At 54.3% G+C, this 114,612-nt stretch overlaps 5 protein-coding genes across 7 annotated transcripts; 4 read left to right on the forward strand and 1 right to left on the reverse strand.

Moving 5' to 3' along the window:
• The first annotated feature begins 2,757 nt into the window (after positions 1–2,757).
• On the forward strand, positions 2,758–4,732 carry LOC122375111 (serine protease snake-like). The gene is made up of 5 exons (XM_043354306.1): positions 2,758–2,785; positions 3,147–3,370; positions 3,609–3,783; positions 3,987–4,107; positions 4,140–4,732. Exons 1-5 carry the CDS (start codon positions 2,758–2,760, stop codon positions 4,315–4,317), a joined length of 726 nt encoding a protein of 241 aa, XP_043210241.1. The 3' UTR covers positions 4,318–4,732.
• A 1,309-nt stretch (positions 4,733–6,041) lies between these two features.
• Positions 6,042–14,783, forward strand: LOC122375115 (neuronal tyrosine-phosphorylated phosphoinositide-3-kinase adapter 1-like). Its single transcript, XM_043354313.1, has 7 exons — positions 6,042–6,213; positions 7,976–9,201; positions 9,940–10,056; positions 10,662–10,826; positions 12,358–12,540; positions 13,719–13,899; positions 14,150–14,783. The coding sequence occupies exons 2-7, from the start codon at positions 7,984–7,986 to the stop codon at positions 14,335–14,337; spliced, it is 2,052 nt and encodes a 683-aa protein (XP_043210248.1). The 5' UTR covers positions 6,042–6,213; positions 7,976–7,983; the 3' UTR covers positions 14,338–14,783.
• Positions 14,784–15,262: 479 nt separating this feature from the next.
• Positions 15,263–25,614, forward strand: LOC122375113 (ras-related protein Rab-2-like). 3 transcript variants are annotated; one of them, XM_043354309.1, is made up of 7 exons: positions 15,275–15,460; positions 17,774–17,845; positions 18,135–18,202; positions 18,638–18,813; positions 19,320–19,500; positions 20,941–21,039; positions 24,839–25,614. In XM_043354309.1, exons 1-6 carry the CDS (start codon positions 15,415–15,417, stop codon positions 21,037–21,039), a joined length of 642 nt encoding a protein of 213 aa, XP_043210244.1. In that variant the 5' UTR covers positions 15,275–15,414; the 3' UTR covers positions 24,839–25,614. The 3 variants fall into 3 exon arrangements, with proteins under 3 accessions (XP_043210243.1, XP_043210244.1, XP_043210246.1); XM_043354308.1 differs by lacking the exon at positions 24,839–25,614 and having other exon boundaries at positions 15,263–15,460; positions 20,941–21,718; XM_043354311.1 differs by lacking the exons at positions 15,275–15,460; positions 17,774–17,845; positions 18,135–18,202; ... (1 more) ...; positions 19,320–19,500; positions 20,941–21,039 and adding an exon at positions 22,079–23,839.
• Positions 25,615–27,087: 1,473 nt separating this feature from the next.
• Positions 27,088–28,035, reverse strand: LOC122375112 (gamma-glutamyl hydrolase-like). Its single transcript, XM_043354307.1, has one exon. It carries the CDS (start codon positions 28,033–28,035, stop codon positions 27,088–27,090), a length of 948 nt encoding a protein of 315 aa, XP_043210242.1.
• A 2,165-nt stretch (positions 28,036–30,200) lies between these two features.
• On the forward strand, positions 30,201–87,086 carry LOC122375114 (Krueppel-like factor 6). Its single transcript, XM_043354312.1, has 3 exons — positions 30,201–30,658; positions 66,161–66,701; positions 85,002–87,086. The coding sequence occupies exons 1-3, from the start codon at positions 30,557–30,559 to the stop codon at positions 85,184–85,186; spliced, it is 828 nt and encodes a 275-aa protein (XP_043210247.1). The 5' UTR covers positions 30,201–30,556; the 3' UTR covers positions 85,187–87,086.
• Positions 87,087–114,612: the final 27,526 nt, after the last annotated feature.

Below are 114,612 nucleotides of genomic sequence, written 5' to 3' on the forward strand. Positions count from 1 at the left end.
CCCACTTGTGATTAAACATGGATGTACAGACTGCACTCATGTAGCTGTGAGTAGATAGCAGAAACGCTGCTGCCTTGAGAACACTTCCGTATTTGATTTTATGATCGCTTTGGAAGGAAGTCCCTCGGCGACCTACTTCTCACATGCAACTCTTATGAGGCATGTTTGTGCTTGTATGCAGGAATGACAGCCCCTTCAAGGCCTCTCTTCCTGTATAGTGATCTGGTATCAGAGCTGGGCATTGCGCAACTTAAGTCCGCAACTCCGCAACTCCGCAACTTGCGGACTACCCTCTTGGTAGCGGAGTTACGGATCGGCTACCGAGCCCAAAAAGTTGCGAAGTTGCGAGTTGCGGAAGCGAAAAATTCTAAAGCGCAACCGCTACCGGGGCCGCCACCGCTGGTGGGGGCCCACTGTACTCTTTGCACTCCACTGCACACTGCACGTGTTTCCAGGCTAGTTTTTGAAGCTGATTTCGAATTTAATGACCGTTTGAACATTTACGAAGTAGTTTTAGTGCCTTAGTAACATGTTACGAGGCTTTCAGTGGTGGTTGACACTGGATAGGCGGTAGGACGCCTACTGGTTGACCTGACCTGACCTGACCCGACCAGGCCCAAATGCATGAAGACGTCCTCTTTGATCAAAACCAACATGAAATTTGTTATCAGCGCCCCCCCCCCCCCCAAAAAAAAAGCATAAAAGCTTCACTTTACGAAGTTCTAGCAGGTCCGATTTTCCCGACTTTTGGGTCATTGACCTGACCTGGAAGGTCAACCAATGACCTATGACCTTAAAATTGGGTATCATCGGCTTCCTCTCGTCACGGGCAACACGCTCGTTTTTTCCCCGCGAAGCTCTAGCTCGATCAGGGGCCGAACGGCAGGGGGGGAGGGGGTCCAACCGACGTACACGTTAGACGCTGTAAAACACCGCACACAGCGAGGGTTAAGTCAAATTTTATGGTCGCCAGCACGGGGCCGGGGGCGGGGGGGGGGTGTTTGGACACCCCTCCGTAAGGTTTTCCGCAAATATATAAAAAAGGCGGCGGCAACGCGGCTGTTTTCGACACTGCTATTAACACATCCTTTCTACACATTGTATCAACATGTCAGACCCAGGTCACCTCAGGTCAGGTCACCAGGTCAAGTCAAGGGACCCAATCTCCGAAAAAATTAAACACCCCCCTAGCAATACAGGGCAATATAGCAATATAGATACACCTATTGACCGATCACTTTGAAACTGTCTGCATATGACAAGGGTAACAAGATATAGGTACAAAGTGTATTGTCTCATATTTTTTTATATTTGTGACTTAAGGTAAGGTCAACTGTGTGACCTCTCCATTATAAGTCAATGGGAGAAAATACGACTCGTCCGGATTTGCGGCAAAATGATCCCAAACAATTAAAACATGCAAAGAGTAGCACTGGCATGTCATTTACGTCGACTGGTGTCGCAATGACTTGCGCATTGAGCATTATAGGTCACGTGACGTCATCAAAGGTCACCAACAGTCAGGTCACCAACAGAGGTCAACCAAAGGTACTACCTGTCAGACATAACACTGCACTTCAGGACTAAAACTGATAAAACATAGGAACCTAATAGAGGTTGGTAGCGGAGTTGCGGAGTTGCGGAGTTGCGAGTTGCGGTTTTACGATCTGCAAAATAGTTTCGGAGTTGCGATTGCGCTTTGGGTACCTTAGGTTGCGGAAGGTAGCGGTAGCGGTTTCCAAATTTCGGTAGCGATGCCCACCTCTGTCTGGTATTTCCATGTTCCGCCCCTCAGCTCTCATGCTGACTAGTGGGGCCCACAACACCTCTACTGCATATGTAAATGCGTGTGCCGCTGCCGCCGCCTTGACCGTCTCATTGCATTCAGTGTACCCTGGAATGGGAGCGAGCTGCGGCGCCTGGGCCGCTGCCGCGACTGAGTGGGGCGGCCAGAGTGTGATGGCTGGTGACACGGCTATGTAAACCGCTGGTGAGGATTGGTGACAGCTGTTAACGACTGTCGGGACTGTCTGGTCACTGGTCAGTAGCGACTACCTGGTGGCAGAGAAGCTGAGATGGCGGTCGGACTGAGGAGGATATTGTGCTGTCTCGTGCTCGCGAGTTCGGTGGCGCGGACTTTCGGTGAGTGCTGAAGTTTGGGAGGTGGGACGGTGAAGGGAAGCGATTTGTGCTACCGGAGGGCTTCGGTTACATGATCGATCAACCTATGTTCAGTGTAAGATTTTCAAGAAGCATTCCCGACAGTTGAAGTGTTGATCCTATTCCACCAGTGATTGTCTCGCTAATGCACTTACCACCGTCCTGCTGTTCTGCCCCACTGCTGACCCCCCATCCTTCCCCCAGCCCAGAGGGACGCGGGCTGCGGCCGGCGCGGGTTCGCCGGCGGCGGCCAGTGCCGGCCGCCCGGCTCCTGCTCCCTGTACGTCTCCGGACTGTGCAGCGGCGGCTGGATCTGCTGCCGACGGTCGGAGGGAGCGGTCAGTTCTGTCACCTTTCCCCGGCCGGGGGCGGACCGCCGGCCCCCGCAGCCGCTCACCCGCCGTACAGTGGGAGCCGGCGCTATCGTCTTCCCGGAGCAGGCGGTCGGGCCGGAGCGTCCGCAGCCGGAGAGGGGTGGTCAGGGCACCGGGACCGGCCGCCAGCCGGCACAGGGCCGGCGCACCCTGCTCCGACCGCCCTTTGGTGAGCAGTGACTGATGGTGGGGCAGTTATATCGATGACGTAGTTAGCAGGGTGATGGGGGCATTGGACACTACCTGGGATTGTGGGACAGGAACAAGTAGATGAAGAAACCCTCTAATGTATGTGACTTGGCGGAAACGGTCATTATATTGGGGAGAAGTTCATGACGCGTCCATAAATAAGCAATCCCATCACCGTTCTCAGCTGTGTGTTTTCGTTATCAGCTGTCCGTTATCGTTCTTATGTCTATCATAGTTCTCAGAACTTTAATGCCGTTCTCAGCTATTCGTCTTCGTTCTTAGCTGCTCGTTACCGTGCTCAGATACCGTTGCTTATCAGCTTACTCGATACCATTGTCTTACTTAGCTGCCCGTTTTCTTTCCCAAATATCCGTTGCCGTTCCCAGATGTCCGTTTCTTAGCTCTGACTGCTTCCGTCCTCAGTGTGCCGCCGAGACTCGGCCGACTCCCGGCGCCGCGGCTCGGTACGCCGGCGGCGGCAGGCGCCGGGGTTTTTCTGTGGGGCCACTCTCATCTCGGAGCGCTACATGCTGACGGCGGCCCACTGTATCACCGAGGAGCGGCCTGTGAACGTGGTCCGGCTGGGCGGGTTCGCGCCCACGGAGGACGGCACGCCCACAAAGCCCGTCGACTACCCCGTGGAAAAGGTGCGCGGAACGGTCAGCCCCTCGGCCGGTATATGTAGTGTCAGAACATTGGGGATGAGCATACTTGGGAGTTGGGACTCGGACTGGAGGATGTGCTTTATGTTCCCAGCACGTGTGCACGTTTCTCTTACGTTTACGAGTATTGCGGTATTTTCTCTGTGCATACGTCTTTCTTTCGCGGCCGACTCATGTCCAGCTCCCGTACCCCCCCCCCCTTACCGGCCCCGTGTCTCGTCAGATCACCACGCACCCGCTGTACCGGTACCCGGTGGTGTACCATGACCTGGCGCTGATCCGACTCGGCCGGCCGGTCACATTCACACCCACTGTGCGCCCCTACTGCCTGGCGGCGCCCCACCAGGACCGGCCCGGCACCGACGCGCACGTGGCAGGAATCGGCGCAAAGGAGTTCGGTACGGGACGGACGTAATGGGCGGCGCAGCGGGTCGACGACACGTGGTGTCTGGTGCGGCTGTCTTTTTCATTGAATGTAGAGGAGTTGATTTTTAGTCAGATTTCAGTCAGGTACTTGACGCTCTGCCGATAATAATTCGCTATTCTCATGCCCCTCCCAGCCTCTTATCTCAGCGTCTTACCCCTCTCCTCTCTCCGACAGGCGGTAAAGTCGGCGACGTGCTGCTGGAGGCGCCGCTGCCGATCGTCTCGGCCGCCGAATGTCTGACAAACCTGACCGGCGGCCGCACCACGCTCCAGCTGCCCCAGGGGATCACGGACGGGTGTGCTGCGCGGGCGGCGGCGAGTCCGGCCACGACGCCTGCCAGGGCGACTCGGGCGGACCGCTGCGCGTCGAGACTGACGACGGGCCGCGGCTGGTCGGCGTCGTGGCCGCCGGGGAGGGCTGCGCCGCGCCCGGAAAGCCGGGGCTCTATACGCGCGTGTCGCACTACATCGACTGGATCGACGGCATCGTGTACGGCGATGGATAACTTCGGGCATGGGCGACTGTCCTGGCTGGCGTATGGAGGCTGCTGAGATAGGCACCAGGATACCGCGCGGTGGCAGCGCTCAACTCAATTGTCAGAGCCCGCTGTCGTACTGTCGGGAAGACGACTTTTCGAAGCAGATGTATAGCATTGTGCCCAGATACTACTGTGCATAAGTCGTGTGTGTATATATTATATTAACCCGCATAAGTACTTACTCACAGGATCAATAAATTACAAACCGAATAATCTTCAAACCGTCCAATCTTGGGGCGGACCAGCAGCAAGAAAGAGAATCGCCATATGGGTGGGAGGAAGATCGGTGCTAGGGAGAAGAGACTTAACCAGAGTTTCCAATAATTGCTCCTTTTCATGTTTTACATTTCAGAACTCTTAAAATGTCTTTCAATCACGAGATTGAGCTTCACGGTGCGAGCGACTTTACCGAGTGTCATTTGAGCGAACGTCATTTGAGCGAGCCATTTTCAGCGACTGGCAACTTAGCGAATATCAAATTGAGCGATTATCAAATATAGCGATTATCAATTTAAGCGAAAGCTATGTTTCAGCGACATCTTTTTTGTCGACTACAGTTTGAGCGACTGTCATTTGAGCGAAACACTTCATCGTCCCGTAACGGCGTATTTTTTTCTTTTTTCTTTTGCGAGCGATCGTACAACGCATGTTTCCGGAATTTTTCATGGTTATCCGGAACTGGATGGCGGATGTCACGTTCAAAGTTCAGACATTAAGCTCCAAATTTAATGCCACATTTCTAAAAAAAAAATCCAGTGGTTCGATTTCACCACCTGCTGTTTGCCAATAATGATGACCAAACGTTTGTTCAGAGATTCATATTGCTTGTGCTGTTTTTCGCGAAATTCCCCCGCTTGAATTTGGATCAGTTCCCCATGTTGTAAAATTTGTTCTTGCCCCAACGTACGAATTTCCAAATATTTTAGTGAGGTCCCTGAAACATAGACTGGATCCCCCTGTGCCATCCCTCGAGTTTATTATTGGTCCTTGGCATTCCTTCCATCGCCCTATATCTCACGTTCCACATTTCCAGAGCAAAGTTGCAGAATGAGGCCAGATATTTTTGTGGTTTCCAAGCTTAAAGCAATTTTTTAATTTGCCGCGCGCAGCTTGAAGCATGACACATCCCAAGCGGGTATTCCAAGGGCAAGAATTCCCGAAAAGTAGCAAATGATTGACTTCCGTCGCGTTCGGTTTCGCTGTAACTGTGTTCGCTCAATTGGTCCCCCATCGACCTCCATATATTCGCTCAATCTGGTTTCGCTGATTCTGGTCCTCGCTTAAGTTGATAATCGCTGTGATTGAATTCGCCGACTTGACAATTGCTGAAAAAGTCAATCGCTTAAATTGATAATCGCTGAAAAGGCTTCGCTCAAATGTCGTTCGCTGAAATGACGCTCGCTCAGGTGTCGCAGAACCTGAGCTTCAGGCTTCCGCCGTTCACATTTGGTCGTGAGAGCTGATAACACAGTTAGGGCCCACAAATATATGCTGCGGCGTCCATCTTCCATAGTGTGCAAAACGGCGCGCAAACCGCGCCAGAATTCTAGGCAGCGTTCGATGTCTCCCGGACGACAAAAATTCTTTGCCGTCCAGCCAATCCCGTCCAAGGTCAGCGGGGGCTCGGCTGCGGTTATGAAACGTGATTGGCCGGACGGCGTAGAATCTTCGCCGTCCGAGAGACATCGAACGCGGGGCTAATGTGCGCCTTGTGAGGGAAACACTCATGAATATATTTGTTTTCTATAATAAAAGCAAGAATAAAAACAAATTTTCTGTGTCTATTTTCGTATGCTTCTGTAAAATTTGTTTGTTTTTGTGCCCTAGGAACTGTGATTTTGATTTCTCAAAGGATGCAGTGAGGTGGGTGATGGTGTTGTGTTTTCAAGCATCAGGATCAGGATTGAGATTTATTCAGAGCTTAGCCTTACTTAGAAATACAATTGGAGGCCAAACAATAAAACACATGAATAAAAATTGAAGGCTCATACTGAAGCTATGTAACCTCATAACTAAAACATTTTACTTTACATAGTTTGAGGTGTAGCACAGAACGCCAATGCCAGCTCGTAGAATGAGAATCAGTCGGGGGAGGTTTGGTCAATCGTTGTCATTTTTAGCACGTGCTATTTTTTCACACGTGCTAAAAATGACAACGATTCTGCTATTTTTGACAACGATGAGGCCGATTTCACTCCTCAGCGAGGAAATGAAGATTTTGGAAAGATAAACACTGATTTTGGAAAAGAAGTGCTGCCACCTGGTGCAAGACGAAGAATCCAGCTTTATATGCCTGTTATTTGTATGGTAGTTTGTTTTGTGGCCTGAAGTTGGAACTTAAAATTGAAGCATCCGAAAATGATCGATATTGATCGAAAACATGATGTTGATGAAAAAATAATATTTTAAGTTGAGAGAGGAGGCCATTTTATCCAGATGCAGTAGTTTACTTCTTGAAATTATTTTTGCTAATGACGGCTGCTAATTATCCCTCATTACATGGCAGTCGTCGTAAGCAAAAATAATTTCAAGAAGTAAACCACCGCATCTGGATAAAATGGCCTCCTCTCTCAACTTAACATATTATTTTTTTCATCAACATCATGATTTCGATCAATATCGATCATTTTCGGATGCTTCAATTTAAAGTTCCAACTTCGGGCCACAAAAAAGGGTATACTTCAACGTTGGACTACCATACAAACAACGGCCATATTAAAGCTGGTTTCTTCTTCTTGCACCAGGTGGCAGCACTTCTTTTCCAAAATCAGTGCTTGTATTTCCAAAATCGTGATTTCCTCGCTGAGGAGTGAAATCGGCTTCATCGTTGCTAAAAATAGCTGATAGCGTTGTCATTTTTAGCACATGGTTGCCAAAAATGGCATGTGCTAAAAATGACAACCATTGACCAAACCTCCCCCAACTGGAATGGTGAAACAAACCAAAAAGAAATAATTAGAAATGTAAAATATGCCTGGGAAAATTATACAGAATTTATTGAATTCAAGTGTAATTTATTAGAGCATTGGTTTGTGCATCAAATAAGTTGATTTGATATTAATTCAAAAAGGTAAACTTAAAATTGATCATGAGCTCTAATTCAAATTCAATTGAGTAGTTATGCGTTGTTTCCTTGTTTTCATTTTGGCAGCCCCTTAGCGCTCCTTAAACCTCAGCAAATAAGAATGAGAACGAATCTTTGAGACATGATAGAGGACAGAGGTCAATTATCAATGCCAGGCTGGGCTTTCAATATAATTGCAATTTTAGTTTAGCCTCAGGGCTCAGTTTGAGCTCCACTTTTGATTCTGATTTATTGTGTTCAGTCTTTTTCTTAGCATAGGATTAATGTGGGGACTTGTGTTAAGTCACAGTTTCAAATATTTGGTTATTGAATGAATCTGTTTCATTACTCATCCATGCTCTTGCTACTCTTAGTTGAGATGCTAATACAATGATTGGTGTGACAGGAGCATTTGGGACAAAGATATCTTGTAGTATTTGCATTAGAAATGAGTGAAAAATGTGAAACAAAGCAATGTAATGCAAAACAATTTTGAGATAATTATCTCCCATGAGTAAACTTCAAGTGCAAATGAAAAGAAATTGTCATGTTCCATTTCAGGTTGGCTGATGGAGGATGACGTCAACCAGGGTGGCGGCAGTGGCGAGCAGAACGGGCGCGTCAACGGCGCCGTCGGCGGCCGTCCGACCCCATCCCCCGCGGGCGGCGGCGGCGGCGCGCGGCCCAAGCAGCCCTCCAGGCCGCGGCCGCCTCCGCCCACCGAGGAGAGCGACGACGAGCCGCCGTCGCCGGCCGCGGCGCGGCGCGTCAACGGCCGTCCCGACCCGCGCCTGCTGCTCAGTCACAGCGCCAGCGAGTCCGACTGCGCGCTTGACGAGTGTGTGTACACGTACAAGGGCGACCGGCCGGCAGACGTGAACCGCAACCACCACCGGCCGCCGGCGCCGCCGCCGCCGCCGGCCGGCGGGCGCGTCTCGCCCGACCTGGACTTTCTCGAGATGGACTTTGACCCTAGTGCGTTCGATACGAGCGAGGATGAGCTGGAGGTGCCGGCGGCGGCCGGCTGGACGGCGGAGGAGGGCAGCTCGCCGCCGCCCCTGGCCAACGGGCCGCCGCCGCTCGAGTCGCCGTCCCCGCCGCCGCCCCCGCCGCAGCACCCTCCCCCGCCGCCGCTGGTCGCCGACGAGGCGCCGCTGGAGGTGCCGTCGTCTCCGTCGCCGTCTCCGCCGTCTCCGGCGGGTAGCAGCCGGTCTTCCCAGAGCTCCGGGTCGCGCACGCCGTCCCCCTCGCCGCCCAGCTCCCGAGCGAGCTCGCCGGGCGCGACGGCGGCCGCGGCGCCCGCCGAGAACGTCAAATTCAACCGGCTGTCGGCGGCCGGATCCAACTCGGACGACAACCTGCGGTACAGTGACACCGGCAGCCCGGATAGCAACGCGGCCGAGGCGCGGCCTGGCCGCCGGCCCGCCGAGCACAAAGTCACCAACCGGCGCCTGGTGCGCTACAACCTCAGCTCGAGCAGCGCCCCGGCGGCCCCTCCGGCGGCTGCCGAGCTGTCCCCGCGACTCCCTCACAGTCGCAGCGAGCACAGTGCCGTGGACGGCGGCTCGGACAAGTACCGGCACTGCTGCAGCAACGACCTGAGCGACCGCCAGCCGGGCGGCTGTCACGATCGACTCCGGCGCCGAGAGAACTCGGTGTTCAACATCCCCGGCGGGGGAGGCGCCGGCGACCCCAACCTGCAGCACGACGGCTGTCACGGCGCGCCAGAAAAGGCCTTCATGGCGCGCAAAGGCGCCGCCAACGCTGCCGACTCGGGACTGTTTGAGGTGAGAGATGCGCTCACTGCTTGAGAGCTGCTGAGAGGAATGCATTGACTTCAAATGCTCTTGTGTGACTGACAGGTCTTGGTGGGAGACATGACGATGTGTTTGTGCTTCCAGGCTACACATTTGTTGTTACGATCGTAGAAATGAATGGTTTCCGTTGCATGTCGAACTAGCTTGGTAATGATCACTGTTCCTGAGAAAGGGCCCATTGTGTTATCGTGGTTTGCAGCTATTTCTATGTCATATCCTTATATCGTGCTTTCGTGGCTCTGCATCGTGTGAAAAGTCTTGACATCGAGCCATATGGCCTTGTCCGCCTCTTTCGTGCATCGCTTTTGCTGGATGATTTTTTTTTTGTAAATTATTGACGTGTCTGCAGTCCACTGCCTTACAGTCCGTGACAATTTTGCTTGAATCCAGCCCTCTGGAAGGTGATATCTGCTGTGACTGTTGGTTGTCATGTTTCCTTCCTAATTTAATTGTGGACTCTGGAGCAATAATCTGGCCTGGTACCTCTATCTCCTGGTACCCTGGTATCTACACCTCTATCAGAATGGCTGTGATCTCTCTGAGAATGTGATGATCTGATCTGACAGTTTGATCTGTCCCCTATCCGTCAGAATGGCTGTGATCTCTCTGAGAAGGTGATGATCTGACAGTTTGATCTGTCCCCTGTCCGTCAGAATGGCTGTGATCTCTGACCATGTCTGACAGTGTGCCCTGTCCCCTCTCCGCTAGAATGGCTGTGATCTCTCTGAGAAGGTGATGATCTGGACCGAAATGGAGGCCTTCACGCGGCAGGTGACGCAGATCGCCCGGTCCGCCTGCGGCGCCACTGCCGTCATCAACGTGTTGGTAAGTGACGGGACCGTCCAGCGCCCCCACCGCCCCGTCTGGGGCCCGGCGAGAGGTCCCGCGCCGCCCCGAGCTGGCACCCGGCCAAATGGGAGCAGCCGCCACCACCGACTCCAGTCCTGCATTTTGTACGCCACAGCCGGCCACCGTCAGTGTCACGCTGCAGAATTTACTCGCCGGTTATGGCGGCGTTTCGATCGGTCCGGCTATAACACTCGGGCAATTATCTGGGACGGACCGTCCGTCTGTCCTTCCTGTGTCGTTCCCGGTGGTGCCGACCGATTTTAGTGGTAGCACATGGATCTTCGTGGAAATGACCGCTGTTCTTATTGTTACGTTCATGTGACGAGCTTGATATTCGATTACAGCCACATATATCACCTTTGTAGTGTCAGTATGGTGGTTAAGTTCTAATAAGTTATTGTGTTATGAAGGATGGTGTGGACGCGAAAAACATAAAGTAAGCAAACACTAATTACCTAAGAAACAACACCTCAGAACCATTAGCGTATTTTGACCATCGATTACCACGCTGTCCCCAATCTGTCCATCCTCCCGTGTCCGCCCCGTCGACCGCTAACCCTCCCTCTGTGGCCATTCTTCAGCTGGCGCTCGGCTACCAGCCGGACCCGGCGGCAGCAGCGGCGGCCGTCAGCACCCGGCTGCGCCGCGAGTCCGCGCCGCTGGCCGACTACCTGTTCTCCCGGTCCGAGGCCGGCTGTACACACACGCAGCTCATCGAGGGCGTCGAGACGCTCAGTGGCGGCGAGGTGAGAGGCTGGGAGAGGGAGGGTTAGCGGTGTAAGAGAACAACAGGCGAGGGAAAGGCAGGAGCGAGTGTAAGGTCGAGATGGATCAGGGCTCAACAAAGCCAGGACAGAAGAGCAAGAAATTGTGTTGTCCTGTGGTGTAGCCGACCGCTGTAGATTACTTGAACTTGAAGCTCCCTGATCCGGCGGCGTCTAACTGACGTTTGGATGTTAAGAGGCTGTCGGTAGAAGTCCTCGACCCGCACTTACCAGGAATACGGCACCTTCAGGAAGCCTGAATTACATCCCTTCTCACTAGATGACGCGCGCGTCTGTACACGGGCCGCTGTGTAGCACTGGGATCCCTCCGACACGCCATGTGTGTGTGGGTTGGTAGGGGGGGGGGGGGGTTAGCCGTGACGTGTGTAAGGGGGGTATGAACCTGCTACCCGATATATGTAATGACTCAGTCATCCAGAGTTTCCGAAGCATTGACTGATCAGATGACCTCCTCTGGGACTGACTGACTAGTAACAGTCGCACAGTCGCAGCAGTTCGATCACCCGCTGTGTCGTGCTCCGTTCCTGGATCGGGCCGAGACGCTCCCAGTACCGGGAAGGCGGTCTGTTTGGTGTTGGATCAGCGGTATCGTGCTCGGCCTGACGTGGGACGGACTTTGATCGGTCGGGCTCCGGAGCTCCGCAAATCGCGCTTCCGGGGATTAGTGTATGTAGGACTGAGGTATTTGGTAGCCGAGTCACTGCAGAGGTTCGTACGAACCCAGGATAATGCCGTCAGTTCCGTTGTGCCCTTTGTTTTTGTTTAGGAACCGAAGCTGTTCGGTGTGGTATTTCACAGTGGTATCATATGCTAATCCTAACGAACCAAGATAAGACAAGACTTCTTCCCGTTTCGGTTTGCTTCTTAGAAACTATAATTAGCAAATTCCCTTGCATCTCGTGCACGTGTGGGAGCACAGGTGTTCTTTCCGTGTAGCAGCGGTTGCAGACCTGCGTGATAAAGTCTGTACACGTCCCGGCCGCACGCGGCTCTGACAGGCCACACATGGCCGTCCCGGTGTCGGCCTGTCTGGGCAGGTGTGTGTACGACACTCCTCGGTCGGTCGGGGTCCTGTTTGACACAGCTGCCCCCCCCCCTCCCCCCTCCCGTGGCACACCTGGCGTCTGTGCCGTGGACCCGGACAGCGACAGGGAGACCCGGGCAGGGATGGGACGGGGCGGGTAGTGGCACAGGGAGACCCGGGGCAGACATGGATGGCAGACATGGACATGGAGACATGGCTAATATGATATGAGCAGCGACAAGCTAAGAAGAGCGATTGAGTTAATTATACGCCTATTTATGTCCGCTTTTCCCTTGGGCTGGCGTAGCTTCAGTGTGAAATAGCCGTGGCGTTAGCATTGAACGTCAAATAGTTTTTTTTTTCACCAAGTTTTCAGACACTATTTTAATCAATAAGCGTCATCATTATCATCACTTTATTCTCTACACTTCCCTGACCCCCTCCCCCTTCCCCCCGCCCTGTCTCCAGGTGTGCGGCCGGTTTTTCTGCATGTACCCGCGGCGCAGTTTCCAGCTGGTGCGCTGGCTGGCCGGCTGGCTGCGCCGGGGCGCCGTGCCGGTGGCCACGCTGAACCTCCAGCGGGGCGTGCCGCCGCAACAGACCGTGCCAGACGCCTGGCATCACCAGATGGCCTTCGGAGTCGGGCCGCAGGTCAGTTGGGGGGCGCTGGGGAGATGATCCTGGGTCAGTCGGGCAGTCGGACTCCATGTCAGTACAAGTCAGTAGAGATGCAACCCTAGGTCAGTCGCTAACGCTGGGGGACGCCGGGTGTCGGCCTCAGGTTGTTTGGAACGACGAGAAGTTGATCCTCCGCGCCCGTAAACCCTAATGAACAAACAGAGAAGTTGATCCTCAAGCCAGTTGGATAGGGGGAGTCTTCACCGATCTCGCCAAGATCGGTGAAACACGAACGTCCCAGGTAGAACCCAGGTTCAATATCATCTACGTACTGTAGTAATTGTGGAATGTTGACCTCTGCTTGGACGTGAGGGACAGTGAGGAAATTATCGTGTCCGTAAATTAATTGTACCTTTGTGTTGGCATACACAACATGATTCTTTCTATCTATAGAAATAAAAAATGGTCCTTCCCCCATGTTCATCCATTCTGAGCGTGATCTGAGCGTTCTCTGTACCATTCACAATTCTGTCTGGGGTAGGTAGCTCGATATGTGCTTTTCCCGCCCACTTATCGCCCTCACGGCGTGTGCGGTAGATTGCCGCGCACCTGTGCGTATCCCCTATCGACGCCAGTCGGAGGGCGCGGGCCGCGGTGCTCCGTACTGCCGATTGGTGTGCGGCACGGGCGCCCCTCCCTCCCCTCACCGTGACGGGGGGGGGGGGGGCGGCTGGGAGGTTTATGGCTCTGACTAGGAGAACAGGCGGTATCGTGCCGGAACGGGGCAGGGTCGGCTGCCCGTGACACCAGTCGGCCTGGGTGTGGCTTGAGATGTCTCGAGCGCGCGTAGAAATAGCGTTCAACTATTTACTCAGGCTCCTAATCTATTTGATCTTTACTGTATTCTTAATCACATTGCTTTTTTAGTTTTGACGTCTTCCTAACCACGCATCACATTGGATATCTGCAACCGTTCACTTTTACATCCTTTTGATCTATGTTTTTAGGATTTATGTATAACCCGTGTAAGATCCTTCTGTCGTTCTCGGTGTACACACGTCTTTTCTCTCCCTGGGCAACTGTGTGGGTGAGCATCTGAATCTGTGTGTACCTGACCCCCGCCTCTCCACCAGGGTGTGTACCTGACCTCTGACCCCCCCCCCCCTTTCCAGGGTGTGTACCTGACCTCTGACCCCCCTGCCTCTCTCCAGGGAGTGTACCTGACCAACCCGCTGGAGTGCGTGTCGGCCTCCCTGCTCGGTGAGCAGCTCTCGAGCGACTCGGTGCTGCTGGTCCGCAGTGAGGACGTCACCGCTCGATGGCGGCACGGCTGCTCGCTACAGCCGCTCATGACGGCCGAGGACCCGCGCTGGAGCAACATGAACGTGCTAGGTACGGAGCGTGGGAGTAGCGGGCTTCGGGTTCTTGTAGTGTTTCCCCAGCCAGTTGCGTCATCCTCTGTTCAACCTTCTCTCTTATCCCGATATATTCTTGCTGGTCCTGGGTGTCGATGACCTTGGGCACTTCGGGAGACCTAAAAACCCAAGCATCTTGGTCATAGTATGTTGCTGACGTGTCCATCTCCCCGCCCCTCGCGGCCACCTCGTCTGACCGTCCGTGTGCCCGCTCCGGTGTCCGGCAGGCCAGGTGGTGAACGTGCTCCGCGAGGCGTCCGACCCGCCGCCGCCGGGCGTGCGGCGCGCGCTGGCCGCGCACGTCACCATCCCGGCCTGGTACCGCTCGGGCGTGACGCTGTTCGTGCGCCGCTCCTCGCCGCACTGCGCCGACCTGCTGCGCGAGCCCGAACTGCCGCGACTCGAGGACTGCTAGCCGGCCAGCGACTAACGACAGCCGAAACTCAGCCGCCGCACCAGCCCGCAGCGCCTGGTCGGACTTCGCACGTGAAAAACTGCAGGATTTCGAACGGGAAAATCATCTGTGATGGAATGTTTCTTAATTCTTGGATTGGTTGTAATGCGGTGAAAGAAACTGAACAGTGGAAGGTTCTGGAGCTTTCGATTTATGAACGCCTTGTGGGTCGCTGTAGGCGGAGTGTGGCACTCTGAGAAATTGTGCTGCTGTGCGGCGGGCGCCGGTCGTTTTTCGCAGCGGACCGGTCCGAGTCGCTCTCTGCCATGTCTCGTGCTGCCAAGTGTGTACCGGCCGTCGGGGAAGATGGGTCCTTCATTGTTTGTGTATATTGCAGATCATATATTTATGTGCGCCGTAATGCTCTATGCAAAGTGTGTTTGTGTAAATATAACCCGCCATATCGACAGTGTCTTTGATGATATTTTCTTAAAACAACTTCGGATTCCCAGACTAGCATCGGGCCGTTATTTGATGCACCCATAGCGAGGTGAACTGACCCCCATATCATATGATACAATCTGTCATCCTCACCACCACAGCAGTGTAAGTCATGACAAATAATCCATTCATGTGCTGGCTGTATGTTGTCCTGTCGGATGCTCGGCAACGGCAGTGATCTACCTGATCAACCTCGAAAATGCTACTCTATGTAGGTTCCGCGTTTCAGTTGCCAAGTTGTAGGTACCTGCTTGCCGTCTTTTCGAAAAGCAATCAAAAGACATCGGCAAGAAATTACGCTTAAGTCTTTTTCTGTATCCTCTTAGTCTACTTAGTCACTAAAACGACATATTTTTCACAATGATCGGGGAAAAACAAGGTGACACTTGGAATGAATCGGCGAATTTTGAAATAGCAGCCTCATCTCGAAGCCTCCATCAGGGCCAATCAGCTGTTTCAGGCTTTGTGTTGATGTATCACGGAGACGTTTGCTGCGTAGTCTCTGCTGCTGCGCCATTCCCTATTTGTTTTCTTTGTGAGAATCCTCGCAGTTATTGAGGTTTGAATTCAGGGAAGGTGTGAAACAAAGAACCAAGAATGTCTTATGCATATCTTTTCAAGTATATTATCATAGGCGACACAGGTAAGAGTTAATCGTTTTGTTCGTGAATGCGCCGCTTATGTCTACTGGTCCGTGGATGCCAATGGCCATTTTGTTGCATATGGTGCTCTGTTTTCATCATGAGGGGCTGTCTACTGAATCCAACTTACTTAAAATGCAATATTCCTAGTTAACACAATGGATGAGAATTGGTCATTTTCTTTTGCATGGATTCAGCATTGAGTTATAACGTAGTCTCGGAAGGGTGGTGTCCCCATTTACAAGTGGCTCTTGTTCATATTGCACCCATTTTCTCAATGATTTGGCTGCTATAAGCATCAAGGTGTAATTTATCCCTAAAACAATGTGTTCTGGTTGCGTCATTAGCTCAGCGGTTCAAGGTTGTAGGTACCTAGGTGTCCTACACTGGTAGGGTGTTTTTGTTTGTTTTGGCTGGTATTTACTGCCTCCAGTACTCTGACCATAGTTACATATATGTCTAATAATTTAACAATTTGTACATAATTTGCAACCAACAGGTGCTATTTAAAAAAAAAATCACATGGTGCTATTGAATATTTATGTCTGTAGGTCCCTAATGAATGTACAATGCCTATACCTACAATAGAAGCTATCTATACCCTCTTTGCGTTGAGGGCTCTTAAATCTCACAAAAAACTATTGATGTATTTTTCCATAATTTGTTTTGTTTTACATCACAATGGATTGCATTTGTACCCCCCCCCCCCCATGCAGCGACCTGTGTTGCAAATTTCTGCAAATCATTACAAAATAATTTCCTAAGTAATTAATGTCAATTACCAATTAACCTTCGCCCTGGTGGGGGGGGGGGCCATTTTGGCCCCCCCCCTGTGGTTTTTCAGCGATAACTCAGAAACCACTTGAGTTAGCGCCCTGAAACTTTGTATAGCTGTTTATTCAACATTTTTACATCATGTCCTTTTTTGGGGGGTTCGGGTCAGGTCAGGTCAGGTCACAAGGTCACCAAAACTGACACCACCTCTAAAAAAGTTCAAAGCTCTCTCAAAGGCACAGCTTTTATCCGATTGATGTAAAATTTACAGTACTTGAAGATGTCACCCAGCTCTACAAAATGGCTATCTCGGATTTTTTATAAATGTGACCTAAGGTCAGGTCAGGTCATCGCTGCTCCCCATTATAAGTCAATGGGAGAATCGAAAAGTAGTTGTTTTTCAGCTAAATCGGGCGTGATTGTTCCTATATTTCGTTATTGAAGTGTCTTGGGTCAGCAAATCACAGCCCATGTGAAACCATTTGCTTGTGACCTCGCTGAGGTCACGCTAGGTCATCTCCCTGGTCACCAGAGGTCACCAGCGGTTTTTCTGCACTTACTTGTTATTGAATAGAGATAGAGACTCCGTTCGACGTTTATCGTGTTTGTCTCGTCAATGCGGATCGAATGATATGCAGCATGACCTATTTCGGTAAGGTCATGACCTTGACCTGAGGTCAAATTTTCAAAATGACCTTTCGAGGTCAAACTATATATCATTCGACGCGTCTCGACGAGCCAAGCACGATGGTGCATGAATCGTTTCTCTATTTTCTCGTGAATGCATGCTATAGTTAAAAACATTTTCAACGAAATTTGCCAAGTTGACCTTGCATGACCTCTGTAGGCCAAACCGTTGAGCTGAGGTCAAATCTGACGAACTTTGGCGAAAGAGCTTGAAAAGAGCTATCGATTGCTTTTTTCCGCGGCTCTCTAGCTCTTCTAGTTTCCGAGCTACAGCGGAATATGTCCGGCAACACCGAAAACACTGAAATTTGACCTATGATGACCTCTAGCGACCTCAATATTGACCTTAGCGAAAAAATGACCGAAATACTTTCGAACGTACTTGTTATGGGCTTTCGTTTGCTTTTTTCCGCGTCTTCCTAGCCCTCTTCGTTTTCGAGTTAGACGGGGGGGGGTCATTTTGGCCCCCCCCCACCAGGGCGAAGGTGGCTCAGACCCACACCAGGGCGCGGGTTAAAATTAGTCACCTTAGTGTAAACTTTTCAATGATCCCCATTTGGTATTTAGTAAAAGATGAAGAAGGTGTACATACTATTGGAAAAGAGCTACAAGTTTCAATACTGAAGACTACCCTAGATCAAGGTGTTATCATCTTGTACTAGTATGTTAGTAAAAGCAATTAAGACTTGGGGAAAAATATGTCAAGTTTTAGTAAGGAAGTGAATAAAACTTATTTTTGATTGACTGCTGAAATCACTGCTGAAGCAGTCATTTGAAATGACTGCTGAAACAGTCATTTGAGCTGACTGCTAATTTTGACTGCTCTTTCATTCACTACTGTTTCTGTTTCACAGGTGTGGGCAAATCCTGCCTCCTATTGCAGTTCACAGACAAAAGATTTCAGCCTGTACACGACCTGACCATTGGTAAGCGTCTGCTGCTGCTAATGTTTACCTTGACCAATGGACCAATAGTCATTGGTCACTCATTTCAATTTGTTGAATCACAACTCAGCAAATGTAATATCTCTACAAGGGCACTTGGTAGCCAGCTGCATCATAATGAGCTGAATTGACAGCCCCAAAACTCCAACAACCCATGATATCGACGGTCTGTCCATGTGACTTAATCCAAGGCGTGGAAGCTGGTCTCACCATCCAACCATCCACGTTCCTTTCCGTTCCACACCGCTGACCGCCTCTCTGTGTGTCGCAGGCGTGGAGTTCGGCGCCCGCATGATTACCATCGATGGCAAACAAGTCAAACTGCAGATCTGGGACACGGTAAGGGCTCGGCACCGGATACGGGCTGCCTATTGATCCATATGGGCCGGGATGTCCGGTTATAACGGGCAGAACTATTGACTAACTACTGTAATAGCCAGCTAGTTAGTGGCTTTTCTGTTTTGGCAAGCGTGAACACGTTGGAGTTCCGGATTGACATATGCCTGCTGTTTTTTTTTTCGCCCTTATATCGCATATTCCCATGCTGAGCTGATTCCGTTTGAAGAAAATTACTTCCACGACTTCTGTCTGCTATATTCAGTTGACAATCTTCTTTTCTATACATCCAGTCGATCATCATCCACTTTTTTCCTGTTTGGCTGGAATGACCTTCCCATGCAATCGCTCACATTACACACATGCGCCATCTCATCGCCCCCCCCCCCCCCACCCGTCCGTCGGCCGGCCGGTGACCCCTCCCCCCGTGGCCCGCAGGCGGGTCAGGAGGCGTTCCGGTCCATCACGCGCTCCTACTACCGCGGCGCGGCCGGCGCGCTGCTCGTGTACGACATCACTAGGCGCGACACGTTCAACCACCTCACCACGTGGCTGGAGGACGCGCGGCAGCACTCCAACTCCAACATGGTCATCATGCTCATCGGCAACAAGAGGTGTGTCATGTGTGTGCGCCGACCGCGGCCGGCGGGCTTGGAGGGAGGGGAGGGACAGGACACGGAGAGATGGCGGTGGAGGGATTTCGCCAAAGCTAATTAGGGGGTTCCTCGTACTTTTTATCTTTGACGGTGGTCTCTGTAGACGATATATATTCCAGTACGCTACATCTTATTTTGCAAGCTTGCGAAGTGTCTGTATTGAAATTGGAGAATATTTTACGTTGCTGTTTCTTGCCTGCGGAGTACCCCACCATTATATCGAAGGTCAATGGCCTCTGTTGGCACGTTTACAATTGTTGTTTTTATGTGATGTTTGTTGTACAGATCTAAGCAGCGCTGTTGACCCGGCGCTCTACAGAAGATGCTCACCTGTGCGTGTCCCATCGGTGACCTGTGATCTCTCTCCATGGCGTAACCCATGACCCGTGGCTGCCCCTGGCCTGTGACCTGTGTGTGACCTGTCACTGTGACCCGTGACTGACCTCTGCCCTGTGTTCCGCCAGCGACCTGGAGTCGCGGAGAGACGTGAAGCGCGAGGAGGGCGAGGCGTTCGCGCGCGAGCACGGCCTCATCTTCATGGAGACGTCGGCCAAGACGGCGGCTAATGTGGAGGAGGCGTTCATCAACACGGCTAAGGAGATCTACGAGAAGATCCAGGAGGGGGTGTTCGATATCAATAACGAGGTACGGCTGGCGCGCGGGGAGGAGGGGAAGGGGGGAGAGGGATGTGATTGGGCTCGGGTATTACCGGAGATGGTTCGATGTCGAGGCCTAATGTTACAGACCAGTTTTCTAAGAGCATGATTAACGGTGGCTAAGTTTATTTAACCCTCGCCCGTATTGGTGTTTTTCCAGCCGCGAACGTATAAGGGGGGGGGGGGGGGTCCGTTGGACCCCCCCCTTGCCGTTTCGCCCCTGATCGAGCTAGCGTGTTGCCCGTGACGAGAGGAAGCCGATGATACCTAATTTTAAGGTCCTAGGTCATTGGTTGACCTTGCAGGTCAGGTCAATGACCCAAAAGTCGGGAAAATCGGAACCTGTTAGAACGTCGTAAAGTGTGGCTGCTACGGGGTTTTTCGGGGTGCTGATCACGACTATCATGTTAGTTTTGATCACAGATGATGTCTTCATGCATTTAGTCCAGGTCGGGTCAGGTCAGGTCAGGTCAACCAGTAGGGGTCCTGCCGGGTATTCCTAGTAGGTGTCAACCGCCTCTGACAGCTTCGTAACATGTTACGAAGGCACCAAAACTACTTCGTAAATGTTCAAATGGTTGCTAAATTCAAATTCAGCTGCAAAAACTGGCCTAGAAACATGTAAAACTCCAAAAAGTGAACCGAGGTCATCAAAGGTCAATGACCTGACCTGACCTTCAGGTGACCTTGACACCCACCCTAACGCATGGGGGCAACATCATATCACATGTTTGAACGCTTGAAACCACGAAAAGACTGCAAACGCGCGGCTAATGCGAGCCGACATACGTCGAATCGCGATTCCGGCCAAACATGGTCTCGAAAAGAAGGTCACAGGTCAAAGGTCATTGGGGTCAGGGTCATGCAATTTTCAGAGTAGGTGTAAAATTGATTACCGCGAGGGTACTGAAAGTTTCGTCGCGATCGGCCGCTTTTTACGCGAGTTATTCGCGAAAACCATGGGGGGGTCCGTTCGACCCCCCCCCCCCCCCTATACGGGCGAGGGTTAAGGACGCGTCGTCATTATCATTTGCTTGAGAAAACTCATTTCGAGCGTTCCGACTTGGCACGGTCTAAAAACAGCTCTGAAGGTGCTGCGTCTTAAATCTTAATGCCTCGTTTTTGCGTTATTGCGTGGCGTTGTTTCTACTGCGCTGTGGTGCCAGTCGCCGTCATCGTCTGGTTCACGATGTTTATTCAAACTCGGCTGTCTCTGCAAAACGAGCGCGCTTTCGGGGTTATTTGTCGATGAAAGCAGCTCAAGCGTCCAAGGGTTACCAAGCTGACCTGTTGCTAGCCACCCTTCGTTTAACTCGTCCCTAGCTACCCTGCTTTTAGCCTGTCCCTAGCTGACCCGCCCCAGCCATTTTATCTAGCCCGACCCCAGCCCCACTTCGTCTAACCATATTCTTATTCTTTTTTTTCGCAGGCGAACGGCATCAAGCTGGGCCCGCAGCACTCTCCGGCGGCGGCCGGCGGTATGGCGGCCGGAGGTCTGGGTGGCTCGCAGGGCGGCGGATGCTGCTAGGTCGGTCACCTGCCCCCCCCCCCCCCGCGCCGCGCACACCGCCCGCCGCCGGCACTGTCCGGTGTACATATTTGTGTTTGAGTAACAGCTATACACCGCAGTCGTTTATGTTTGCACGCGGCAATTATTGTTAGTCGTAATTAATCGTCGCGTGAGTCTGCCGGGCGGTCTGAGGCGCCCGCTCCGGTGGGTTGCCCTGCCGCCCCCGCCCCCGCCGCCGGCCGCCTCTCGGGCTACTTGCAATCAGTATCGGGTCAGCGGCGTGTCGGCGGTGACGACATTCCAGCGGGGGTGTCGTATCGTGTGAGCGTTAGCTGTGATTAGTTGCGGGCACGGCGCGCCGGCCAGCGCGCTGCCCTCCCGGCCGTGTGCTCTGTTTGTGTGCGTGGGTGTTGTTATTGGAAGAGTCAACGGGCGTGAAGTCTTACTATAAATTATATCCCGTGTGAATGCTTTGCGCCTCCTATTTGTGTGTGAATGTGTGTGCGTGTCTTTCATTTGGGGCATCGCCTTTCGACCCGTACCTCCGTGCTTTTTCAACGTCCCCTTTTCCACCGTCGGTAACTACCCCGGCTGCCGCTGCTGCGCGGTGGCGCCATCATCGCGCGCGCGTCTGCGTCTGGTCTGTCTATGAGGAGAATTGGTTGTTCAATATAAAATAAAGTATATGATTAACCAGTTTGATCAGTGATATAACCAACACCGGAGCTTCACGTAGCATGCTTACTGACCACCAAAGCCGTGAACAATTTAACATGATCTTTATTGTGAACAATTCTACATTGATCGGCCTATTGAGTTACCTGGCCTGAGCATGATCGATTGCTGACCTGGTCATCAGCAAGATCGAGGCCAACGGAATTGCAAGTTGTATGACATTCCCTGGACTCGAACCCTGGTCGAATGCTAAGAATCGAACCATACTGATCGGAAGATGTAAGGAACTGCGTAAAGTCCCTCCTCCCCAGTCAACAAAATTTTGGAAAATAGCCAAGTCGAGCGCTACGAAAGAAGAGCTTCGTGGTTGCTCTTGCTTTTCAGCTACACCCACACACAATGGCTTAGGAAAACAACTGTCGCCATTTCATCTAATGCACGTGCGTGAGAATGTTTTGTCTTGGTTTTGTCTTTTGTCCATTTTTCCAGATCTCAAACATCTGGGAGACTATAATAAGAGTTCTATCGGCTATAGTATATACGGCCTGAGTTATATAGCCTTGGAGGCTATAAAAGTGCCGTTCCAGATTACGAAGGTCAATCCAAGTTCGTATATTATGAATCTATTATATCGGTCAACGAAATAAGAGGTGTGCTTAATTGATGGTTGATTACTTGACCGTGTTATATCCAGACGTCTCATTGTCAGCTATCTAAAAATATTGTTTGCCATGCTGCACTATGAACCCTGAGACCGCCACCATTGTCCTAGCCGTTTAAAAATTCAAGTCTTATCAGTGCTAGAATTTCGTAAGTTATGTCTTCATACAGCACATATACAGGGGGAGCATCAAATTTTGATCGAAGTGGTCGCTTCGAAAGAGAAAGGTCGGAATATCCCAATACAGCAAAGGAAGAACAAAACAGAAGTGGAAAGCATGCGGTAAAAAAGCAGCGTTCAAAGCAAGACACATGGAAGGGCATATTTGTGGTGACTCAATTTTGGGTCATTTGCTTCGCATCAGTTGCATTCTTAGCGGTAGCCACCGCAAGCTTAGCAAAACTTTCTGACCGCCAGATACTTGAAACCAAAGACAGAGTGCCCCAACTTCATACGTGGTTCAAAGTTGCGATATGCTTCCGGCCATTCATGACCGATACATATTTAAAAACTTTGTTTGAGGCGAAATTCAACAAAAACTTTGAAGAACACATCAAAAGCCTGAATATCTCAGATGAAGAGAAGAATCCATTCTTTGAGGATTTCTACTTAGACAACACATTGGAGCCGAAACTCTATCAAAGCTACTTCCGCCACGTACATCCATGGAAAGATGTGTCACCCAATGTTTTATGGGAAGCTCAAAAGTACATCCTTCAAGTAGCCTTTGCGGAATTCCTCATCGATGGCATCCCTATGGGAAAACCTAAACTGGATGTCAATGTAGGCATGACCGAAAACGACATGAAAATATATGCCTGGCTACCATCCCCACAAAAGACAAATGCGACAGGCGACCAGCCACCCCTGGTCGGTGAGCTTATATTGAGTCCAATCTATCTGGGATGTGCCATTTTTACACTGAATAAGGAAATGGCAAAAAAGCAAGTGTTTTTCAGCGTGAAATTTAGACCAGCGTTTTCGATGGTAACCACAGGGAAGGCTGTCGACTTAGGGCATGTGATTGTTTCCCGATACAAGGCCGCAGACGTATTTGTGCTCAATAAAGACGAACCATTCACAGAAATTTCAACTATCAAGCAAAATGCTAAATTTAGTGTTGATGCCTTTTCGCGTGAACGCCTTCTGGTAAAGAAATCAATGTTTATAAGACAAAGGAGCAAGAAAAGAAATTGCGAAGTAAGCGAGACCAACTCTGAAATGGCATGCCGCAAGCATTGCGTCTACAAGGGACTGTTGGATGAAATCAACTGTACCCTCCCGTGGATGGAGCGGTTCCGAGAAGAGCCCCAACTGTTGGCACAGTTTGCGAGTCTGCCGAAGTGCAGTGATTTGGACCCAACTATGATGCTTGAAGCAAGCACGGCTCAAGAAGCATTTATGAGCAACATTAAAATCAGGCAAAAACTAAAAGTTCAAAGCTGTCTGCAAAACTGCTTGGAGTCGTGCCACTCCTCAAGGGTACGTACTATAATTATACTGTAATGTCCGTCGAAATTACTCATGTTCAGTCCAGATTCGCCCCAGATGGTATGACGTTCAATGGGCTGCCGAACGATGTGTTTTCTTTTGTGCCTATCCGTATATTCGAAATCTGCTGTGCAAGCTTTGTACATGATTCACCAATGACCTCAGGCCGTGCGGTGATATTTATAGGTAAAACGGATAATGGGGCATGTCTTTCAGATCCGGACGAGTTTTGTGCCGTTTTCAGCGTTCTAGCTCAACTGGTTTGGTCACAATCTTTCGCGCAGATTTGAGGCTCCTAACCTTTGTTGACCTCTCTGGGTCAAACAGTGGGGAGAGCCCACAAATAGTTACGGCAGGCGGCGACTAATTTATATACCTTAACGCTACATGTGACCGTACAACAGCCTTACTTAAAGGGACCCTCCCACCTTAACATTAGATTTGAGTTGAGATAGCCAAAATGGGGTCCCTGGCTCACAATTACCGGTTTCGGCACTCACAACATCGAGAAATGCCTTAAATCGGAAATATTGAATTTCAAAATTGCAGCATTTTGATTCAGAGGGGCTAATGCTTAGGAATACCCCTCTGAATGTGTGACGTCAGCGCAGATATCTAACGATTTTTAAATGTTTGACTAAAACGTTTTGGAGCACGCGGTGGTACATGCTATTTGCGCGCAACATCTGCCGCCAACGCCGCACTTCTAAAATAAAGTCGCTAGAAACAGCGGAGATCCCAAAAAAGTAAATAAAAGTAAAAGTCTAATATCTTGAAAACCGGTGAATATTTTTCGATGAAATTTGGTAGATATTCGTTTTCGCTCTTTCTGAACCGAGCGACATCACTTTCATGCCAATCCATAAACTTTTTTGAAGGTGGGAGGGTCCCTTTAACGGTAGTATTGGCAGGCATTCTTAGCTCAGTCGGCGGAGAGGGGATGGACACGGGGCGCGTGCTCACACCGCCGGTCGGGGGGCGCTGTTCCAGGTACGCATCCTCTCCCTGGGCAGCAAGTCGATCGGCACCAACTACGGCATCTCGCTGACCATCTCGCCGATCGTGGACGTGGTGAAGGAGCACTTCAACTACAACTTCACCAACATGGTGTCGGAGCTGTGCGCCTCCGTCAGCTTCCTGCTCGGACTGTCCGCCATAGCCATCTACGACTGGCTGGTGGCGTTCGGCGTGTGGCTGGCCGTCCGGCTGGGACTGAGGAAACCCGACGAGGCGGAGGCGGAGGGCGCCAAGGAGGACGCGACGGTTGCCGAGACGACGGCCGAGCAGGGCGCCGACCCGGCCGCCGCCGCCGCGGGCCCGGCCGCACAGACGACAGAGACCGGCGACAGCGCGGATGGCGTCCAAAAGCGCCGCGTCAGTGTGCAGCTGCCCGGCGAGACGACAGGAAACGCAGCAGGTTCTGCTGTTTGAATGTGTGGCGTGTGAGTGGGTGACAGGGAAGGTTTGGTGACCTCCCGCTGTTCGTTCGTCGGGTGTGGTTCACTTTATCGGAGCAGTGTTGAGAAAGGGAACGTTTTAAACGGACGTGCGAATTGTATATGTACAATGTTGGCATTAGCGTTGCTGTTTGTGGTATGAATGGAGCGTGGGTTTTTGTTCCAGTGATCGTCGGCTCTTGTTCTATAGAGTGTTGCTTTGTGTGTCTCTGATCCATTCGTTTCTACAATTGCTAGGTGGTATAGGACCGAAGACGTGTCATTTCTGTTTGAATTTGACGGTATGCCAATAAAAGTTGGTGTATGTTTTGCGACTGCTTTGCAATCCTTCGCCACTGGTCATATTTCAATCTTCGATCAACGATCATGCTGTCTGAAATTGTGACATTTATCCGTACCTAATAATCACCCAACACGCTGGCTAGGTTCCATTGCATTTCAACATTCGGTCACTCTGCCAGTTTGCTGTGCTCCATTTTACGTGAAGGCAAGGCCATATATGGGCGTGAACCTGAACGTGAAGCTAACGTGTCGATAAAAAGGCCCATCTCGAGAATACTTGGGAAAAGCTTCTCGCGTCTGAGGCAGCCGCCCGCCTCCAGTCACCCCCTATTCTGATCGAGGTAGCGCGGCACAGTCTAACTTCAGGCGTTTGTTACTAGGGACATCTAGCGGCGCGACGGTAAGCACAAGCTTTGGTGCGTCTCTTAGGTGGCTGAAGGAGCCTTCGGCGGTCACACCCGCTGGCTCGTGCGTTTGCGTTATTAGGAAAGCAAGGAAAATGAGAGAAAAGAACTACTAAACAATTATATAAGATACGACACTAAAGATAACATCAACACCCAATCCCCATCGATCTCGCATCGCCATAAAATCCCGCAGATCCCTTCAGCCATCTTCAGCTATGTAACTATTAGTTTTGGATTTAGTCGCTAGGTGGCACTATCCATCACTATTCTCCACTGCGCTGATGACACTGAAGGCTGAGTCAGGTTGGTCAGGGCTGAGGGAGATGTGTCTTGTTTGTAGATTGCAGGTACTCGAAGATGTGTATCGGAGGAAGCAGAATTTGGAAAACGCTGAATGATAATTGTTTCTGGTGGAAGATCCTAGGAGTAGCCGAGGCTGGGAGTGGGAAATGACCGAGGGCGTAGGGCCAAATAGGGCAAGTTAGCATTCAGAGGGCTACGAACGGTACGCCCCGGAATCACGAGAGATGCGACAGGAGGTCGGAGCTCGTCATTATCTCACGCTTACATTCACCATGATGGGCGCAAAACAACCAGATTGTAGCGCCTGGCTATGAGTTGATGTATTGAATACAAAGACACGTTCCAACTGAGAGTCTCAAAAGCACGGAATGCGATGAGGTCGCGACGATAACCGAGTTTTGTAAAAAAAAAAATCGCTTTGATTGGTGTCGTGACTAATGCGTGTAGCACCGTTCAGTGATGAGAGGGCCAATGCAACACGTAGGTACCTACCTATTTGCCACGCAAAACTTTATCCAGCTTAGGTGCTACTGTTGGGATTCGAAATGCTCATCATGGGTTATTTGCATGTATTCTGATGAGGAAACTTGCCATTTTTCTCTGTGCACCTATAATTTGCATTGTTTCGATAACCGCTGCCTGATGGCCGTCACATCTATATTTGCTGTTGAGCCAGCGCCGCTCAGTGCCGACCACCGTGCGCCGGCTCCGTGTGCCCGGCTCCCGTACCGTCCGGCGCACAGCCCCGCTCGGCGCCCCGGCCTGAACCTCTCCCCGCGCGGCCCCCTGCTCACATGTACTCGCTGTCGTCAAAGAAGTAGCACATCTGGAAGGTGGAGCCGCGCGCGGCGGTGAAGTAGGCCGGGTAGTTGTAGATGAGCGCCGCCTGCTCGGTCGCCTCGCTGGGGAACACGGCCTCGCTGCGGCGCGCCTCAGCCACCAGGAAGTTGGCCAGGTACTGGGAGGCCTCCACGGCGTCGGCCCAGTGCGGCACCTGGTCCACCCGCTCCAGCGTGGACCACTCGAAGGCGGCCTTCTCCGGGTGGAACTGGACGCCGTAGATGGGCAGCTGGCGGTGCTCCACGATCGAGACGTACGGCACGCCCTGGCGGTCGGTGTTGGTGGCCAGCGTGCGGAACTCCTCCGCCAGCCGCGAGAAGCTCTCCGGGGAGACGCAGTTCGAGTGGAACATGACCACGTTCGGCTCGACCGTGAACAGCGCCAGCTGCTCGGCGGTGGCGTTGGCGAACAGCCTGCTCTCGAGCAGCGCCGGCTCGGGGCTCACGGCCACCAGCTGGTTCTCGGCGTCACAGGCCTCGATCACCTCCGCGCCGCCGGCCAGGAACGCCAGCTCCTCGTGGCCCTGGCACGTGCCCCAGATGGGGAAGTGCACCTCCGGGTGCGCGTGCGCCAGGTCCCAGAACGCCCGCGAGGCGGCGCCGAAGCCCTCAGAGTCCAGCTGGCTATTGCCTCCGGGCAGCAGCAGGCCGTTGAGTTGATAAAACATGTCCTCGTAGTACTTCTGCGAGCGGTGGATGAAGACGGGCGCGGCGCGCGCGCCGGCCGACTCCACGAACTGTACGTAGGACGCCTGCACGTAGCTGGTGTAGTTGAGCTCCGGGAACAGGTCGTCGATGTCGGGAGTCGTCTCCTGCGCCAGGATGCCGATGATAGGCCGGTCGTTGGCCGAGACGGACAGCGCGGCCGCGGAGAGCACCAACAGCAGTGAGGGAGACATAGCTGTGTGTTTTCCTGGTCGACGGGTAGGTACGGAGGGGATCGGCAGCCGGTGCGGTAGAGACGGACGGAGGTCACGGAGAGCGGGGCAGACAGAGGAGGAGCGGTACCAGCCACGCGAGCGGTCAGCGCGCGCGGCACGGCGGATCGGCTAGAAGTGCCACTGCCACGGTAAGGGTACCCTGCTCGTGCCCTCGTACGCCGCCGTGGGAACGTCTCCAGACGCGCCGGAACGGCCCGATAGCGGCGCGGCCTACAGCTCCGAACAGCGCGCAGTCATCACAGCTTTGTGTCGGCCAACTTCAAGGACGGCCTCTGACACTGGAACACTTGTGGACGCGGTCACACGGGATCGGAGGAGGTGTCGAAAAGCTAGCTCTTCATTGTGCTTTGTATGCGCTTCGTTCCGGTTCGTTTTTGCACCAACTCATTTTATAGACGTGTTATAGGACCTATCTTCCCATTATCGATTGCCTTTCGAGGCCGATGACGTCAGCAGACAATACAGCTCGGTGAATTCGGTGCTGACTTGTTGATTTTGTTTATAGCACTTATCGTTCGTTTTTATCGCATCTGTAACTTCTGACACGAACAAGGCTTTAAAATTTGAGCCATCAACTTAAAGATTCGCTTTGCAATTCTTACAGTGTCCCTCAGCCGTAACTGAGGCCAAGAACACGCTAAAACAAGGCGCTGCGTTTCACAAATGGTGTATTACATACGTCATCTAGCGGTCCAGTCCTTTGCTGCTCATTCATTTTTCGGTTCATTTTATTGCTTGATTCACTTGCAGAGATGATTTCCCATACCTCTATGACAGTTGGCATAAAGCCCTTGTTCTTGAAAAATGAAGAAAGGTATAGGCATGTTTATGAGAAGGCATTGCTTTGTTGGTAAATGAACTAAAATATTTAGCAAAAGAGAAGGTAGAACGGTTCCCATAAATCTTAAAAATGACAATTGTTAATTTCGAAAGAACGCTTTCCACAAATCCAGTATCAATCCAGTCAGATCAGCCCAGTATTACAAACAAGGCCGTATAAGAAAGCACGATCGATAAAATAATACAAATTACATGCACACCACATTCAGATCCTGGAAATCAGGCATCAGTCGGTCCAGTGCAGTGTACGAAATACTACTCACCGACTCAAAGTAGGTAATACGTTATACGTTCAAAGCGAAACATGCAGGGCAAAGTCATTTTGTTATCCTATTTAGTGTTAAACATAAACAGGCTTAAACCGCTGTAATAAAAACAAAACCCGTTTAAGCTTATTCTGACAGCTTACGTAATTTTTGCACCTGAAATTGGACATGTTGCATGCGCAATGCGCATGTAGGGATATACGTTTACGGAGCCCACGGACGGAAGTTTCACACTAAATCCACCTTGCAGCTATGTATCCGGGTGGTCCTTTTAGCCAGGGGCGTGGGTTCCGGCTGAGTCCAACACACCAACTCTCGAAACCCGTCTGAGCGAACTGCTGAGCTTCTCAGAATGCGGAGTTTCAGGGCAGAAACACAGAGTTCGCTGTAGTCGCTGACACGAGTTTATGGACAAGCTGAGTTGGTTCGAGCTGCTCGATGGGTTGCCCCCTCCGGTTGCCGAGTTTTTGATGTTTGAAGCATGAGGATAGAAATTGGCGAATGCTTCCCAGAAGTCAGACGATTTTAGATTGAATCTTTATGAGGTAATATAGAACACGTATTATTTTTTCTCCTTTATCATGGTTGCAGATGCATTATCGTAAATTTTATGTTTACGTATTTATTTTCAATAATCCGAAATAAAAGATAAAAGTTACAAAAAATGCTGGCATATTACTAGGGATTGATATTTTATAATGAAGCGAAAGAGGCTTTTTTACAGATGCGTAAAATTTCTAACAATGACTGATGGGCCTCATTCCAGCCGGGCTCCGCGCGATGACCGATGACCGTCTCGGTCGGCGGGGGTTACGAGACTGCGGCCGCAGACGGCGGCGCGGGCCGCCGCCAGCCCTGTACCATATAAGGCAACGCCGTGACGCCGCCGCCGCCGTAGTGAGGTGACGTAGCCGTCCGGCGCTGATTGGTCGGTCCGCCGGCCGTGTGTGACGTCACCGGCGGTCGATTGGCGGCCGGCGGCGGTGCACGTGAGCCCCGCTCGGCCGGCGCCGGACCGCATTCGGGCTGTTGTGGTCGTGGAGTGTGGAGCTGACGGAGCCCCGGTGCGGAGTCGGGCGGCGTGGCGTGCCTTCTGCTCGGGACCTGCTGTAGCGGCGCCGGGTGGCGACCGTCGAGTGTGCTGACCCGTCGTGACCCACGGTGACCTTTGGTGACCTGCCGTGGCCGTGAGCGGTGCTCTGTGTGCGGCTGGTGCCGGCCCCGGCCGGGGGATGTCCGCCGCTGTCTGAGCGTGCAGTGCCGCCGTGCGGGATGTTGCGAGTTTGAGGCGTGTGACCCGACCTCGGTCCGCCCCGACCCGGTCCGTGAGCGTGCAGTGTCAGTGAGCGCGAGACTCACCCGGAGCAGCAGCCATGGATGTGTACCCGAGCGGCAACATCTTCCAGGAGCTGAAGCTGGTGCTGGACAAGGGCTGCTTCCTCTCGTCGTGCTCGCTGGAAGAGCGCTGGCAACAGGTGGGTCACGCACACAGCCGGCCGGCTCCGAGCCGTGACCCCGCCGGGCCTGCAGGCTGCGGCGCGCGGCACGGTGGGGGGCAGGTCCCGGAGATGACGATCGTCGATCCTGCCACTAACATTGCATGCAAGTTGTTCTCTAAGTCTTCAAAACAGTATCTTAAGAGTAACTGTTCTCAATTCTAGAAAAATGATACCTACATTGTGGTTTATGAAATTAACAATTTTTCATTCATTTCTTTCCGTTACCAAGACCTCGGTGACTTACATTGGGCTCGCTCACAAGAAACGTCCAGCTTGACTGAAGTCCCGATAGATCGTATTTACATGCGTCCGGTCAACTTTGACTCCTGACAAGTCCAGTGCGGCCTGTCTGAGATTAGATGCATTCTCCGAATTCAGCCCAAATACCGGAAATAGGCCCCGCTTGGCACTGACATTCGACAAATGGCGTTAGGCCCCCGTTGCCCGCGCCACTATCACCAAGCGTTCGCCTCAGTTGGCTGTCAGCGGCCGAAACCACTCGCGTCGGCTCGTTTGAGACCGAAAATGGAGAAACTGTTTTCTCAGTGTGTGCGGATTGTTCGTTCGGTCTCGTCTGCCACCGTTGAGCCCAGTGTTTCGGACATTTGACGAAAGAAGTTCATAGTCTGTCGATAGCTAGATGCCTGTCGAGTTGCAGAGCAGCCGAAGCATGACGCAGACCGGGTGTGTATGTGTGTGTGTGGGGGGGGGGGGGGGTGCGTGTGTGTGTGTGTGTGTGTGCGTGTGTGTTAAGCGCAAAGTGGCCGAGGCGTCGGCAGCGGACCAGGTGTGTAGTGTAGACAGAGTGGCCGAGGCGTCGGCAGCGGACCAGGTGTGTAGTGTAGACAGAGTAGCCGAGGCGTCGGCAGCGGACCAGGTGTGTAGTGTAGACAGAGTGGTCGAGGCGTCGGCGCCGGACCGGATGTATGCGTATGTCGATTTGCAGAAATACGGAGGCGGCCACTTAGAAAATACTTTGAGACCTTTTTACAAAGAGACTCCTTGAGTGCTAAACCGAGCCTCCAAGGTGACTGGCTGAGATGTGTTTCTGCGGCAGCGTATGTCCATCAGGTTGCGTTCGGAAGCGCTTCTCGAAGCGTGGTCTGTTTTGACAAGGGGCATTATCCCATCTAACCAACCCCGCCACGTTGCCTCGTCAACAAGTGCTGCTTTATCTCGCTATTGAAGCGGCTCCCAGGCAGGTTTCGTGTCAGGTTTCGTGGCAAGATGTTATATGCGATGACAATAGCGTGTCTGAACTACGCCTGCCAGACTCCGATCGAATCGCCGGCGTGACTAAATGGTCTGCGTTCCGTGTTGTACGGTACGGCGGTGAACCTCCACGAGTGACCAGGTCGCCGGCGATCGACTCAGGCTCTGATGTCACTAAAATGCGCTTTAGTAAGCTAAGTGCCTACCGTGTTGCAGAGGGCCGAGGTGACGGCGGCGCACCTGGCGCCTGTAAGTTGCAGAGTAGCCGAGGCGTCGGCGGCGGGCCTGATGCGTGTGCATGGGTTGCAGATTAGCCGAAGCGCCGGTGGCGGACCCGATGTGTGCAGGGGTTACAGTGCAGCCCAGGCGTCGGCGGCGGGGCCGATGTATGTGCATGAGTTGCGGAGTAGCTGAGGCGTCGGCGGCGGTCCTGATGTACTTACGTGCAAGGGTTGTAGCGTAGCCGAGGCGTCAGTGGCGGACCTGATGCGTGTGCGTGAGTTGCAGGGTAGCCGAAGCGTCGGCGGCGGACCTGATGTATGTGCCGTTGCAGAGTAACCGAGGCGTCGGGGGCGGACCTGATGCATGTGTGTGATTTGCAAGAGTAGCCGAGGCTTCGGCGGCGGACCTCCTGTACGTGCGAACATGGGTGGAGAATTGTTTTCACAGTTGGTATGGCGCCAGTTGCTCGAAACAATACTATCGTGTTTTATTCTTATCAAACTGAAATCCTTAAATTTCGTAGCTTTTACCCTGAAAAGTTGGTATGGCATTGCCATACCATCTTTTAAGTTGGTGTGGCGCGTGCCATGCCTGCCATACCATATTCTCGACCCATGCCGGTGCAGATTCCACGGGGTGGCTGAGGCTATACGACGGCGGGCCTGATGTGTGTGCATGAGTAGCGGAGGAGCCGAGGCGTCGGCGGCGGACCTGATGCATGTGTGTGAGTTGCAGAGTAGCCGAGGCGTCGGCGGCGGACCTGATGTATGTGCGTGATTTGCGGAGTGGCCGGGGCGTTGTCGGCGAACCTGATGTGTGTGCGTGGGTTGCAGAGTAGCCGAGGCGTCGGTGGCGGACCTGATGTATGTGCAGTGCAGTGTATTGATGTCAACTACGGAAAAACGGAATACCGATACCAAACCAAGTACCAGCCTATGGTTCATTATACCATCAAAATACCGAACACATTAACTAGGAATCAAATACCAAGTACCGAGTTGGTATCAGTATGGTATCGGTATACCGAAAAGTTGTATCCGAGGACATCTCTAGTGCAGAGTAGCCGAGGCGTCGGCGGCGGACCTGATGCATGTGCGTGCCGAGGCGTCGGCGGCGGACCTGATGTATGTGCGGTGCAGAGTAGGACGTCGACTACGGAAAATCGGAATACCGATACCAAACCAAGTACCAACCTAGGGTGCATACCAACAAAATACCGAACACATTAGGAATCAATTAGCAAGTACCGAGTTGGTATCAGTATGGTATCGGTATACCGAAAAGTTGTATCCGAGGACATCTCTACTGCAGAGTAGCCGAGGCGTCGGCGGCGGACCTGATGCATGTGCGTGCCGAGGCGTCGGCGGCGGACCTGATGTATGTGCGGTGCCGAGTAGGACGTCGACTACGGAAAATCGGAATACCGATACCAAACCAAGTACCAACCTAGGGTGCATTATACCAACAAAATACCGAACACATTAGGAATCAAATACCAAGTACCGAGTTGGTATCACTATGGTATCGGTATACCGAAATTTGTATCCGAGGACATCTCTACAGCAGAGTAGCCGAGGCGTCGGCGGCGGACCTGATGCGTGTGGGTGCCGAGGCGTCGGCGGCGGACCTGATGTATGTGCGGTGCAGAGTAGGACGTCGACTACGGAAAATCGGAATACCGATACCAAACCAAGTACCAACCTAAGGTGCATTATACCAACAAAATACCGAACACATTAGGAATCAATTAGCAAGTACCGAGTTGGTACCAGTATGGTATCGGTATACCGAAAGTTATATCCGAGGACATCTCTACTGCAGAGTTGCCGAGGCGTCGGCGGCGGACCTGATGCATGTGCGTGCCGAGGCGTCGGCGGCGGACCTGATGCATGTGCGTGCCGAGGCGTCGGCGGCGGACCTGATGTATGTGCGTGCCGAGGCGTCGGCGGCGGACCTGATGCATGTGCATGAGTATGTATGTGCGTGAGTTGCAGAGTAGCCGAGGCGTCGGCAGCGGGCCTGATGTATGTGCAGTGCGGAGTAGCCGGGGCGTCGGACGCATTGCAGTTGCAGAGTAGCCGAGGGGTCGGCGGCGGACCTGATGTGTGTGCATGAGTTGTAGGGTGGCCGGAACCAGGTGTTTTGTGTGTATCGCGTCGCAGGTTGGGGTGCCGCGTTGCACGACCCTTCAAAGCGTGCCTACCAGGCTCCCCGGTTTCCTTTACGATTGCGTGTGCGCTTAATATGCCTCTGAATAGATGCGCGTCAGTCGCCGGGGAAACCATCCTCATGGTGGCGCCGCGTCAGTCGCCGGGCAACCATCCTCGTGGTGTAGCCGCCAAGGAACCGCACTCCGCTGTACGTACCCCCGAGCCGTGCTCGATACGCCTCACCTGCCGTGCCGGCGTTAGTGTGCCTGACCATAGAATCCTTGTAGCCGTTGGTACTCCCCACAGCTTCCCTGGCTCCCTTCTCGCTCGCTCTCCGCTCCACTCGCCGGCGGCCATGTCGGCGTTAAGGAGTGCGTGATCGGATAATCCTCGTAGCCGTTGGCACTCCGCACGGATTCCTTAGCTCACTTCTCGCCCACTCTCTGCTCCGCTCGCCGTCCGTCGCAGTCGACGACTGCCGTTCGCGCCTCTCGGCTCTCCTGCCAGCGGCGCGCCCGTTCCTACACTCCCCTTCGCACCACCCCGGTCAGGGTCTGCCCCGCGTCTGTCGGCGGGGTGATTTATCTGTCTCCGACCCCCGTCTCCCTTTGCTCCGGTCACGTTCAGTGGCGCCCGGGCAGGGTCCTAACCTTCCATAGCCGCGTCGCCGCTATGAGTTGATTTCCGTCCGATTCCTTCGGGACCAGAATCCTTGAATTTGTTCGCCGAGATTTGATCTCGTCAAGCTGCCTCGATTCAGGTTTTATTCATTCATCCGCGCCGCATACCTTTGTCGATTGTTGCCGCTCTGTTCATTAGCACTTCTGCTGCAGTGTGCTCGAAAAGAAACCCGAAACAGGGCTCCGGAACGTGTTCAGGCACCTTGAAACGTGAAACACCTTCGATCGACTCGGGAATCGATTCCAGTCGGTTCCGTTAGCGATCTTATGCAGGGCGGCTCTCCACTTGTCGAACGCGGAGTCATGTGACCATCGATATGCATTGATAGCCAATCGAGCTATGCACGTGTGGTAATAACAACGATATAAAAACGTGGACTTTGTCACGTGCCGCTACATAGTTCAACAAGCTCCCTCATATCGGTGTTTGATCGGTGTTGAGCAATGCGCTGAACTCGATGCTCGTCAGCTGTTTTTCGAGCGGATCCCGTAGCTGATGACTACCTTGTTTGACTCCTCGACCAACTCTGAGAAGTATAGGTACACCTAATCTCATTGACCTCAGCACACGTTGACAGTTTCCAGCGTGAGACGTCACAGCGCTCACGAGTGCCCGGGTGACAACTCACGGTTTGCCCGAGATAACGGTCCTCACCACTCCGGTTGGACGTGACGTGCGTCAGTTCCGCGAACTCCGAGACCTTCGCCGCTCTCCGAAACGCGTCCGGCTCCTCCGGCCGTCCACTATGAGCTGATCTATTGTGTTCGGTTCCGTGCCTCCGAGCGGGCACCACACCGTCGACTCACGCCGAGTCACGGCTCTGAGTCACCGTCTGTGGACCGGGCCGTGACCCTGTCGTACACAGATGGAGCGATGGCGCTCCGTCTGAATTACGGGACCCGGCCGGCCACCCGGTGGCGCAGAGAACGGGACCTTGGTGCAGGCGCGGGTTGCTGAGCCGCGCTGCGGGAGCGGGTCCCTCTGAGTCACCCCCGGCTGTGCACCATGCGCTGTGCACTGTTTGTGGTGTGCACACAGTGCACTGTGCACGAGGTGGCGCCGTGTCGCTACTGCGACGAGTGCAAACACTCCGCACTAGGGTATAGCAAGGTTCGACGATAAGCAAAAAATAAAGATAAAATAAAATAAATTACATTGTAAATAAAATTTCATCGATGAAATGCATCATTTCAATCATAAACCAAAAACATCTTGCATGAAACGCAGCTCTAAAGTGGATTGAGCCGAATTCGGCCGCTTTCTGCCATTCCAACTTTTCTCCAAACTTCCTGTGGTGATGGCTCCTAACTCTGCGGGCGCTCTTCAAGGAGCTGTTCGCCTCGTGTCGGCTTCCGCTGCCAAGAGCTGGCGATCCACCGGCAGCGTTGATAAAAAACTGGTCCAAGTTGTTAGCGGGACGGTGCCCGAGTCGTTGGCCGGGGATTTGTTGTGGCCCTCGTGCTACACCCTTCACGGGAACTGGGGCATTTTTCACGAACGTAAAGCTGAGGCATCATGGGTAGCTGATAGAAGGGACAACATACCACAAAGCGGGCGAAGTTTGGTTGGTGCGGTAACAAATTTGGAGTCACCTCGAGGGGCCCGTTGGCTCAGCTGACGGTATCTACCAAACAATGCGGCCTTCCCCAGCGTGGACCAGAAAAATCGGACAGCGGCGTACGGTGGACTCAGCCCGCCCGTTCCCGTCATTGGCTTTCCTCAAGGCCCTGGCGCATTGTCCATCAGCACTTTCCACGGCGGACTGACCGGCCGGACCGCCGCGCCGCGCACCGTTCCAGTTTTCAAACGGAGCACGTGGTGGGGTTCCCGCCATTTTCGGCCGGATCGTCCGTTCCGGTCGGTGAGCGCGCGAAGGGTCCAACTGCGGACGTGGACGGCGCGTCGCGAGCCGGCCCTGAACTTCCATGAGCCAGAGGTCGTCAAATTTGTCGGCGGAACGGGCCGCTGCACTTCTGAGGTAGTTCGTCAGCGACGGTCCGGCATGGCTCGGATGACGGCGTCATCGACCGTGGAGAGACCGGATGGCGGCCGGTTTGAGGGCCTCTGACGGTGGGAAGTGGTTGCGCCGCCTGACCTTGGCGTCGCGGCGCGCGGGGAGGGAAAGTGTGGGGTGCCCGCCGGCGGACACGGCGGAGCGGAGCGGGCCGCTGCACCGCGGGGCACCGACCGGGCGCCTCGCACTGTCCACAGGAGAAGGACATAATGGGGGCACGGCTAGACAGCGGCGAGGGGTGATGGGCGCTTCCGTGGGCCAGACGGTGTTCATTGCTCACCGTGGTGCCGAAACGATCCAAAACAAAGTAATTCGCTCGCATGCAAAACAAACCAATTCTCATAATAAGTGGGGCGATTTGAACGGTGTCCGACACCCACCGAGTGTCAGCTTCACTCCAGTCCGAGTCAGAATCACACATCACCTCATCTAGCTCCGGTCGCCTGTTCATTGACCTCTCGCTCGACCTTCCCTCATCCCCATGGACATCCGGCATTCCTCGAACAGTCAACAAGTCGTCGGACATTCCCTCTGTGGGATGACGCTTCCGATCGCTAGATAGGAGACTGTCTGACCGCCCAACGGCCTCGCCGCACTATTTATCCTGTCACACAAGAAGCCCCTTCCCTCACACACGAACCCCTCCCTCCACTCACGCACTCTTCTCTTCCCTGACGCACATAAGGCACCTCTCCTTGGCGCACCTGAGAGACATCACCTGAGGCAGCTCCCTTCCCTGGGTATAAACAACACCAACGCGGACCGTCACCTTTAGATGCTATCTACCCGCCACCTCTCAGGGTCTGCTGACGTCTCCCCAGGGCCGTCCGTCACCTCCTGAAGGGCGTCCATCACCTCCCCGGCCCCCTCCGGGGTGGTCCGTACCCCGAGAGACGCGTGACGAACAGGATCAGCGGCGCGCAATTCGTATCCATCCAGCTGGAAGTCAACAAATCGCGCCAGACGAATGCCTGACGAGTAGCAGCACATTAATCTGCACGCTATAGCAAAACGAAAGGCGGATCTATAAGCCGTCTGTGAATCCCAGAGCTTCAGTACGAGTGGCACGCAGCCAGCAGCGCCCTTGGTTTGTGATACCTCATTCGACTTGCCCGGTCAACACCGCGCGTCATTTCTTGCGTTGGTATAAGCCGATTACATCGAGGATGCGACCGGAACGTTGCGAGCCAAGCGAGAAGACCGCTCTGTGTGCCGTGGGCTGGCCCACCTGCGAGGGATGTTTCTCTCATAGGTTTTCGGCTTAAGTCAGAGTCGCCCGGCCGGCGCTAGGAGTATTGTATATGTCCGGATTGGTGGATTGTCAAAGGAATGACCGAATGACTTGCCACTGATCGGGCGCCAATCCAGAGTCATTGTCGTTTGTCGTTTTGTCTTATGCAGCTGGCTCGGTCAGTTAGAAAGCTGGGACACTGGCAGCGTGTCGGCGCGGCTGGCGTATTATGTCAGTTCTCTGAGGATTCGGCGAGACGGTGGCGCGCGCCCGACCCCCGCCGCTGGCGTCGCAAAAAGCGCGCCAAAACACGCGTCTCCGGGGGCCGGAGTGACGGCTCAATGGGAGGGGGCGAGCAGCGGCGCGCCGGGCGCCGTTTTTGCCGCGGGCGCGGCAGGGCGTGCCGAGATGGCCGACCCAGATGAGCGCCGCGCCTGGGCGCAGGTCGTCCGAGGGCGGTGGACGGCGGGACAACTCCACCCTCCACCGGCCCACACCGGGTCGCTCCTCCGGGAGTGGTGTGGGAGGGCTCTCGGATGGCATTGAGCCCCCTCTGGCAGAGATAACGACTTTCCGTACCGCGGTTTACAGGGGGTTTTACGACTCATAACGAATATCAAACTACGGCTAATGATCGTGCTATGAATGACGAAAATACGATGATGAAATGCAAGGCCATAATGATAGGGCTCCTGCCTCCCATCGGCACATTTTATAAGTCCACTTTTAGTAGCAAGCGGTTGACGAATGGATTAGCTCCTACTTCACTTTTAGTAGGAAACGGTTGACGAATGCATGAACTCCCAACCGTCCATTGCAATATTTCATCAAGTTTTTTATCATGCTTAAAAATATGCTCCACGACTCGCGCGGAAGCCGGCATGACATGATCTGGTCTTTCAACATTGCGAAAACATTGTATCCCCGTTGCGGCGGCTGACGTGTTTCCCTGTTTCCGCCCGTTTCCGCCCGTTTCCGCGGCGCGCGGCTCGGCTGCCCCGCAGTGCGGTCTCCGGTCTACGCTGCCGCCCCCTCTCTGACGTCACTCTGCGGTCTGTGGTCCCCGGAAACAGCCGCTCAGCAGCAGAGCGGCCAGACGCTGCGGTCTCCGGCCGCCCCCGCCCCCGCCCGCTGCTCCGGAGCCGGGTGTGATGGAGAACGTGTCTCGTTCGGCCTCATGCAGTGCAGCCACACCGCCGCTATGTCACGGGCACGGCCGAACGTGTCAGACGATGCTGCCTGTGCCAGGGTTGCCACTGAACCTATAGGGGCAATCGATACAGACGCGCCGGGCCAGTCTGGACATTGTTTGTGGAGGCGCGCTGAAGTCTGGAGCGCCCCACCGCCACGCGTGACCGCCGAGGAACCGTCTGGCGAAGGAGGGGATCGCTGCGGACCCGCCTCACGCATCCGGCGAGGATTGGTGGCCGGTGGGGATCCCCTACTCGCCTTCCTTTGGACGCCGCCTTGTCGGGGGCTCACAGTGGCGGCCGAGGGGCGATTATAGGGGCTGTGTATTGTGTAAGTGGGGTGAAAATCGCTGCCGCCGAGACAGTGAGCCGCCGGCCGGCGGGGTTGGTGGCGGAGGTGGGGGAGGGGGCAGCTGTGGGTCGGCAGGTGGCGCCGGAAGGGTGACGCGCCACCTGCCGGACCCCACCGCCCCGCCGCGCTGCACGGTTGGTCAGTCGAGGGAATCGCGTCTCCTCGGGCAGCCCCGTGGTCTGTGGGGCCGACACTGCACCCCTCGGCTGACCGTTCCTGGACCGACCCCGAGGCGGCTTCACCGGCTCGGAAAGTCATTGTCGGATGCGCGTAACTCTCCCGCCCCGCCACAAACTCCGACTCGAGGATGTGTAGCTGACCGTCCCCAGACGTTGTCTCCCTCCCCGTACGCCGTGTCTCCCCTCCTTGGACGCCGTCTGCATTCGGAAATCAACGTCCGGACGACCGGCCGACAATCCAATAAGGCGCGGCGGGCACCCTCACTGGCGGACGCGTCACCTGAGAGTTGAACTTGCCGCCGCGCGGCGCGCACCTGACTTCAATAATTCAGCCGGCGTCGGCCGCAGACGGTAATTGGCGAGGGGAGAGGCCGGACCGGCCCGGGGAGCGCCGGACGGTGGCCGCGGACAGAGCGCCCGATAGTGGCCGCGGACAGTCCACGCCGGACCGTGTGCGGGCCGCCGAGCGACCCCAACCCGGCAGCGGCGGCGCGGCTATTTCAGACCGCGGGGCATTACGACGCGCGCGTATTTGGTCCGAGTGCGGCCGCGGGGAGCGCGCGGCGCCCCGCGCACGGCCCGCGGCTCTGATGGCTCCCCCGCCGGCGTGCGCCAATATTGGCACGGCCGGAGATAATTTCAAGCTGGAATTGACCGAGCGGTGTGGTTGCCGCCATTTCGGATATTACACCGGGCCAACGATGGCAAAAAACACGGCGCACTTCCCTTATTGGGACCGACTGTTTGTTTTGATTAGATAGGCTGGTCGGTGCCTATCGGACGTGCCTACGTGCCTACGTGCCGCTCGGACCCCTCGATGGCGGGACGTGAGAGGTGAGTCGGGCGGCGCGCGGCAAACTTTGAAGCGCTCGCCGCACCTTGGCACGTTTCCGGCTCGGCCGACGTTCGCCGAGTTTGTACGAACTTGTCGCTGTCGCGTGCGGCGGCGCCCCTCGTCGGCGCGCGCGGTCTCCGTCGATGGCGACAATCAGCCGGCCGACTGGGGAAGGGGACCGGCCGGGCGCGTGCTGTGAATAGGTGAGCGGTCCGTCCCTCCCTCACCCCGCTCCCCCTGCCCCCAGTCGGCTACTTAGAGAGGGTCGGAGAGCGCGCTCCGAGGGGTGGCCGCCCATCGGGAGCGGAGATACGAGCGGCACGTGCCGGCCGGCCGCCGGTGTCCGCTGTCTCCCCGGTGGACGGCGGACGGCGGGAGCGGCGGCGGGCCTTTTTACGGCACTGGGGGAGGAGTCGGGCCGTATCGGGTGACCGATCAGTCCCCACGCTGGCCCCGCGCCGCCCAAAACGGGCCCGTGTCGCGTGCCGACCCGTGTCATGTCACAAATCACCAGATATCGCCAGGTTGGAAGGTGTGATTTAGGACGGTAAAAGACGCTGCCGTTGTTGCTAGTACCTTTAGCGTCTCGGGTATTAAAAACGACATTATAGGCTGTCCCGAACGCTGTTGCGTTTAAGCTGGCATAGTAATTTACCAGTTTCTGTTTTATCCAAAGTCACGCATTATTATTTATAGCTTCGTAAACGCCTTAGCTTATTATACGCCAGCTCATTAAGCGGTGTCTTTTTTACTTACAACTGCGTTCAGGGGTTTAATTTGTTCGCTAATGCATCTATAATGCGGCACGATTTGAGCAATATCTGACCTTCACCGGATCTATTTATGCGTAACGAACTTATCCGCGGGTTGCGTGCACTGCAGCGGCGTGCAATTTGAATCATTTTGCAACGACGGCTCTGAGTGGCGTCTGGCAGAGTGCGGACACGCCTCCTGTTGGGAAATAGGTGCGCTCTCGGCTCGGTGGCCGGCCCTGGGCGGGCTCCGGCCCTGTCAGCGCCTCACCTTTCCGCGTCACTTCCCATCAGCCGATCGAGCCCGACGGACTGATCACCCGCTACCGGTCTCCTCTGGTAGAGCCGCTACAGCCAGCGGAGAGCTGTTTCTCTAATCACGGTATCATCGCACGGACATCAGTCACACCGACCCTGAGACGATGACTGAGGTGGAGCGTATCGCACAAACAGACTGCCGATGACGTGTGAGGGGGTTAGATGTAAGGGGAGACGTTTGATAGGAGCCACAATTCCTGGTAACCGAAAGTTAGCCGCAAAGCTGGCTCTGCAACATTGCAGCTTCGTGAGCCGCCACCTTTTCACTCGCCTAACGCGACTAAATATAATGAGATTGAATCTCAGCCATAAAAAGTTGCTCTCGATCGCCCTCCACCAGCCCTTTCAGCCACCGCGGCTGTGTACCGCAGTCTCTTAATTTTTCTCCGGTTCCGCCGGGGTGCGTCCGCGGCCGGTGCTGCAGCCTCGGTCGGTCGGCGTGCCGGCACGGCGCCGCAGTGAGCTGCCGAGAGGGCTCGCTAAAAATACCGAGCTGGTCTCAACACACCGGGCCGCGTGCGTCCGGAAACGGCGCGGCTCAGACGAAAACTGGCGCACCGCAACGGGCGGAAACACGGCGGATAATTATTTCATTTCAAAGCGAAGGTATTCTGTGAGTGTTGTAGGAAATGCGGATCGGCAGCTCACGACTTAAAACGAAAATACCGGGAACATTAAGCGTAGCGTAAGCTTTCCCACGAGATCTTGGGTGTTCGCAGATCAATCGCTCGCGTCCACAGCTTAAGTGAAAAATCGTTAGTTCTGTGTAACATCATGGACATTAGACATTTAGCGCCTCATTTTCCGTCACTAGAGGAAGTTGTCATTTTGTCAACATTAATTTTCCGCCGCCATTCTGTCTGGCCGCTCGGCGTAACCATGTCCGTGACGTCACACCCGTCTGTGACGTCACAGTTTGTTGTGTCAACATTGTCGGCGGTGGGAGAGGGCCGTGTCAGAGTCGACAGAGGCCGGCCTTGACAGTCGGTCGCAGCCACCTGTCAATACCGGGCGACCGGCGGGGAACAGTCGAAGTCAAGCCTCAATCTAGGCGGTGTTTCTTTACCATTGTTTTATTTCTCGTGGGTATTACACGCTAGATGTGATTGTACCGCATTCCATTTCACCTGTGGTCCGGAACTGCGGCGATACGGAGAGTGGGCGATAAAGATATCGCCGATGCCAGTAAATACCAGCTTAAACTATAAACCAGACGGCGGACAGGGCTCTCGAAGGCTCGACACTATCTTGGGGCACTTGTGTGCGCCGGCACCGTCCACCCGCCCACCGGATCCGGTCGGTACGCGGAACGATACTTGCACTTGTCGCGAACTTTGCACTTCGAAACTCCGCCGCACTGTTTTTATCCGAGCTTTGGCGGTCCAAGTCCTCCGGATGTCTCGTCTATCGATAGTGAGTATAGCTCAGACAGCCTCAGACCTGTGCTAGGCTGGCGCCGCCGGCGGCGACCGCAGCGCGGAGAGAACAATTCCGGTCCGACCGAGGCCCGACGGATGATGTATGAGGTCAGGCCGGCATTTGGCACCGTGCCAAAACACAGCCGACGTCTAGACATATAAACATTACCGGGAGGAGAAAAGAACACCAAGAAAAGAAACGAGGAGATGGCCGGAGATGGTTCTCAGGAGATGACTGCCTGAGGCACGGTTAAGATTCGAAACGCGATAAACAGAAAGAATTTGATGTACGGTTTGGCGATTGTGGTTTGGTGATACAATGAAACTCTTTTATTAGTTACACCCATTGAAGGAGTGCCAAAACCCCATCATATGCTGCGGTTACCTCATGCTGCGTCGTTCGTTCGGGCCGAGTCATGCGCTTGACTCGTGACCGGTTTGACAGGTGCGCTGGCCTTGGTCCAGCGCGGAGTCAGAGTCATGCCACTCTGACTACAGAGTCAGTGATGTCAGCGCCGAGGCACGCCGCGCCGTGGGCGGCCGAGTCGGGCGGTTTGTCAGAGTCAGAGTCAGAGTCGCGCCGTCTGTCACCCGACTGATATCATGCGCCGAGTCGGTGCATGATGACACCCGGGCACAGAGTCAAAGACAACTCCCGGTCCAGGAAAAGGCTATTTGTTCACACACGACTCACCTAAAAATCGCAGCGAAAAGTCTCAGAAAGGGTGAATTCGTGGAGAAATTACGTGTCGCTAGCGTCGAGTCAAGGCCAGCGCATGACTCTGAGTCCGACTCAGGGCGCCGTCTGTCTGTGGGCGTGCGCTCGCATACTGAACGGCGTTGTTTCCAACTTGTTTATGGCGCCCTGGTGCCTCGCGCACTGTCGACCTCGCCTCTCGCCCCAAATATACCCGCCCACACAGGCACCTTTGTGGCAACCCGACGCACTGAGTCTGAACGGCGTAACTTAGCCGACCTACCCCACACACCGTTTTGTGTCGTTTCAGGTAAGCCCGACTGTGCCGCACCGGAGGCCTGTCCAACATCTGGCGGTGTTAGTGCCTCTCAGCCAGCCCCGGCGCGTGCTCAAGTAAGGTCATCGCTCACCGGTCCGGTTGATAAACACTCGCCGCTGAGGCTCACCGTCCGGGTATCTCCCTCGGCCGCTCTCCGCTCCTATGAGGTCCGCGGCCTCCGAGAAGCGCGGTCGTTTGCCGTTGCCATGGCGACACGTGATGCCTGGCTGACCACCTTCAGCCAAGCGATTCAGCAGCGCCGCGACGAGGCTGCGTTCTCGGGCACCCTGCACGACCGTCTTGTTTATGTAACGAGGCTCGACCTCGCGTCGAGTTGTGTTGCCCTGGCGACCGCTCACGCCGGTCTCGAGGCGCGGTGGTAACGCGTCTGAGGTCGCGCTCTCGCTGCCGCCGTTGCGCCGTTGCAGGGCCGAGCGGGTGTGTTCGAAAACGGGCGAGTCACCGCCGGGCGTAGCCTTGGGAGCGCAGTGAATGGGTGTGGGCGGCAGACGGCGCGGCGGGTGCAGCTGTGGCGCCCCTCCTGCATGACATCAGGTGATCTATGGCGCAGAGGTGAGAGCTCACAGCCTCCACCCCCGCAGGCGCGCGTTGGGAGGGTGCGACCCGCGTGAGGCTCTTGGCGGCCGAAGTACGTGGCATAACCTGAGGTGATGGTGCACCGTCCATCACCACTCCGGTGCACCATCCATCACCACTCTGGTGCCCACTGAGGTGTGCATCATTATCAGTCCCGGGTGTCGGAAGGAGCCCGGGGAGCTCCTTTGACCGGTCAACCGGAAATTCGCACCCGGTCTGAGGGCCTTCTGATGGAGGAACCTGCGTCCTCGTAACTCCGACAAGGATCTTCCGCGATGAACGTATAGCGTACCCCGTCTCAGAAAACAGCCTATCGTGAAATATAATGTCCGTCAAGGTTTTACCCGTGTGCTGTGCCGCTGCCGACCGCCGCCAGCAACTCCCCGCCAACTGCGCCCATTGCACCGCTCCGTTGATACGCGGATCCCATAAAAATTCGGCCCGTGCTGCGCGCTGGCGCCGTTAACGAAGCCCCGGCAAATTTATTAATCGCGTCTGGCTCCATTGGGTCTGCGCGGCGTGGAACGCTCCGCAGCTTATGTCTTTGTTACAGGAAGAAAACCAGAGGCGGAAAAATAGCGAACTCGCGCCTCGCGCCGAAGAAACGCCGCGCTGACGTATCTCAAACGGGCTTAGCGCGGAGACAGTGTTGTAGCTGGTCCCCGTCCCCAAAAGGCAGAGCTGTTTTTCACGTTCGCAGACAACTTGTTTAATGAAGTTAGGCTCCACAGTACTTAATCGTTGGCAGCATGGCATCGGCGCCCGGTAACAAACTCGTTTGACAAAACTAGGAAAACTTACACTGTCATTGACTTTTTACAGTTAACTTGAAATGAAATGATAGCGGCGTGGCCAGGGAAAATTGTTTACGACACTCGTGCTATGGATAGATACAGTATGTATGTCCACAGACCTTCCATCAGACGCAGACGGCATGTTCAGCTGCCCGTTCACCTCCACTCGCCATCTGCCGCCGCCTGACCTCTGGGTCACGGAGGAGAGGCGCAGCTCGGGCTCCCCGTCTCGCTGCCCACCTGGCGCCGGTTTTACACACCCGATAACAATAAAATCCAGGTTCACCAGAGACGGGACAGCGTGTCCGGCCGCTCTTTCCAGCTGCATATTGTGCCGTGATCGCCGCCAGGCCCGTCCCCCAGCAGACGCCACCTGCGGTATCCCACCATGAACTGACCCGTGGAGAGAGATGTGTTCGGCGATCTAGGTCAGCGGCAGCTGCTGGCAAGGCTTGAGAGCCATCTGCTATGCCGTCTTTTATGCTTTGGCCATTTTTACAAGGCAGTTATAGCAATAGCATTGAGTGACTACTTGATACTTCAATGAAGAAGCGGACCTCTGTGGCCTGTACTATTAAATGACCATACCTATAGCAATCACTCATTACATTTATTATAGCCTTATCGTGCGCACATGTTGAATGCTTCCCATGGGATCAGTTTTCACGCTGGCTCTCGGCCTTTGTCCAAGCTTAATTAAGATCACTGATCCGGACGCGGGGGGCTGCGGGGCGGAACGAATGCCTCGCCGCTTCCAGACGGCGCAATGGGCCAGCGCGATGGTCATGACTCCGATAAAGGTCAAGGACGCAGTGCAACTATTTGAGACGGGCGGGAGGGGGCAGAGAGAGCGCCATTCAGGTAGTTCCGTGACATACGGCAGTCGTACGAACCGACTGAATGGGACAGTGCAGGGTTCTTTATTGGAACGTGTCGCGCAACCACCGCTCACAGTGGTTTGCTGTCGTTGCCGCGTCAGACTGTCGGTTTCGGTACAGGTTCCTCGCATTTGCGCCATGTTTTATTCACTGGGTCATGTTACCAAGCCGCGAATACGTATGCCGTTGGACGCCCCCTGGCGACGGTTCTTATTGCCCACGCCCTGAGCCGCCTCGGCAGCGCGCCGCCAAGCCCCGTATTCAGGCCCAGCCATGCATTTTGGGAAAGAAATGATGGAAACGCGCTCGCATTCTGATTTCCTACTTAAGTGCGAGAGCACGATTTTCATTGTCTGGTCTCGTCGCCTTTTCGCGTGGAGCACTCGACTTTTCCGGCCCCACAGCGGCCCATTTTTCCATTGAAGTAGTCATAATCACCTCCCTCTTTCGTCATCGATTTTCGTTTACGGCACGAGTGGAGACGATAAATCACAGGGGCACTCCTTCACACGAAGATAACACACTCCCCTATGGAGGCATGGCGAAGCTGTTTTACCAAAATGCGAAAACTTCGCGGTCGGCGGCTCGCGATAATGCGCCAAGTAAACCAATTGAATACTATTACAAAATTTCCCCCGCACAAACAAATGCACGTTTGGCGGTCCTGATGGCATCGTTTCTCCCCTGCCTACTCTGCATAATGCTGCATCTTGCATCGCCGCCCAACTGCAAAATGTGAGCGTTTGGCATAAACGGGACCAATTAAACTCATCAGGCGAGACAAAAACAATGGGCCGAGCACTGCCGCTCGGGCGGCCCGCTCCTTTTCCTCCCCTCCCCCTGCCACCCTCACTCCTCAGCCACGCTGTCTGTCCGTTACGCGTGGTGCGTGCGGCCCCCGGCGCCTCCACCAAGGCCACGGTGCCTGTCACCTGTCGAGCCCTTCCTGCGCCCCGGTTCCTGCCCAGCGGGGTGCACCGCGAGGCCGCAGTGCGCGGGGAAGTGTCCTGGGCACCAACCCATTAGGAGCGCGTCGGCGTGGTTTCACACGCCGTTATGGGAGGCCATTGTACCGTCCGCACTGCCGCCAGAGCCGTGGGAACTGAGCGCGCCGCGAGACGGTTCGGTTTGACTTCCGCGCGGGACGTCCGCCGGTGGAGGCGGAATGCGGCGGCATGATGGTGTAGTTTGCTCTGCCCACCTGTTAGAGCCCTGTAAGCTGCGGTCTTAGCCTTGTACATAGATATCCGAGCAGCCAGGGAGGTGGTCAGGCCAGTCACTAGGGAAAATCGGCTGATCTTGCGACGGCTGAAATTATGGTCCTCGTTCGGTGGAATGTTGACCGCATCAATCAGCTTCAGTTTGGGTTTAGAAAACATTGAATTTTTTATTCACATTTATGGTTTTAACTTCAAAGTTGATTGAATGAAGCTTTTAGCTCCGAATCAAAAGACGACGCTTTGCTACCTGTGCGCCCATGAAACATTAGGAAGTTATCTTGATTGCGCTTGCAATTTGTCTAGATAGTCATTCAATAGTTACCTGCGGTCAATTAGACATTTTTTTGTCGATGGACAATCGAACTGTCACTTTCCACCGCAGAATTCCAGGAAAGAGTAGGCATAAATCTTGTGGTCTCTGGTAGAACGCTGTCACAGAAACTCCATGCCAACTGGCCATTTACCGCCATAAATTTTCCTCCCGCAACATGCACGGAAAGAATGCAGTCGGCTTATGAAACCGAATTCATAATCACGGAAAGACAATTAATCATGCTATCCACAAAGGTTGAAACGTGGAATACTTGAGTTCTGCGTCAGATCGCGCAGAGCTGAATGTTCAGTTGTGCGTCAGAACTCAAAGGTGCCGCCGGTGCGTCAGTTCGCACAGAGCTGAGCCGCAGTGATGCGTCAAAATACGACACAAAAGCGTCAGAGGTGCGTCAACTCGCACACAAAAGCGTGAAGAGTTGCGTCAGAACACATTTCACACAGCTGAATATCAGAGCCCTACCCGAGCGAACGCACGACATCCAGCGTGTGTTGAGCGTCTCTGATGGGGCAATGTCTCTGTCTCTGACGTCTCTGATGGGACAATGTCTCTGTCTCTGTCTCTGATGTCTCTGATGGGACAAGCGGCCGTCCGGGGCGCCGTCTATCCAGTGAGGCAATGTTTACGGAGGCTGTGAGCGGACGAGTGTTGTGCTTTGTGACTCACGGTGTCAGCTGTGACATCCACGACCGGCCTTGGCTGACACTCCGCTCAGCGTGGGGCCAGAGAAGCGACGATGAAAGAGGGGGAACGGCGGAGGGAGGGGAAGAGACAGAGAGGACCAGACGCGACGTCTAGACGGCCCGCTGATATCAGGCTATCGGCAACTTTTTTGTGATGGGTGCGAACGCTTAGTTCATAAACACCAACGCCCTGTGTGGTCTGTATAAGGTAGCGATCACGTGACCGATTCATTAGTTCACATGTCGATGGGTCAATCTCGGAATCGGATTTCCAAACTCCTCGAAGCGGCCCCGTCGGCGGCCGCGGAGTTGTGATTGGACATCAGCAGGTCTCAGAATTAGCCCGGGCCAGGGGCTGGGACGGCTCTGCTCCGGAACTCAGTTCCCTGAAATACACCGAAATAGGCCGTGGTATTGTGGCTCGAGTCGCGATCCCAGCCACTCTGACCGCGCGCGCTGGGGCATTGTCTCCCCGGTAGAAGTTGGTCAAATACGCCGGCCTTCAGGGCCAGCACACCGGTGAATGCCGGACCGGACTGTGATATTTTCTGGCAGGAGACAGGCTCGGTTCCCAGGCGGATCGGACGGAGGATTGTGTCGTGCAGTCATGTCGGATAATGATGACGTCACCAATAACTGTCGTCACATGCTGGTCCAACCGGATCGGGAGGGAGAGGGAGACCACAGAGCCTCTCCAGCCCAGTTATGGAGAGCATGGACAGATGGGGAAGTGTTCCGTTGCGTTGCTGACCATTCCTTCGCCGAGTTAGCTTGATGAAGCAGTTCGGGCGCACCGATGACAAATGTGGCACGTTTCTTCAGTGGGGCTGCAGTCAATGACGTGTAGTGCAATAATTTTAGATGACGAGTGAATGTATGTGACAGGAGCTGACATGTCGAACACATGTCAAGCGAGCCCATGATGAGATCAATCAAAACTTCCCTTGTAGTCCTGGAATGAAGTCAGTCACTCTTCAGTAGTAGGCTGCACAGATGGTCATGTCCATCCCGAGATCCGCCGGCGGTTTTATGGTGATCCGCCGCCGCCGCCGCCTGCCAGAGCGGCTGACAGTTCCCGTCTTGGTCATCTCTCCCCTACCCGGTGTATCGGGCACCAGACGCCCACACCGGCTCCAGGTTTGGCCACTGGAAGTCGCCCGGTGACTTCCGCGGTGGTCGTACTGCCGAGCCCGGCGGACCATGAATGGAGCGGCCGACGCGCCTGCCCTGCCCCCTGGCGGCAGCTGCCAGAGGCTGGGAATGTGCCGGCGCAGCTGAGCCCGGCTCGGCCGTGGTATGCCGGAATCCGGCCGGACAGCTCACACTTTCCTGTGAGCTCGGAAGGTCACCGGACGAAGCGAATCACGCGGCGCGTGCTCCACAGCTCAAACATGTTACCCGCTTACCTCCGCCGCGCACATTTCCAGTGAAACATCAACGATTATACAATTTTTAGATGTAGTTCCTACAAATCGGCGCGATGTATCAAGCCTTCCACGAAGCTGTCATCTGGCGTCGTCCACTGCTCTGACCATGTCACTGCGGTGCGTCTCGGGACCTCCGGTCGATCCCGGAGCTCTCCCCGGCCCGCTGACCTGTCTGGCCCGTCTCCGTCTGTCCCGGAGCTGTTGGCAATCAGGCGAATGGCTTCTGTCCGGCCTGCGGCGCGGTGGAGCGGCAGCCCGCTCCCCAGTCCCCAGCGGGCAGATTGGTGTAGCCCGAGGTACGGACGGCGGAGCGGGTTCAGCCGGACAGCAGTGCCCGAGGACAGGTTGGCCGGCGAGAGGTCTCTCTCTCTCTCCCTCTCTCTCTCTCTCTCTCTCTCTCTCTCTCTCTCTCTCTCTCTCTCTCTCTCTCTCTCTCTCTCTTCTTTCCTCTCCTCTCCTCTCTAGTCCCAGCTCAGCCCCGCGTTACCAGTCGGCTCAGGAGGCGCCGTTTAAGGAGCTGCAGTGTCGTCTCGGTCGGTCCACGCTGACCGCCCCGCATCCCAATGGCGGCGTCTCCCCGGCCGGACTCCGTATAAGGACGGGACGCTGAATCACCCCTGTCTGGACGGCTCCCCGGCAGACCTCCGTAGACGGACGACGTAAACAGCGACACGGCGACGGCGACGGCGGCGGCGGCGGCGGCGGCGGTGAAGAAAGACACTTTCGATTTAGACGGACGCCAACGTTGCTGTCATCAATCTTGTAGAGCTGCAGCTGCGAGTACACGATACGAATGTTTATTTATCGATGTATGTCATCATTGAGACCATTATCACTGCTGGGAACCACAGCGGGTCAGAACCAGAAAGCAAACCCTGTGAAAGTTGTCGGTGATGGGAATCGAACCTATGACCTTAGCGGACGAGCGCGGTTTCTCCGATGCAGTCATGGTGGCCCGTTTCTCATATCAGTGTTCCCAGCACCCTCCGCCATCGGGCACGGTTCGTTTGTGGTTAACATGGGGCATCCTGCTGCACAACATCATGTCTCGCCTGCAGACACAGTCATCCAACAGCGCTTATCGCCGGCGCCGCTCTCCGAACACATCCCGAACCGAGCGGAGCCGGAGGATCGAACCCGGAGCTGGCCTTCTCTCTAAGACCGGCGAGCCCCTGTGCACAGCGGTGATGTCATCAATGTGTGATGTCATAGACGGCCGATCCGGCCGCGGAATGTGCACCGTGACCTTGAGCGCTCCTTGCACGCGCTGCACCGAAAACAGCTCCCGTGCCCAGGGTTGGCAGGGGGTGGCAAAAACTGGTTTTTGCCAGTGGTTTTAACCGGTTTAAACCGGCTGGCAGAAACCCTGGTGGCAAGAACTGGCAAAAACTGGCTAAAACTCAGATGGCCAAACCTACAACTTTTCTAGTTAGGAATGGATTTGAAACGTAGAAATGTATTTCTGGTAGTTATGTAGATGCACTGAACATTCTGAAGTTGCCTCATTACTTATCCCTGCTTAAACTGTCTATGCATGTCGGTAGACATCCACAACGGAATGTATTTCCATGTAAGGGGAGAGTGGCGGCCACGGTAAGTAGGGTGCCATGCGGTGCCGTCGTGCGCATATCACTGGCAGATGCCCCTTTGCACTTCTGATTGTGCAGGACTCATCCAGTCACCCTTGCACTGGCTCATTTGTCACCCCAAAAGGCATCTTACTAGCTCCTTATGGATAGTCCATGAAAATGTTTCTGAGTTAGGTATGAAGCATTTCAATGGTCAATGTCACTTCTGTTTGAAAGCATAAAGCTTTCACCGAATTCTCCTTAAAACATTTCATGTTCAAATTCATGTCTAGGCATAGCATTGTGATATTTCTTAGTTTTTGCCAGTTTTTGCCACTTTTTGCCGGTTAAAACCGGTTTAAACCGGCAAATGGCATAAACTAGTTTTTGCCGGCAGAAATGCCAACCCTGGGTGCACGCCACCGCCGGCCGGCCGGTTCCCCAGAGAAGCACTCGGCCCGGGATGGCGTCGCCGCGCAAAAATGCTGACTGGACAGGATGTGGCGGCAGTTTGTTGTGGAATATGCGGTTACCAAATCGGCAGCTTATTCATTAGGAACAGGCAGGAGATTTGAATATCAAAAGCTGTGAACTTCCAGGAAGGTGATGACGGCGGATATGACGATTCCAATTAATGACTTTTATTAATTGTGTACAACATTAGCGTTTTCTGTCGGAATTTACTGCTCGTCCATCCCACAGCTGCGTGGAGATGACTCAAGGAATTCGAATGAAGTGTCACCTCGACTTGGGACAACACATTCTTTCTTCTTTGAGACGGCAGTCACGCGTTTTATTAGCTTACCGTGACCCACCTGCTGAAAGTCAGTGGCGAGAGAAAGTTTAGACACTTTAGACCACCCGCGCTCCCGCCTCCTGCGCCGCTCCGCTGGTGTTGCCGCTGCCTTTGCCGTTGCCACCACCGTTAGCGCTGCTATTTCCGTTTCCGCTTATGTTGCCTTTGCCGTTATCATCGTTGCCGTTACTGCACTGTAGGAATGTGTTTAGCTCGTTGAGGCCGTTCTCAGCGATGCGCCTGGAGCGGCACACGTCCATACCTTCCGCTCGGCGGGGCCATTGGCTCCGGCAGTTTGTCCGTGTGAGTCGCCCGGAACTACCACCGCCACAACCACCAGGTATTTACCCACTCCGGCGGAGGCTCCCGAGGAGGCGGCCAAAGACCCGGCGCAGCGGCGTGACGGCGGCGGCGGGCGACGGTCTTCACGGCTGACTGGGCTCACGTGGTCGTCCAGTGCCCACTCCCATCAAACGTGACGGTGAGCCGTCAGACGTCCACTGCCATCAGACAGTGTGGTCGCTCAGTGTTGCCTCCCCCACTGTCAGACGTGAGCCAGTCGGCGCCCACTGCTATCATGCTGGCGGTGTGGCGGGCGCCCACGCCTCCCCTCAACCAACCACAGTCGCCGGTTAGCAGTCTGCAGTGGTGGTCAGCCATCAGAGCGCTGACAACGCGGACAGATATACCGCCCACGCTGCCTGGAGCAGAGTCGTGCACATATCTCCATCGCTGCATAGCCGATCTTGGCTGTCCATGTGCGGTCATATGTCCACCCACGGAATGCAAAGCGAGTTGCAAACAGTTCCTCTCATTCACATTTCACCGAATTCGAGCGAGGAGTTGAGCGTCGATTGTCGACTTCAGCAGCCTGATAACGGCCGTCTCACTTTCTTCACCGACCGAAAGCTACACATTCCACTGACCAAACGACTGAGCCGAGCCGAGGCAGACCGGGCCGAGACGACTCGAGTTTGTCAGCGACTATCGCCGGAAACATTCGCACACTTACAGCTCCATCGGCGTTTCCGCCGCCATTGACTATGGGAACGAGACCGTTACATTTGCCGAAGTCGGCGGGGGTGGTGGAGGCGGCGGTTTTCGGGCCGTTCGGTCTCACGTCGGCGACTGGAATTCGCAGCCGCGCCAGCCATAAACATGGCGAAAATGGAACCCGACTCCAAACCGGAGAGGCTGGTAGACTTGTGCCTCAGAATTCTGAGCTACGCCTACAGGCGGCCGGTGGAGAGCTGGAAAAGGAACAAACCAATAATCCGCTACACGGCCCGGCTGTCCGACTCTAGGAAGACAAACGATTCTAAACTGAGGACTGGACTGCGGGGCGGACAGGGGCTCCATCGCCAAATGGACGAGCATTCTTCACAATAGCTTACGTAACCGCGAGGTCGTACCCGTACGGCTGAGCGCTCGACTGCCGATCGCTCTCCGACGGATAGCCGGATAAGCAGACCGCTGTCGTGGCCGACAGTTGAACATGACAGGGACGAACCACCGCGAGGCACGGCCCGGCTCCCGCGACACCGGCCGCACATTTCCGGTCTATCCGCCATCACCGGAAGGCCCGTCCTAATTACCACATTTCGCCACATTCCGCTCATCGCTCCGACTCCACGGGCGGATTTTTGGCAATCAAATTTCATTTGTTATCGGTAGGTCTCAGCAGGGAGACGGTGAATCTAATTAAGATAGTCGTCGTGCTCTCTCGGTCGGAGGTGCCCACTGACGGCGGTCCCGGGGGCTCGCTCAGCCCGGCCCCGGGCCGACGGCGTCATCCGGCCCGCTGACATCCCATTCTCCCCGGCCGTGATATTACAGCTGAGTTATTAGGAGAATGAAATTCAGCTCGACAGACTAATCTCATTCATCAATGGCGGTGCTGATGTCGCCCTGTGCCAGGGACACCGCGGGGGAAAACAAAACGACGATGAAAATTGTAATAGGAGCTTGTCTGGTATGAATGTCACCGTTTTGATGTTTATTCATAAAGAGGACGTAACATGGGCCACGATGTAACCGTAAACTTTTTTGTGATTTATTATTCGAAACAAGCATTTTGAATGGGTGACCTCTAGTATGAAAAGGACATTCATTCACATAGAGTGACGGTGTATTGTAAGAACATGGCATTGTTAACAGCTATCGGCCGTCCGTTGCCATGCCAACGGTCATATTCGGGCCGTATCTCCGGCACAGAGCATCCATCGGTGCCTGCACGGCACTCCGTCACTCGTTTGTAGCCATGGCAACGAACCCGTTCACTGCACGGCACCCCGCTCGGGCGTCCCTGCGTCTACTGCGCTCGTCCGGGCCGGGATAACCAGTCGTAAAGCGTCCCGACCTGGTGGCCGCGGGCGGCATTCCGAGGCTCCTCTGCAGCCGGGAGTCCGTGCATACAAACACGGGTCGATCATGGACGTATACCGCGGGCCGGCGCCGTGCCTGCGGTCAGCCCGGGCCGGCCGGACGCGCCGCCGAACCGCCGCGCCGCCGCTCCCCCGCGAACCGCCGGCCGGTGCGACGGCTTCCCATAGTTGGCCAGCGCCGCGCTCGACCGGAATGATGGTAACACACACTAATAATGCATAATGGCCAGACGAGGCGACCGCAGTCCGCACGGCGCGGCGGCCCGATTCCGCTCGGTTCCGCCGTCCGCGCGGACCGGCCTCCGGCGGAAAACTCGGAGGCAAGTGAAAATGAGGGGCATCGGTTCGGCAGGGGGCCAGTGGAGGGTGACTGAGAAAATTGACATGTGATTTCAGAGAAATTCGTCCACCCCCTTGATTTGAGTGACCGTATCAAAGCAACATAAGCCGCACAGGATATTTCTAAATTCTGGTAGTTCAAAATCCGGTAGCTCATTTATGAAGAAGCTAGCAATCCCCCGTGAAAATGTGCTATGAGCTGGGATAACGACCCTCACTCCGGCCTACGACTCGCCATAGACGCCGACCTAACGACCGGCTACCGTCGCCGAGACAGGCTGCGGTGATCTGGACCCCGAGTTCATCCCTCAGCCGCGGACTTCCTAAATCACATCCCTCAGCATCAGTGGAACAGCACCGGACACACGGGAGAGCCCACCGGCCATGTATCTCCCCCCATGAGTGGACCTCCGTCTGGCGCCGTCAGCCGGACTCCGTGTCGGCCCACTCGGAGCACGTGTCTCCCCACTCGGAGCACGGTTTACCACCGACCCGGGTCATCCGCCGACTGCCGGCCGGCCCGTTCCGTCCGTCTCGATTGGTGTCCACCGCGGCTGACGAGCGGTGGCCGTCGGCGCCAGCGGTCCGCCGTACGAGCTGTGACCGGTCAGCGGGACCCGGCGGCGTTTTACTGCGGCCGCCGGCGTCGTAGCTCTGTCGGAGCTCTCTCGGTGTCACCGGCCGGCGCCCTCCACCCGGCGCCCACCGGTGACGTCAGCCGGCGCCCCGGACGGTCAGCCCCGGGAGCGGAGACCGGCAGTTACCGACAGACGGCGACCCTCCTCGCCGGGATGGCCCGATCGCCGCTGCAGCACACCGGACGCAGCAGCAGTTGGAGACGAAAATGAAAATTTATTTTTCAACTTCACAAGCAATTTCAGATGTTCGATGGCTAACCGTCCACAAGGGATTTCATTTTGTTGGTATTTTCAATTTTGAGAAAGCTGCCGCCTTCCAGAAGGGTTACCAGCAAATGATCATAATTCAGCATAATTCCGTTCTTTGTTTCCTCTGTATGCCTCCGTCTGGCGGATTGTTCAACACGTGTTTACAATTTCCACATTCCCTGGGCGTCGGAAGTCGGAATCTGGCGCGGCGATGTGCTGAGCCGCCCGCACGCGGCGGCCCGCCGACCGGGCTGTTACCATTTCTCGCACGTTCTCCCCGCGGAGGGGCGTCAGCGTGATGAATATGCGGCATTAGCGGCCGCCGAACGCGCCACGTATGCCGCCACCGAGGGTGGTGTTAAAAGCGGCGGCGCGGGCTGGATTTGCCGGCGCGGCCTGCAGCTCGCCGATTGCGCCTGAGGGGGCAGTCGGCTCGCGGCGCGCGGCGCGCACGACCGGAGGGACGGGCCGCCCGGCTGTTTGGAGCCCGAGGCAGGATGTGCCGCCGGCCGGCGTTTCCTGTTTGTTAGTTGTGAGACGGAGCGAGTAGCGTCTGGGAAGGCGCGCGCGTGAAGGAACCTCTCGCCCGTAAACACAGGTGTTGAGCGACGCTGAAAGCCTTCCTGTCCACACTCGTTCGCTGTTTATCTGCCTCTCCTGTGTCGAGTATTCTCCTACACTAGCCACTCCGCCCACGCACTCCCGACGCGGAAGTGCTCTTGGAGCGACCCATCCTGCTGACATCAGCGCCTCTTCATTGACACGGCGAGTGAGCGGGACTCCTGCGGTCGGCCAGCCCACGCGAGATATACCGATCCGGAACTGTACACCGGACGTCCCGTCCGCCGCCGGTGACCGCCGCTCGATCCAGGACATCGGGTGCAAGTGCGTGCCGTCATCGGTCGCGGTGGTGAAATCATGCCAAAGGTCAATGGAAAGGTTGCAGCTGAGGTGTCGCGCCTAATGCCACACTGCAGGAGTTACCGAGGCTGCATCCATAAGGGCTGCTTTGCTGAGACCTTGCTGAGGTCATGACTGTGATCATATGAGCTCGTCGTTGCCCGTCGCTGCTCTTTCAATCCTTCATGCAGGAGGTATGCTATGGACTGCTGCCATACCGACCCGTTTCAGAGGCCTGTGCGGGGTTTCGGCCGTTTAACCGCCGGCCAGCGGTGTGATTGCGTTAGCCGGCGGCCATTACCGGCACAATTTGGTCGGTCCGTGACCCACACAGCCGGCGGCGAATCCATTATACCGCGCCCGACCGATATTTGCCAGGCCGCGGCTCGTCTGGTGACAGCCCGCCGCCCTGCAATGGATAGCAGTGTGGTTATTGTCCCTGTGTAGCCAGAGCAGTTAAACGCCTCCCCATCGCCGCTGACGTCATTCCCCCGGTGTGGTGGGAGGGGGGAGGCGTCCGACCGACCGGCAACGCACCTGGCTGGGTCACCAAGTCTCGCCGCCCGTTCCTGGCGCGATGATGTCCCCTCCGGCGGCCAGGTGCCGTTTTATCGCCGGTCCGGGGGTACGACACGGCACCAGACACGGTGCGTCGGGCACCCCACCGCCGCCGGCGGCGCCGTCCGACCGCACTGCGCCGGCTATTCTGGGCCTCGGCGGCTGCCGCGCCGGTGGATGATGTGGCCCGAGGCGAAATGGCCGCCCTGACCCCCTCGGCCGCCGGGCCATGGGACCGCCCGTCTCGCCAGCCAGGAAATGACTCCACTACAAAGGAGCACGTCATGTCGCCAGCCTGCCGGGGACCGCAAAAAGGTGCCCACTGGCCGTGTCGGTCTCGTAGGGGAAAAGGGGGCTGGCGGGAGCGACTCGACCGACGCCTTCACCGGTGTGCGGCGCGACCACTATACATTTCGCTACAGCCATGGCTACTTTCGTCGTTCAAAGATGATGTCGTTTCGTTCTCATGGTGTTGGCCGGCTCAAAAACCAAGACATTGTCATCGCTGCACCGTGTCGCCTTTGTTTCCAACCCGGCTTCTGTCCAGCGCTGCCAGCTGTCTAGCCGGCTGTCTGTATCACCCCGGAGATCGTCTAGGTGAAGACTGCTCCCGGGTGTGGGACCCAGTATACTGACGGCTGTTTGCGATCCTGTCACGATGTCCTCCACTGTTTGCCGACAGTGACGCGTCGGAAGGGTCGCTCGGTGACCTCTGCGTCTCCAGGGCGTTGCACAGCCGCTCTGCCACCCCCGCCATTGGTGACGGAGATATCGCAGCGTGTTGTGGGTCGTCACCCCCCCCCCCCCCGCCTGTGTCGTGTCACCCTCGTCCTTAAGTGTCCATCGGACGGTCGCCTGGGCCGTGCAGTGTGCAGCTGCCTTATCCCCAGGGAGAGGAGAGGACGTGACCGGCCCGACCCTGACCTCGCTCCACTCACCGCTGAGTCTGTCACTGGCTGAAGTAGCTCAAGGGTGAGCAGCGCTGATGCCGAGACGTCACGACCACCTTAGCGCTCCCGCTGACACACCAATGTGAGGCCGATTCATCAATCCTCGGTCCGTGGCGCTGATGGTTTGTTTTACAGCCGCACCGCTGACCGGCTGACCACCTCAGGCGCGGCTCCTCTGTGAACCACGCTGCCCCTGGGAACTCTGGGCCGACCCGGCCGGTCAGCACGGCCCCGGGTCACTGCAGGGGGCCGCAGGTCACCAGAGGTCCCCGGAGGTCACCACCCCTGGGCCGCGAACGGCCGGCAGTGCGCGCGGCGGCCCGGCTGAGGTCGGTGAGGTCAGCGGCTCCAGCGCCGGCTGCAGTGAGTTCCGCGCCGACACGGCTCCCTCTGCGGCGGTGGTGGCGCGGCGGTGGCGATAGCGGCCTTCCGGTGGTGGTTCTACCGGAACGGACGTCCGGCGGCGTCGACAGGACGTGCCTTTCCGCCGTCCCAGACTCGCACGATGCATCGACATTTAAAAGCTGCACGAAATGTTCAACATTTAAAGACGTGCTGTGTTCCACCATCATAGGATTTCCTTTGTTTACGGAAACATATAAGAACTGAATCAAAAAACTCATCACGATTTGCTTTACACGACTGTATTGCACATAAACGACAATGTTTACACAGAAATGATGTAAAGGCAGTTCACGGAAAGATAGCTGCTGGTATCGGAAATGCTGTTTGCCGGAAATGCTGTCTCCTTGAACCGGCTATGTTGCAGTGATCTAATCGAGGCGTTTCCGGTGTCTCCGATCACGTCATCGCCTCATTTCCGGCACTGCAGTTTATCTACCAGTCTGATTAGCCCTTTGCATTCCCAGATTCATTATTCTTCGTTGCATGACGGGTTTCTAAAGCCCTTTCCGTCGCTATTTTTCTGTGCCGCTAACTAGCTCGCAGTGGTTGTCAGGCATTCGTATTCAGCAGCGCCCGCATTTGGGTCACTTTTTCTCCCCACTGTGCACGGAGCGTGCTCGTGTTTTCGGGCCGACTGAGGTCGAGCGGCGCTCCGGGCGGCCCGCCCCGGTGACCCGGCTCCCCCGGGGAGTGAGCGGGGCCGTGACTCAGTGCCGCGTCCCGTGCGCCGCGCGTGCCCTCCAGAGATCGATCTCGTGCGGTCCGGGTGAATCATCCGATCACGGCCAGACTGACTCAGACCGTGGCGCCGCCGCCGCCGGAAAATTACGCTCGTGACGGAAGCGGAGGCGCCCGGTGTCGCGCGTCACGCCTCGGTGCGTTGTCTCACGTGTGTCACTGTCCCCGGCGGGGGCAGGGGAGGGGTAGCTTGTGTCCAGTCCAGTGCGTGGGTGTCGGGGCAGGGGTACTGACTCAGTGACCGGTTCGTGACTCGCCGGCGCGGCCCGGCCGGTCACGGCTGTAGCACAGAGTCGCTGAGTCACGGCCGGGTCGCCGAGTGGCCCGCTCCGTGACTCAGCGGCGCCGCGGAGCCGTGTCTCGGCTGCTGGAGCTGTCTGTACACAGCCGTGTCTCCACCGTACCAACCGCGCCGGTCTCGTAAACCGCCCTAACGGCCGCCGGTGCGACTTTTATCCCCCATCGCACGTCATCTCGTGGGTAATCGTGGCGCAATGGTGCGTGGGCACAGCAGGTGCACCCCGGCGGGCCGCCTGTCTGACGATCTGACCTCATGCGCCGCAGCCGGTGCAGTGTGCACTGTGCATGCACGCGCGTACGTCGGTGGTGCGCGGCGCATACCAGGCCGCCTCGAATGTCGCGCTGCGCCGCGCGCCACTGACGTGTGAGAATGTGGGAGGGCCGGGCTGTGTTTATGGCGCTGTCGGCGGCGGCACGCAGCTCGGCCTGCCTGCAGTGACACACTGACACGGCCAGAGGACACTGCGTGAAGATGGTGTGTCAGCCTTCAACTTCCCAGCTCTTATCACCACTCAGCGGGCTCACGCATATAATTGATAGGAGTCAATCCGTTGGCATAAATCGGCAGTAAATCGACAGGCATCAGCGTCCATCATGATGTCACAGATTGACGGCCCCGTCATGCATGCACGACGTCCGTCTCGCGGCTCAGGGGCGCCGTCAGCCTAGGTCAAGCCGGCGCCCTTGCTGAAGGTTAGCTCTGACTCTCGTCACACGTCGAGTGACGGCACCGGCTGCTGTTCTTGGCACCGCGGAGAGGAAGATAAGCGGACGTCAGACTGCTCACCGCAAAAAGCCAGCAGCGGAAGCCACTGCGGCCGGCGAGTCGCGCCAACGTTTCCTTTCATTCAGACTTTCTCTCGAGTTTTCTGGATATTGTTACGCCTTGGTATCGCCTAAGATGAATCGCCTCTCGCATGCGATGTTAATATTCATTCGCCACTGCCGATCACGTCCTTATATGTCCTCCTCTAAGGCCGCTGCAACTAACTAATCCAGCTACGGCCAGCTCAATGCATTCGATCTCCGCCTGCATGATAAAACAAACCGGCAGGACCGGCTGTCGTCCTTGAACTTCCCGCTGCACATTCATGACCGGCCGCTCGGTCACGGTTTGGCGAAGGTCGCCGCTCGGTTGGCCGCCGCTCCGCCGGGTGACGGTCTCTCTCCGATCGGCACGCGCCGCGCCGGGGTGGTCTGCCTGCGCCGGCGGTGGGTGATGGACTCCACCTGCCACGAGAGGTGCCCGGCTGCGCGCACCCGGCGCCGGAGCGTCTCGCCGTGACTGGTGCCGGCCGCTGGTGTGTACTGCTGTTGGCTCGGAGCCAATGCGACCTTCACGGAGTGAATCCAGTCCCAGCCGCCGCGCAGTCGCAGTAGCGACCGTGACCGTGCTGCGGGCGCGCTGCGAGCCTGCAGCAGCGAGGGTGACCTCACCGTCCACACAGCGCAGCAAAACCCACTCCCTCCCCACTGCTTTCGGTGGTCGCCCAAAACGACCTTCGAGCGACCAGTCATCACGACGCCATCGTGACGACATTGTGACGTCATCACCCAATTGCCGACGGCTAAGTTGCGCAGCTCCGAACTTGTGAATCACCGACGATTATGGTCGTCGCTCATCAAACACAAATGATCACCACTTTTGCTGACAAACGCCGATGGAAGAGATCGCTGGCGAGCCGGTCAATCTCTTTTCCAAACCAACTCGGTCGAAATGAATTGCCGTCGTCCCGTCACCGCACGTCATCAGCTCGTAGCGGGAGCTGCCTCCAGCCGCTGTGAGCGACTCGGAGGCCGTCGTATCGGACGTGGCCCTCAACGGAGCTCGTTTATGGAGCTGTTTGCAGCGGGCCTGACGCCGCCGGCACAATGGGAGTCTGTTCCGCCCGTTGACCGCGCTCCATTCAGAGTGGCCGCACGCGCCGTCTGGGAGGGCCGGGCCGGCACGAGCGGACCGGGCCACCCAGCCGTGGGTGGTCCTCCGGACCTGCCCGGCCCGAACACTCGCCTGGGCACGGTCGGAGCTGACACGGCGCGTACGAGCCGGCAGAGTGGCGAACGGCGTTGGCGCACTCGATATTGATAACGCGTTGATGCCCCAGGGAATACCCGGGACAATATCAGCTGCTTTCGATAGTGAATCTGTTTGTAAATCACCCGTTCTTTTAGTTCAAAACACTAAGTTCAAAGGCAGTGTATGCCTTATTGAATTTACAATATGAGGTTGGAGATGAGCGCACCGAAAGCTTCGTTGAAACTTATTTCCAGTTTCGCGTTTTACGCTCCCGTAACCCCAGTCTCCACGTGTTCACCTCGCCCCAACCCTCACGCCCCACGACACGCTGTACTGCACGGCCGACCCACACAGCGGCTCCCAGGTCGGGCGAGGCGCTGAGAGCCCACGCGGCACGCACCTGGGACAGCGAACCCTCTCAGCATGGTGCGGTGGGCCGGGCGGGGGCCGGTCCTGGGACGGACGGCGCACCTGTTCCCACGCCTGCCACTCCAGGGACGGGGGGGGGGGCAGAGTTTGTGGGACGGCGCCCACATCAGTCTGGGCTGCAGGATTTTTGGAGAGAAGGTGGATGGGAAATGGGGTGACAAACTGGACAGTGGTACTGACTACTGAGGGCCGCTTCAGTGACCATGCTGGGATGATCCGGATGGAAGCATGAAAAAGGGCGCCGAAAGTCTTAGGAAGGGAGACAGATCGCCGGTGAACATTTTGTAAAGTCACATAGATGTTCTCGAGTCGAATCCACGGCTGCATCGGCGGAACATAAAGCATCACGCGGTGTTTTCCACTACCGGTTATTGAACGTTGCTGTAGATCTCTATCCGTAAATTTATTTGCAGATGTTATCCTGACTGATCGGTTGTAACTCGCAAAATAACTCAAGGCATTCAGCCACCCTCGGAATAATGTCTTTGCAGCACACTCTGAGCCCTTTTCACAAAACAATTTCGCAGTCGGTGCACTCAGCGATTCAAAAATGCCGTCAGGCCTGAACAAGTCAATCAATCAGCTTCTGATTCAATCTGCATTAGATCGTCCACTGCGCTGTAATTCAATTACACCAGCCAGTTGCAACTTCAAGTTTGCACCGCGCGCCCTCTTCCTGTGAAGGAGCTCTTCGCTGGAGCTGGGGAACCACCCCCACCTCGCTCGGCTGTCGGCGGTACCTCTCCAATCACTCGACCACCGGCGGCAGATCGGTCATCGGCCGTCCGTTCCGGCGACGATCGGCCCGCCGACCGTCATCAATCGGCCCGCCGACCGTCATCAATCGGCCCGAGAGCGATGGCCGAAAAATGGACTCGGCCGCCGGCCGCGCGGTGCCGGATGAATTCCTGATCGCCACTGAAGGGTTGGATTGTCGTCCTGGTCCCAACGGGCACGGACCCCATCGAACTTTCCTGGAAATGGCTGCCCCTTAGCTAAGTCCCCTTCGCCCCTCGGATGTTGGATATGCATCGCCAACATCGCTTCAAATCACATGTGGGGAGCGCATGCGTGTCTGGGTCTCACTTCCGCCTCGCGGCCGTGTTTGTCATCCTCCCCAGATTCTCCGCCAGACTATTGATTTTCTGTCGGCCTAGATTTGAGGGGTTGCGATGCGGTTGCAAGCACCGGTTCCCCACCGGTCCCTCCCCGCCAGACTGCCGGGGGGCAGACAGTGGGCCGTTAGGCTGGTCGCACGGGTTCACCTCTCTGCCGGCGAGGGTCGTCGGGTCGTCGACGCCGGCGGCCGATCGGCCCTTACCGGCGGGCGCAGTGTCGCCGTGCAGTCGTTTGTCATGTGCGCCGTATTTCGCCGTATTTCCGCCCACTTGTCGCGCCGGAATGGCCGCGAGTTATTGGAGCTGGGAGTGAAGTGGCGCCCGGCCGGCCCGGCACGACGTTTACGGCGCTGATATAGATCGGAACCTGGCGCCAGTCCGCTGAAAGGCTCACCGGCACCTGGGCGGCAGTCGACGGCCGCTCAATGCGCACGTACGGAGAATCTCCCGAACTGGTCGCACCGCGCTCAATACGCCGCGTTTTCTGCGAGCTAAATATGGATTACGTTACCTCGAGCTGTAGATTACGTATTGACCGAGTCATGCCGAGCTTATTCCGAAAACAAGCAACGCTGCAAGGGTGGGTTCGTTTGGCTTTGTGTATGGACACTGCTTGCATGAGGACGGCGCCCGGATTTTGATGCATTACCCGTTGCGAAAGTGGACAAATGGGGACTTATCGCGCTTATTATACTATCGGTCCATCTAATTAGCGCCCTGCGTGCCCAGTCTGATTCACAGGTGGCCGGCCGGTGCCTCGTGTCGAGTAGTGACACTGATGACACTCGGCCGGGGCCGCCGGGCTCTTATTAGCCGAGTGGCGCCGGCCGGCCGGCCGGGCGCGTGGACCACCACCGGATATCGACACACGCACGCACCGCCGCGCCGGTCGCGTGAGCGCGCCCCCGGGGCGAGATCACGAGCTTTTTACGTCGCACGGAAGCGCCACCTTCGTGCCACTGCCGCCGCGGGTCTAATGCCGTGTCGATGACGGAACTTTGTCACCTTCGCAAGTTGACACACTGGTGGATATATTTTTGGCTGTTTCTTTACTACATTATTATTTTGGGGCCATTCATTCTCTTGATGTAAGGACTAAGGAGGACCGTAGCAGGAGTTTTTAAAGGGTTCATGAACTGTGGTCATTTCGCTGGTGCCACTTAAGCCATTTGTTCAATGTCCTCATGACATGCAAACCTTTCGCCAGTTATTTGCACGTCTGAGTTCTCTGAAATAACGACTCGGTGAATCACTCCGCCATTCAAATCGACAAATGGCTGCTGGTAGGTAATTGAAAATGTACACGCCTTTCATGTAGCCCTGACACTTTAATAGTACTTTACCGGCACCATTTCATACAGGTGGTGAATGGTTCACGCACCTGTTCAATATTTATCGCTGGCTGGTCGGGTAGCTGGTACGGCGGCGAGCTTGTCGCGTAGCCCGGTTCCGGTGTCGGCTCGCCAGACACAATAAACACCGCTTCCGCCGCCGGTGCGCCGTTTTTTGTCACGGCTGCGCCGCGTCTGTAATTTGCCGGAAAGTTCGGCGCGCCGCCTCGGAAAGTAGCGTTGGCCGGGGTCGGGCCCGTGTCTAGTCGTGAGCCGTGCTGGGGCTCCGTCCGTGAGCCGTGTCCCGTACCGGGGCTCCGTCCGTGAGCCGACCGCTGCCGGTCGAAGGTCCGGCGCCACGGGGTCGGGTCAGGTGGCGCGTGGACGGCGCACGGGGCCGGTGCTAATGTCGAGCGGCGGCCGATGGCGCCGGCCCGGTCCGACGACCTGACGCCGGTCGGCAGACTCACCACGACTCAGACTGGAAGGCCAAAAGAACTATCCACGCGCGCCGTAACTTCAGCGGGCGTCTCGCCCGTCTGAGAATCTACGAATCTCGCCGACTGCCCTCTAGCCTCCCCCGAAATCCCTCCAGTTCTCCGACCGTGCCTTTGTCTGGTCTGCAGTGAAGCACGTCCGCGTCCATTACCGGCGCAGCTTCAGCGGGCCGGCACGTTCACGCGCCGCTGTGTCCGACCGGCAACTTTTCCATGAAGAACTTTGATCGCCGTCCCGGCCGTCAACAGCTTCCACAAAGGCTGTGGAGCTCTGTCGATGCAGGATCTCCGGGGCAGACCGGCAGACGGGCTGTCAACTTTCCGACGTCAAAAATCACAAACTCGGGACACATCCGCCACTAGTTTCTGTCAGCATTAGCTCTTTGTTCTCGTCGCCGACGGATTTATTCATGTGAAAGTCAATCCGGTAATGCTGAGTGCTCGCTCGAATTTCTGCGTGGCGAGGGGCTCGGGTGTTCTTCAAATGGCATGTTTGTTGAATATGCTGTTACTTGTCGTGTCCCATTAGTTTCAGCTGACTGCTTCTCTGGAAGGCGGCGATTCCCCCAGACTTCGGTTATCGCATTGGGAGAGTTCTTCGATTGCATTATGGTCTTGTGCCGTCGGTTTGCTGAGCAGTAGTTCGTCGTCGCCTCAGGAAAACTCGGCAATCATATTACGTGACTAGATTAGTCTGAGGCTCTGATCGTTATTGTGTTTGGGCGACAGACGTTGACTGGATGTTTCTCCCCTTTTTGCAGACATGTTACGAGATGGAGAAGTACCTGAAGGACGAGCCGAAGCTCAAGTCGTACAAGAAGCTGCCGTCCGAGCTGGACTCGGCGGCGGCGCGGTGGAAGTCGGAGCCGGAGCCGGACGACGGCGAGTACCTGTTCTCGTCGCGCGACTCGCTCGACTCGCTCAGCGTCAGCTCCGGCTCGTCGGCCAACTGGGAGACGGCCAGCGTCAAGACCGAGGAGCCCGAGTCGGAGAGCGACTCGGAGATGGAGGACGCCGCCGGCCGGCTGCTGGCCCACTCGCTCACGCCGCCCTCCAGTCCCGAGTGGCCGCCGGCGGCGCGGCTGGCCGGCCGCGGCACGCTCCAGGTGCGCTTCACGTCGCGCGCCGGCGGCCTCATCTCGTGCCTGCCGGGCCTGTCGCTCAAGGCGGGCCACGGCCGGCCGGCGCGCGCCGACTCCTCGCCAGATGGCAAGCGGCGGATACACAAGTGCCTCTTCTCCGGCTGCAAGAAGGTCTACACCAAGTCGTCCCACCTCAAGGCCCACCAGCGGACACACACAGGTGAGATCGCGACCGCTGCGCAGACCGCGACCACCCACACCTTCGGCAACTTCCTATACCCTTCCCGCATCAAAACGTCTATCATAGCAAGAGGGTCGATAGCATAGCTTGATACATCATCATAAGAAGGTCACATGGATGCGGCGGCCGACTTTTTGCATCCGGCGATCACCATTGGCATTCCTGTCTGGGCAGATATTGCGACCATTTAATGTCCTCATCCGCAAAAACAGCTGGCATATGACGGTGACATATCGACTCAGGGTTTCCGCGTCGGCTCAGACCAGTTGGAGACCGGGATATTAATGGTGCATATGGTCGAGGTAATGGCGTCATTTTTGCTCGTCTGCGGAGCCATTTGGCCTATTTGCCGGGATTGTATATCCGGAAACACGCTCGCAGGTGCCCTCCCAGCGGGGTCTTTGCGCCCGGAGTCTTTAGCGGAGCCCATTCCAGAGCAGCACAGGAGCAGAGGTGTTCTCAACTCGCGGACACTGGCTCCGATTGCCGTCGGCCGGCTGATGGCTGCCCCGTGTAAACCCGTCACCCGACGGCGGCTCGTGATGAAGCGACTCCCCCGCGGGAGTGGGAGGCCTTCCCGTCGGCGGGACGATCCTCCCCCGCTCCCCTCTGGCGCCAGTAAACAGTGGCGGCCGACCCGGGCAGAAATAGCCCCGGGGCGCGCTGGGTCAGCGGCCCGGTCGGCAGCCCCTCTCGCAGACGCCTCCCCTCCCCTCTCCAGCCATTCCAACAACTGACGGCGCATGGTAATGAAGATCAGAGGAGGGTGCATGTACACTCGGCTCTCTCTCTCTCTCTCTCTCTCTCTCTCTCTCTCTCTCTCTCCTCTGTCCCTCCTTATCCCTCCTCTACCCATCTCTCTCATTCTTCTCTCCTTCTCTCCCCTCTAATCTCCATCTCTCAGTTGGAACTTCCTGCGACAAGCATCTAGTTATACCTGGCATGCACCTGAGGCTCGCTGACGCTCCAAAGCTGCGATGCAGAGCGCTAGGATGACGGCAGACATTCAGAATCGCCACAGAAGAGCACAGCCTTAGCCCTTAGTGCAGTATCCCAGGAGGCACCGACCATCCTACGCAGACCCCGGATACGCACAGGATCATTTCGCGCACATTCTTCCGTCGTCGAGCCATCCATTAAACATGTCCGCCGAGGGATCAGCCGGCACGGCGACAAGCGCCATAGCGGGCTTTTCCTGTCGGGAAAGGCCGCTGGTGGAGGCTGAAATTCAGCCCCGGGCACTGCGGACTTCCCAAGTAGATCGTGAGGACGTCTTGGAGTGTGTGAAATGAGATGAGGCGATAGGTTTTAAGATGGGTGGATGGAAATGGGTTATATTTATAGCAGAGCTATGAGCCGGGAGACAGGATAGATACCTACGTGTCTGAACGAGAATAGGTTAGAAACGTGGCTCCCGAGTCCCAATCCTCTGCGTGGATCTCTGGCACGACGTGTGTGCCTTTGACAGCGATCAATGGCCTCTTTTCGGCCGATGGGTTCGCTCGGGCACTAACAGTCTATCACTCGTCGCCGTGCGCCTGGTGCGGGCGCGCGCGTATGGTGTGCGCCCTGCGCCGCCTTTGTTATTCGGCGCCAGGCGCGGCGCGGCCGTCGAATTACCGCGGCGCCTGGCGCGTCTGCAGCGTCATTATACAGCAGTCTCGGCCGTTATCTATGACGCCTTCTGTTGGTTAATAGAGCACGGGGAGCGGAGGGCCGCCCGCAACCAGGGGGAGTCGTCTGCCGCATGTCACCGCGAGACAGCCCCGCGCGATAACGCAGCACGGCCGCAATTATCGCCGGCTTTGCCCGGCTCCAATTGTCGGTACGTCGGCAATGGAGGCCGCTGGAGATAGGTACCGGCAGCCGTGGGGGATGTGGATGCCGCGGGTGAGCGTAAAGTCCGCGACGCTCACGTGTTCCATATATCGCTGTGAACGATGAGCGGCTGCCGCCGCGCCCCGTCTCCCACCACCGGAGGGTCCAGACAGTCCCCCGGGCCGCGAGTTCCGCTGATTTCTGCCGGTGCTCCATCATTCGAGTGGGTTTGGAGGCCCTAAATAGTCTGCTGGCCCGCTATCGGCGTCTCGCCGTGTTCTTTACGCAGATGGAGGAGCCGGCGGCGCGCCGTATCGGGCCCGTTTGCGTCAGCGCCTCCGCCGCGTCACTTTATCGCCTCGCTGCGCCGCTCTCGCCGCCGCCGTCATCGCCGCTACGTGGGCTGTCAGTGGATGCTTATCCGGCCAGCGTCACACTCCTGGCAATTTTCGAATAATCCCTCAACGACCTCGAGTGATTCCGAGACGTTTTTCGTCGGTCCCCGGCCCGATTACAGCCATCTCGAGTGGAGATCTGGGCGGGTCCACGATCCGGAGCTGTTGCGGGGCGGTCCCAAAACGATCCCAGCTTTTTTCCCTCGAGTTTCCCCCGGGCGTGTCCTCTGCGCTCTCGGAGGAATCCTTGAGCGGCCCTCGAGAGACGTCTGGTCCAGATACCGGTGACGGACGCCGACCCTATCCCCGCCGTCTGACGGGCGCGGATTGCCTCGGATCGGCCTGTTTTCCCCGCGCCCGCCGGTGCTCCCAGAGGAGGTTTTTGTGGCTGATGCCATGTGCCGACGGTCGGTGTCTTCATTAGGAGAATGTTGGAAGACGCGCGGAGCCGCCAGCGCAGGCCGTGTGGTTCTCTGACTCTCGCGAGCCCTTTCCGCGGCTGTCCCTTCTTCTAGCTCATCAGCGTCCGAAGGGAGGAGGCGGTCGCCGACAGCCCCCTGACGAGGGCGGCACGTGCGCTTTGTGCACGTGCCCGTACACTGACAGAGTGGGGTCGCATAAAAAGCGCCCGGCATTTCGCCAGTGCCAAAAGACGCCCGGCTGAAGGGCGGGCTAATGAGCCGAGCGGGCTGAAATGTCCCGGGCAGACCGCAGCCGCGTCGGCCAGTGTGTCAGCGACCCCAGACCGCCAGCCGTCCACCTAAGTGACCCGTGGGGAGAGAGAGCTGTCCCCATCTCCAGCAGCTGTTCCCGCCCCGGGGGAGGGGTGCGCCATTTCCCGGCCGGGATTAACCCTTTCTCTGCTGTGTTAATCATTCATAGCTGCGCGCGGATCTCGCAGACAGAGGACAGCCCGATGAGCGGTGGATAAAGGCGGCACGGAGGTGCGGGCGGTGGAACACGGACTGTCCCGTCACCTGGCCGACTGATGACGTAATGCCGTGTCCGCGCGCCCCTCGCGTGCCCCCAGTGGGTGTCAAATTGGGGGGACTAATGAATACTAATGGCGTGCCCCGCAGAGCATCAATCACTGGCGTGGAGCGCGTCCGACCCAATCCAATAATCGAGGCCCGCCCCAATCCAATCATCGCCACGGGTGTTGCGCCCGCGCGCACGTCCTCTGTTGCGGTGTGCGTGATCCGCCGATGATGGGACGACACGCGTTCCGGAGAGGGTACTCGGAACTGGGCTGATGAAAAACACACTATATCGAGGACCCAGAGACCTGATGGTGGGTCATCATACAACCCGACCCGGGATGGTGTTTTGGGTACGGTTCCCTGATCAGCCATTCGCTGGACCGGCCGTGGATCGCGGCTGATTATTTCGATTTCCACTCGCATCAGCGTCGATCCGAGTTTGCTCAGCGGCTGAGCAAACGGCCGGCTGAAAGCGGCCGCGCGGGCCGAGGACGGCGCGCCGATGATGTTGACCTCGAGTCTGTGGCCGCCGGCGCTGTCTGGACGTGTTGACCGTGCACCCCTCATCTCCCGACTCCCCTCAGTAATCTCAGCCTGTCTCCCCCCGCGCTGTTGGCCGACCTTCGTCCTTGATTTGCCGGTTAGGATGGGGTAGGATGTGGGTGCCAGTCACCTGCTCTGTTTCGTCGTTTCGTAACTGCTTCATGGCGTCACCGTGTGAGCAGTCGTGTTCAATGTTGACTCAAACGCTTAGAGCGCGGCTGTCAGGTGGCTGTCAGTCCTCAGGCGCCGGTGTGCTGTCCTTGAGCGCGCCTGTTTGGACTAGAGATAGCCCTTGTTGGCGACTCATCCTTCATCCCTGGTTATGCCTCGCTCCCCTCCGTCTCCAGCTCTTCTCTCTCCGTTCGTGTACAGTCACGGTATGTCGTTTGCACTAACCGTCCGCTCCTTCCCCTGCAGCTGACGGGGGCAGTGAGATGAGACGCGGTCTCTCGGGGGAGCTCATAATTGCTCATTGCAGGTGCATAACTCACCACATCTCTAGCTGAGCTTGCCCACCAGACTCTCTAGTCTCCTCGACACCGCCCCCCCCCCTCCGTCAGGTCACGTGACCCGACCGGGTCTCGTCGGACCCCGACCGTGACTGTGGGCCCAACTCGACGCCCTGTTTGCACTATGTTTTGGCTGCATGGTCGCCGTTTTTGACAACCACCGGCAGAAATAGGGCGCGATCGTAAATCGAGAGTGGGATTTATTTGGTCGATGCAGCGGTGTCGGCAGCGGCGGCCATGTTTCATCGATTGTGCGGGTCTCGCGCGGCGCGACGGGTAGCGGCCGCTGTGAAACAGTGCGCCAGCGGGCCTCCTGTTTACTCCGCGGCCACCCCTCTGTGTATACGCAGCTGCCAGGCAACGCCCGGGTTAGATCGTCGATGAGTTTCGGCAGCCCCCGTCGTTGGCGTCGACGTCAGCGACGATGACGTCGAGCGATCAGGCCGGGGTCGGAGCCCGAAGGCCATTATTCCCGCGGAGGATAACCCTTCTTTGTTTCGGGGCGTCGCGCGGCTCACTGTCCTCTTTGTCCCGGTCTGTGGACGGGCGCGGGGGGCGGTCGCTGCTGCCTTTTTCTGGAGCGGCGGCTGCCGCCTGTCATATCACACAGACTCGGGAAACAGACGGACGGACGCGCGGCGGCGGCCTGCAGAGTTGTCGGTGGCCGCGATGTTGCGAAAGCCGTGTTTTCTGCCGGCGGCGTTCGGAGCTTTGATGCGCCTGCCGGCGGCGCCGCGGCGCTGGGGGGTGTTTCGGCGCCGGCTGTCGGCCGGCGGCAGTTGTTCGTGTCCGTCTGACCCCCCCCCCCCTCCCTGGACGCTGACCTGAGTGAGTTTGCGGCCGGCCCCTCGCCGATCTATAATGGTCCGAGGTGTTGAAAAGCGGGCGCAGCGGCGTCAGCGATAGCCGCTTTTTTTGGTCTGCAACTGTCTGCTCCGACACTGGTAAAGAATTCAGCGTCTTGCTATCGCTGGAGTAACGATGTGTAATGATTTTTGCACCAACTTGCTTTGCAGCGTCGAGTCGGAAGCACAACTGGAAAGGTCAGCTCAATGTCAGGGTTGGTCGCAGACTTCCGAAGGGCACCGCCGACGGACTTTGAGCTGTTTACTCCGAAATGACGGCGCGGTGCCATATCTCTATCACATCTCGGTCGGTTCGTGTGCGGCCAGTTTTTGTCCCTCAGCAGAGTGGCTGTCCAACAAAAAGCAGGCCGCGCCATTAAGTTCATTGGTCTCTTTTCTCCGGCCTGTTAAGCTAATCCGGTGGAAATGGCGACACGTCCACGGGCCCCCTCCCGGTGCGCGCGCCCCGGCTCCCGCCCGCGCTTCTGCGGTGCTGCTGCGGCCGCCCCTCCGCTCCCTCCCGGTCTTGTTATGAAAAACAGGCCGGCAAAATTGTCTAGGAGCTGCTCCACGCCCCGGGGAGTTCTGGCTGATAAAGCCACGTGAGGTTCTGTCACAAAAATAGCTACGCCGTACTCGCCAGATGCAGGCAGACGGGTGGGTTCGATTTCTCCGCCGATGCCTTGGGAGGCAGTTGGGACTGCAATCCGCCGCTGATTGGAAATCTTCTCCCGACGCGGGCTCATTGAAAGTGCGATAAATTTGTGACGATCCGGCCGGGCCCGGCGGCGAGGTGTCACTGAGAGACCGGAGGAGGCTCCGTTGTCTGGAGTGGCTGTCGTACCGACGATCGCTGCTCGTCTGTGAGTCGGTACGTCGGCTCCGGCGTCGGACCGGCACCTGGAGAGAGCGAGAGGCGCTCATGGCGGGGCAGAGTGCGGAAGCGTCGGCGGCTCTGCCCTCTCTCCGTTGCCAACGGCCGTCGGCGGAGCGGCATCGATCGCCGCCGGCTATAAAATGTCACGGCGGCGTCTGGCGACTGCGGCGACTCGGACCGACGGCCCACTCGGCCATGGGAGAGCAGGAATGGAAGGAGATGTGTGGGAGAAACAGGGAAGGAAAGAATGAGGAGGAGGAACGGAAGAAGGGACGGGTAATGGTTCCATCACTCCTTTGATAGCTATTCCTTCTAAAAGCATACGATGATATTCACAGAGGGAATAATGAATAGTGAGTAAATCAAGTCATAAAACCAGCTCGTAAAGCGGGAGGCATCTGGCTATTATTTTCAAGCTGCATATGATAATGGATGCTGTAGGAATACCCAACAATGCCCGGAAAGGACCGAGTCGGGCATGTCAACGGCATGCGTGGCACAACAAACACAAAGACACAGAAAAACACGCCGAACGCACTCGATATTGTTTCTGTGGTAACCACTTATGACCACATCATGTGGTACGCGAGCAGCTTATTACTGACCCGAGCCATTAAATTCCCACTGGGTGGCTGGCTCGACGTGGCCTCATATCGCGGTGTGTTTTTTGTCCGCGCTGATGAGGGTGAATGCGAGTTGCAAGTCGCCACGTCTAATTGTACACCGGGAGACGCGGCTAACGAGCGCTTTGGACGTGCGGCCTGTTTTGTCGATAGGCTCTCTCCCGTGGGACGCAGACGCGACCGCCGCCGGCCGCTCCTGGTTGTGCCTCAGTGAGTGGTCTTGCATCATTTCCAGCGCATGAGGTGATGGCGTCCGTCTTCGATCTGCTCGCGGAGCGTCTCCAGTCTGTCAGCGGCGGCGTGCTCCGTCTGGACCGGAGGCGCCATGGGTCTGCTTCCTCATCAGGCTCGTCCGTCTGTCTGTCTGTCCGTCCGTCCGTCGGGACCCATGATGTGCCGGCGGCGGCCGGTGACCGTGACGCCGGCAGTGGGCCATCAGCTGCGGACCCGGCGCTCCCCATTACGGTCCCGTCTCATTTACAATCGATGTCGTCCGTCAGCCCCTTTGTCCACAGGCCCGTGTCCTGTGTGATGGCACCCGCGCCGACCACCGCCGCCTAGCTGGTCTGTCTCGGAGCTAAATCGGCCCGTCGGACGAGCTTAGCACGCAGCGCGTGCGGTGGACGATCCAACCGAGACCGTGGCTAAAGGAGCAATTGATCGATATCTTTTGTTTGGGTGGCCGGTGGGTTTTTCGCGAGGCGCGGGTGGCCGAAATTTATGGCCGGCAAACCGGTCGGATAATTGCCTGGCGCTGCATAAATCACTGGGCGCGTGGACGGCTCGGGAGGCGTCCTCAGCGGCCGGTCACCCTCACCCCGCGGTGGTGACTGACCTGCGCGCACGCCGGCCCGCTCCGAGGATCACACCAGCTAATGACGTATGTGAGCGATACGTCAGCGAGGCCATAAGGCGCGGTTCATATAGCTCCAACTGGGCTAAAATCGGCCGAGACTGGCCTCAATGGCTGCAGGGCCACCGGCGCAGCGGAGGTTGTCAAGTGAGATGGTGGTAATTTGATCAGAGCTGAACAGCTCTCCAGAGCGGCTCGAGAGGGCTCCATTTGCACTGAGCCCGGGATGCGAAAGCTGCCGACAACCCTTCCTCGGCCCAGCGAGTTAGAGACAATATGGGTAAAACGATGTTTGACGAGCATTGTACTGGATAGTTAGACATTTGTGGAAACCGAGCGGTGTTGTTGGAAATAGCACATCAGTGTGCTTCATTGCTTCACACAGGATGCCATAGCACAGGAGCGGATCACCATAAGTTGCGATCGCGATGTCTCTTTTGGTCGGTCAGTCTATTTTTACTCATAACTCGAAACGTTGATAAAGCACCTGTCTGGAAACGCTATCGCTCTGATTATGACCGTATGTTTCAGACCAGCCGTTGTTTCACTTTTAGCTTGCCTTTGCATAGTTCCAGAAGGCACAAACGAGCGATTTTTGTCGTCCAATAATTTTATGACGGCCGTCTGGCCTGTAAATCTTTGCCTTTCGGCGCAATCAAGCGTCGGGTCGAGACGAGCGAGACGGAATTCGGGGAACGACCACTGATTTTAGACCATGGCCACTGCGCGGCCAATGTGATTTGTATTTCTGCCCGGCGAAATATTTGTTGAGATTGCCTTCTGAAATTGGACTAATCTGCCTCCGCGTCCCTCCGGGCACAATCCATCATGCATTGTGTCCCGGTGTGCTGCTGGCGCCGCTCTGCTTTCTTATCTCCCCTGCGATAGCAGTCCCATTTCGTCGGGGAAAATTATCCATCACTGCAGAACAAACGGCGCCCATTTACCGGCCGAGTTGACATCGCTCGGCGCGGCGGCGATCTATCGCGCCGGCCGAGTTAATCGCGATATGGACCCCGTCTATTGCGCACGCCGCCCGGGAGACAAACCGGAGACAGAACGGGAGACAAACGGGAGACAAATTGCCTCCCGGACCCGCCTCGCCGTCTCCGGTCGCCGCGTCGATTCGACGAGCGACGGCTCCCGGAGGAACGCGTCGATGGGGACGCTAGGCCTTCGTCTCGCCGTTTCGAGACTGTTCGCCGCTCAGCACTAGGCTGGAAAGGGATAGTTCCGAAACTAGGCACTCTATTGTCCCTAGCAGCAGCGATGAATCTGACGGTGCCCAATCTGAAGCTGTGTAGAAACGGCCGAACCGTGCACACTGCACAGCACTGCCGTGCAAAACGGGAGCAGATCCATCCGTCGAGCCCGTGTATACCTGCGGTTTCTACAGCGCAGTAATGAACCCGCCACCGGAAGACGCGATAAATTCCGAAAGCCGAGCCGGACCGATCGTGGAATCTCTGATAACCCGCGCCCAGACTGGTGATCTCAGACCGATAGCTGCAGCGGGGTCACTCTGTCCGGGCGGGGGGCGGCACCCTGGGAGCGCGCTCAGCTGTGACCCTCCCCCTCCCCACTACCCCTCCCCGCCTACGCGCGTGGCCTTTCCCGGACGTGACGAACGCCGCCAACACGAGGAAAGCAGCGCCCCGGTTGGGCCGATTCACTTTCCTTCCCGGTCCAAGCGCGCCATAACCGAGCCCAATCAGCCAGACTGACGCCCGAGCTGTGACGTCAGAACTCCGTAAGGTTGTATATCGCTGCGACCCTGAGCTCTGCGACATGACCACAGACTAGAACGATGAGCGATCCCACGTGCATGCAGTGATGCGTCATTGTTGTTACTATCTACTACGTCGTAGCTGGATTAAGCGAATCAACTCTCTGGGTTTAAAAGTGGCGTGGAGTTGAAAAAGAGCTTCTGCATTTAGCATAACAAAAACAGGAAAGTGGGTAGGTGCAGTTCAGAAAGTCAGAGCAAAGTTTGCACGCTATCGTACAAGTCGCGAACTATAAAAGAGGCCTTGCGCGAAACATTTTCCACTTATGCCCCTGAGCTATTTTCTCACGGATTCCGGTCGGCCAGTCACGACTGCCCGTGACGTTTGGCTCAGCACTCCTCTGGCGCGACTGTGCACTCTGCCGGTGTTCCCTCTGGCAGCGGCGGCCGACTGTGACGTCATGTGTTGACATCCGGCGGGGGTGGGCTCCGATCCGGTTTGTTTGTGATCCCCCTGGCTGGCTCGGCTTCTGTCGCTGCCTCCCGGGGCGAGACGGCTGGCACTGGCCTCCGATGAATAGTGAGTAGTGAGCTGGCACGGCCCATCGGCACGGGTGACCTGGCGGGGGACCCGGCGGGGTGACTGGTGCGGGACCTGGCGGCAGGCTCCCTGGATGCCGTGAGCTGACGGCCCCGACCCAAACCGGTCACCGGATGACATTTGTTTTCCGGAAATGGTCGTCCCACCGGCTGCATGACAGCCAGGGGGCGGGGCTGTGCAGCACGCGATATCACCTCCCCCACCCCTGTCCACCCCACACTCATATCCCGCCCCTCTCGTGCATCGAAAGGTCACCTGTCGCCCGTATATCACAACCGGCCTCCTCGCTGAATTCGGTATGAATGAGTCCTCATCGGGGCCGAACCAGTTGTAAGGCGGTCGCGCCGGTCGATGTCTGGTCCGATTCGGGCGAGCGCTGTTCGATCTGAAGCTGCCGCTGTTTTTAATTAGCGCCGCTCGCGTATCGCATAGCGATAGCTGCCTCCCCCGGCGGCGGAATGGACTCGTCCAGATCGGTGTCTGTGCCGTCATCCAAGCGAAGAGGCGGAAGGGAGCCATTAGGATTGGCAACTTAATGAATCCATCAATAGAGGGTGAATCCATTCTGGAAATAGACCCGTTATGATCTTGCCATTAAAAAGGTAGGTTGGAGACGAATTAGGAGGATTACGTGAAGTGAAATTGAACCTGGAAACCAGTGTGTGAAACTAAAAGTTTTAATGAATTGCATATTTAGCTTAATTAACTGCAACTGCCTCGTTTCAGTTAAATTGCGTACGCGTTTCGTTTAATTTGTAACTTCGTGCCTCGGAAACTTCGTGCCTCGGAAACATGGAAACCCATGAGTAGATCGTGCATGACGGAGCGCTAACGGGTCCTCCAGTTCAGCGGAGTGCCCGTTAGTCTCCTGATCTTCCACCGGCGATTGTGCACTTTCCCGTGCCGAACGGTACACTCATTGGACGACCTTCGAGTGGCAGTCACTGTCGCGGCCCCTCACGACCGTCGTCTCCGGACGAGTCCTCCGGTCACGGCCACCGTCGTCCGGTGACCGTCTGACCGCCGCCATGGGGAGGGGGTAGGGGGTCGGGGGCTCGCCACCTCCCACCGACCCCTGCGGGCAGACCACTCAGCGGCCGCGGCGGACCATTTCCGGCGGCCTGTGACCCCCCCCCCCCCTCCCCCTCGTCGGTCACACTCAGTCTGACACCAGCGACTGTCTGTGGTCAGCAGTCAGCGGCGCACACGGCTCTGACCGTGTTTGGATCGCCCGTGACTCAGCCGATCGGCATTCGATGACGTCACCGACACACCAGATACACAGGCTATCGGCTGCTGATTCCGCGATCGCGGAATTCTCGCGATAGCACCCTCTGCGGACCGGATCGTCTGGCGTCAGAACTGACGATTTCTCTAGAATTTGACTACTCAGCATTGAGAGCATCATTCCGTGATTAAAAACGGGCTCGAAGTTTAATTAACTTGTATCGATTTGTATCGCGAACGGCGAAACCATTCACGGTCGAGTAATGCGGTGCAGCATGCCTTCAGGCGCTTACCACTAACGCCATCTATGGGTTTTATTCGAAACTACATACGTACTGTCGCTTGATCCTCGACTTATTTGTGGCAGTCGCTCAGCTCGTAAGCAGTTATTGTGCAGGGTTGGGGAGCACATTCATTCAGGTTTGAGCCTTCACCTTTCTACGACTGATTGCTGAAGTCGAACCGTTCATTTGCTGACATTTGGCTGCGGCTGGTGGTTACAACACCACCTGTAAAAATATCCCCGGTCCGCGGAGTTTGCGACGGGTCATTCGACTCACATAGCCAAGGCCCCGCCTGAAAGGTCGCGCGGCATTTTTAGCCGTGTCGTTCGAAGGTCCGGTCAGAATTCGGCGCTGACCATTCATTGGGATAGCTCGGCATTTGGTTGCCAACCGACCGCCGTCGGTATAGCGTCGGTAGGGACTATCGTGGGCCAGCCGTCGACTCAGCAGCGGCGACTGGTCGCCGCTGCTGCCCCGCAGCTTACGTCAACTTGAAACAGGAAATCGGCAAGCCGTCTTAGAAATAACCCTTGTCGGAGCGTTCTCGGAGCAGTCTGCTCCTGTCACTTCAAGTTTTAGGCCACAACAGCGATCGACAGAGCCCCGAAAGCCTCTCGGCGCTGAGCTTGCGGCCCGTTCAAAAGAACGAACAAAGACGGCGAGCGCGTCCATTATGTGCCTTCAGCTTTGATTTTTGCGTTTCATTTTCGTTTCGATGACTTCCTAATCCATTGTAGCTCGTTTCAGTGTGATATATGAGAGAGCGGCCTGTCGGCCGGCGGCCGCAGATCGTCCATTTCGGGCGCGCTCGGCCGCGGCCGCGATGTTTCTCGCCAGGGTAACCCGCTGGTCTGGACACGACGATCAAAAAATGTCCGACCCTGCAAGTGCAGTGTACCAGGAAAGCGGCGGCATCTGAGCTCTCTCGGCCGAAAACAGCAAACCGATCCGTGTTTATGTTTCCGAGTCAGATTATTCCGTGCAGCATTTTGATATGTAGGCACTGCGTTTGTTGTTTTAGTTATATGGGTTCTGGAGAATGCAGCTCTGTTTCCGGAACCTGTTGCGAATGTCAGCTCTCTCCTTCCCTCTCCTTTTGTGTGGCTGCGGACCGGGCGGCCATCCCCGGCTCCCCGCCGTCAGTCGGTGAACTACTCCCATTAATACCCGGCTGGTTATCCGCACCCCGCCGCCCCCGGCGCTGCGGTACTGTGCGGGGATCGAGCAACCCGTCCCTATACCGGCGGCTCCCCGAGATGCCGCCATAAACTCCTATTACCGGCCCCGATGCATCGACCGGCTGTGTCTGCCGCGGGGTGGCCGCCGAAACAATGTGGTCGCGACGCCGCCGATGGGGCATTCATACCCCGATATGGAGTCCTGGTCCGCGGATCACGCCTGGCTGCGGGCTCCCTCCACCATACCGTCCGAGTCGTCAAGTGTTTTATGGGCTCATTATGTCCACGCATGCATGTTGGAGGGATGGTGGCACTACCATGGATTGTGGACACAATTGGATAGGGAGAACGGGTAGAGGGCTTAATGGCAGAGGGTTATACCTGTCGGGAATCACTGATACGCATCAGAGCCCTTTGTAATCAGCTCTGTTGTTTACTTTCCTCGTTAACGTTGTTGGATTACGCCATCGCTTATATATGTCCCAAGTCTGACAGTGACTTGCTGGATGCTATTCCTATTAATCATTCCGTCTTTATACGGTGTATTGACATTGCTAATGGTAGACGCGGCGAAAGGAACAACGAGGCACGCGTTCCATGAAACATCGAGGTTATTTTATGCAACCGTGCCCTTCACATGACTCATGAGAACTGGCACAGGAATTTATTCAAGCGCGCCACGTTCTAGATAATCGGGTTTCATCTACATTTGCATACATCCCTGCTAATAGCTTGAGACCTTTGACAAATGGCGTCTCATTGGGTCCTCCGTTTGGCTTTGGAACTGGACGGACGTGCCACTGGTTGTCGCGACAGGGTCCTGGCGCCGCTGTGTCGCTGACAATAATGCAGAGGCCGACGGGACCCGCTATGCATGCACCGTCTGCCCCGTGTCCCGCCGCTGCACTCAGCTGTGATTCATCGCCATATATGGACATTGCCATATTTGGCCTGGGACAGGCCTGGGTGCCCGTTGACGCGTTTTTTCCTCGGCATGGCGCCGATCCTACCTTGTTAACCACTGTGCTCAATCATATATATTTAATTGCCCGGTCCGAGCACTATACCAGTTATTATTCGGTCGCTTTCCCAAGGGTGTTTTAAAATAATGTCCGAACGAAGTGAGGACATTATTTTATCGAAAATAGCGTCCGAACGGAGTGAGGATGCTATTTTCGAAAATTGCACGAATGAAATGAGTGCAATTTTCGCATTGAATGTGCGAGCCTGCGAGGCGAGCATATTCAATGAAAACACCCTTGAGGAAAAGCGACCGTATCATGGCTGGTATAGTATTCGGACCGGGTAATTAAATTTATTATAGTAAATTTTTTGGCACCTAGCACCAACGCATCTCTGAGAAAGGGTTCGCTTTTGGGCTTCGACATCAAGGAGGGGCACGGGAGAGGGGGGGGGGGCAGCAAATGGGTAAAGCTTTGGGCGTATAATGAAAATTATTGCCAATGGACTTTAACACACGATGGGCGAATAACGAAATTAATCTATAACTTGGTTTCAGTATACCTATACAAATGGTAAATTGCCTACCATGTCGTATTTTGCTTGAAATTCATCCCTCATTTCTCAGATATTTCCTGGTAAACATGCGAGACGCGTCTGTTACCTACTTTTATTAGACATTCATGCTACGAAGCGAGTGAGGAGTAGGCGTTGCGGAGACATGTTTTGTCTTCATTAGTGGGGAAATGTGATGTCGTTGCATTCCCTCCTCTTTCCTACGTTTTGAGTTTTGACATCCAATATCCATGAAGGTATGATAACAAACGTCGATCTTACTACAAACACTGGCTCCTGACAGTGCTGTTCTTCCCGTTTTGTAAGGTTCATCTTCAATTGCTCTTTTCACTGACTCTTGAGAACTAGGTGTACCTCGAAATCTGCCTTCTAAATTTCTGCGTAACCTGCTAAGCCATCTCTTTGAAATGCATACGAAAAGTCATTACATTAAGGCTGTGTTCTTTTCAAAATTCACCTGTCAACCTGTTTCGCAATTCATTTTATTCCAAGCTGCAAGCTTCTATCAAGATTACTAGATATGACCCAAGGCATATGACCGGACTTTTATTGAAGTTTCAGTCATCGAATGCATTGTTTAACAGGGAACTTTTGAAGAGAAGAAAACTGCCGTATAATGAAATTAACCGCCGTGTTTTTATGCATGGGTTTTGATAGGCATTTCCGAGTTTTGGCGTCGACTGAAATTAACCGTCTCTCGCGCTTCAGCCTTTCAGCAGGCCACCTTTATACAAAATTTAACTGAACTTTTTTAACATGCGTCGGTGGCAAAAATGTACTATAATGCTATTTATTGTAGCCTTTCGCCTGGCGTGAGGTTTCTGTAAACAGCATGTCACGAGGCCAGCTCTCCGGGCAGCCAGTACGGGTTTTGTTGATGGGTCGTGTCATGACCCGACTGCACCCTCCCCTCCCCTCGCTCCCCTCCCCCGCAGCCTCGCGGGGCCGGTGACCCGGCGCCGAAGCCTTTCACTTTCACGCGGCATTGCTGACCTAGTTGGAGGTCACCGACCCGACCTGGCCTTCAGCGTCGGCTGGCTGTCTGAGCCGCCGCTGCCGCCGCCGCTGCCCGCCACTGCCCGACGTATATATCTGCCGGGCCGGTAATTAACCCGACCCAGTCGCCGCCCGGGGGTGGGGAGGGGGCCGCGGGGTGGGAGAGGGGCCGGCACGACTGTCGCAGTCTCGTGCAGCGGTGCCGAGGTCAGCGCCGCCGTCATTCATCAGCGCACAGTGCCTCCCCGGGCAGACAGAGGCGGCATGGACAGAGGCAATGGCCGCATGCACCCTGCAGCTCGGGGAGGGTCCGCTAGAGCTGCAGTTTACGAGCACGGCGGCCCGACACCCGTGGCCTCGAGAATATGGAGCATTGTGCCGGCCCGTTGGGCTGCTGCAGCCAACATACCGAGTAGAAGGGACGCTGGGTAGAGGGGAGGGTAGTAGGGAGGGAGAGAGAACATGGGACCTCCGCGCTCGCTGATTAGTGTAACTAGACGGTGTATAATTAGCCAGATGAATTCCAGCGCGTCGGCTCGTTACACGAGATGCAGCGGTGGCCGCCGTTCGTCCCAGCTCGCTTCTCTCCGCCTGTTAGCGTGTCACGGTCCGCCCGACACGGGCCGTCACGCGGCGGGTTTTTCATGACCCTGTGACCCGTCACCGCAGGCTCTGACCTGACATGACCTCTGGCCTGGATCGAGTGGAGATGTCAGTGCACCCTGGCCGGGGATGAGCCTGTTCTCTCTGAACTCACTCAACCACACGCAAAAAGCGACATTCTGCAATGTCGCTAGACGCTATAACTGGCTGGTGGGCGACGGTAAGAAATTACAGATAAACGCTTAGGATGCACGTTATCAAATTTCAGTACGAAATACTGCCTAACCAGATTGGTAATAGGCCAAAGGAGGGTAATTTGAACTTTTAGGAATACTTCTCCACTGTAAACTGTTCCTATCGAACCACCCAAACGTTTCTATAATGATACTTGACCCTTTAATACTGATACCCTTTTTTAGAGTTACCTCACTGAACATTTTGACATGACACGTTGACAATGAGACACAAACCAATTCAAAAACAACATTGAGTCGGTACATTACCGAGAAGTGAAAGTTGCTCCGTCGACGCCTCTGGGCGTAGCGCTGAACCGGCAGCCACGGCCAAGGTCAAATGTCACCGCCGCCAACCCCTCACGCACTTGACCGATATCATCGCTACACGCTGTCACCATGCGACAAAATGTTTGTCATCACCGAGATCCAAACTAGGCCACAACACTTCTAAAAAAATGAAAAATGAAAAAAACGAGAATGAAAACTATTGCACCCCAAGGCTTGCACAACACACAACATAATTTCACCGCAGGCGCAGAGCTTTGTCACCCCTCCCCTCTGGACGCGTCGCCGTCAGCTGAGCTGCTGAACGCTGATTGGCTGATCCAGGTGATTCTCGCCACGGGCGATTCAATGCGATCGCTATGGGACGGGCCGCTGCTGACTGGCCCAACAATAGAATGCATTCGTATTTTATATTGATATTCACTGAACGGTAAATGTAATGGATTATTTATTGAAGCAATTGAAGAAAGGTTTTCGTGTGCTCCAAAATAGCGTCAGTCGTCTCGTCAGCTTTAAAAAGAATCGCTATTTATTTGTAGGTACCTATAGGTACTGGTAGACTGTTCGTAATGTCATTCCGACCGGCTGATACAAGGTCTCATCTTAGTAGTTATCTCTCCCTGTCAGCAGTTCTACATTTCACTCCAAACTACTTCATCTCCCACGTCTGTCCTCTCTCCACGCACCTGTTCTCCCTCCTCCCTCTCTCTCCTCCCTCCCTCTACCCAGTCGTAAGGCCGCCTCAGTCGGGGGCCCGCCAACTCGCAGTCCAGACACGCTCGTGCGTATGCGTAGGCATGAGAGCGGGGCGGTCGGCGTCGGCCCGTCCCGTTACCCGGTGGAATGCCGGGGTGCGGGCCCGGCCGGCCCGCGGCCACCGACCTCGTACAGGTGCGCCACTCTCATGGGGAGTTGCTGCCGGGAAAATCACGGACAAATGGAGACTAATCGTGGTAAAGTGGACCGGATTTATCAGCTAAAACGATTTATTCATTCGGCTTTAGGTGCACAGTTATTGCAGAGTGAGAGGCATTGTAGTGTTAAGTTGCATCGTTGCATCATTGCGTTACATCGTTCAACTTTTATCGTCCCATCTACTTGACCATATTTCAGCGGAACTCCGTCCTATGTCCCTTGATGCTACAAAAACGCAGTCACTGTCGCAACTATAGCGACCATGCGATGAAAAGATGTCGAAACACCCTGCGTCTGCAACGCCATGATATGAGCTGATACGTGCCTGATGCCTAGTCCTATCCGGCCGCCTCAGCTCACCTCTCACCTCTCACCCATTCTCACCTCACCTCACATCAGCTCCAGGCCTAAGCCGCGCCGCACGTCGCGCAAAAACCCCTAGACAGCTACTTTCTCCTCCCCTAGGCTCATTCCTATGCGTCGGACACGACTCATAAAAGGCCCATACAGGGACATTTGCCGTCGCCGCGCCGCGGGGGACGACTTTTCGCCGACGAGCCTCGATGGTTGATGCTGAGAGCTCGCTCGGGTTTAAGCCCCACTGAAATTCCTGGCTCACACTCTGGCGTCAGCGGCGCGGCCTACTAATTAAAAACGCACCCCCGCTGCCTGGTAATGGTGGCGTTGTTTGTCTTCACACCTCCTCTGGGGAGAGGCGCCGGGCGCGATGGTAATGTCGGGAGGGGCGCCCGTCCGCCGCTGCTGGAACTGGAGCGAGAAGTCTGCATGGCGGGGGCGGCGGCCGGCCACTGTGCAGGCCGGAAACCGCTGCGGCATTCCATGGCAGGCCCGTGTGACGATGGCGTTGGGGGAGCCGCTCGGCTGAGTGGCAGTCGGCCACATCATGCCGCTAACGGCTTTTGTTAGGTTATTTATTAGCAAAACATGTGGCGCTGGGTACAGATGTGACGACTGACGAGTTGCAAGCGTTACGAATATAAAATATTAAACTCACAATGGCTTAAACGCTTAGCAATCCATTTCGTTTCAAAAGATTGAAATAGTTCCAGTTATCTATTTTGCTATTGACCCCGTGTCGTGTAATTGACCGTGCTGAAATGTGACCGAACACAATGAGGGAAAGTGTGCAACTTGCCGGTCTTCATCTGTCGACCACATCCCTCTCGCAGCCCATGACCCTTCCATGTGACCCGTTTACTAACAGTATCCCCATCTGTGTGTGTTTCAGGCGAGAAGCCGTACCGGTGCTCGTGGGAGGGCTGTGAGTGGAGGTTCGCCAGGTCCGACGAGCTCACCCGACACTACCGCAAGCACACGGGCGCCAAGCCGTTCAAGTGTGAGAGCTGCGAGCGGTGTTTCTCTCGGTCCGATCACCTGGCGCTGCACATGAAGCGCCACCAGGCCGAGCTATGATAGCGCCGGCCGCCAGCCGCCGCCGCCGAGCCGTCAGGGACAACACTGCCACAGCGTCATTCCAGAGCGCCGCGCCGGCCGCCCTCCTCCCACCTCCCGGCTCCCCTCTGCAGAGGGGCAGAGGGGACGGGGAGAGGAGAGAGCGCCGAGCCGGACACTCGCGTGCCGCCCGCCCGACGCGCCACAAGATAAATCGCCGATCGGTTCGGAGGCTCTGTTTATGAAATTTGTGACCGCCAGTGCCGCTCGCTGAGCCGCGGCTCCGCGGAGCGATTTCGTCCGGTAGCAGCACGCCGATAGCGCCGACACGCGAGGCCGCACCGGTGACGGCCCACGGCAGGCTGTCGGCCCGTCACCCGGACCCGCTGTCGGCAGCGGCGCGGCTCCGCGACACACTCCGTTCAGTTGGCGCCGGCCCCGCCGCTTCTCCGCCTGCCAACGCGACCGTCACCGGCCGCAAACAGGACTGCATCGCTTCCGACTATTTTTTGGTGTTCTTACTGTCCCTGTGACGCTAAACGCATCTCGCCGGTGATTCTGTCCCAATCAGAGCCTTCGAGTTCCGCCGCGTGGCGCGGAGCGGGCACCGAGGACGGAGTCGAGAGTCCACTGCTCGTGGCTCGCGCGGTGAGCGGGGGACCGGCCGACAGCCGCCCCCGGAACAGACTCGACGGCGTGGGGTGTCCACAGTTCAAAGCTAACAAAGCTTTAATGGCGCGCGGCGGCGAGAAGACGATGGTGCGAGACGAGAGAGCGACGAAGTGCAAACCTGTCCACCGCGCGGAGCGTGATCCGGCGGTGGCGGGACGAATCTGTGATGAGCGACGCGCCGTGTCGGTGTGTCGGCTCCCGGAGATGGCCGACCATCTCCGCGGCGCGCACCTATGTGTCTCTGAGTGTGAGTGTGTGACCGCGAGAGACAGCGCCGCGCGCGAGTAGACTGGCGTAGAGCGGACACGGTCCGCCGCTGTGTCCGGTTTGTATGCGTTGTTTTGTTGTTTGGTCCGAGCGCGCAGTGGGTGAACTCTTTTGGTCGCCGTTTTGTTTTTCGCCGTCTTCGAGAAAACGAGAAATTGTCAGACTCGTCTTCGCTGTGACTCAATCAAAATAACCACTCGTACACCGAAAGCTTCCTTCAAATTATAGAGTATATCCAACTTTTCAGCCCCGATTGTAAGGTGCTTCTTACAAACGATATGGCGGTCGAGTTTCTAAGGTGCGCGCTCTTTATATAAATGAAATTGTGACCGAGTTGATCTTTATGCGCGTGATATGTGGTTAGCGATAACGAATTCCTTGGTCGTCAATGATGGTTGAGAAAGATGCGTCTGCTAACTCAAAGTGCGTGTTCGTCATTCGAATTTTGTTTACGATGAAATGCAGGCCTTTACGGCTGGGAGCTTTAGGTTTATAGCTAACCGTGATGTGAGACTTTGTCACCGCACCATTCAGCCATCGGACGTACATTGTGAGTAGTTGACCAGACATCAACCATCGTGTTCATGAATCATGCATCTTGTCTCACGCGTGTGACTATAATGGTGCGTCCGACTGTCTGAGCTGCCTGTGTGCGTGCGACTCCGACACTGCTTACTGGGATAAACGTCAACCGGCCCTGGCCGGTCTAGGGCCGGTCTATGGCGGCCCCAGATCGGCGCAGGGCCCGTGCCGCCCATCCGCCTGCTCCGCCTCTGGTCTCTCCGTCTCTCTGTCTCACTTGTCGGTCGGCTCGGATCTCAGACTGTTCAGTCCGCCGCGGAAGGGTGCCGTGGCGCACGTGCATTGCTCTCGGCTGTCCAGAGAATGGTCTCTGTTTTCCGACGGTTCTTCTGTCTCTGCTTCTGGTGACGCCTCCTGTATACTGAGTGCGAACGAGTCATAAAGAGGGCAGCGAAACGAACGGTGTGTTTGGGGCTGGAGAATGGTGGATTTCGGAAAACGCTGGCATAGATGAGGATCGAACCAGTGACCATTTTGATGTAGATCTGAAGCCCCCATACATTTTTAGGCACACAAACAAAGGCGTACGTAAATAGGGTCACATGAGGACTGAGTAGGGCACACGTAGAACAGCCATTAAATCTAACATTCGAGGAATATGAGACGTAGCGGTCAGCGGAGCAGACATGACACTAAGCACGTACTTAAACGTTCCGCAAAACATTACCGGTGTTTCACAACAAAACGGTCATCGAAAGTTATAGTCCCGTAATCTTGAATTGAACCGTTCTAACGAAGAAATTAGGCACTGAATATCGCAGCCCGCAGGAGAGGTAAAACTTCCAACGCATTGCGATCGTAGGGAATTCGCACCGTGTTTACACAGATGAAAACAGGAATAACACTGTATTGAAATAACAGGCCTCTGCCATGATGCACGCTATGGTTCTCGCGAACAACACATCAAACATAACATAACATATATTTCCATGCAACAACAGGCCACATGGGCCCAACAAGGTTACATGCACATGTAAATCAATGCACATCAACTCACATGAATCAGACATATCTCACATACATCGATAAACAATCTCCTTTCACTACATTTCATAAATATCCCGACACGAATAAAGAAGAAGAAAAAAAGAAAAAAAAAGTTTTAGATTTCATTTCAAGTGTCAAAAACCAGACCACTTGAAATGAAATCTAAAACTTTTTTTCTTTTTTTCTTCTTCTTTATTCGTGTCGGGATATTTATTAACCCTCGCCCATGTAGGGGGGGGTTGGTGCAACCCCCCCCCCCCTGAGGTTTTTCGGAAATAGTGCAAAAACGGCGGCGCGCAGCGCCGCCAAATTTTGGGTACCTTATGGAGCAAACCTTGCGCATCTTTTGATAAAAAAAAAATTGACCGGGTCATGTCAGGTCACGGAGTTATGACGTCACAAAGGGAACAGCCTCCGGCCGGATTTTCACAAACTGAGTGCCAACGCCCGAGGTTTCCTGCCGGTGGTACGGACATCGGTTGATGGATCGTGATGAAACTTCCCATGCATGTTGGGGCAAGTATTGGCTATCATATGGTATAAGAAACTTGACCGGGTCAGGTCAGGTCACGGGGCTATGACGTCACAAGAGGAACAGCGTCCGGTACTATTTTTGAAAAGCGCCCGAACCACTATTTTGCTAATTCTTGTCACCTCAATGGGAATATGCAGCAATATTAGCTTCTATAGGGAGCGAATGGACATCCCAAATCCAAAAATACAATCAGATTTCAAAAATTTAAATTTTGATTTTTCGAATTTCTGCCGCCGACTGTGACCTTGCCGACTTCCGGCGCTCCCAACGCGCCATTTTTAGAGCTAGGGAAACGAAATACATACCAAGCGATAGAGAATTGATCAAGGAACACGATAGTGAAGGTTTTAAGTCGATATCTCCCACCGTTTTGCCGCAATCGCCGCGGAAAATTTGAAAAAGTCTATTGTTCCGAAAATTTGACCTTTGACCGGTCAAAAGTAGGTCAAATGTTGACCTAGGACCAAAAAATATACCACCAATCTCGAGATCTCGGCGAGAGCAATCCGTTGGTTTTTTCTGCTAAGCTCTACGACGCTCCGTTTTCAAACGCCAAGGGGGGGTCGCACCAACCCCCCCCCCCCTGCATGGGCGAAGGTGGCAGATCGCCGTTTACGGGCGAGGGTTAACACATCAGTTTATTAACACATTATTAACACATCAGTTAGGTACGGGATTCCTCTAGAGTCTAAGCTGACAACATGATTCGTGTAAGTCAACTGACAATACAATTTAAGCCGTACCTACTGATGCATTTTTACGTTCACTTTTGTTTGAATATGCATAACTGCACAACTGGAATGCGCAAATACCACACCATCTAGGCACCACTCTACGCAGTTGATATAGTGAAAAGCAAACAATAACATTTGGCATCAGCAGCATAACTGTGGAGCCGACACGTGCCTCATATTATGTAGGGGAAGGATGGTGAATTGCGCCACCTTAAGGAAAAACGCTAATTGCAAGAAAACCGCTGGAGATATAAGCATGCACTGGTAACCATTTCAAAGAGGAGCTCATTGGCTACGATTTAAGAGCCTCCCGATCAACTAAGAATGTTTCGTTTGCTTCTGACAGCTGCTTTTTCAGAAACATGCAAAAGGGCGCATTTGCCAACAACTGCTGTAAATTGCGCCAGGGGGATGGCGCAATTAGAGCCCAATTGCGCCCTATACTTTAACCCTCGCCCGTAAATGGCGATCTGCCACCTTCGCCCATGCAGGGGGGGGGGTTGGTGCGACCCCCCCCTTGGCGTTTGAAAACGGAGCGTCGTAGAGCTTAGCGGAAAAGACCAACGGATTGCTCTCGCCGAGATCTCGCGATTGGTGGTATATTTTTTGGTCCTAGGTCAACATTTGACCTACTTTTGACCGGTCAAAGGTCAAATTTTCGGAAAAATAGACTTTTTTCAACTTTTCGCGGCGATTGCGGCAAAACGGTGGGAGATATCGACTTGAAATCTTGACTATCGTGTTCCTTGATCAATTCTCTATCGTTTGGTATGTATTTCGTTTCCCTAGCTCTAAAAATGGCGCGTTGGGAGCGCCGGAAGTCGGCAAGGTCACAGTCGGCGGCAGAAATTCGAAAAATCAAAATTTAAATTTTTGAAATCTGATTGTATTTTTGGATTTGGGAGGTCCATTTGCTCCCTATAGAAGCTAATATTGCTGCATACTCCCATTGAGGTAACAAGAATTAGCAAAATAGTGGTTCGGGCGCTTTTCAAAAATAGTACCGGACGCTGTTCCTCTTGTGACGTCATAGCTCCGTGACCTGACCTGACCCGGTCAAGTTTCTTATACCATATGATAGCCAATACTTGCCCCAACATGCATGGGAAGTTTCATCACGATCCATCAACCGATGTCCGTACCACCGGCAGGAAACCTCGGGCGTTGGCACTCAGTTTGTGAAAATCCGGCCGGAGGCTGTTCCCTTTGTGACGTCATAACTCCGTGACCTGACATGACCCGGTCAAATTTTTTTTTTTATCAAAAGATGCGTAAGGTTTGCTCCATAAGGTACCCAAAATTTGACGGCGCTGCGCGCCGCCGTTTTTGCACTATTTCCGAAAAGCCTCAGGGGGGGGGGGTTGCACCAACCCCCCCCCCCCTACATGGGCGAGGGTTAACATGGCTAAGTGAATGAGACGGAATGCATACACCCGGGCAGTCTAATGTCTGTGCGGCTTACTTAAACATTTATAATGTTATTCAGGCTGGATGAATAATTAATGTAGATATAAATTGCGATGTTTTTTGCCCAGGACCAGAGGTAGATAACTTTACATGTGTCCGTACGCTTGTAAAAGTGCAACGAAAACGTTTACTGTAACCGACTAGATATATGTGAACGTATGCGCCTATACAGTTAAATTTTCAATCGGTTCTCTCAAAACTAATAAATTTTATCGTTTTGACAACTTAATGACATCAGTTTTTACTTTTTTATCATAGCTGTCTCTTCTCACGCCTGAGTCCATGTTGAAAATGTCGTATTTTGTCAATTACACCAAAAGTCGTGGCCTAAATGGAAGCTGCATTATAAGTTTGACGATAGAGATAATTTGCGGACTGACGACAGCGGGCTGCTCCCTTGCCTGACATTAAACTCCTTCTTTATTGCAATCAGTTAATGATGCATTCATACTGTCGTGATACAATGGCTACACCATTATTCTATTTGCGCCCCCCTGGCGCAATTGCCATGGGCGCAATTAAAATTGAGGTACTTTTTAATAAAAGCATAGAAGTTATCATAAAGATGTTGCAGGAAGTTTACGGTTTCAGTGATATACAATGAAAAATGGGTTTTTCTTTCTAAATATCACTCTGAAAAATCACACAAATATCGTAAATTTTTATAGCCAACGGTTCAAAATACTGCAAAAAAGTTAAGAAAACGCCATACCATCTTTGATGGCGTAATGAGCCTTGCTGATTGGCTTCATCGGAGTGTTTGGGCCATAAAATGAACAATCCAGTGGTAAAAATAATGTTTTCGAACACAAAATTCTAAACATGCCATTGAATCCGTGGGAATGTAGGTGGGCGCAATTGGTTAGGAGGGCGTAATACACCCACTTTCCCCTATACGTTCTCAAGACAGACTGTGCATTATTTGCGAGCAATCTGATCGAGACAGCTCAGGAATGCATTATGTGGTTTCGCACATGCTGTGTGGTAGGTATTTCTGGTGTGTGTTTTTTTTCGCGGAAGCGCCAGTAGCCAGTAGTTTTTGTATCATACATGTCATCTGATTGCCGCATACTCTTCACGTGCCACCGCGACAGTGATGCAAATGGGGTTCACGAGTGGCCATAAATACGAAAAAGGCCCAAAATTCAAGTTCACTTAATCGAATAAATCGTAATATGGTCAGTCAGGCAAATGTTTGGGGTGTCTGAAAAAGTATGATTTTAATGTTTTTGTCAAAACCGGCCTCGTGTATGATTGTCAGAAGTCGAGACATTTTCGATGTCGTAAAATGACTGTCAGATACTTGAAATTCAAGTGCCGCTAGCGTGCGCTCAGGTCATACAAACTGCAAAAATTATACATGAAAATGATCCCCGAAACCTGCTGCTTCTAATGCCATGTCATAGAAAGCCGTATCTATTTTGGTTTGGCGGTGAGCTAACTATTTGTAATCATGTTGCAACCGCAGTTTTTTACCAAAAATATTTGCTTTCAATTCACCTACAGCACTTCACACAGTGTGTGCCCGTTAGTGCACCATATCATAGCATTTCCTAATCATTTCTGAGTCGCATAGTGAAAGAATCAAGGCGCTAGCACAGGGCTGACCGGCGCTACAGAAGTTTTTGTCCGGCACGGTCGGGTGCCGCGGCGCAGCGGGCGGCCTGGGCGGCCGCGACGCCGCGCCGCCCGGACGCCGCGCGGCGGCACCCACCCGCCCACTGCGCGCCCACTGCGGCGCCCGACCGCCCGGACAAAAACCTCTGTAGCGCCGCTCAGCCCTGTGCTAGCACCTTAATTCTTTCACGATGCGACTCAGAAATGATTAGGGAAAGCTATGGTATGGTGGACTAACGGGCACACACTGTGTTAAGTGCTGTAGGTGAAACGAAAGCATTTTTTTCTTAGTAAAAAACTGCGATTGCAACATGATGATAAATAGTCAGATTACCGCCAAAGCGAATAAGATACGGCTTTTTGTGACCCGGCATTAGAAGCAGAAGGCTTTGGGGATCATTCCCATGCATAATTTTTTCAATTTGTACGAAATGAACGCAAACCAGCGGCGTTTGAACTTGCGAGTGTCTGACCGTCATTTTACGACCTAGAAAATGTCACGACTTCTGACGATTATACACGAGGCCGGTTTTGACAAAAACATGAAAACCATGTGATTTCAGATGCCCCAAACATTTGTCTACTCGGCCATATCGCAATTAACTCGATTTGGTAAACTTGGCTTTTGGGTATTTATGGCCACTCGTGAACCCCATTTGCATCACTGTGCACCGCCGCCCCAGGGCGAAATCGTTGATCATTTTTACACTGTCCTATCTGTGCGGACAACTACGTTTATCAGCGGTGACTCAGCATTGGCATGCACTCGGAATACAGATAACACTCGCCACTTATAAGCATGTAAACATTCCATTTTTGCACATGCAATGCCAATCGTCGCCGCCAAGCATTCTGTCACCGATCTCGATTGGCAAACACAGGGGTGATTTCATCGTCCTGGGACCGTCGTACATCCGAGGCCTCATATATTCAGCCCGCGAACTCAGCAGTGTCATCACTCTGCTATTTTGCACAGCCCAGAGAGGGATGGTCGCAGCTGGTTGACGAGACTGCACTCCGACCAAATGGACCTCCATAGCTGACGGTTTCCTGAATAAGGAAGGAAATGACAAAGGCGCTGAGGTATGCGGAACGCTCGTTAACAGAGTATTTTTCACGTGAAAATCGGGAACTCGTCCGCGGTTATATATGGAAATGTATGTCGACTTTACGTGACTGAAGCGATCACACTTCCTATAAGTTGCCTTGGTTAGCGAGGTATTTGATAGCACCAGATACAGCACAAGCTTACAAGGTCGCAACCCGATCTTACAAAACCACCACATTCCTGTAGCATGTAATGCAGCATTTGCGCACAATGATAACACGCGTCCCATTCCTTCCGATAGATGTTCGTTTTAGTCGTTGAGTGACAGCTGCTGAGCCTACATGACGATGACGGGACAAAAGACGAGCTAATTCGTCTCTTTCACCTGGGAGTGCCGTTTCGGCGCCCCGGGGGCACTGATGAGTGGTGACTCACCACTCTATACAGTCGCCAGTCATCCCCGTGTAAGCGGCGGGCGTCGTGCCGTCTCCCCCCCCCCCCCTCTCTCTCTCTCTCTCTCTCTCTCTCTCTCTCTCTCTCTCTCTCTCTCTCTCTCTCTCTCTCTCTCTCTCTCTCTCTCTCGCTCTCTCTCCCGTGTGTTGCGAAACGGGCGCCTCTATAGGGGCGCGAGCCTTGTTTCGCCGGGAGAAAATGAATACCATGGATCGTGGGAGCGAGACGGGATTGACGGCTCCAGTAGTCACTTTATCTATCGATTTATCTCTCATAACGGTGCTCTAACCGAAATGTTTTTTGAAAGGAAATATAAAAAATATAGCCTAATGTACAAATTAATAATATATTGCATATTTCGCCAAGTGAAAATAAAATTTAGCAGCGATACTGGGGGCAGGGTGGCGATTTTCTAGAAACGGGCTCCAGTTCGCTGCGCAGTCGCGATGTTACATAAATTGTTACAAGCTACAAATTTAAAGGATTTATTTTGCTAGGAATTTTACACTTTCTATACCTACGATATCATCGTTTCGTTATCCCTCATCCTACCTGGGAAAACATTGCACACTTATCGTTTCCGGTGCTATATCTGCGAGCACACGTCGTGCGAAACGATTTGCTCACCTTCTTATCAACTTGAGCAGTTCACACTGTAAAGCAGCCTTTGCACGCCCGTCTAACTGATGGTATGTGCTGCAAAACGCTGCGCAGTCTTTGATCTTGTCGCCCAAAGCGGCGCACTGGTTGCGCCAGTCCGAGATAATCTGGGTACATTTACGGGTGCGTTCCCATTAGATTGCCATCGGTGCATGTATGTGCTTTTCTAATTATACCTATTCCTTTTTGCTATTCAGCTAGCTCGGCTGTTGGAGAAAAGTGGATTAATTTCCTTGATAAGAAGGTAACGCAATAATGGATGTAGAAAATAGATTATCAATAAAACATCCAAAGGCATGGTTGGTGGTTACCTATAAATGGACACGCTCTAATGTAAAAACTTTACTGAAGTATGAAAATGCAACATGCATTGATAACACAGTCGTCCATCGCGCTTGACAAACCATCTTTAAAAACCGATTACGATGCCATGTGTCAACTCTTGATTGTGAGAGCCATGACACAGATGACTATTATTATTAGCAGACCGTTTATTAGCAGGACGTCTTATAGAAACCTCGTACACAACATTCGCTACTGATGACCCATCTGTGAGCCTTGTGCATCACCTTCCAATCTCTCTCTCTCTCTCTCTCTCTCTCTCTCTCTCTCTCTCTCTCTCTCTCTCTCTCTCTCTCTCTCTCTCTCTCTCTCTCTCTCTCTCTCTCCTCCCTTTCCTCTCTACCCTCTCTACTCTGTACGATGATCTGGACTCCCAATGAGTCACAGAGTGTATCATCCCATACCCCCTGCTCCAGAACTGGCGCAGTAGTGGCGTATTCTGCGGAAACTGACCGCAGAATGTTCCGGCCTCACTACCCCGCCAGCTGGGGACTTTGGTGTGCAGTAATGCAGCTCTGATGTCGAATTACATCGCGGCGACCGAGCCACTTCAGGAAATGACTGACACGTGACAGAAGCAAGCAGGTGTTTATATTCGCAGATGGCCAGGCGTAGCTGCAGTTATACATTCCAGGTAATCTGAGGAACTGTCATACATGATGAATTAGTTGGTGGCGAGCGTGACTCGAGCTTGTCATCGATTCATGAACGTTTGATTTGAATGGACGTTAAATGGTCAAACGATGATGAGAGCTTGTTTCATCTCGTTCGACGACGTCCCGTAAGCCGCGACTGCCACCGTCCGTACCGTCCAACCAACCTCCGCCTTTTACCGTCCTGATCTACTTGTCTGCCTCAGTCACCGTTTTCCAAAATGCCTGACGTCTAAATGCACGACGTTTTTAGGGGTAACTCAATCTGGGAATTGATTCAATCAATATGCGAGGCCTTAAGAAACCCCAGCCTCCCAGGTGTGATTGGGTATGCAGCAAAGGCTTCTGCCCGTTAGCACACTGACGTTTAACACGACAGGCTCGGGCCCTAACGACTCTGCTTATACAACACGTGAAAGACCGATCTACAAAAGAGCCCAACGGTCTTATGAAATATGCCTCGGACTTTGAAGTGTTGATTGAATCAGCGCTTGGCTCAGAAGTGACGAAGGTTCAGACTTTGCCCGTTCAGAATTCGCTGGCTTTAAAACAGCATTGAAGCACTGAATCGGCTGCTCGCATATTGGTACACCGCGCCGCAGTTTTTATATTTCATCAAAATGCCACCGGGCAACAATTACCTATCGTTGTTCATAGTCCCTATAGGCGGGACATCAGAGACCAGCAGATGTAGGTACATATCTGTAATCTGCACATCGCATCTGAAGGTGTGCCGCCGGAGACACCCACGGCCCTCTGTGGCCTCTGCGGCTCCCCCGCTGACCTCACCTCTGACTCTCCCACCCGACACGACCCCACACCTCTGACCTGACGTCATCGCCCGTGATGGATGCGCCTCATATGACTCTGACTCCGTGACTCGGCCATTTCCGTCAGCGCCGCACCCCGCTGACATCACCGCCTGACTCCCCCCCCTTTGGCAGCTGACTCCCCCCCTACCACCACCACCACCACCAGTGTGGTGCCACCCGCTGTTCCCGGAATGACTCCATCATCAACAGCGTGATGTCAGCCAGTTGGCCAACAACAGAGTCGACTCCATCATCCCACTTGACGTCAGATCTAGATGACGTCATATCTGCTCCCTCGGTGACATCACGCAGTTGGCAGCCGACTCGACTCGTCTGACTCGGACTCTGCAAAGCCGTGCGACTCGGCATTTGATTCGACTCCCACGAGCTCTGACATCACCAATGGGCACGACTCGGCCATCAATCACGACTCGATCCCCAGGCATGACTCGCACTCCGGTCGTGTCTGACTCTACCAGTCATGACTCTGACTCCACCACAGGCACGTCCGCTGATGTGATTGGACAGCACAGCCGTCTGACGTGACCGGTATGGACCGCGCTGTCCGACTGCGGGGGCGTCGGGCGCGACACAGAGCGTCGGGCACGGCATTCATATGGACAGCACACCCACGTCATTGTGTGATGGGGCCCGGGCCGCACAAAAGGCGACACTTTTGACCGAGTAATTGAATTATTCTGCCTGGCGGGTAATGCAAGCTCTTGTGATGTGGTGACAATGCAGAATTCTTAAGCGGAATTCATATGAATTTAACAGAATGTGTTGTCTTTCATGCAGGTTGACCGGAGTTTAGTGATCGTGCCTTCACCACCTGTTTATTCTTAGTTCAAACATGCACGTGTTTGGCCTGCGCTTTTACCCTATTGTTCTCATGGTGTTATTGTTCTATTGTACTTTCTTATTGTGCTTACTTTCGTCGTGATTCATCGGACGTTCATTCTCATTGGCAGTAAAGGTGCACATTCGTGTTATTATGTAGGTAGCTACACATGTTCTTTGCCAATGCCCCACGTCCTTATACGGTCTGTGAACTGACAGCTTATCACAATTAACAAGGAGGTGACCAAGCATGAGATATTTCTTATCAATCGTCCGTCCATCCATTTCATCCGAAAGCTTATCGCCTATCCCCTGACCGACCGAAAACGAGAAGAACAGAACAGCTGATCGATGACGTCACGGTCAGCCCCGACAGTCGGCACTGGGGGGGGGGGGGGTGTAAAGGACGAACATCTCGGAGGGGAAGGCCCGCGACTGCATCCTGCAGACCTCTGCAATAGTGCGGTGATGTTCTGATAACCTTCCACCATGCGCAACACAACACAGACGAGATGTACAACAGTCAATAAACCACATCGTTGAGGACAGTCTAACATTAAATACATCGCCAGGAGACATTCATCTGCCTTGTAATTATTCAGCCTCATTATATCCCTAGCTCACCTTACACAACTCCTAACGAACGTCAGAGCCATTCAAACCGTCCACTGTTTCATGTCCCGTGCGACCGATATCCCAATACTATCTGTTACGATACACCTTCAAAGACTCGCCGGTCGTATCCGTCAGAGTCCGCTCACTTCATTCAAAGGACCGCTCACATCCGGTCAGAAGTGACCAGCTGTCTCTTGGCCGGCCTTGGACGCTATTCCCGACCGCGGCGCTGATTATTTTCAGAATGACTCGCCCACAAACCGTCTCGATCGGTCATATGGTCTTGTTGGTTCTGTCGGTGAAGCGGTAGGGGGGGGGGGGAATTGCCGCTAGAGCTGTTGGTATGCCAGTCTGTCTATTAGTCAGTCAATCAGTCAGTCAGTTAGTGAGTCAGTCAGTCAGTCAGTCAGTCAGTCAGTCAGTCAGTCAGTAGTCAGTCAGTCAGTTAGTCAGTCAGTCAGTCAGTCAGTCAGTCAGTCAATCAGTCAGTCAGTCAGAAATTCATTTATTCATTCATTCATTCATTCATTATAGCATTCATTCATTCACTTTATCATTCATTCATTCATTCATTCATTCATTCATTCATTCATTCACTCATTCACTCATTCACTCATTCATTCATTCATTTACCCATTCATTCATTCATTCATTCATTCATGTGTCGTGTTGATACATTTGTAGGCAGTGTATTCGTGGCGTTAGGTTAGGAGTTCTGCAGGCAGCTCTCATAGGCCAGCCAATGACAGAGCGCTGCGGCCGAGTAGCCTGAGGGCCGGCCGGCGTTCGACCGGTCAGCCGTATACCCTGGGTCAGCCGGCGCCGACACACTGTGACTGAGGGGAGCCCCAGCGGAGGGCGTTGTGTTCGCTCCTTGCGTCTGCTAAAAGGTGAGGTTTGCTATAATTTCGGATATTTTAATTTGTGAGATTGTTTTTCCCATACGATCACCTTTGTAGTTATTCGTTGTGTGCATTAACCCCCTCAGTCAGTCTGTCTGTCATTTAACCGTATGCTATTTTGTCACTTGGGTAACTCACTTTGTCATCCTGTCAGTCAACCTGTCAGCAGCCAGTGGGTCGGTCTGTATGTCTGTTCGTCTCTCAGCCTGCCAGTGAGCCCGGTGTATACCCACCTGACCGGCCTGTCGGACCCACTCGAATCTCTCCCCGTGGCTTCATAACACTGTGGACGTCTGTTCCATCCGCGCAGTGGCGGCGGCGGCTGCTTCTGACAGCCTCCTAAACGGGCACCGGCCGGCCGGCCGGCCGCGCCTGCTCTGAGCCCGCACATGGACCGAATGGTGACGTCATTGGTCCGTGACGTCACAACGGACCATTGAGGGAGAAAGGAGTCTACCCTGCAGCCCCGATCAGCTCACCGAAAAGGACTGGCATGATCGTGAAGTAACAACATTGCGGTGAGTGAGACGGTCCTTTTCGGTCTCGGGACTGGGGCAGCCATATTCGGCAAGGTGCCGACACGGCGAGGGCTTTGAAGTCGGGGCTCTGCAGCTAGGACCTTAGAGCTAAATGATTAATGTATTTGCCTTGCATCAATGAATCAAATGTTGCTTGCAAAAGGAATCGATAATTGGGCATCGCTGTTTTTTGTTGATGATCCTTTTATAGACGTTCTAACCGTAAATTGTATGAGCTTATGCCTACATAAATCGCATGGGCTCGTACTTGCCTCACGATTCAGAATCGGTAGGTGCCTTGAATGGAGCAGATCTATCGGTTGGGTTTTGGTCAGGAAAAGGCCACTTGAGGTGCAATCTGCACTTGATAGCCTCTATCGGGATTAGAGTTACTCGACAGATAGCTGTAAATCTTGTCAAACATTCCCGCTAGGTCAGATTAGCGCCATGTTTGCACTTAAAGCGATATGTTCGCCTTCTGATGGCCAGGTCGGTATCACTATCAACTATGAGGCCAGCTGAACAATTCCAGCAGCTGAATGTTTCGCTGAAACATAACAAGCCGCGTGCGCACCTAACCTACTCGTCTCACGTCTGTCCGTCGCTCAGAAAACTGTTACTAATTGCCTAATTCAGCATTGGCTAAATCTAGGTATAAAAAATATGACGGTCACTTAAATGTTTTTTTAATTCTTATTGCTATAGGGGAGAGCGGGGCCAGTTGAACCACTTTTTATATATTGACATGCACAGCGAGATCTAGTTGTCATATCGAAAAGTGCACAATGCCATGGAAAAATATGCTCTTTTGGCTTTATCTTAAGATATGTAAAATTATGTTTCAAACATATTTTGCTGCCAAACGCATGCTTATAAAACAGCTCTACGCCCGTTTCAATTGACCCCGATGCGAGGGTCAATTGAACCAGCCCATGGGGTCAATTGCACCTATCCTTAACAATGGGATGGTTTCCTCTTTAAGGCCACTTTCTTAAGGAGATATTTTGTCCGGTTTACTTTTCCAAATGCTACATTCAATAGGTCGTTGGAAAGCTAAAAGTGCAAAGTTCCTCATAATAGGTGACATAAAGTACATAGACTATGGTAAAATGGGCGGATGAAAAAAATGAGAAATATATCAGGCTATAGTGTGCTTTCAAGCAAAAGGCTGAAGAAAAAGGGGTCAAAAATTGAGCTCTAGTAAACTACTATTTCAGTTTAAAAGCTCATTTCAAAGGTGGACTATTTCCTTAAATGTTTACAGCCGTTGAACAATAACCATTGCAAAGGTCACCGGGGTCCATTGAAACGGCCTGTGGCCCTGTTTCAACTGACCCTCAGAGAAGCGTTTCAATTGACCCCATCCGCTCCCGCCATCTCGCACGCGCCGTAAAGCACATGTCAAACGAGCTGGAGGGACGGCACCATGCTGAATGAAGGGCCAAATAAGGTGTTATTCCGGAGCCAGGAGTTCTTCTTTCAGCAAACAAAGGTATATGAGATATCACAAAATATTCATAAAAACGATTTCTCCCAAACGCCCCTCAAAAACACAAAAACAAGTGTCATATCAAAATTAACGTCCGTTTGCCGCCCAAACGCCGTTGACAAAGGAAGTGGTCGAGCGCGGATGCGCAGTGGTGTCGGCAACGCCATATGTTGCATACTGTTGAAAATAAAGCCATGTTTCATCTGACCCCGTGTTTCAACTGGCCCCGCTCTCCCCTATAGACGGACGTGCAATATATATCAACATCATGAAATACATAGGTGCCCTTTATTCTTTTTAAAACACCTGTGCGACATCCACGCGATAAGGACGAAGTGGTGGTGACACAGTGGTGTCATACAACACATAGGTGATGCAAATAACTGCTTATTTGCAACCCGACAAAGCAGGATCCCGCCCACGCGGCATGGATATATAGTGCTGCATAATTTCTCAGGACTGAATCACACAAAGGTGCGATCGAATGGCGCAGTTGAGACTTGAAAAGGCGATGTCTGTGAATCAGCCGGTGAACCCGTTTTGGGAAATGTTGGAAATCGTGCGTGCGATCCTATACATAGAAAGGTAGCACACTTACCAATGTAGTTGTAAATGAGTAATGTTTATGAGTCACACAGGAACGACTTTTATTTTTACAACTGCGTAAATCATGGTCAGGACTTTCTGTGATGTGATTGTGCGATGAATAGGTGAAGTTAAGGAGACATCTTTCACCGGCCGGGATTTTTGGTAGAAGTAAATTGTTGTTTTAAAGTCATTTTTTCCCAGGAAATTAGTTATGTATAGTCACTTTTCGGATTATTCTCTGGGATAATAATATCTAACTCACAAGTCCATATATTTCGGATGATGTTGCTCATCCTTGGTCACTGGACAAAATAAAAACAATTACATATATGAAAAACCACACACCAAAATTATTCCCTAGACGGGTTACATTTTTCAAAAATATATCACTTGCCAAAAAAACTGACACGGTCTTTTAGCTTGCATGTTCCTCTACATAACAAGTAGTGCAACCAATCTTCTATATGGATACCTACTACCTATACTTGTGTCTACAGAGATACATCGGACACAATAGATCAATTTGCACAACCGGGTGTATGTTTAGTTCCTATGGATGACATCTTATGCTCATGTCGACCTATTTCTAAGGGTGAAATCCCATATTGGACTAAGGCCAAATTTTCCTACAATTGATTTTTTCATTCCATTTTAGGCGGAACGTTTCCCACGTTTTCGTCCAGACATTTCGAAATATGTCTATTTTCCCAAAAATACCAATTTCATGTCTTCTGATATATATGTGCGCGTTATTATTGAGCCGTTTCTGTGGTATGAATAATTCTCACAAATATGCGTTCTTTCACATGCTGCTAGCCAACGCAATGTCATTCGCCACTCAGTCCTGCACCATTTCTCAGCTGCTGCATTAACATTCCTGCAGTGCACGGTGCGCGCGTTCTGCAGTGTCTGTGCGTTCGTACGTGCCCGCTATGCGCGCTCAGTAGCGCGTATACAGTAGTGGCCTGACCCGACCGCAGGCATGTGCGGTGGTGGGGGAGGCGGGGTGCCTTTGAAGTGCCGCCCTCCGGCCCAGCTGTTCAGCCCGGCTCCCAGGGAATGTGTCACAGGTATGGGAGCCGACATCGGTAGCATGAAGAACGCTCAGGGCTGATTCTAACCATGTGACGGCTTTAGTTACTTTGGTAAACGTAGCGTCTAAGGGTTCTTACAGTCCACTATGCAGCAATATCAGGTTTGACGTTTACTTATTATTACGCTGATCATTGCTATATTTTTCGAGAAATGAGCATCTATTTCAAAGTTTGGTGTTATGCCCGTGCATTTTCACCGTTTCTAGACGCTCCATATTTTCAATTTGCCCTTTGGCATCCATGTCTGCTGGCTGAGAGACAGACACCTTTCAGTAGACGGCCATTTCGCAACGTGTACATACGCGCCTGTGGGTGTCACCGCCCGCTGCTGTTACAACATTTACCACTATACGTCTCCTTTGGTCGAATAAGTGCCCTCTAACGGCACCGTCTCACGCCAGATGAGTACCTACAGCGGGACGGAGTTTCGGCGGAATTCTCCGTCTAACCAGATGCGGCCCGGCGCGGTCATGGGGCGTATTATCACTCTAATTAGCCATTACGAGCGTGGGCGACGCAGTCGTGGGCTGAGCGGCGGACGAATTAGCCACAACGCAACTGGTCGTGTAATGTGTTCCAACGGTTCTGCAATTTCCTCCCCCACGCTCCCCTCCCCTGCCCTGAGGCTCGAGCATCTCATTCCTGCAGCGGGGTGGATCATGAGACCGGAGGACCCGCGGACAAGAGACAAGCAGGGCAGCAGAAAAGACAGCAGCCCGAGACCAGTACCTAGACGAGCCTCCAGAGAGCATTATTCGCGAAGCTCGTGCATTCCGGAGCTAGTTGTCATGGCTGCCGCGCCGCGGCGCTGCTGTCGCCCCCGGCTCTGCACCTGCACGAAGGGGCTATCTCCCGCTCTTCACATCACGGACGGTGCGCCGGGGGCCGCAGACTTTACCACGTAAACGTGCATCGGCAGGTGCGCAGCATGCAAGTGTGATCGTGAGCGGGCAGCTATGCGGACCGCCACGCAATTCTGCTCGCAAATTCGCCGGCGATAGATGAGCTGGGACGAGCATATACCGGACGGCGCATTCCTGAACGCGAGTTGAACCAGCTCGCCAGCCTTGCGACTCGGAACCGGGCCCGTGCGACAGACAGACCGTAGCAGTTGCCTGGCTCTGTCGCACTGCAATCGGTTAATTACCCTTCTAGTAATGACACCACGACCCTCCACGGTCGACAGCGCTTTGGAGCTGCGACGCCTCTCATTAGAAAGTCAGTCGGCGCATTGCCCAATAGAGGTCTCCGTTATTGATTGGTCGTATTTAGTCATGAATTCATGCCTGTATCGCCGGCTGGGACGGCGCTAAGTGCCGTGCAAGAGCGTCGCACTTGTCATCCAGAGCCAGTTATTGTGTCGGAGAGCGTTTATGGGAATACTAAATACGGGCATTGCGATGGCTGTAGGTAAAGGCAGGGACGCCGCGGCGCAGGTCGCCATTGATCAATTCATCGCGAGGTCAAACAGGGGAAAGGGGAAAGCAAGTGGTCACACTGCAGATTTTGGTCCCGAGCGGAGCTGACTGGGGAACATAAGCAGCCCGACTTTGAGGATTCGATGGAGAATTAAGAGGGCTCGACACTAACGAGAAGATCGTCGATGAAATATCGCCCTATTGCCAGTCCAGGGTTGTATACGACTCAATCAATAGCAATCAATTCAATCACGACAAATTTGGGAAACCAATCAAATCAATCAAGTCAGAGCAGTTTTCGGGAATTGATTCAATCGACTCAAACGCGACAATGAAAGGAATCAATCAACTCAATCAAACGACTCAAACCAAGACATAGGTACATTAGGTTTTTTGCCCCACCAACTTGGAAAAGTGTCTATAGCAGTCTGGTGAACCTACCTACCTACCTACCTACAAAAGAAACATAAAAATATTGTCATTTAAAATTATAAATTGCCATGCCATTCAAAGTTTCTATGTAATAAGGAAGGATACCTAGTGATGGACAGGTGGATCATGATATTGAGGTTCAATGGGTATAATTGGAGCAGAAGTTTCATTTTATGGGTGCGAAATAACCCATTAGTTGACTCGCCCCTTAACCCAAATCACCACCTTTCACCTAAAAGTTGTCAATTTAATTTTGGCCATATTCCAACTCCATTTACACTAAATATCAGATATTGCAGTTGAAAGTTGGCTGCTCGGATTTTGGCAGTGTTCGTGATTTGGCCATTTACCCTACACCATGTCTATTTTAATGGATAATATGCATCAATAACATATTAACCATAGAGAAATAGAAATAAATATCTTACCTGCATCATGCATGTGACGGTTTCGGTTAGACAGAGACTGACGGGCAGCCTAAAAATCTTTCCACACAATGTGCATTTGAGACGTGGGATGTTCTCAGATTGGGAAGGAAGAGATTTGAAGTATTTAGCGGTCCACGACTCTGGACGTGGCATGTCAATGTTAGGTACCTATGTGAAGAATTCAAAACATTTTATTGCAATACAATTTGAAACTGCTAGGACTGGGGGATAGGGAAGAGGATTAAAAATATTTAAAAGGAAATGGAGAGGACAGGGACTCTGAAACCACAGGATAAGTTAAGGACAAAGGAAGTAGGAAATTAAAACGCGAAAACGGCACGGTGCGAGCGACTGCGAAGAAAACGTTTTGCCAATAAGTATGCTAAGCTTTTATAAATCCTTATTCTAAGTTTGATATTTTGGTAAGATGACGTCATTGATTTTCATGTAGTATGGTACATCATCATAAAATAAATCGGTTGTACAACACCAATTTCGTTTTAGTTATTATTTTATTTGAAATAAAACCACTTAATAATATTCGGTAAAATATTTTAAGGAAAATGAAATATATTAAATATCTTATGCTTAGGCCCTCAGGCACGGGCGTAGGAACGTCATGAAAAGTGGGTGGGCCACCCTGTCAAGGGGCCTCCTTTTCCAGGGGGCCTCCTATTTTCAGGGGCCTCCAACTTTTGCCTCGTCCTGCTGGCTGCTTTCAAGTAGGTACCTATGACCTCCAAATCTAGCTTCTGAGATCGGGCAGATGTACCCAGGGGCGTAACCGTTTAAGCGAACAGTGCGGAAAGTCCGCATCATTTTTAAAACTTATTCCCCCTCCGATTTCTTTTTGAATCTATTTGCCGCAAACGGCGCATGACCCCTGAAAACCCTTACACAAATGTCTTCCTCGTTTCCCAGGTGCCCCCATTAGCTTCATAGGCGCCCTCTTTGGCATATGAGCGCCCTATGTATAGTCATCAGAGACATCCCTATATGTCCAACAGTCGCCCCGTTGTCGCATACAATGTGTGCTTATCATAGGCGTCTCTCTTTTATGGACACTTGAAGGCGCCTCTTTGCCATGCCGGCGCCCCTGTTTCTTATGAATGCACCCCCATGGCATTGATCAATTGCAATTTGCAGTCCTCTATTGCATGTGGACGCCCATATATGTAGGCCTCAGAGGCGCCCCTCTTTCGCATTGAGGCGCCCCTATGGGCTTCATAGGCGCCCCTCTATTGCACGTAGGTGCCCTACTGTCTCAGAACCGCTCCCCTTTGGCATGCAGACGCCCATCTTTCGTACGGAGGAGCCGCTGTGGTTCTTAGAGACGGCATGGTGCTCCCAGACGCAGATGGGGCTCTCGGAGTCGACAGTGTGGGACCTTCAGTCGCTGATGGGTGCCCGCCAGATGTGGACCCTCGGAGACGCCGGTATGGGGCCCTCAGAGATGCCGGTATGTGGCCCTTTAGAGACACCGGTGTGGAACCCTCAGATACTTCAGTGTGAAGCCCTTACAATTGCTGGTGTGGGGCTATGAATGCGCTGGCTTAAATCCCTCAGAGGCCGGTACATGGACATTAGAGCTCAGTGAGAGTTTGTGTGGTGCCTTCAGTGGCCTTGTGGAGCCGTTAGACATCAACATGGTGCTCTCAGGAGCCGGTAAGTCCTCAGAGTCACCGGTGTGGGGCCTTCAGAGCTCCGAGATACTGGTATGGGGCCCTCAGAGGTGTCGGTGTGGGTCCTACAGATGTACCTATAGAGCCTTGAGATGCACAGGTGTGGTGGCCCACAGAGGCGCCGGTGTGGGGCCCCCAGAGCCACCGATATAGGGCCCTAAGAGACACTAGTATGACCCTCAAAGGCGCCGCTGTGTGGCGCTCATAAACACTGGTGTGGAGCCATCACAGGCGGATGGAGCCGTTAGAGGCCGGAAAGGGCCCTTAGATGCCTACAAGGAGCCTTCAGAAGCCAGCGTGGCACCCTTATGGGGATAAGCGTGTCTACTTAGGAGCCCTTGAGGTGCTCTCATGAGCTCTGTGGGGCCCTACCGAGCCGAAATATGGCCACAGCCGGTTGCCGCCGCATGGCTCTTCGGACTATCATTCTCAAGGGCCTCATCTGCCTAGTTTGAATAGAAGGGCCTCTCAGACCATCAGTCTCATGGGCCTCCTCTGGCTAGTATAAATAGAAGGGCCTGTTAGACCATCAATCCTAGGGGCCTCCTCTGGTTAGTATAAATAGAAGAGCCTCTCAGACCATTGATCTCAGGGGGCTCCTGTGGAGTTGAAAAGGGCCTCTCAGACCATCAGTCCCGGGGGCCTCCCTAGAAAAGTGTAAATGTGGATAGAGGGCCTCCTCAGATTCATTACGAGTGGACCTCTCTGACTTATCAGTCTCAGGGGCCTCTTGTGGCCAGTATGCATATAAGAGCCTCTCAGACCATCGGTCTCAGGGGCCTCCTCTGACTAGTGTGGATAGAGGGCCTCCCAGACCACCGGTTTCAGAGGCCTCCAGTGGCCAGTTATATGAACAGAAGGGCCTCACAGCCATCAGCCTCGGGGGCCTCTTCTGACTGGTATGAATATGAGGGCCTCTCATACCATCAGTCTCAAGGGCCTCCTCTGCCTAGTGTGAATATAAGGGCTTCCCAGGCCATCAGTCTCAGGGAACTCTTCTGACTGGTGCCGGATTGAGGGACCTCCCAGACCGAAAGTTTTGGGGGTCTCCTGTGGCCAGTATGAATAGAAGGGCCTCTCATTCCATCAGTATCATGGGCCTCTTCTGCCTGGTGTGATTATAAGGGCCTCTCAGGTCATCAGTCTCAGAGGCCTCCTCTGACTACAGTATAGATGGATAGGCCTCCCAGACATCAGTCTCAGGGGCCTCTTCTGACTATTGAGGATAGAGCGGCCTCCTCTGACTAGTGAAGGTAGGGGGCCTCGGCTAGACCGCCAGTGTCAGGGGCCTATTCTGACTTATAGTGTGGATGGAGGGGCCTTCCAGACCACCAGTCTCAAACCTCTGACTAGTGTAGATAGAGGGGCCTCCCAGACCGCCAGTGTCAGGGGCCTCCCCAGACCAGTGTGGATATTGGGGCCTCCTCAGATCCACTAGGGCCTCTCAGGCCATCAGTCTCAGGGGCTTCGACTGACAAGTATGAACAGAGGGCCTCCTTGGATCCATCACGGCCCCTTGGAGTCCGTGCGTGGGGATTCGTGGAACTTATTTTTACGGAGTTTGTTTATTCTGGAAGGTGACGACGTCCTCTCAAATCGAGACGAGGGGCCTCGAGTAAAAAGTGGGTGGGCCAAAACACATGGTTGGCCCCCCCACCTCGAAAAGTGGGTGGGCACTTGCCCACCTGGCCCCCCCTGTTCCTACGCCTATGAGGTCAAAGGTCAATTTGGTCAGCGTCAGATTTTAGGGTACATTTAAAATTAATTACCTCAGGGTACTGAAAGTTTTGTCGCGATCGGCGACTTTTTACGCGAGCTAGGTATTCGCCAAAAACGAAAGGGAGGCACGGGCGTAGGAACGTCATGAAAAGTGGGTGGGCCACCCTGTCAAGGGGCCTCCTTTTCCAGGGGGCCTCCTATTTTCAGGGGCCTCCAACTTTTGCCTCGTCCTGCTGGCTGCTTTCAAGTATGACCTCCAAATCTAGCTTCTGAGCTCGGGCAGATGTACCCAGGGGCGTAACCGCTTAAGCGAACAGTGCGGAAAGTTCGCGCACCATTTTTAAAACTTATTCCCCTCCGATTTTTTTAGAATCTATTTGCCGCAAACGGCGCATGACCCCTGAAAACCCTTACACAAGTGTCTTCCTCGTTTCCCAGGTGCCCCCATTAGCTTCATAGGCGCCCTCTTTGGCATATAAGCGCCCTATGTATAGTCATCAGAGACATCCCTATATGTCCCACAGTCGCCCCGTTGTCGCATACAATGTGCGCTTATCATAGACGTCTCTCTTTTATGGACACTTGAAGGCGCCTCTCTTTGCCATGCCGGCGCTCCTGTTTCTTATGAATGCACCCCCAGGCCCCATGGCATTGATCAATTGCAGTCTGCAGATCTCTATTGCATGTGGACGCCCATATATGTAGGCTTCAGAGGCGCCCCTCTTTCGCATTGAGGCGCCCCTATGGGCTTCATAGGCGCCCCTCTATTGCACGTAGGTGCCCTACTGTCTCAGAACCGCTCCCCTTTGGCATGCAGACGCCCATCTTTCGTACGGAGGAGCCGCTGTGGTTCTTAGAGATTAGACTTAGAGGTGCTCCCAGACGCAGATGGGGCTCTCGGAGTCGACAGTGTGGGACCTTCAGTCGCTGATGGGTGCCCACCAGATGTGGACCCTCGGAGACGCCGGTATGGGGCCCTCAGAGATGCCGGTATGTGGCCCTTAGAGACACCGGTGTGGAACCCTCAGATACTTCAGTGTGAAGCTCTTACAATTGCTGGTGTGGAGCTATGAATGCGCTGGCTTAAATCGCTCAGAGGCCGGTACATGGACATTAGAGCTCAGTGAGAGCTTGTGTGGTGCCTTCAGTGGCCTTGTGGAGCCGTTAGACATCAACATGGTGCTCTCAGGAGCCGGTGAGTCCTCGGAGTCACTGGGGGCCTTCAGAGCTCCGAGATACTGGTGTGGGGCCCTCAGAGGTGTCGGTGTGGGTCCTTCAAATGTACCTATAGAGCCTTGAGATGCACAGGTGTGGTGGCCCACAGAGGCGCCGGTGTGGGGCCCCCAGAGCCACCGATATAGGGCCCTAAGAGACACTAGTATGACCCTCAAAGGCGCCGCTGTGTGGCGCTCATAAACACTGGCGTGGAGCCACCACAGGCGGGTGGAGCCGTTAGAGGCCGGAAAGGGCCCTTAGATGCCTACAAGGAGCCTTCAGAAGCCGGCGTGGCATCCTTATGGGGATAAGCGTGTCTACTTAGGAGCCCTTGAGGTGCTCTCATGAGCTCTGTGGGGCCCTACCGAGCCGTAATATGGCCACAGCCAGTTGCCGCCGCATGGCTCTTCGGACTATCATTCTCAGGGGCCTCATCTGCCTAGTTTGAATAGAAGGGCCTCTCAGACCATCAGTCTCATGGACCTCCTCTGACTAGTATAAATAGAAGGGCCTGTTAGACCATCAATCCTAGGGGCCTCCTCTGGTTAGTATAAATAGAAGAGCCTCTCAGACCATTAATCTCAGGGGGCTCCTGTGGACAGTATAAATAAAAGGGCCTCTCAGACCATCAGTCTCGGGGGCCTCCCTAGAAAAGTGTAAATGTGGATAGAGGGCCCCCTCATATTCATTAGGAGTGGACCTCTCTGACTATCAGTCTCAGGGGCCTCTTGTGGCCAGTATGAATATAAGAGCCTCTCAGACCATCGGTCTCAGGGGCCTCTTCTGACTAGTGTGGATAGAGGGCCCTCCCAGACCACCGCTTTCAGGGGCCTCCAGTGGCCAGTTATATGAACAGAAGGGCCTCACAGCCATCAGCCTCAGGGGCCTCTTCTGACTGGTGTGAATATGAGGGCCTCTCATACCATCAGTCTCAGGGGCCTCCTCTGCCTAGTGTGAATATAAGGGCTTCCCAGGCCATCAGTCTCAGGGGACTCTTCTGGCTGGTGCCGGATTGAGGGACCTCCTAGACCGAAAGTTTTGGGGGTCTCCTCTGGCCAGTATGAACAGAAGGGCCTCTCAGTCCATCAGTCTCATGGGCCTCTTCTGCCTGGTGTGATTATAAGGGCCTCTCAGGTCATCAGTCTCAGGGGCCTCCTCTGACTACAGTGTAGATGGATAGGCCTCCCAGACCATCAATCTCAGGGGCCTCATCTGACTATTGCGGATAGAGGGGCCTCCTCTGACTAGTGAGGGTAGGGGGCCTCGGCTAGACCGCCAGTGTCAGGGGCCTATTCTGACTAGTGTGGATGGAGGGGCCTCCCAGACCACCAGTCTCAGACACCTGACTAGTGTGGATAGAGGGGCCTCCCAGACCCAGACTGCCAGTGTCAGGGGCCTCCGGAGACCAGTGTGGATATTGGGGCCTCCTCAGATCCACTAGGGCCTCTCAGGCCATCAGTCTCAGGGGCTTCGACTGACAAGTATGAATAGAGGGCCTCCTTGGATCTATCACGGCCCCTTGGAGTCCGTGCGTGGGGATTCGTGGAACTTATTTTTACGGAGTTTGTTTATTCTGGAAGGTGACGACGTCCTCTCAAATCGAGACGAGGGGCCTCGAGTAAAAAGTGGGTGGGCCAAAACACATGGTTGGCCCCCCACCTCGAAAAGTGGGTGGGCACTTGCCCACCTGGCCCCCCCTGTTCCTACGCCTATGCCCTCAGGAGAAAGGGATCAACAAACGTTCTGCTGCAAATTAAACAATGCAGCAAATTAGCTATTAATTGGTACGCAAACGTAATTAGCGAGACGAAAACGGCGCTTTTGTTTCAGTTATTTTTGTAGGGGTTTCAGATATTTATAGAGTTCAGTGGGTTGTTTCTGAGGAGATGTGGAGATGTGAATTATCAATTAATCACACTTTATTAGTATATAGGGCCTTGCACTTTATCATCTGGATAAAAAAAAAAAACGTTTCCTGCTGAGTGCAGAAAGGTAGGTAGGTGCATCGCCAGGTTCTATCACCAGGGATGGAGCAGTTATTGCAGTTGAAAGTCAAAGTTGGCTGTTCATGTTTAGGCCCTGTTCTTTATTTGGCCATCTACCCCATATTGCAGTTGTGATGACAAGCAGTTTTCAGTGTAGTTTTGTGATCTTTGATGTCATCAATTGGTGCCATTATTTTTCGTCAACTAAAACTTATTTGAACTTTCCATTCAATCGACTCAATCATACGAGTCACTCTAATTTTTGGGAATCAAATCAGTCAACCAGTCGCTTAAGTCAAACGAGTCAGTCAACCAGTCATCTCGAAAAGTCAATCGACTCAATCCAATCAACTCAAAATACGCGTTGAAACAAATCAATCAATTCAATCGACTTGATTGGTATACAACCCTGCTTGCCACCTGGTAATTAGTGAGCCAATTAAACACCTAGAGCGTTACCGATTTGTTCGCGGGACCATTTGTGTAACAAGGAGGGATCGATGGGAAGGAAGATATCTTGGGACGGCCTGTAGCGTTACACAAGACCAACAGACGATCTTAGGGGACCGCCGGATCACCCGCTGGACCGAGAGGACCAGAGGGACCACCTGGTGGACCAGAAGGGACCGTCGGACCGCCCGGTGGTTTACAATTAGACCCGCTCCACCCGTCACTGACGAACCCCGGACTGCGTGGCCGACGAGCTCCGAGCGAGCCACCTGTGCCGCTCATAATTCGCCGATCCAAATGCCAGCGTTCGAGATTGATCGGGAGCTTTCTCCTCGACAAATCACGACTAAATTCATTCTGCGCCTGGGAATGAGAGCAGCGCGCTAGCCGGCATGTAAATATGTATTTTAAACTGATGAATTAGAATGATTTCGAAATGGAATGCAGACATGTGCGTGCGTAAATATGATGTATTTGCTGCTGAAATGCGGCGATTTTCCTCTCCAAGGGGCGAAGCGAATGTTGAGATGCGATGCTATCCTGCGGACATAAATATTACCAATCTGATGGGCTGAGGTGATCTTGTTGCCCTTTCCCCGAACCGTTTTCCGACGACGCCGAAATCGCATTGGCGTTCAAAGCACGGGGAGCGTGCCCGCACCAGACGGCGAGTGTTTTTCCTTCTCAACAGCCACTCCGGTAAACCAACAAAATAAATCATTTTGTGTATTTTACGGCTCACTTATAGCTGGCAGCCACGCACGCCCGGCGACTTGTAGAAGATACAAATATCACGAGGAAGCGACATACAGTGTGTGTCCGTTATCAACTACCACACACAGAGGAAAATTAACGGCAGCCAAACGGAGTCACGGGCCTGGAAACATCTGAGGTGGCAAGCATCGGGCAGAGGCGAACCAAACCGTGTGCAGACGTTACCATTTTGACCAGACTGTCAACAAAGCTGTTCATGTCGCCTGCAAATGGCCGGCGGCGTAGCGATATGGACCGGTCACAAATCGAGACAGGTCACACGGGGCCAAGTCAGCCGTATGGCAGTGAAAACCTCCCAGCGCCTCCACAACGAGGCATCAATTTCGGGCCGACGGCGGCGCTCGCCGGCTGCTGAGATCCACAGACTGTTCACAAGTTGAAGTGGCCGACGAATACACTGGTCTGACTGACGGCCGCAGCGACACGTTACCATGGCAACGGCGCACCCACGCACGCACACGACTCCAAAATATACAATGCATACAAAAACAATGAATAGTGTGGCCGCTCGCGTGGCGGCTCGGGCGGCGCTGACGCCCTGCGAATATGTACAGAGGCCGCACACCAGGATGAGGTCGAGACGGACGCGTACATACACACGAGATGGACAATGATGAGACTGGTGGCGGCCGCGCGCGCGAGCACCTCACATACTGGTGAACACTGTTCTACCGGGACAGGACAGGTCCTCAAAGGTAAACCGCTGGCAAAAAAGACGTAAATTCCGACAAGATATACATGATTTCGATCAAGTTCAGCGCGTATTATATTGATAAGTAAACAACTAACGTCCCAACGAAGCAATCAATATGTAGCTTTTGAGAGTAAGCTAGTGGCAATGGTAAATTTGGCATTCGTTCATGAATGTCTCGGATTTGGTTTTGTTGTGAAATTTTCAAAATGTTTTGCCGGCAGCAGAGTACCGCTTGGTGTTGGCAAAGGCTCTATGTATCAGATGTTAGTCGAGATAAAATCCTCTGTGGTCAGATCGGCAAAAGACTTCACGTGCGACCAGGGGTCAGGGACGCCATGGGGCACACCCTGATCTGGTTCGCTCGCTCCATCTGTGCTAACACTGACCGATCGCACGGGCCGACCGCTGTGACCGGGTATTTTTCATCAAAAGAGCCATCGCAGCCGCCCCCGCCCGTTTCAGACGCGTCAGGTAATTTGACAGACTGACGCAATCAAACGCTTTACGCAATTTTTGGAACGCCTGCCAGGCAGGAGCACTTTCGCCATCCTGGACGGTTGCCATAAGATGACTGATTCCCGCCCGCTAAAACAGTGTCCACACAGCGATACATACACACAACTCAGACGTTATTACAAAATTCGCATCGGAAGCATAAACACTTTGATTCAGCAAAACACAATCGCCTCCACAAAAATCGCCGCTCGCCGCCGGTCGGCGTCTCAAAGACGCCGACCAAAGGGAGGCGCCGGGCCCGCGCGGCCGGCCCGTGCCCCGCAGACAGACACACAGTCACGCCGCAGCACATCACAGATTCTCACCGCTCAGCCGCACCGACACTGAGAGCGGTTTTGCACTTTCAAGTTCCACTCCGGACCACTGCCCAGCCTTAAAGCTTCACTGGCTTTGAACTCAGCCCCGTGCGGGGCGTGCAGCCCAGCGCGGGCGTGCAGGGAGCACAGGCCCGCGCCGGGGCCCGCTCTGCCGCCCTCTGTATACCGACAACACGAACCGGGAGATAGAGAGACCGACAACACGAACCGGGAGATAGAGAGACAATCAATCGGGAATGGGACGACCGGGACTGGTGGGGAGACTGCGCGGGTTTGATTGGAATTTATATCCCTATTTCGTTTTCCTCTCTCTCTCTCTCTCTCTCTCTCTCTCTCTCTCTCTCTCTCTCTCTCTCTCTCTCTCTCTCGCTCTTCCCATTCATCTTTCTCCCTCCTTCACTCACACCTCAGTTGCCATCTGCATCGGCTTTCGGTAAATAAAACGCGTCGATGCAATGGAATCTACACGGGCAATCACATACATCGCCTGAAAGTGAAGCGGACAAGGTGACTGATGAATATTGAAGACAGTGATACAACCCATTCGCTGGGCGAAACAGGGTCAATCAGCTTCATTACCCAGGGCTGAAATTGGCGTGCAGTGTGCACTTTAAAACACTGGCCACGATTGGACGATTCAATGTCACTCGAATTGACACTCGACACTCGACTGAACCGAGGAGACCAAAGAAGGGTATCCGCCGACCGGTTCGGCGAAGCAGCTCAGTGACCGAGCGTGTTCCCTGAAGCTAGATTGTGAGTGTCCACATTCACACGGCTATCAGACTCTCACATTCTCACCTCTCACACGTGAGTCACTCGGTGACCGGCCGCCGCGACCGGCGGACTCGGGCCACGGCGGCATCAAACGTCCACACAAACAGAATCGATGTACGCACTTCAAACGAACCGGCGATTTATCTTGCGGCGCGTCGGCGGGCG

Source organism: Amphibalanus amphitrite, unplaced genomic scaffold (genome assembly GCF_019059575.1).
Source record: "Amphibalanus amphitrite isolate SeventyFive unplaced genomic scaffold, NRLGWU_Aamphi_draft 001778F_arrow, whole genome shotgun sequence".
Lineage (NCBI taxonomy): Eukaryota > Metazoa > Arthropoda > Thecostraca > Balanomorpha > Balanidae > Amphibalanus > Amphibalanus amphitrite.

What these genes read in the sequence shown, in the direction of transcription:
- LOC122375115 (XM_043354313.1), top strand. Translation starts at nt 7,984, where the DNA reads ATGGAGGATGACGTCAACCAGGGTGGCGGCAGTGGCGAGCAGAACGGG. An exon ending in CCGACTCGGGACTGTTTGAG is followed by an intron (nt 9,202 to 9,939) that starts GTGAGAGATGCG and finishes CCTCTCCGCTAG; the next exon opens with AATGGCTGTGATCTCTCTGA. An exon ending in CTGCCGTCATCAACGTGTTG is followed by an intron (nt 10,057 to 10,661) that starts GTAAGTGACGGG and finishes GCCATTCTTCAG; the next exon opens with CTGGCGCTCGGCTACCAGCC.
- LOC122375112 (XM_043354307.1), bottom strand. Translation starts at nt 28,035, where the DNA reads ATGTCTCCCTCACTGCTGTTGGTGCTCTCCGCGGCCGCGCTGTCCGTC.
- LOC122375111 (XM_043354306.1), top strand. Translation starts at nt 2,758, where the DNA reads ATGGGGGCATTGGACACTACCTGGGATT. An exon ending in TCGACTACCCCGTGGAAAAG is followed by an intron (nt 3,371 to 3,608) that starts GTGCGCGGAACG and finishes GTGTCTCGTCAG; the next exon opens with ATCACCACGCACCCGCTGTA. An exon ending in CCCCAGGGGATCACGGACGG is followed by an intron (nt 4,108 to 4,139) that starts GTGTGCTGCGCG and finishes CGAGTCCGGCCA; the next exon opens with CGACGCCTGCCAGGGCGACT.
- LOC122375113 (XM_043354311.1), top strand. Translation starts at nt 22,514, where the DNA reads ATGTCTTCATACAGCACATATACAGGGGGAGCATCAAATTTTGATCGA. An exon ending in AGTCGTGCCACTCCTCAAGG is followed by an intron (nt 23,840 to 24,838) that starts GTACGTACTATA and finishes GCGCTGTTCCAG; the next exon opens with GTACGCATCCTCTCCCTGGG.
- LOC122375114 (XM_043354312.1), top strand. Translation starts at nt 30,557, where the DNA reads ATGGATGTGTACCCGAGCGGCAACATCTTCCAGGAGCTGAAGCTGGTG. An exon ending in TGGAAGAGCGCTGGCAACAG is followed by an intron (nt 30,659 to 66,160) that starts GTGGGTCACGCA and finishes CCCTTTTTGCAG; the next exon opens with ACATGTTACGAGATGGAGAA. An exon ending in CCACCAGCGGACACACACAG is followed by an intron (nt 66,702 to 85,001) that starts GTGAGATCGCGA and finishes TGTGTGTTTCAG; the next exon opens with GCGAGAAGCCGTACCGGTGC.